This window comes from Sorex fumeus, unplaced genomic scaffold (assembly GCF_029834395.1).
Source record: "Sorex fumeus unplaced genomic scaffold, SorFum_2.1 ptg000007l, whole genome shotgun sequence".
NCBI lineage: Eukaryota > Metazoa > Chordata > Mammalia > Eulipotyphla > Soricidae > Sorex > Sorex fumeus.
This window is the reverse complement of record NW_026606064.1, coordinates 56,192,499-56,336,677: the sequence shown is the minus strand read 5'-3', so window position 1 is coordinate 56,336,677 and position 144,179 is coordinate 56,192,499. Positions and strand designations below refer to the sequence as shown.

The window sequence follows — 144,179 nt, the reverse complement described above, 5'->3', positions numbered from 1 at the left end:
TTCGGTATGCCATACACAGTAACAACAAGTCTCACAATGGAGACATTACTGGGCCGACTTGAGCAAACCGATGAACAAGGGGAGGATAGTGCTACAGTGCAGTGCTTCCTTGATCTGTTAATCCCTTTTAAATGTTTCCTTGTTGTTTAAACATATGTCTATTCTTGTTATTTAATAATCCCCATCAGCATGAGATTAAAGTAGGTGTATGATTCAACTCCAGTGCTCACAATAAATCTTGCAGAGTTATTCATGGTCTCAGTCACTTCAAAATGAAAAAGAAAAAAAGCAATATCTTTGTTTAGTATCATAATAGTTTCTGAAATCTCACATATCATGGTTATAACCAACTTTTTTCAAAACATTAGACATATTATTTTGACCTAGGCCCCAAACCTATTGTCTCTTTTTCCAATATGAATTTTTCTTTTAAGAATTTCATGCATTTCCCTCTCATTTGGCCTAGTAATTAGTTTCTAAAGGCAACAAAACATTCAAAAAACCAGAAAAATTGTAATGAAATTAGGTGTCATCCCAACTTATATGCTACAAATGTACCCATTTTTCTCTCTCTGTAATGTGTAAAGTATACACATTATAGGGCATACTTGACTCATTTTCTTAGAACACAGAATAGCTTCTTTTTCTATATTGTTGATGGCAGTTTGATTTATAATTTCATGATTTATAAACGTGGCATAAATATTCACGGATACAACAGTTTCTCCTTCAACTTTGTGTGATTCGGAATCACTGTTGATAAACTGACCCATGAATAAAAATGCCATGTCTCATATCAGCATACATATTCCTGGAGTATGTCTTCTTAGTGTACACTTGAAAGTTTCATTATTTAGATAATCTCCCCCAAAATGTTGTGTTTATATAAAAGCATTGGTTAGAAAATTATGGGGTGCCAGTTAGTACATGATTTTGGTCATCTTCATATATCTTCATTTATAAAAAAAACTATGGTTTTATGATTGAACAAATCATTTTGTTTTTTATTTTCGATAATAACAAATGTTAATCAATTTGGTACTAGACAAATACATGTTGTTATATTACAAGTGCTTTGAAAGCCATTTTATGTTTATAGGAACTCATAGAGTACACTCAACAGAACTTGAAAAAAGAAAGAGTTTGGACATTAAAAACAACACAAGTTTATGAAAATCTTCTTGATAAGAAGACTTTTCATCTAAAAAAGAACTTTTAATTTGTCTTCTGTACAATTTAATTAGATATGGATCTTTAATTATAATAGTTCCTTTAATTATAATGAAGACTTGAGCAAAAGTCTTCATAAATTTCCTATTATAATTGGTTGAACTCTAATATTATCAATAACAAAAATCTTGATGCTAGTTATAGAATGCATTCCATAATAAAATAGCATGTAAACTCATTTTTATGTTTATCAAAATTTGTGCAGAATACTTATCAGATTCTGAAAAGAGAAAAACTTGGGGCACAAATAGGACAACAGTTTATGAAAAACTTCTTGGTAAGAAAAAGAACTTTCAATCTAATACTTATAATTTGTCTTCTGTAGAAGTTAATTAAATATGGATCTTTAGCTATAATAGTACCTGTATAGCTTGTCTTCATGAATTCTCTATTGTGATTGAACTCTGGTACTTAGTATCAATAAAAACAATCTCTATAATAGCTATAGGATTTGTTTTTTTAATAAAGTAGGACATAAACACATTTTATATTTATAGGATCTCCTGCACTATACTCAACAAAAAAGAGAAAAAGTTCGGTTTTAACTAAGATACCAGTTTATGAAAATCTTGGTAAGAAAAAGAACTTTCAATTTAATACTTATAATTTGTCTTCTATAGAATTTAATTAAATATGTATCTTTAATTACAACAGTAAAGGCCCTCCCGTTGATCGTCGATTTGCTCGAGTGGGCCCAGACTTTGTTGTAGTGCCTATGTTATTACTATTTGAGCATTTGTCTTTATAAATTAACTCTCCATTACAATTAGTTGAACTCTATTATTTTGTATCATTATAAAATTTGATATTAGTTATAGCGTTCATTTTTTAATAAAGTATATTGTAAATACATTTTATGTTTATCGGAATTCATACAGAATACTCGACAGATTCCGAAAACAGAAAAAACTGGGGCATGACTAAGACACCAATTTACGAAAATCTTGGTAAGAAAAAGAATTTTCAATCTAATACTTATAATTTGTCTTCTATAGAATTTAATTAAAGACATATTTTTAATTGCAACAGTACCTGTTATTACTACTTGAGCATTTGTCTTCATTAATTAATTTTCTATTGTAATTAGTTGAACTTTAATATTTAGTATAAAGTATACTGCTGTTAGTTATAATATTTATTCTTTGATAAAGTAGCACATAAAACTATTTTATGTTTATTGGAACTCATGCAAAATACTTGACAGACCCTGCGAAAAGAAAAAGTCTGGACATAAATAAGATACAAGCCTATGATAGTCTACTTAGTAAGAAAAGGAAATGTCAGTCTGAAATGAACTTCTAATTTGTCTTCAATAGTTGAAGATGAATCTTTAATTACAACAGTACCTATGTTAATACTACTTGAGTATTTGTATTCATGGGTTTGTTTACATTTTATTGTAATTAGTTGAACTCTATTATTTTGTATCAATAGAAACAACCCTGATATTAGTTATAGCATTCATTCTTTATTAAAGTATCAAATAAATCATAGAACTATTCTCATCTAGCAGTGTCTAGGAAAAATATGCTCATGCTCATCCTTCACTGTATCACTGTCATCCTGTTGTTCATCGATTTACTCGAGCAGGCACCAGTAACATCTTCATTCGTCCCAGCCCTGAGATTTTAGTAGCCTCTCTTTATTCATCTTTCCCAACGCTGCCGTATTGGAGGCTCTTTCAGGATCAGGGGAATGAGATTCGTTATTATTACTGTTTCTGGCATATAGAATACATCACGGGTAGCTTGCCAGGCTCATCCTTGGTGCAGGAAAATTATAGAAAATTATACAAATATAATTTAAACATGACTGAATCCTCAAATATCACTCTCCATGTATTTTCACTGAAATTTAAGGTGGAACAAGATTTTTGAAATTTTATGGTGCCATACTTAATTTCATATGTTCATTTTTTTCCCTTTATTTTTTTTTACAGTTGTAGATTTACAATTTTTTGTGCTTTGGTTTCAATTATACAATGATCAGATACCCATCCCTCCACCAGTGCCCATTTTCCACAACCATGGATAATATCCCTCCCACCCCCATTCCCCCATCCCCCCTGTCTCTGTGGCAGGGCAATACCCTGTGTTCTCTCTCTCCTTTTGGGTGTTGTGGTCTGCAAAAGAGGCATTGAGTGGCAAACATGTTCAGTCCATAGTCTACTTTCGACATGCATCTCCCCTCCTCGGAGGATCCTCCAAACATCCTTTATTTGGTGCTCCCTTCTCTATCTGAATAGCCCTTTCCTCTAGGATACCCGGCTGGCCTCTAAACTATGGAGTAATCCTCCTGGTGCTGATCTCAGCTATTCTTGGGTATTAATCTCATACTTTGTTACTTTATATCCCCCAGATGAATGCAATCTTTCTATGTCTATCCCTCTCTTTCTGACTCATTTCGCTTAGCATGATACTTTCCATGTTGTACCACTTGTATGTAAATTTCATGACTTCATCTTTTCTAAGAGCTACATAGTACTCCATTGTGTAGATGTACCAAAGTTTCTTTAACCAGTCATCTGTTCTTGGGCATTCAGGTTTCTTCCAGTTTCTGGCTATTGTAAAGAGTGCTGCAATGAACAAACAAGTGCAGATGTCACTTCGACTATACATTTTTGCCTCTCTGTGATATATTCCCAGGAGTGGTATTGCTGGGTCAAATGGGAGCTCAGTTTCTAATTTTTTGAGAATCGTCCATACTGTTTTCCAGAAGGGCTGAACCAGTCGACATTCCCACCAACAGTGAAGGAGTGTGCCTTTCTCGCCACATCCACGCCAGCATTGGTTGCTTTTGTTCTTTTGAATGTGGGCCAGTCTCTGAGGTGTGAGATGGTATCTCATTGTGGTTTTGATCTGCATCTCCCTGATGATTAATGATGTAGAGCATTTTCTCATGTGCTTTTTTGCCATTCGGATTTCTTCTTTGAGAAAGTTTCTGTTCATTTCATTGCCCCATTTTTGGATGGGGTTGGATGTTTTCTTCTTGTGGAGTTCAACCAGTATTTTGTATATCCTGGATATCAACCCCTTGTCAGATGTGTATTCAGTGAATATCCTTTCCCATTCTGTAGACTGTCTTTGTATTTTGGTCACTGTTTCTTTGGAGGTGCAGAAGCTTCTTAGTTTCAGATAGTCCCATTTATCTATCTCTTTTCACTTGCTCGGCCAGTGGAGTGGCATCTTTGAAGATACCATTAGCTTCAATGTCATGGAGGGTTTTGCCAACTTTATCTTCAATGTACCTTATGGTTTCTGGTCTGATGTTGAGGTCTTTAATCCATTTTGATCTTACTTTTGTACATGGTGTTAGGCAGAGTTCTGAGCCTATTTTTTTGCATGTAGCCATCCAGTGATGCCAACACAATTTATTAAAGAGGCTTTCCTTACTCCACTTCACATTACTTGCACATTTATCAAAGATTAGATGAGCATATGATTGAGGGGAGATGTCAGTGTATTCAACCCTGTTCCATTGGTCTGCAGTTCTGCCTTTGTTCCAGTACCATGCTGTTTTAATTATTACTGCTTTGTAGTACAGTTTGAAGTTCGGGAGGTTGATTCCTCCCATTTTCTTTTTCCCAAGAATTGCTTTAGCTATTCGTGGGGGCTTATTGTTCCATATAAATTTCAGGAGTGTTTGCTCCATTTCTTTGAAGAATGTCATGGGTATCCTTATAGGGATTGCATTGAATTTATACAATGCTTTCGGTAGTATTGCCATTTTGACAATGTTAAGTCTCCTGACCCATGAGCAGGGGATATCTTTCCATTTCCTCATGTCCTCTTTTATTTCCTGAAGTAGCGTTTTGTAGTTTTCTTTGTACAGGTCCTTTACTTCCTTAGTTAAGCTGATTCCTAGGTACTTGATTTTCTGGGGCACAATTGTGAACGGGATTGTTTTTTTTATGTTGCTTTCTTCTCTCTCACTGTTTGCGTATAGGAAAGCCATGGACTTTTGGGTATTGATTTTATAACCTGCAACATTACTATACGAGTCTATTGTTTCTAGGAGTTTTTTGGTGGAAGTTATTGGGTTCTCTAAGTAGAGTATCATATCATCTGCGAATAGTGAGAGCTTGATTTCTTCCTTTCCTACCTGAATGCCCTTAATATCTTTTTCCTGCCTAATCGCTATTGCAAGTACTTCCAGTACTATATTGAAATATGTTCATATTTTTATTCCTAGAAATATATATAGACAAATGAAGCAAAATTAACTTCTTAACTTATTACTGAGGAAAAGATGCTGGTATGAAATGAAATCTTTGAACCAATCAAGTTAATATTTTTGTTTTGCTCCAGCAAATTTGATGTATTCTAATGAGCAATTTTTATAGATCTTTGCTTTCCATGTATTTCACTTTACATTCAGTTATTTTTCTTTAATATTATTTATTCACAGTGTGCTAATGAAGTTTGAAAATTTTAGAGAAATGAAATGCTACCTTATATGCCTAATAAATTTTACACATCATAATTTTGAAGAATTAAAATTCCCACCTATGATTTGTATTTATTCAAAGCAGTTTACTATCACAATCATCCTGTTGTTCATTGATTGCCTCGAGCAGGCCTCAGTAACGTCTACTTTGTCCTAGCACTGAGATTTTAAAAAGTGCCATATTCAAGGCTCTTTCAGGGGTAGGAGAATGAGATCCATCATTGTTACTGGTTATTGGCATATTGGGTACGCCACGGGGAGTTTGCCAGACTCTGCCATGTGGGCAGGTTATATTCCATAGCCTGCCAGGTTGTCCAAAGTAAGAATGAGATAAAAAGATGTCGCGAGGCAGCAAATGCGGCTGTGCACTTCTGGGAGCTGGGTTTTATAGTGTCTGGGTCTTGGCCGTTGATGGGATTACACAACGCCAGGGGACGGTTTGTGGATGTGACACCTGCCTACTGGAAGATGGAGGATCTGGGTGGAGGATGATCAGCCCTGATCCGAGCAGGCTTGGAAATCTCAGCCCCGGGACCCACATGCCTCTGTTCCTCGGCTGGTACCTTCATGCATGTGGAGAGTGGTCTCAGCATGGTTGTGGCTAGTTCTGGAGGTCTTCAGCTGCCAGAGCTCTGCTCGGGGCAGGGAAGGAAACTCAACCCGCTCCCCTCCAAGGGGCCCTGGCGAGAACAGTCAGGCCCTATATTTAAATTTACGATAAAATTCTCTAAATAAATTCTGAGCTAGAAATTACTAAGATAAAATTAATTAAAAGTAAGCCATAAATGAAATGTAGAAATATATATTGTTTTTCAAGATATATCAGAATGGTTTAATACTCAAAACATAAATATAAAAAATTAAGTTAAAGGGACTGGAGAGATAGTACAGCAGGGCATTTTCCTTGCACACGGCCAACCCAGGTTTGATTCCCAGCATCCCATATGGTCCCCCGAGCACCACCAGGAGTAATTCCTGAGTGCAGAGCCAGTAATAACCCTTGAGCATCACCAGGTGTGACCCAAAAAGAAAAAAAAAATTAAAAACGAAGAGTAAATGAGGAAACTATCAAAATGGTAATGCTAAGCATATCTGGTTATACAAATAGGAGGAGAAAACATTTAATCTTAAAAATTAAATAATAATTTATCAGTGATTTATTATACTTATAAGTTTTTTTTAAATTTTTACATTAGGTATGAATTTACATCAAACAACAAAGATATATCCAGACAAAATAAACATTATTTTCTTACTATAAAGGAATAAAAAGTAAATCCTTGGGTGCTGGAAAGATAGTACAGAGGGTACTTGCCTTGCTCGAGGCAGACACAGGTTCAATCTCTGGATCTCATAATGATCCCTGAGCACCATTAAAAGTGATTCCTGAGTCCAGAGCCAGAAGTAACCCAGAGTGTCTCAGATTGTGGTCCAAAAATCACGATCACGATCAATCCTGTCATTTGTCGATTGCCTCGAGCACACACTAGTAACATCTCCTTTGTCCTAGCCCTGAGATTTTAAAAAGTTCCATATTCAAGGCTCTTTCAGGGTTAGGAAAATGAGACCCATCATTGTTACTGGTGTTTGGCATATTGGGTACGCCATGGGGAGTTTTCCAGACTCTGCCATGTGGGCAGGTTACATTTGGTAGCCTGCTAGGTTGTCCAAAGTAAGAATGAGATAGTAAGATGTCCGGGAACTGGGTTTTATAGTCTCTGAGTCTTGGCCGTTGATGGGATTACACAGCGCCAGGGGACAGTTGGTGGGTGTGACCCCTGCCTACTGGAAAATGGAGGATCTGGATGGAGGATGCTCAGCCCCAATCCGAGCAGGCTTGGAGATCTCAGCCCCAGGACCCACATGCCTTTGTTCCTCTGCCGGTACCTTCATGCGTGTGGAGAGTGGTCTTAGCATGGTGGTGGCTGGTTCTGGAGGTTTTCGGCTGCCAGGGCTCTGCTCGGGGCAGGGAGGGAAACTCAACCCACCCCCCTCCAAGGGGCCCCTGCGAGAACAGCCAGGTGCAGGGTCAGGAGACTCTGGTTCGTTCTCTTCCGGGTGCTGGGTTTTATAGTCTCTGGGTCTTGGCCGTTGATGGGATTACACGGTCCAAAACTAAAGCAAAAATTAGATCTTTTTAAAATGATTTGTTTACTCTCAAATAAAAAGGTTAAAGCAATAGCATCCATCAATATAAAATATCTAATTAGCACAGAATTCTTTTAGCATGCTTTGGAAGCTTACTCTTTATGAAATACTTGGACATTCAGAAAATTATGAATTGTTAATATAAAAATACAATATTCTAATTGATGGCCTGGAACAATAGCACAGCGGTAGGGCGTTTGCCTTACAAATGCAGCCAACATGGCTGACCCGAGTTCGATTCCTCCGCCCCTCTCGGAGAGCCCGGCAAGCTACGGAGAGTATCTCACCCACACGGCAAAGCCTGGCAAGCTACCTGTGATGTTATTCGATATGCCAAACACAGTAACAAGAGTCCCAGTGTTACTGGGCCCGCTCGAGCAAAAGGATGAACAACGGGAGGACCGTGACCGTGATTCTAATTGACATTTTCTATTGTTATCCTTTCTACTTTTTCAGTTTTTAACTGTGAAGTTGTGCACTGTATGTCATGATGTTCTCAAAGATTTTTCAAATATGACTTATTGTCTTGTGCTCTTTTAACATTTTCTCCTTTACTGATAAATTCCCAATATTTCTTCTCCATGACCACCCTCAATTCTCCCAGTTAATTGACTTTATAAAACATGTACTCAAACACATACATACAACAAACACACTCATACATACTCTACACAACACACACACATGCATACACACACTGTTCTATAAATACCTCTACTGTTAAGAAGATAGAAATTGTATCAACAATCCTCTCAGACAGTAATGTTTGTCAAGAATGGAAGTTAATCACAAACAGAAATGAGGAAAAAAGGTCAAACACTTGGAAATTAAACAATTCACTACTGAACAATCAAATGGGTCATAGAGGAAAACTGAGGAAATCACCAATCCCTAGAAACAAACAAGAATGAACTTAAGAGAACGAGAAGTTCATCTGACCAACAGCAAAAGCAGGTTGAAGAGGGAAGTTTATAGCAAGGAAAGTTCTCATTAGGAGGCTCACCAAATAGTCTAACTATGTATCTTAAGTAGATAGAAAAAGGTAACAGAAAAAACTCAATTGAAGAAAAAGTAGTAAAATAATAAAAAAGCAGAAATTAATGAAATGAAAAGTAATAATTCCATACAATTAAGCTGTTTCATCTAAAGTGTTTAACAAAATACTAAACTTTGGGCCAGAGAGATAGTACAGTTGTTAAGAAGCGTGCATTTAAAAAAAATGGGGTCCAGAGAGATAGTATTGCTAGTAAGATTCTAGTCTTGGGTCCAGTCCCTGGCCTTATATGCTTCCTCAAATCTGTCAGAATGATACCTGAGCACAGCGCCAAGTCTGGCCCAAGACAACAAAATAAAAATGGAAAATAGATGTTGATCCGCAGTTCAATCCCCAAAATGAAAGGATCTGTGAGCATAGTCAGATGTAGACCTGGATGCCCATGAGTGCCACTGGTGTGGTCTCGGAGAACTGCCAGGATTGCCCAGGTAATGCCTAGTATCTTAGGGCCCAAGCAGTACTGTCTCCTTAAGCCATTCATTGGATCTGATTGGCTGGAATCACTGGGAGTTGCCCTTTCTGAGCATCACTTGAGACCACTCCCACTCCAATAATACAAAAATACTAAATCAAAGAGACATGTTCATCTCTCTATAAATTAGGGTACTAGTCACAATAGCCTAGAACAGGAAATAGCCTAATGTAGATGTTTGACTGGACAAAGAATATATGGCATGTCTACACAAATACTAACGGAATCTTGCAGTCCAGCTACGTGGAGGGCCTAGATGATCTTGTAGCTGTGAAATAAGAGAAAGGAATAAAGACAAATCCCACATGATTCCATTCATATGCTAAGCAAAGATGAGCAAATTAAGAAGCAAAATCAAACTTTTAAAACTATAAAGCCAAGTATTGGTTACCAGGGAAAAAATCAGATTGTAAATAGAAACAAGATAGATTATAGGTATAATGAAGCACAGACTACTTTCAATGGTGAACTTTTTCTAATATAAAATCATACAGAGTTGCAGTGATCACATAAGAGCAGTGATCACACACAAGACACCTATATAATTATGTTATTGGATAGAATATATATTAACTGGGTAGATTTATGGGCCACAGAGCTAGTATAAAGCATTTACCATACCTATACAGCCCATATGTATTTAATACCTGGTATCATATATTATTCCCTAAGGGCCAGTGGGGGTAATCTCAGAGCACAGCAAGATGTTTCCCAAAAAACTTGAAAATGAGGTGGAATGGGGCAAATTTTGTATTAAGACTTTAATAGAATGAAATGCAAGTAGAATAAGGGGGTTGCATTTTGTAATAATGCCTCATTATATCATAGTATTCATGCATAATTTATAGCTAGGAATGCAAAGAATCACTTGTAATCATTTGTCATCCCGTTGTTCGTCAATTTGTTTGAGCAGGCACCAGTAACCTCTCCATTCGACCCTGTAGCACGCTAATGTAGCCCAATGGTGTCTGCTCACTCCAGGAACACAAAGAACATCAAACCATTTGTTCAAGGTCTTGACGAAGAAGTCCGACCATCTCATAGGTGGGTGGTCAGGTCTTCTTTTGGACTTCCGTGGAATCCAGTTAGTAATGGCTCTAGTCCGGTGGCTGTCTCTAAATCACATTACATGTCCAGTACATCTGATTTTTGAAACCTAGGCAAACGAGGCAGCATCCCTGATCTTTGATCGTTGACAGAGGTCTGAACTCCGGATTCCTTCTCTCACTTGAGTGAAGCGTGATACTCCAAGAATAGCTCTTTTGATTCCTCTTTGGGTGATCTGAACAGCGTTCTCATCCTGTTTTCATGGGGCCCAGGTCTTTGAGGCGTATGTTAGTGCAGGAAGAATGGTGGAGTTGAAAAGATGTGCCCGGAGCTGAAGGTTCTTCATCCTCTTAACAACTTCTTCAATGTTCTTGAAGGCGTCCCACGCTGCTCTCTTCCTCCTGCACAGTTCTGGTGCTAAGTTATTCCCCATGTTGAGTTCTTGACCCAGGTACACATAGCTGCTGCATTTGGAGATGTTCATTCCATTGAGAGCAAATAGAACATTAGGCACTAGTTTGTTTTTTCATTGACATTGTCTTGCTGAGATTCAATTGCAGTCCAATCTTTCCACACTCACAGTCGAAGTTGGCCAGCATTTGTGCCACTTGGCTAATGTTTGGTGTTATTAGAATGATGTCATCAGCGAAGCAGAGGTGATGTAGTTGTCGACCATATATCTTCATTCCCATTCATTCCCATTCCAGTCATCACATGACATTCTCGAGGGTGTCACTGAAGAATTTCTGTGAAATGGAACCTCTCTCTTGACATGGATGATCACTTCCTTGTAGCATGGTGATATCCTGGTGGTGAATCCATAATATAGCTCAAGGAGGATGCTGATGTACTGAATTTGAACACCCTGTTTGGCTAGGGCTTTGATGACTGCTTCAGTCTCAACAGAATCAAAGGCTTTCTTTAAGTTAATGAATGTTAGACAGAGCAGCATCTTGAACTCTTGAGAAACCTCAATGAGCTTGGTCACCATGTGGATATGGTTGATTGTGTTAAATCCTTTTCGGAAACTGGCTTGCTAGCATGGTTGTCCTTCATCCAGTGTTTTGCCTATTCTATTCAGGATGACTCCAGTGAACAACTTGTAGACTTCAAACAACAGGCAGATTGGGTGATAGCTGCCTATGCCGTGGATGTCTCCCTTCTTGTACAACAGAATGGTCTTGCTGATTTTCCATTGGGACAGAGCCTTGCATTCAGACAGGTAGTGTGTGAAGAATTGAGCCAGCATATTGACGAATACTGGTGGCAGATTCTTCAGATGTTCGGGTCTGACCTTGTCTGACCTGAACATCAGGTGCTGTACGCTTCTTTACTGACAAAATGGTGTGTTGGATTTTGGAAGGGAGAACATTGGGAACTACATATCCATCCTGCAGAATTTGGTATGTGGGCAGGTGGACGTGGCTGTGGAAGAGATCGAAGTAGAAGTCGTGGATAAACTTCTTCATTGCCCTTCTGGAAGATGTGGTAGATCCATCAGGATGTCGGAGGGCAGTCATCTTGGTCTTGTAGTTGGTGAAGAACAGGTGGGCATTGCAAATTCTTTTCCCAGCTTCTGCCGCATTGTCAACACTGCCCCTCTTCTCTTTGATGTCTTCCTTTATCGCTTCTCTGCACAGCTTTGCAAACTTGGACATTAGCTTGTGATTTCCTGAGGCTTGCGCCAAACCACATTGGCAAATGAGCTCGAGAATTTCTGAAGACAGGCGTCTCTTTGTGGCTTTCCCACTCTTGGCATTCCTCGAGTAGTCATGGAGGTGCTGAGCCAGTCGATCGTATTCCTCATCAATGTTGTCAATGAGGGCATCTTTCCATGTTGCCACAATAGTGCCAAAGAGCTCCCAGTTGGTGGTCGTTCTGGGAGTTCTCTTCTTAAACTTTGCAGCCCTTTCTCCCCACTCCATGAAATAGAATTCTGCATGAAGGAGATAGTGGTCCAATCCCGTTTGGAATTTTGGGACAACAGCGATATTGGTCAGGCAATACCATCAATTGAATATTATGTGGTCGATTTCATTGTGGAATCATCCACCAGGAGACTCCCATGTCCAACATTTAGATTCAACCTTCTGGAACTGGAGTTACTATGGACGGTTTTGCTCGACATGATGAACTCAGACAGTCTCTCAACCTGCTCATTCCATTCTAGGCCATAGGGCCCAATGTGGAGTTCTTTGGGCGACCTTCTCAGTCCTATCTTGGCATTAAAATCACCAACAATGATCTTGTAGAAGGTGTGGTCTTCTTTATATAACTTCTCCAGCTCCATGTAGAACTTTTCAATTTCTTCTTCATCATAGTTGGATGTTGGTGTATAGACAATGAAGAAAGAAACTTCTCGCAGTGAGCCACATCTATTCAAGTGTAATCATCTGATTCGGGTTGTTAGACATTCAAATGAATCAATACTCATGGCCAAGTTTGTGTTGACAACGACACTGACACCACTGACGCCTCTATTGTCACATGTTCCAAGGAACAGTTGTTCTCAGGTGTCAAAAATGGCTCATGTGATCGATGTCTTCTCGTCTCAGTCAGACCAATGATGTCGTACTTGCATGACATTATCTGTGCTTGCACCATCAGGTCCTCAATGGATGCTTCTAATGCCAGCATATGTGCATTAAAAGTACAGACAGTCATTTTAGTCCTTCTTCATTTTGGCAACCTAGTTTGACCCTGAGATTTTATCAGCCTCTCCTTGCTCATTTTTCTTTACCCTGCTGTATTGGAGGCTCTTTCAGGGTCAGGGGAATGAGGCCCATTGTTTTTACTGTTTTTGGTATATCGAATATGCCTCAGGTAGCTTTCCAGGCTCTGCTGTGAGGGCAGGATACTCCAAACTCTGCCACGCTCCAGGCCACTTTCCAGGTGCTGGGGCCAAGCCTCGCACATGGGTGAGATCCCATAGAACCAGGTAATGCAGAACTTTGTGGCCTTGAAATCCAGGTTCAACAGGACCCAGAAACAGAGATCCTCTGCCTGCTTCCCCCAATCTCCCCCAACCCAAGGATCACACCCATAAGACCCACCTTGCCAGTGCCAGATAAATACCTCATCAGCTGACCTCCACTACCCAAATGCCACCACGCTCCAGGCCACTTTCCGGCTGTGTTTCAAATATTATGCAAACCATGGGAACACCTGTAAAGGCTGGCCACCTTAAAAGCCTCCATCCCTCTCGGAGAGCCCGGCAAGCTACTGAGGAATGCAAAGAAAGGATTATAAATTCTAAGGACAAAGATTTCTGTACTTCATTGAAATCAATCTGCCCATAAGTATTTTTTAAATTGTTTCCATGCTTATTTAAAGATAATTTGCTTTCATAGTTCAATAAATTGGTTCTTTTAATTCTTCCATTTCCTTCTCCAGGAGGAAAACCAGAGGGCTACATTATGTCGGCAAATATTCTCTAGTTTTGTAGCCCTAGTTCTGTCTATCCTGTATGCCTTTAGTTTCAGTAATGATGCCCGTCTAATGAATCTTCACCTGCCTTTCATTTCATTGATGCTATATTGTGATGCCTTGGAAATAGTTCAAACTATAAACATTCATAGACCTAGTCATTCCCCAAAGCAAGATTTCTAACACAATGTCTAGAAAAATGCAAGGTTTCTAACTTCAGTTACAGGTTAAGACCATTCCTTTCTGTCCACAAAACTACTCAGCAATAGATTCAGAATCACCAATACTAATTAATTTCTTTTTTATTATAAAATTCTTTTATTAGTTCCTTTTGTTTCATAATTTGATCTAGATAGTAGTTTCTACATTGAGAGCGGGGGGATTAAAATCATATAAAGATTCAGAGAAAAGGAGATGCCAATTCATAGCTAATTACAAAGGATCTATTTCCTCTTCCCCAGTTAGATAACATAGGGATTTCAAGAGGAGCCCTTTACCTCTGCCTAGAAATTACTTGCTATTTTTTCCATCTCTAATGCTTACATTATTTATACCTACAATCTCCTTTCCTACACACACGCATGCATGCATACACACATGCACACACACAGAGATAGACTGAAAATTTTCTGATTGAATCAAAGAATTTCTGTCTCACAGCGTTAGGTGAAATAATGTAATTGTAATTGGTCTGGGGAACAGTTGTTACATCCATATCCCAGGCATATCACTATCACATGAATACATTTTCAATGTACACTTTAAATTTTATTGTTAAGATAAAATCTCTAGAATGTTTTATACTTGCAAAACCTTTCACAGTTTCTGAGGAAAGTCCTAGTTTATGCATCATTATTTTCATTATCTTTGATAGGTGTCATATCTAGAAATGCTCAGGAATCACTTTTTGTGGAGTACAGGGGACTATAAGGGGCACCGGGGACCAAACCGAGGTGCACCACATGCAAGGCAGGGGTGCAATGGGCTCCAGAGTCTAGTCTAAACATTATGAGTAATTTTAAGTTAATTTTCATTATCTAGGTCTATCACCTTTGTCAAATCACTAAATGCCTTGAGCCTTCAGTATAATGAGTTTTTGGTTGGGTGTGTACTATTTAACATATTACTTCAAGATCAATAGATGTCATTATCATTATTCTGCTATTACCAAAGGGGGAGGGAAATCTAACAAGACATACACTCTAAACAGTTCTGCTAATATTTACCTTACAAAACTTGTTTTGAAGCTTTTTAAGGAATTCTTGCAAAACATAGAAAAAAAATCTAACAAGACATACACTCTAAACAACCCTGCTAATATTTTCCTTACAAAACTTGTTTTGAAACTTTTTAAGAGATTTCTGCGGAACCTATCAGATATTCTGCTGGGAGAGGTATAATAAAAGAAGAAGTTAGAAAACAATCGAAGTTTCCAACTGGTAAGAATAAATATTGGTAAAACCTATTTATGGTTTATATTCTATAGAGTAAATTACTCAAATCTAGATCTGTAATTTCCTTGGAAGATGTCAAAATTTATTCAGAAATTCCATCCTGAAATAACTTGAAGTCTTGAAAGTATTATCAATGTGGAAATTATATTATTTTATTTTATTATAATTTATTAAATAAGATACTCTGCATTTTTGCAAATCAGAGATGCTAGTATTTAAGTGTGACTTAAGTAGAATTATAAGTTATTTTATTCATTACATGTTAATCCTATAGTTCTCCTTGTATTATTAAAATATCAAGAAAAGTTATATCCAGTAAGACATTCAGTTCTGCTACATAGTACGTTTACACTACTTCCTCTTCTCCTGGCATAAAAATGTTCTTCATCTTTGGTGTCACACCAGAGAAGGCCGAGAGCTAACAGAGAGATAAGGAAGAGTCCTGTTTAAACAATAGTGGGAGGGATACTGGGACCCGTGGTGGTGGAAAATGGGCACTGGTAGAGTGATAGATACTTGATTATTGCATAACTGAAACCCAAGCACAAAATTTGTAAGTCTATAACTGTACCTCATGGTGTTTCACTAATAAAAAAAAGGCTTAACCTCAAAATTATTAAAATAACATTTATATTTAAAAAGAACTATTATTTTTCTTAGTAGGTTATACTTCTGTAAGTGGTTTGTAGATTACCTCTTAACCTGGTGCTTCATTTAGCCCATTTGTAAAATAAAATTATAAAAATACAAAAAAAAATAGTGATAGAATCGTGTGTTCGCACCCGAGTCTGCGCTCTTAGAGAATCAACATTAGAAGCACAGAGTAGGAAACTGTACAGCAGAATACTTGAATAAATCACTAGGCAAAAGCTATCATTCTCCATAGGAAAATATCAGTTTTGGATTTGCTGCAATATATTATCAGAATACTCAGTGAAAAACAAACATCTAAAGAAGCAAACTTGAACAATGCAGAAAAAGAAATTCAAGGAAGGATAGATTTAAAAACAATTTTCGCATCAGAGGAATTAGTGGATAGGGAAATGATGATTTTTACTAGAAGTTTCTTGAGCCCATACTTATTTTTGTTCATATTTTTTGTTTCAGTCCCATATTAAAGCTTTCATTTTTGTAGGCATATATCCATCCTTGCTCTATTTTAACGCTCCCCATCTCTTTGAGAGTGCAGTGGATGTACAGTCAGATTGCAGTGATCATAGTCCTTCGGTTATTCATGGCCTCGGCCGTCACAAAATGAAAACAAAGAGCAAGATCTACCTTTTGGTGTAAGATTCATGATAGTTTCCAAAATCTGTTATGTAATGTCTATAACCAACCTTTATTAAAACTATTCTACACATTATTTGACCCAGGCCTCAAACCTATTGCCCCTTTTTAAAATATTAAATCCTTTTAAGAATGTTATGTATTTGGCCTAGTTAGTTTCTGATAGCAGCAAAATGTCAAAGAAAAACCTTAAAATATTCAGTGGAATAAGGTACTGTGCAATGCTGATATGCTGAAAATGGACCATTTTTCTCTCTCTTCATCTCTAAACTATGCATATCATTGGAGATGATTTTTTAAAAAATTTAAATGGAATCACCATGAGATATAATTACAAAGCTTTCATGATTGAGTTTCAGTCATACAATGATCGAGCACCCATCCCTCCACCACCATTTTGCACCACCATTGTCCCCAGTATCCGTCCCGCCATCCCTCCCCTCCCCGCCTCTATAGCAGACAATTTCCTTCAGACTTTCTACTTTTGGTCTTTATGGTTTGTAATACAGCTACCAAGAGGCCTTTATGTTTGGTCCTTTATCTACTTTCAGGACACATCTCCCATCCAAAGGCAATCCCTCCCACCATCATTGACTTAGTGAACCCTTCTCTATCCCAGTTGCCTTCTCCTCCAGCGCATGAGGCAAGCTTACATCTGTGGTGTCTCTTTTTCTTAGACCGCAGAATATCTTTTTATTTTTCATATCATTAATGGCTAATTGATTTGTAATTCCATGATTTGTAAAAGTGGCATAAAATATTCTTTAGTACATCAATTTATTCCTCAACTTAATTTGATGGGGAATCTCTGTTTATAAACTAACCCATGAATAAAAAAGCCATGTTTCACGTAAGCATATTATTATTATAATATTTATATCTTCATGGTGTACACTTGTAAGTTGAAGTTTCATTCTTAAGAGAATCTCCCCCAAATGTTATGCTTCTGTAAGAACATTCATTGTGTTGAAGAACACTGATTATAAAATTACGGGGTGCTGGTTTGTATATAACTTTTGTCATCTTGTTATCTTGTCATCTTGTCCTTGCTCAGAATCACAAAGCATTTCTTCACTTTCAGTGTACTAATAGTTGTCTGATTGCTGAAAGCCCTTGATATATTGTTTTATGATTGGACAAAGCAAACATTGTGTTATTTATCTTCTTTAATAACAAATGCTAATTTGGTACTAGACAAATACATATTGGAGCATTGATAATGTTTGAACCCCATTTTATTTTTATGGGTGCCCATGTAGAATTTGCAACAGACCTTGATAAAGGAAAAAGTTTGGACATGAGTAAGACACCAGTTTATGAACATCTTCTTGGTAAGAAAAGAACTTTCAATCCAACACTTATAATTTGTCATCTATAGAATTTAATGATATATTAATCTCTACTTACAGCAGTACCTATGGTATTACTATTTGAGCATTTTTTTCATGAATTCTCTATCATAATTAGTTGAACTCTATTATTTAGTATCAATAAAACAATCTTAATATTAGTTATAGCATTCATTCTTTAATAAAGTAGCACATAAATCATAGAACTATTCTTATCTAGCAGCGTCTAGGGAAAATATACTCATCCTTAGTGCAGGAAAATTATAGATTTATCTTGTAAATATTATAGAAACATAATTTAAAAATGGTCGAATCCACAAGTATCAGTGTTCATGTAGTTTCACTGAAATTTAAAGTGGAAGCAGAATTTTTGAAATTTTCTGATTTCAAACTTAATTTTATATATTCATATTTTTATTTCTAAAAATGTATAGCTAAATATATTAAACAAAAATAATTTATAAATGAAGAAAGTCTGGTGGTATAAAATGAAATCTTTGAAATAAGAAAGTTACTTTTTTGTTTTGCTCAAAGAAATTTGATGTATTCTAATGAGCCATTTTATATGTCTTAATTTTCTGAGCATTTTGCTTTACATTCCATTATTTTACTTCAATATTACTTATTCAAGTGTCGTAATGGACTTTGGCAATATTAGATAAAGAAATAAAGTATTACCTAATATGCCTCATAAATTTACATATCTTATCTTTCAAGAATTAAACTGCCCACTTATTATTTGTATTTATTCACAGTAGTTTACAGCAAAGTTCTCTAAATAAAATCTGAGCTAGAAATTACTATGAGAAAATTAATTAAATGTAAGCTACAGATGAAATATAGAAATGTATATTGTTTTTCAATGTATATCAGGATGGTTTAATGATCAAAACTGAGAAATATAAAAAGTTAAGTTGTAAAGAAAGACTAAGTGAGGAAATTGTTTATTAAAATAATGATGCTAAGCATATTTGGATATCCAAATAGGAGGAGAAAACATTAGTCTTCAAAATTAAATAATTACTAGTAATTTATTGTACTTAGAATGCCTTTATAAAGTTTTTCTCATTAAGTTTTACATTATATCCAAATTTACATGTAATCACAAAGATATGAGCATGCAAAATAAACATTATTTTCTTACTATGCAAGGAATAGAAAGTAAATCCTTGGGTGCTAGAAAGATAGTACAGTGGGTACTTGTCTTGCTCATGGCAGACACAGGTTCAATCTCTGGATCTCATAATCACTGAGCAGTGATTCCTGAATGCAGAGCCAAAAGTAACTTGGAGTGTCTCAGGGGTTGGCCCCAAAACAAAACAAAACAAAAATTAAATCTTTTTAAAATGATTTGTTTGCCCTTAAATAAGTAAGATAAAAGATAGCATATATCAATATAAAATATCTTATTGGCACAGAATACTTTTAGCATGCTTTGGAATTTTCTCTTTATGAAATATTGAACATGCAGAAAATTATGTCTTGTTAATATAAAAATACGATATTTTAGTGGAAATTTTCTCTTGGGCTTCCTCTCTGCTTTTTCCTTGCACGCAGCCAACATGGCCGACCCGAGTTCGATTCCTCTGCCACTCTCGAAGAGCCCGGCAAGCTACCGAGAGTATCTCGCCTGCACGGCAGAGCCTGGCAAGCTCCCCGTGATGTATTTGATATGCCAGACACAGTAACAACAAAGTCTCCAATGGAGACGTTACTGGGCCCGCTCGAGCAAATTGATGATCAACGGGAGGGCCTTAGCTATCCAATTGTGCACTATATGTCATGATGTTCTCAAAGATTTTTCAAAAATGTCTTGTCTTGTGCTCTTTCAATATTTTATTCTCCTTTCTTGATGACTTCCCCATATTTTCTTCTGTATGACTTTCTTCAACTCTGCCAGTTAATTGACTCTGTAAAAACATGTATTCAAATGCATACATACAGTACACAAACTCATTCACACACACTCATACACAAACACACTCATATACCCCCCTCCACACACTCTGTTCTAAAAATACCCCTACTATTGAGAAGATAGATCACTTAATCACTTAACTTCCCGTTAGTCATCGATTTGCTTGAGCAGGCACCAGTAACGTCTCCATTTGTCCCTGTCGCGTGCTAGTGTAGCCCAATGGCATCTGTTCGCTCTGGGAATATGAAGAGCCTCAAACCGATCGTTCATGATCTTGACGAAGAAGTCTGACCATCTGGTAGGTGGGCAGCCACGCGGTCTTTTGACATCCCGTGGAATCCAGTCAGTAACAGCTCTAGTCCAGCGGTCGTCTTTAAATCTCATTACGTGACCAGCTCATCTGATTTTTGACACCTTGGCAAATGAGACAGCGTCCCTGATTCTTGATCGTCGACGGATGTCAGAACTCCGGATTCTTTCTCTCATTTGAATGAAACGTGATATTCCAAGCATAGTTCTTTCTATTCTTCCTTGGGAGACCTGAATAGCGTTCTCATCTTGTTTGCGTAGGGCCCAGGTCTCTGAGGCATATGTTAATGAGGAAGAACAGTGGAATCAAAGAGATGTGCTCAGAGCCGGAGTTTCTTTGTCCTCTTAGCTATTTCTTCGATGTTCTTGAAGGCGTTCCAAGCCGCTCTCTTCCTCCTACACAGCTCAGGTGCCAGGTCATTTGTCATATTGACTTCTCGACCTAGGTACACATAGCTGTTGCATTCGGAGATGGTCGTTCCATTGAGAGCGAATGGGGCATCAGGAACGAGGCTGTTTCTCATAAACATTGTCTTCGTAAGATTCAGCTGTAGTCCGACCTTTCCACACTCACGGTCAAAGTCAGCCAGCATTTATGCCGCTTGGCTGATGTTTGGTGTTAGATAAGAAAATAGAAACTGTATCAAAGTCCTCTCAGACTAATATGTTGAGAATGAAACTTAATCACAAACAGAAATGAAAAAAAAATTAACACTTAGGAATTAAACAATTGACTTCTGAACTATCAATTGGGTCATAGAGGGAAAAAGAGCGGAAGTCAACAGATTTCTGGAAGCAAACAAGAGTGAAGTTAAGAGCACCAGAAGTTCATATGGCAAACAATAATAGCCACATTAAGAGAAAGGTTTATAGAAATGCAAGTTCTCACCTAGTAGTCTAACTATACAGCTTAAGCTGATAGAAAAAGGCAACAGAAAAAAACTGAAATGAAGCAGAAGGAATAAAATAATAAAAAAAGCAGATATTAATGAAGTGGAAAGTCATAATTCCAAACAATTAAGTTGCTTCACCTCTAAATATGTAAAAAATATATATATTAATATTTGGGCCCGCATTTGGTCCAAATTTGGGCTTTGCATGCATAAAAATAAGTTTTTAATGCATGCAGAGATAGTATAGCATGCATTAAAAGCAAACAAATAAAAAACAATGGTTTCCAGAGAGATAAAAATATAGCTACTAAGTTGCTGGTCTCGGGTTCATTCCCTGGCACCCCATATGGTTCCTCAAATCTGCCAGAATGATATCTGAGCACAGTGCCAGGTCTGGCCCAAAGCAACAAAATAAAAATGGGGGAAAAAAGATGTTAAAACCCAGTTCAGTCCCCAAAATGAGAGGATCTCTGAGCATAACCAGATGTAGACCTGGATGCCCCTGAGTGCTACTGGTGTGGTCTGGGAGGATCTCAAGAACTGCCAGGATTGCCCAGGTAAAGCCTAGTATCTTCAGGTTCAAGCAGTACTGTCTTCTTAAGCCATTTCATTGGATCTGTTTGGCTGGAATCACTGGGAGTGACTCTTTCTGAGTATCACTTGAGACCATCCCCACTTCAATAACACAAAAATACTAATTCAAAGAGACATGTTCATCTCCATGTATATTAGGGTATTAGTCACAATAGCCAAGAATAGGAAGAAGCCTAAATGCCTGTAGATGTTTGTTTGACTGGACAAAGAAGATATGGCATGTCTACACAAATATTAACAGAATCCTGCATTTCAGCAATGTGGAAGGACCTAGGTGATCTTGTGTCTGCCGAAATAAGACAGAGGAATCAAGACAACCCCCCATGATTCCATTCATGTGCTAGGCAGAGGTCAATTAACTAAGAAACAAAATCAAACTTTTAACTATAATTCCACATATTGGTTACCAGAAGAAACCAGATTGTAAATGGAAACAAAATAGATTATAGGTATATCTAAGAACAGAATTGGACCTTCAATGGTGAACTTATTCTAGTATGTAGTTACAGTGATCACCCCAGACACCAATAGAATTCAGTATTATTGAATAGAATAAATAATAACTGGGTAGGATTTGTGGTCCAGAGAGCAAGTACAAAGCATTTGCCATGCCTATGCAGCCCACCTGGGTTTTATGCCTGACACCATATATTATCCCCTAAGGACCTCTGGGGGTAAGCCAGATGATTCCCAAAAACTTGAAAATGAGGTGGGATGGGGGCAAATTTTGTATTATGCTTTTAATAGCTGAATGAAACACAGCAAGATAAGTGGTAGGCAAGGAGGTATATTTCTTAAGACTCATTCATATCATATCTCCATGCATTATTTATAGCTGGGAATGTATGGAAAGAATTAAAAATTCTAAGGACAAAGATGGGCTGGAGCGATAGCACAGTGGTAGGACGTTTGCCTTGTATGCAACCAATATGGCCGACCCGAGTTCTATTCCTCCGCCCTTCTCGGAGAGCCCGGCAAGCTACCGAGAGTATCTCGCCCGCACGGCAGAGCCTGGCAAGCTACCCGTGATGTATTCTATATGCCAAACACAGTAACAACAAAGTCTCTAATGGAGACGTTACTGAGCCTGCTCGAGCAAATCGATGAACAACAGGAGGACAGTGTCAGTAAGGACAAAGATTTATGCACTTATTCAATTCAATGTAACCATAAGTTTCATTTTTCAATTGTCTCCATGCTTATTTAAAGATAATTTGATTTCATAATTCAATAAATTGGTTCTTTTAATTCTTCTGTTTCCATCTCATGGAGAAAGAGGCTAGAGCATGTCAGCTAATGTTCTACAGTTCTGTAGCACTAGTTCTGCCTATCCTGCATGTCTTTGGTTTTAGTAATGATGCCTGTCTAATTAATCTTCACCTGCCTTTCCTTTCATTGATGCTATATTGTGATTCCGTGGAAATAGTTCAAACTATAAACATTCATAGGCTCAGTCATTCTCATTCATTCTAGAAAGTAAGATTTCTAATACAATGTCTTAGAAAATATAAGCTTTCTAATTTCAATTAAAGATTAAGACCATTTCTTTCTGTCCACAAAACTCTACTCAGCCAAGGATCCAGCATCACCCGTACTAATTAATTTCTTTTTTAATATAAAATTTTTCTATAAGTTCCATTTGTTTCAGTCATTTGACCTAGATAGTAGTTTCTAAATTGGGGTAAGGGGAGTGATTAAAATCACATAAAGATTCAGAGAGAAAGAGGCAATGCCAATTCATACCAATTCATACAAAGTATCTATTTCCTCTTCTCCAGTTAGAGTATAATGTAGGGATTTCAAGAGGAGCCCTTTACCTTTACCTAGAAATTACTTGCTATTTTTTTTCCATCACTAAGAGCTGGAGTGATAGCACAGCGGTAGGGCATTTGCCTTGCACGCAGCCAACATGGCTGACCCGAGTTCAATTCCTCCGCCCCTCTCGGAGAGCCCAGCAAGCTACCGAGAGTATCTCGCCCGCACGGCAGAGCCTGGCAAACTACCTGTGATGTATTCTATATGCCAAACACAGTAACAACAAAGTCTCCAATGGAGATGTTACTGGGCCTGCTCGAGCAAATCAATGAACAACAGGAGGACAGTGACAGAATGTCTACATTATTTAGACCTACAATCTCCTCTCCTACACACACTCACGCAGCACATGCGTGTGTGCACACACCACACACACACACACACACACACACAAAGATAGATTGAAAATTTTCTGATTGAATCAAAGAATTTCTGTCTCACAACATTAAGTGCAATGATGAATATAGATTGCAATTGGTCTGGGAAATCACTGTTACATCCATATCCCAGGCATATCTACTATCACATAAGTATATTTTCAATGTCCACATGAAGTTTTATTGTTGAGATAAAATTCCTGGAATGATTTATACTTGCAAAAGCTTTCACAGTTTCTGAGGAAAGTCCTAGTTTATACATTATTATTTTTATTATCTTTGATGGGTGTAATATGTAGCAATGCTCAGGAATCACTTTTTGTGGAGTACAGGGGACTATATGGGGCACTGGGGACCAAACCTAGGTGCACCACATGCAAGGCAGGGGTGCAACCTGCTCCAGTGTCTAGTCTAAACAATATGAATAATTTTAACTTAATTTTTATTATCTAGATCTATCACCTTTGTCAGATCACTAAATGCCTTGAACCATCAATATAATGATGTTTTGGATGGTTGTGTACTATTTCATTTAACATATTACTTCAAGATCCACAGATGTCATTAGCATTATTCTGCCATTACCAAAGAGAAAAAAAACTAACAAGACATACACTCTAAACAGTTCTGCTAATATTTACCTTACAAAACTTGTTTTGAAACTTTTTAAGATACGGCTATGGAACATATTAGATATTCTTCTGGAAGAGGTAAAATGAAAAAAGAAGCTGGAAGACAATCAATGATTCTAACTAGTAAGAATAAATATATTTATAATCAATTTATAGTTTATGTTCTTTAGAGTTAGTTACTCATGTCTAGATCTTAGATTTTCTTGGAAGATATCAAAATTTGTTCAGAAATTCCATCCTAAAATAACTTGAAGTCTTGAAGCTATTTATCAATGGGAAAATTACTTTATATATTATTATATTTAGATATTATTAATTTATATATTACATTATTTATGTTATATTGTACTAAATAAGCTACTCCTCAGTTTTGCAAAAGCAGAAATGCCAGTGTATAAGTGTGACTTAAGTAGGTTGAGCTTTCCTCCCCGCCCCGACCAGGGCTCCGGCAGCCTAAGACCTCCAGGACCAGCCACCACCATGCTGAGACCACTCTCCGCACACATGAAGGTACTGGCAGAGGGACAAAGCCACGCGGGTTCCGGGGCCGAGACCTCCAAGCCTACTCGGATTGGAGTCGAGCATCTTCCACTCAGAGCCCGCATTCGCGGCCGCGCGACATCTTATCAGAACTTTTTTTTATGACATCTTATTGTCTCATTCCTATTTTGGACAAACTTGCAGGCTATTGAATGCGACATCTTATCAGAACTTTTTTTTATGACATCTTATTGTCTCATTCCTATTTTGGACAAACTTGCAGGCTATTGAATGTAGCCTGCCCACAGGGCAGAGTCTGGCAAACTCCCCGTGGCGTACCAAATATGCCAAATACCAGTAACAATGATGGGTCTCATTCTCCTAAATAGCCTTGAATATAATCTCACGGCTAGGATGAAAGAGACGTTACTGGGGCCTGCTCGAGGCAATCGACGAATGATGAAGTAGAATTATAAGATAGCTATTTCATTTGTTAGGTGTTAGTCCTATATTTCCCCTTATATTATTAAAATATCAAGAAAAGTTATAATATCAGGTAAAGATGTTCAGTTTTGCCATATAATTAAGAGTTACACTACTTCCTCTTGTCCTGGCATGAACATGTTTTTCATCTTTGGTGTCAAATCAGAGAAGGCTGAGAGCTAACAGAGAGATAAGGAAGAGTCCTGTTTAAACAATATCGATAAGAATCGTGAGTGTGTCCACACCCGAGTCTGCACTCTCAGAGAAGCAACATTAGAAGCACAGAGTAGGAAGCTGTACAGCAGAATACTTGGATAAATCACTAGGCAAAAGCCATCATTCTCCACAGGAGAATATCAGGGTTATGATTGGCTACAATATTCTATCAGAGTACTCAGTGAAAAACAAACATCTAAAGAAGCACATTTGAATAATACCACCCCCCCCAAAAAAAAACTTCCAGGAGGAATAGCTTTAAAAACAATTTTAGCATCAGAAGAATTTGTGGATAGAGAAGTTGTGATTTTTCACTAAGCTTCTCGATCCCATACTTTCTTTTTCTAGTGTTCACCTTTTTACTGTTAGCCCTATGTTAATGCTTTCATTTTATGTATCTGTCCTTGCTCTTTACTGCTCCCCATCTCTTTGAGATTGCAGTAGATATACAGTCGGACTGCAGCTGTCACAGTCCTTCAGTTATTCATGGCCTTGGCCATCACAAAATGAAAACAAAGAGCAAGATCTACCTTTTGATATCAGATTCATGATAGTTTCCAGAATCTGGTATATAATGTACCAACCTTTATTAAAACCACACTACATGTTATTTGACCCAAGCTTCAAACTTATCGTTCCTTTTGAAAATATGAAACCCTTCTAAGAATTTTCATGTATTTGGCCTAGTTGTTAGTTTCTAACTGCAACAAAATGTCCAAAAAAATCTTATAATGTTCAACAGAATAAGGTACTTTCCAATGTCGATATATAAATATACCCGTTTTTCTCTCTCCAGCTCTCAGCTATGCATATTTCTGGGGATAATTGAGTCTTTTTCTTAGACCACAAAACGTTTTTTATTTTTCCATCATTGATGATATAATTGTTTTATAATTCCAAGATTTGCAAAAGTGGCATAAATTATTTTTGAGTACAACAATTTCTTCCTCAACTTTATTTGATGTGGAATGTCTATTGATAAACTGGCCCAGGAACAAAAATACCCCATTTAACATCAGCATTTTTATTCCTATAGTATTTATGTCTTCATGGTGTATACTTGAAAGTTTCATTCTTTTTTTTTAATTTTTTAAAAATTTTTATTAGTGAGACACCATGAGGTACAGTTGTAGACCTACAAATTTTTGGGCTTGGGTTTCAATTATACAATGATCAAATACCGTTTCATTCTTAGTATCTCCCCCAATGATATTTTTCCGTGGGCTTGAGCGATAGCACTGCAAGTAAGGCGTTTGCCTTGCACATGGTCGACCTGGGTTTGATTTCTCCGCCCTTTTTGCAGAGCCTGGCAAGCTAGCGAGAGTATCCCACCTCCATGGCAAAGCCTGGCAAGCTCCCCGTGATGTATTCGATATGCCAAAACCAGTCATAAATCTCAAAATGGAGATGTTACTGGTGCCCACTTGAGCAAATCAATGAACAACGGGAGGACAGTGACAGTGACAGTTATGTTTCTGTAAGAACATTCATTGTGTTGGAGAACACTGGTTAGAAAATTATGGGCATTGGTTGGTTTATAATTTTTGTCATCTTGATATTTATTCTTCAAAATCACAAAGCATTTCTCTTCTTTAGTGTATATGATTGCTAAAAGCCCTTGAAATACTAGTGTTTTTTGATTGGATAAAGAAGGCATTATGTTACTTATCTTCTACATAACAAATGTTAATTTGGTACTATACAAATACATATTGGTACATTACTAATGTTTTGAACACTATTTTTTTTATAGGGGCTCATGTAGAATTCATGACAGACCTTGAAAAAGGAAAAAGTTTGGGCATTAATAAGACACAAATCTATGATAGTCTACTTGGTAAGAAAAAGAACTTTAAAAAATTTTTTTAAATGTTAATTTGGTACTACATATACATATTGGCACATTACTAATGTTTTGAACCCTATTTTTTAATGAATCATCCTGTGGTACAGTTAAAGATTTACAAACTTTCATGCTTATATTTCAGTCATACAATGATGGAGTACCCATCCCCCCACCAGTGCCCAATCTCCACCACCAATGTTCTCAGTATCCCTCCCCCCCACCTCACCCCCACCTCTGTGGCAGGCACATTCCCTTTTACTCTCTTCTTTGGGGTATTATGATTTACAATACAGGTATTAAGTGGCCATCATGTTCGGTCTATAGTCTACTTTCAGCACACATCTCCCATCCCGAGCAAGCCCTCCAAGCAAGAAAAGGAACTTCAAATGTAAATTTCTAATTTTTCTTCTATAGAACTTAATTAAATATCAATCTTTAATTACAACAGTACCTATGTTAGCACTACTTGAGCATTTGTCTTCTTGAATTCTCTATTGCAATTATTTGAAATCTTATTTAGTATAAAAAGAAAAAAATCCTGATATTACTCATAGCATTCATTTTATAAATTAGCGCATAAATTGTAGTTCTTTTCTAATTTAGGAAAGTTTAAAGAGAATTTTGAAATTTTCTGATGTCAAGCTTAATTTCATATGTTTATATTTTTATTACTTATTTGCATAGCTAAATAAATGAAACAAAAATAATTTCTTAATAAAACTTAAGGAAAAGCTAGCTGTATAAAATGAAATCTTTGAACCATGTAAGTTAATTTTTTTGTTCTGCTCTAACAAATTTGATGTATTCTAATGAGCTATTTATATATGCCTTAGGTTTCATAGTATTTTGCTTTACATTCAATTATTTTACTTCAATATTACTTATACTCAATGTCCTAGTGAATTTTGAAAATTTAGATATGAAATAAAGTGCTACCTTATATGCCTCATAAATTTTACATATCATACTTTTCAAGAATTAAACTATCAATTAATTTTTATTTATTTATTCACAATAGTTTACAATAAAATTCTTTTAAAAATCTAAGCTAAAAATTAGTAAGAGGAAATTAATTAAAATAAAACATAGAAATGTATATTATTTTTCGAGGTACATCAGGATGGTTTAATAGTCAAAATTGAGGAATATGCAAAAGTAATTTAGACCAAAAAAAGAAAAATTGAGAAAACTGTTTGTCAAAGATGGAATGCTAAGCAGTTTGTCACCCAAATATGAGGAGAAAAGATTAAATTAAAAAAATAAGGGATAGTACAGCGGGTAGGGCGTCTGCCTTACAAGCGGCCAACATGGCCGACCCAAGTTCGATTCCTCCGCCCCTCTCGGAGAGCCCGGCAAGCTACCGAGAGTATTCGATATGCCAAACACAGTAACAACAAAGTCTCCAATGGAGACGTTACTGGGCCCGCTCGAGCAAATCGTCGATCAACGGGAGGGCCTTTTAAGGAATAGTACAAGGATGTTAGAGAATTATATATCAATACTTAGAGTGCCTTTATAAAGTTTTTCTTTTTAATTTTTACTTTAGATATGAATTCGATATGCCAAACACAGTAACAACAAAGTCTCCAATGGAGACGTTACTGGGCCCACTCGAGCAAATCGACGATCAACGGGAGGGAAAAAAAAAAAAATGAATTTGAGTCTCACTGCAAAGATACATCCCTACAAAATAAAAATTATTTTCTTTCTAGGCAATTGATAAAATGCAATATTTAAAACGACTTGCTTACCCCTTAATTTAAAAATTAAAGATAAAATACAGTAATATAAAATATCTAATTTTACCACAAAATACTTTTTAGTATTTGTAATTTGTAATGCTTTGTAATTTTACTCCTTATTAAATATCTTGAACATCCAAAATATTTTGTATTGTTAGTATAATATAGCATCCAAATGGCCATTTTCTATGCTTTATAATCTAGACTTTTTTTTCTACTTTATCAGCTTTTAGCTATGCATTCATGTACTATATGTAATGATGCTCTCACAAGATTTTTCCCACCAAAGTATTTTCTTGTGCTCTTCCAATATTTTATTCTCCTTTGGTAAATTCCCCATATTTTCTTCTCTGTGACTACCCATGTTAACCTCAGTCAGTTGACTTTATAAAGGTGTATACAAACACACACATATTCCCCTGTGAAAATCAAGATAGAAATCGTTTCAAAGACATATTGTATAACTAATGTGAATAGACAAATGGTAATATGTCCTGAGAAATATTTGGCATGAGAGAAGTGATGACATCAGTATGGTAGAATGAGTTTCATGCTTTTGCCCAAAACTATTTTTGCTTTACCATTTTTGACAATCACCCACAGATAAGAGATAGAATCTTTGTGGGAATCTAGAAATTCAGTAAAATAGTTCTGGCATGGTTATAGAAAAAAAATCCAAGATCCAAGAAAAGATTCATTCAAAGGATTAAGAGAAACAGTTTTACCAGCATCACCCTTCCATCAAGACAGCAAAAGAGTCCAATGCCAAGAGAATTCATCTCATGATTTCTTCCATGCTACCTGAACATTTTATTCTGTGTGGAACGATGTAAAATTTGTGTATATCTCTCTTTTCTCCTTCAGAGGACTAAAAAACTATATTAAAAAACTGGAGTCTGCTACACAACTGAGACAACAGCAGCCAAGATTCAGAACAGAACATATAACAAGAATGTAGGTGCTGTTAACCACATCACAGATACCACCAGGAACCACACATGAGCTTCTAAGATCATGTCACTTGTGGATCCTCAAAACTAGCCCATAGATATCTACTTGACCCCATAAAGCCATCTATGCCTCATCCAACACAAATAACCCGTGGGCAGCTCTATTTGTGCAGCCAGTGAGCATTTGTAGACTGCCAGTGAGCGGCCATAGAAAGCTGGCCCAGATAGGCTGGCTTTGAAGAAAATACCTGGTTATTCAGAGCCACCCCAGTGAAGCAAGAGAGCAGTTGATCTGGTTCAAGAGGGTGGAAAGAAGTCATAGTAACTTGGGCTGGAGCAACAGTGCAATGGGTTGTCATATAAGCAGCTGACCCAGGTTTGATCCCCAGTATTCCATATGGTCTCCTCAAACACGACTAGGATTGTAATTCCTGAGTGTGGAGCCAGAAGTAACACCTGAACATCACCAGGCATGATCCAAAAAAAAAAATTAACTTTAAAATTCTTCACAAAGGATTTTTGGAAGAACTGTATCCAGAATCAGTTATCCGGATGACTGAGAATTCTGGACTGGAGCAAAGTACAGCAGGTAGGGCACTTGCCGTGCATGTGGCTGACCTAGGGTTGATCCCTGGCATTCCATATGGTCCCCCAAGTCTGTCAAGAGTTAGCGCTAAGTTCTGAGGCTAAAGTAAGCCCTGCACATTGTCGGTGTGTACCTCCCACCCGTCCAAAAATAAATGAAGTCTCAGAATCCCTGCATGTATTGTCATTAGTTATTTCTCTCTGGAAACTAGTCAGTAAGGCAGAGAAGAGGCTCTACTGCATCATTAACTGCAGTGACAGCCATGAAGACCAGCAGTGAACATTAAAAAATCAAGAAAGCAGGATGCCTTGTGAAACACAATAATTTTCTAGTAACCTCAAAGAAATATTTCCAATTTAAGTGACAAAAAGTTCAAACTAGCTCTTGTAAGAACCTGATCCTAGACAGGTATTGTGCAAGGGTTCAAGTTCTTGCCTTGGAGGCCACTGCCCCTAGTATGCCCCAGCACCACACCGGGGCATTCCCCCAGCACCACAAGAAGTGACCAGGAGAAAGCCTTGAGCACCACTTGGTATAGTCCAAAATCTAAAAGGAAAAAAGTTCCTTTTAGAGGAACTTTTAGAGGAAGGCGCAGACAGTTCATGAAAGCAGGAGAGCAATAACAACAAAATAGAAAGTTTAACAGGGAACATCACATATGATCACCCAGGCAATTGCCAGGAGTGACCCCAGAGCATAAAACCAGAAGTAAATATTGAGCACTGTTGGATGAGCCTCCCCTCTCACAAAAAAAAGGGAAAAAGAAAAGTCTGTAAAATGTGATATATAGATAGAATGATCTATTATTCAGCCTCAAAAGGAGACAATCCTCCCAGGAAGTAACAATATGGATGATTCTGAAAAACACTAATGCTAAGTGAAATTATCCAGTCACAGAAGTAACTGCATTATTCCATTTATGCAAGTTATGAATTCAGATTCATGAAGGCAGAGAATAAATAAATTGGTAGCTTCCAGGGTCCGGGAGTAGTAAGAAATAGGTAGCTGTTGCATGAATATAAAGTGTTATATTTGATAATTAGTTTCTAGGTATTTGCTGCATAGCACTGTTTATATAGCTCACAGCATAATGTTATGTACTTAAAACTTTTTCACAGGGCTGGAAAAATAGTACAGTGAGTAGTGCATATTCCTTGCATTGAAGCTGATGCAGGTTCAATCCTCAGCATGCTGTATGGTCCCCTGGGCACCACCAGGAATAATTCCAGAGCCAGGAATAACCATTGGGCATCACTGGATGTGCCCCCCTAAATAGAATAAAAGCAGTTTTTTCCTAAACAGGGGCTTAGGTGGTGGATCAGAGGACTAGAGCATATGCTTTGCATGCAGGAGCCCCAGATTAAACTACTACAACCACTTGGTTCCCTGAACATCATTAACATGTAGTACCTGAGTGCCTTTGGCACGGCCCAAAATTTTAAAAATATGATAAAATACTTATGATGAAATATTTGTGTTAGAGAGTCTTACCACACATTCACATAAAGATGACACAAGAAATATTTTGAAGGAAATACATATCTTTTGTATCTTGACTGCAGTGACCACATCATAGTTAAATTCATATGTTAAAACATGCATAACTGTATACAAAAGATACCTGAAATTTTTGCATAAGTATTCTCTCAATAAAACTAAAAAATTGAGGATGATTTCAAGGAATACAAAATAAAGGCAAGGAAGAGAAAGTTATAAAATATTCATATAACTAAAAAAATAAAAATAGACAAGCTATGGAGGAAACCTTACATTCTTATTTTTTAAAGACATGGTTTAAAGGAGTAATGTGTGAATACTTGGTCTCAATATATTTTACAATTTTTTATTTAGGTATGAATTTATTTAGAAACAAACATCTCTCCACAAATCAACAAAATTTCACTGGACAACAAAATACAGCAAGTAAAGCACAAACAAAATTCATCAATGTATCATTCCCCTTTAAAACTAAAGGTAAAAATTATAAGCTAAGTATAAAATTAATGATGGCTTATAATAACTTTGAGGTTTTTAAAATAAAACTATGTGCATCTTTTTATTCAAAAATGTCTAAGGTTGATCCCCGAAGTATGAAAATGAAATTACTTTATAATTTTACTGTACTATAGAATTCCATGGCACAGAAAGCACAGAATCCTTTATTCTATGATTCTTATGATAAGAGTCCTCTGACATTTTAGGTGTTATTTTCACTATTAAAGGTTCCCAATAAAATGTGTTGATTTATATTTTCTTAGAGCTCCAGGATTTTATTTTATTTTATTGGAGTCCCAGAACTGAGATCAAGTCATATAGAATTTTTCATGTTATAAAGTACTTACCGATTGATTTCTTAAAGCAGTGTTTAAAATAACATTTTGTCTAGAAATCTTTGGAAAATTGCATTCCTCTGTGTAACCATTTATGCTAGTGGTTTTGTTTGTTTATTTGTTTATGCCCATCTGGGATTTATTAACTGATACCTTAATCCTATTTTAACTTCTAACTTCAATTTCCATATTTCTCAGTGTTCTTTCATTGCAAACTACCTAAAAACAATTTAACCTAAAGCAGTAATAGTGATACAGTTCATGAATTGGGAACTAGCAATGTAAACTTGTTTGGACTGGCCCAATGCATACATCTTTGACCAGCTGTGGATAGCAGTTACACTTGTATATCTGGCAATTGATTGGCTATCAGGGGCCATCATAAAAAAAAATGTTCCAGTCAGGGATCTCTCTAATGCATGTGTATCCCCAGAAAAGAATTTACGAGAACCATGAAGGCAAACAAGTTTAGCTTTTATAGAGAATATGGAAGTATAGAACCAATGACTATAGGTGAATCCAGACTGTTGGGGGGGGCAGAGAGAGATGGGGAGAGAAAGGAGAGAGAGCAGAGAGGGAAGAGAGAGAGAGAGAGAGAGAGAGAGAGAGAGAGAGAGAGAGAGAGAGAGGACTTAACAGGTCCCTGGGTGGCTCTGAGTGAGGGGTCAAGGACTTCATGAGGTGCTACAGGAACAAAGAAATATGTAAAGGGAGAAGTGAAAGGAAGAAGAGGTAGAAAACATCATTATTCACTCCCAGAACACAATTCAGCAGAAAAAAGAAGGAAAGGGCAACTAGTTCAACTTTTCAGGCAACATTTCATATCACAAACCTGACATAGGAATAATCTAAAGAGGTGTCATAGATTATGAATGGTCGCCAGTTTCTGTCCCCTGAGAAAAAAAAAGCAGATTTCACCACCTGAGGCTGGTCCTTCTGACACTAAAGAGAATAGCTGGAAGGAAGCAAAGGAAGAGGAAGGCTTTCTCCAGAAGAATGAGAATGATGATCAAGAAGTCAGTCCTGGACGTCTTGTCTGAATGTACACCAAACTTCAGGGGGATTCTTAGCTAGGTGGAGCCCGGGACTGAATACATTGCCCCTAAGAAGATCATCAGCCACTTAATGGAGTCAGATCCCACAGGGTCATTGATCCAGTCTCAGAGATGACCATGCATTGTCTTACCTTAGATCTGCCTTAACTCTTGTCCAGCTCACCAAAATATGTTGCAGTGGAGTGAATGAGCTTGAGGTTCTTGTTGATTGTGTTGGCATAGAGAATTAGTAAGAATAGCATACCAGCCAGTGGATGATGCCAGTGTTCCTGAGATCTCTGTAGATGGTGCTCAAAGGTGCATCTCTGGGGTTGACTATGGTAACAGCAGCAGCAGCAATAGTAGTGAGCCCTTGAGAGCAATGACCACAATGAAAATAGTTGCAGTCCCCAAGTACCAGGACCTGAGCTTGCGTTACTGTGTCCTGCCCCCTTCTGTAAATGAGGGTTAGTCGGGCAGACAAATTGAATCCTCTAGGTCCTGTGTAAATAAGAGTATGAAATAGAACAAGATTACAGATGGAAATGAAGGGCCAGTCAGGGGTTTTAATTATCTGACCTCTCCCTCCTCATATCCACCCTATAGAGCCCTCACTGGTTGTTTGAAGAGATAAGTGAGTATTGTTTTTTAAAATAAAAACTAGTTGACTTAGTATAATGATGTTATTGAGGAAACAAAAGTGTCAAAATAATTCTAAGGTTGTGTGGAAGAAGCAATTTCAGAAGGAGGTTGCCAGCCTGAGAAGCCACCAACAGCTTGGTTAATAAAGGTTTCTGATATTTAGAAAGGGTTGCAGTCATACTCAGAAGAGGGAACACTGCTAGTTTCTCAGTTTAAATAAGACTGGCTTACAAAATGGATGGGGGAAAAAAGCTCATTTGGGGTTGTGGGAAGAACTTCTGAGACATAAAACTCTCAAGAAGCCCAGTGCAATAAAATGAGAAAAATAAATGATTTGTTTCTCTTCCAAACTTGCAGCATCTCACTGGCATAGGCCTATCTAACTCGAATATGTGCTTTTCTGAGTTCCAGAACCAGTAATGCAAGCAGAGTACAGAAGGGTGATTTGGGAGCTCAGGGAAAGCAAACAATTGGAAGTAATACAAGTGGTGTTATATTTCATGTCTCTCATTAGACAGCAAATTATTTTTGTAGTTGTCATATATATGATAAACTCAAATTCTAAGAGTAGCCTATGAGCAGTCTCATGCTAGAAGTAATTTTTAAGTACATATTTGCTTTGAGTCCATTAATAAAATTCACTTAGGTAAGAGCAAAGTTGGGACCAGAGTGATAGTACAGTGGGTAAGGTGTATGCCTTGCATGCAGCCCACCTGGCACCCCATCTGGCGCCCTGACCATTGCTAGTATTGATCCCTGGGCACAGAACCAGGAGTCAGCAACTGAGCATGACTAGCTGTGCCCCCCCCAAAAAAAAAATTGAAACAAACAAAAAAACATAGGTTATCTGGGGGGACATGAATGCAAGCAGTCAAAATTCCCTTTGGGGTACTATACTCCAAATGAACAGCTGTGCTTTTATAAATCATATCTTTTCAGCAAGAAGTCTAGAAGCTAGTTGAGTGACTTCAAAACATCCAGTGAAGATGCAAAACCACGTTAAAATGAGTAAAAGACACTAAGAAACAAATTGCTTAAAACCCACACTTAGTATAGTTGCACATAACCTGAGGTATCTCACAACTCCTAACTGCTTGAGTGCTGAAGGATTTGGACTCTGTACCAACGTGCACTCCAGCTTTAGCAAGCCCCACCAGAGATAAGTCCCAAAATATTTGTCTAAAAAAGGCAGCAAGGGTTGGATTCCCTGGACCCACAATGAAATAAAAAACATGAAAATAGTATTTTTTTATCTTTTTAATTTTTTGCTTTTTTGGGTCACACCCTGCGACACTTAGGCGGTAATCCTGTTTCTGCACTTGGGAATTACTCCTGGCAGTGCTCGGGGGACCATATGGGATGCTGGAGTTGAACCCAGGTTGGCTGCGTGCAAGGCAAATGCCCTCCCCACTGTACTATCACTTCAGTCCCTGAAATAGTTTTTAGCTAGTTCATGTGACTCACTGCCATGACTGGACCTCCAGGCTTCAAGCTGAAAGCAGTCTTTCAGAAACACACCTGTCTACTTTCCTAAAAATGTTGGCTGTGGAGCAGGATCCTAATTTAAAACTCATTTAGTTTCTCCCTTTAAAATAAAAAAGTAAGACTTTGTGTGTGTGTGTGTGTGTGTGTGTGTGTGTGTGTGTGTGCATTATGTATTTGGATTCACACTGAACACTGTGTCTTTAACAGCACTAAAACTCATGTAGTTTCTGACTGAATTGTTTTCCAGAGACTAGGAAGATTAGTTCATTGCAGTTTCCCTCCCTTGCTCCTGTTAGGCCAGGCTGCCAGAAACCAGGCCGAACCCCATTTGCACGTGAGAAAAGCTTTGTGGAGAGAAAAAGGCTGCCAGATGGACACCTAGCAAAGGCACCGTGCTAGGGGCACTGGCTGAACTCTGTATAGATCATAATTTGCAAAGGGGAGAGAGACCTTGCTTCAGCCACAAGTTCACATTTAGCTGGGGCTTACTGGTTCAAGGAATATTCTGTTCCTCTTTCTCAGGAGAACTTGTTAGTCACATTCTTCTGCCACAGGTGGTGGTCCAATCCTGCAGCCACCTGGTGGTCCTGCCTTATAGCTCCATGTCCCCAGAAGTTTCTAAGATGCTCCCCTGGTTTTGTGACTGCTGCTCAGAAAATGCACCCTGTTACCTGACTTTGTAGCCAGTTTACCCTATGTTCACAATTCCTAAAGTACTCCAACAAACAGAAAGTTTCCTTCCTTCCTTCCTTCCTTCCTTCCTTCCTTCCTTCCTTCCTTCCTTCCTTCCTTCCTTCCTTCTTCCTCCCTCACTCCCTCCCTTCTTCCTTCCCTCCCTCCTTTCCTTCTTCTTTTTTTGGTTTTGGGGCCACACTCAGCGATACTCTGGTGTTAATCCTGCTTCTGCACTTAAAAATCACTCTTGGTGGTTTTCTGGGGGACCATAGGGTGATAGGGATAGAACCCAGGTCAGCCCTAGACAGCTGTGTGCAAGGCAAACACCCTACCCACTGTACCATTTCTCTGACCCTTACACAGAAAATTCTTAAGAAGTTATTCACTCACCACCAGGTGTAGAGGCAAAAGACTTGATGCTGGTCTCTCATATGTGTAGATCTTTAGAAACAAGTTGCTTGTCAAATTTCAGCTATAGTACAGAGGGTTATGTGCTTGTCTTGCATGCGACCAAACCATATTCAATCACTGGCATCCCACATGGTCCCCTGAGCACATCCTGAGTCAGGAGTAACCCCTGAGCATCGCCTGGTGTGGCTCAAAAACAAAAGCCAAAACAAACAAACAAAAAATAATTTGACTGAGGATCAGACTTCTAAATTAATACACATCTTAAAAACAACTGAGGTCTCCAGAGACACAGAAGATCTGCTTGGATATAAGATGAAGCATGGTCAGTCTAGTTAACAATAGCATACTTCTTTTTTTTCTTTTTTAAAATTTCATTTTACAAAATAGCCACAAATTGCAAAGTTGGGTTTTTGATATACAATATTTGATATACCATACTAGTCCAACCACCAGTGTCAACTTTCCTCCACCAGTGTTCTAAGATTCCCTCTCCTACCCACCCACTCCAACAATAGTGTATTTCCATGTGAAAATTATATTTCTATGTGGAAAAAATTCGATTGCCTCGAGCAGGCCCCAGTAACATCTCCTTCATCCTAGCCCTGAGATTTTTTTTAAAAAGTGCCATATGCAAGGCTCTTTCAGGGTTAGGAGAATGAGACCCATCATTGTTACTGGTGTTTGGCATATTGGGTACGCCATGGGGAGTTTGCTAGACTCTGCCGTGTGGGTAGGTTACATTCGGTACCTGCCAGTTTGTCCAAAACTGGAAAAAATTAAAACACAAAATTACATACAGATTAAATGTTCTCATAATCACAAAAGAACCGTGTGGCGATAGATGTTAACGAAACTGACTTATACAGTATTGGCATTGTTACATTCTTATGTGAATAATAGTTTCTCTAGGTGTAAAAGTATTGGCTGTAAATTTTTGTCTTGAGTACTTTGCATATGTCATTTCACTTCTTTCTGTCCTTCACTGTTTGTGAGTGTCAATTTTCTTAAAAGCTCTGGGAATGCAATGCCAACTTAATTTTTAAAATTTTCTCAGTGTTTCCCCTTTTCCTCCCTCTGCTGATGTGATTATAGTGAGTAAAGAGGGGGATCACATGCTCTAGACTGTGATATGCCGACGTATTCTTGAGCTGCTCCACAGGGTCACGCTGCATTAGCTGGAGTACTTGTACATGTGCTTACTGACAAAGTGGTCATTAGTTGTGGTGCTCACACATGTGCTGGTAGAGGGGACATCTGCTCACATGCTCATCCATCTCTCCAGTTGCTGTGTTCCTCTGCAATCACAGTCCTTAGCTGAAACACAAACCTGAGTTCTGTGAAGTCAACAATTGCTTGTGGATCACAGATAGAAGAAGTTCAGACATGAAATGGCAGAGCTGCCAAATACCACGTGATGTGGATGGCAGTACCAGGTATAAAACTCAAGGCTTCTCGCTTGCAAGGCCTGAACCATCTCCAGACCGCCTTAACAGATTTATTGACATATAATTCACCTAGCATACAATTCAGTCATTAAAAATTTATAATTTAGTGGGTTTTGTTATACTCATAGAGCTTTGTTTGCATTACCACATTTGATTTTAGAATTTTTGAGTGTGGAAATAGTTGACCTGTGCTCTTTAGCCATCCGACTTCCTGTCTTCTTTTATTCCCAGCCGTAGGCAACCACTGATCTAATTTCTATTTCCATAAAATTCCTGAACTGGGTAGTTAGTGCAAATGGAATTTTATAACATCTGGTCTTTTGTGACTTGCTTCTTTTACCATGGTCTAATCTTTAAAACTCTTCTTCTCTATATATATGAGTATAACATAACTTTAACAAATGCCCTTAAATTCATCTTATTTCATTTTGGTTAGCATATAATTTACTGTGTGCATATTTAAAAAGATATAAATGTGATTTATTTAGTGGATAATATGTTTTCTGATCATTTTTTAGCAGAATATGATGTGCCTGAGTCACACTTAGAGAATCTATATTCATTTGTACCTCCTAAAACATTCAATGTTGGAGCAAGTTTTTATCAAGGCACTCAGCTTCCTCCACTGAATAAAAGACCTACAGGTAAGTTTAAGGTTTCTAGTATCACTGTATCACTGTGTCACTGTCATCCCATTGTTCATTGATTTACTCAAGCAGGCACCAGTAACGTCTCCATTCATCCCTGCCCTGAGATTTTAGCAGCCTCTCCTTATTTGTCTTTCCCAACACTGCCATATTGGAGGCTCTTTCAGGGTCAGGAGAATGAGACCCATTATTGTTACTGTTTTTGGCATATTGAATACGCCACGGGTAGCTTGCCAGGCTCTGCCATGTGGGTGGAATACTCTTGGTAGCTTACTGGGCTCTTTGAGATATATATATATGTATATATATATATATATATATATATTTCTATATATATAGTATAAAATATAATTTTAATTACTAAGACCTTAGAGAAATAAATGTGAAAATAGCTGTTAACACAATTATGTAAATAACCTTATCAATACTATCTTGAATATAACCAGTTTAGGGTATCAGGGTGATAGCTAAGCGTGCTCACATTGTACATGCCCTGTATGTGTGAGATCCTGTGTTCAACCTCCAGCACTGAGTACTCGTAAGTGCCACTAAATGTGTCTCCTGCAACAAGAAAAACAACATATGACAAGTATGGGAGAGAATAAGTGACAGCAAACACTAAAATATCTCATCTATGAGAATGCAGCCTCAGAGCACGACTCTCCTTCCTCATCACTACAAAATTGGCAGTGCTGCCCAGAGGGGAAAGGGTGTTTGTCCCCTCCGCCTTTTTCCCTCTGGAAAGAAAGATGGCAGCCGCTTGGGAGCTTTGTGGAAAGCCAGGTATGATCTGGTCGTGATGGGGCAACTAAAACCTCATGGGAAGGGGGGCGTTCCCGGCTCGTCCTTCACACCCTACCGAGGTCACGAGTTGCCCCCCACGAGCAGCTCTCCGGAACAACCATGGCTCCAGAGCACAGAAACCAATCTCATAACTATCTGACTCTCAGCAGTAATACTTCCAAGGTTAATAAGTAAAATACCAGAAATCCAAAATTGCGTGGCCACAAAAGCGGCCGCGCGACATTGTTTGATTCTTGTGACCAGCTGTAGAAAACAAATTATTCCACAATGCCTTTTCAGCATATCTGATTTGGGGGTGTAAAGTCTAAATAATAATGGTGCATTTTTTGTCGAAACAATGAATCTAGTCAAAGTAGATAGAGTGTTAACTAGAATTCATCTGCCTCACAGGCATTGGGGCGGGGGGGTTATTGGGGTTCTTCGTGGTGAAAAATAAGTATTGGTAAAGGGAAATGTGTTTGATATTTGCATAACTGAGACTTAAACCTGAAAGCTTTGTAACTTTTCCCACAGTGATTCAATAAATAAATACACTTTTTAAAAAAAGCAAAATTGGTAGTGCATGTTTGGAGGTATCAACCTCCTTTCTTTCTCACTTTTATATATCCTGCACATGACTAAAACAAAATGATTATTTATGATCCTCTTCTTATATATTTATATATTCCTTTTTTGTCTAAGACCATGGGAATTTGAACATAAAGGCTCAAAATTAGGATATGTGTGAAGAAAAATAAATATCATATTCATTTTTCTCTCATTCTTTTTCCTTTTATTGCCATCTCCACAATTTTCTAATGCAATGCTAAGTATCTAAGAACTTACATAGACCCTATTGCTCCAGAGATAGTACATAATTTTTACCTCAAATATTTCCTACAGATATTGACTTTGAAATTTTAAGTCAGCTAAGTTTTCTTTCATCTACTATGTTGTCCAGAATATATATATATATATATATATATATATATATATATATACACACACACACACACACACATATATATATATGCTACCGTTACTGTGATGTTTATCATTACAATTTGGGATCATTATTATCTCTTACTGTTATATCCACTTGTACTATTCTGTGGATACATAATCTGAGTAAAGTAAGTTTGATTAGTAAGACACTTAGGCAAATAAACCTTCCCCAAAATTAAAAATCAATTCTAACATATCATTTATGTTACTGGGCCCCCTCGAGCGAATCAATGAACAACGGGAGGATGTGACCATCTATGTTCAGATAGAGTTTCTGCCAAAAGCTAGTGAAGCCAATTCTCCTTCTGGCTCTTTCAGTTGTATGTAATTGATTAGATACACCTATTACTCCATGTCACCTTCAGTTGTACTTTTCATTTATATAGTTCAAGTTTCAAGAATAATTTGTATTTCTTATTGATGGCAGAATTGATTATGAGTATTTTTGTCCCTAAAGAAACTACCAAGCAGAGAAAAATAATAACTAACCATTTTATAAGTTTTCCCTTCAAAGTTAGGAAACAGAATGGTAATGTGTGGCTAGAAGACAAATGGTACTATCACAGATATTTGTATTTTCCAACAAACCACTTTTAAATCCTTTTTAATCCAAAAAATAATGGCAAATACATTCTTAGGCAAACTCTTCCCTTAAGGAATGTGCCATATCTAAACAAGAATATATAGCAGAAATTCGGTGCACTAATGTAAGATTTGATCCACTACCTGATAACGTGTCATCTAAATGACCTGAATTCTGCTCCTTTTTTAAACAAATTTTCTCCGAAATGCCATATTGGAACTATTTGAACTATTACATATTTTTTAGCAGTGCTCAAAATGAATAACTTAATTATAGCATTTCTGGGCAGCTGTTTCTCCATCTAGCACTTAGATTTTTCATTATGTGCACATAAGCATTTTAAAATAAAGATAAGATACATCACATAAAGATAAAACCATATCGGGTCTGGAACGATTGCACAGCGAGTAGGGCATTTGCCTAGCGTGTGACTGACCCAGGTTCAATTTCCAGCATCTCATATGGTCTCCTGAGTGCTGTCAGGAGTAATTCCTAAGCTGGGTGTGGCCCAAAAAAGAAAAAAAAAAGATAAAGCCATATCTGAAATGTCTTTTTAGTTGCATGAGTATTCATGTCCAACTGTAAAGTTTTTTCATTTAGGAACAATATAGTTAAAAGGCAAACCACAGAAAGGGTGAAATCTTTGCAAGATATATATGATAGGCAATTAATACTGAGAATATACATATATATTCTCTTAAAACTCAACAATTAAATATAGGTTGTTTAAAAAATGAGGTTTTAAAGCAACTGGTGCTGGCGCGGATGTGGCGAGAAAGGGGCACTCCTTCACTGCTGGTGGGAAAGCCAACTGGTTCAGCCCTTTTGGAAAACAGTATGGACGATTCTCAAAAAATTAGAAATTGAGCTCCCATTTGACCCAGCAATACCATTCCTGGGACTATATCCCAGAGGGGCAAAAAAGTATAGTTGAAGTGACATCTGCATTTGTCTGTTCATTGCAGCACTCTTTACAATAGTCAGATTCTGGAAAAAACCCGAGTGCCCGAGAACAGATGACTGGTTAAAGAAACTTTGGTACATTTACACAATGGAGTACTATGTAGCTGTTAGAAAAGACAAAGTCGTGAAATTTACATACAAGTGGTACTACATGGAAAGTATCATGTTAAGCAAAATGACTCAGAAAGAAAGGAATAGACATAGAAAGATTGAATTCATCTGGGGAACATAAAGTAACAAAATAGGAAATTAACACCCAAGAATGGCCGAGTTTAGTACCAGGAATTTTGCTCCATGGTTTGGAGGCCAGCCACACATGCTAGGGGAAAAGGCAGCTCAGATAGAGAAGGGAGCACCAAATAAAGGGTGTTGGGAGGATCCTCCCAGGATGGCAGAAGCATGCTGAAAGTAGACTATAGAGCAAACATGATTGTCACCCATTGCCTCTTTTGCAAACCACAACACCCAATAAGAGAGAGAGAACAAAAGGGTATGCCCTGCCACAGAGGCAGGGTAGGATGGGGGGTGTGGGGGGTGGGAGGGATACTGGGATCCGTGGTGGTGGGAAATGGGCACTGGTGGAGGAATGGGTATTTGATCATTGTATAATTGAAACCCAAGCACAAAAATGTGTAAGTCTGCAACTCTACCTCATGATGTCAATTAAAAATTAAAAATAAAAACAAAAATAAAAAAATTTAAAAATGAGGTTTTAAAGGTTATTTTTCTAGAGAAGATATACAAATAGCCAAGATGCTCATGAAGTATGATTAGTATCACTATTTGTCAATAACATTCCAATTAAAACAACATAAGATGATGGTGATATAAAATAAAAGAAAAAAGTGTTAGGAAGGTTCTGGAGGAATGGAAACTGCATGAACTGCTGATAGGGATATGAAATGATACAATTTTATTTTATTTTGAAAATTAGTTTTTTTTAATTAGTGAAACACCGTGAGGTACAGTTGTAGACTTACGAACTTTCATGCTTGGGTTTCAGTTATACAATGATCAAGTACCCATCCCTACACAAGTGCCCATTCTCCACCACCAATGAACCCAGTAGCCCTCCCATTCCCCCACCCCACACCCCATCCCTCCCACCCCGCCCCACCTCTATGGTAGGGCATTCCCTTTTGCTCTCTCTTTCCTTTAGGGTGTTATAGTTTGCAATAGAGGCATTGAGTGGCCATCGTGTTGTCTATAGTTTACTTTCAGCACGCATCTTGCATCCCGGGCAAGTCCTCCAACCACACTTTACTTGGTGTTCCCTTCTCTATCTGAGCTGCCTTTTCCCCCAACCTGTGCTTCCGGCTTTCAAGCCATGGAGCAGACCTCCTGGTACTTATCTGAACTATTCTTGGGTATTCTGTTTATTTATTTATTTATTTATTTATTTAGTGAAACACCATGAGGTACAATTATAGACTTACAAATTTTTGTGCTTGGGTTTCAGTTATACAATGATCAAGTACCCATCCCTCCACCAGCGCCCATCCTCCACCATCGCGGGTCCCAGCATCCCTCCCACCCCCCATTCCCCCCATCCCACCCTGCCTCTGTGACAGGGCATTCCCCCTTGTTCTCTCTCTCTTCTTTTGGGTCCTGTGTTTTGCAAGAGAGGCACTGAGTGGCAATCATGTTTGGTCTATAGTCTACTTTCAGCATGCTTCTCCCACCCTGGGAGGATCCTCACAACACCCTTTATTTGGTGTTCTCTTTTCTATCTGAGCTTACTTTTCCCCTAGCACGTGTGGCTGGCCTCCAAGTCATGGAGCAAAATTCCTGGTACTAATCTCGGCCACTCCTGGGTGTTAGTCTCCAGTTCCTCAGATGAGTGCAGTCTTTTCTGTCCCTCTCTTTCTGACTCATTTCACTTAGCATGATACATGTAGAACCACTTGTTTGTAAATTTCATGACTTCATCATTTCTAACAGCTGTATAGTATTCCATTGTGTACATATTCCAAAGTTTCTTTAACCAGTCATCTGTTCTCGGGCACTTGGGTTTTTTCCCAGATTTTGGCTATTGTGAACAGTGCAGCAATGAACATAGAAGTGCAGGTGTCATTCCGACTATACTTTTTTTTGCCTTTCTGAGATATATTCCCAGGAGTGGTATTGCTGGGTCAAATGGAAGCTCAATTTCTAATTTTTTGAGAAAGTGTCCATACTGTTTTCCAAAAGAGCTGAACCAGTTGGCATTCCCACCAGCAGTGAAGGAGAGTCCCTTTCTCACGGCATCCTTGCCAACACTGGTTGCTTTTGTTCTTTTTTTTTTCTTTTCGGATCACACCTGGCAATGCACAGGGGTTACTCCTGGCTCATGCACTCAGGAATTACTCCTGGTGGTGCTCAGGGGACCACGTGGGATGCTGGGAATCGAACCTGGGTTGGCCCTGTGCAAGGGAAATGCCCTACCCACTGTGCTATCTCTCCAGCCCCATGCTTTTGTTCTTTTGGATGTGGGTCAGTCTCTGTGGTATGAGAGATAGATATCTCATTGTTATTTTGATGTGCATCTCCCTGATAATTAGTGATGTACAGCATTATCTCATGTGCCTGTTAGTCATTCGGATTTCTTCTTTGATAAAGTTTCTGTTCATTTCATCACCCCATTTTTTTGATGGGGTTGGATGTTTTCTTCTTGTGGAGTTTAATCAGATGTAAATTTTAGATGGTTAAAATGGTAAACATCTCTTATATACACTTTTCCACTTTTTAAACTTTTAAAAATAGTTTAAATTAAAATCAATGTTTATCCGCATTGATAATTATTTTTATTAATGAACATTTTAATCCCGAATAATTTTTCTCTGTCAATTGCCTATTTTCCCTTATATATGCATATATTCATATATTTCAAACCATCATGCACTTTCCCATCTTACAAACATTTTAATATATATACTTTAAACAATAAATTATATTGTTTAATGTATAATTCATATTACAATTGCATTTGTCACAACTATACTCTCTGGGTTGTTTTATTTCTTGAAAATATTAAATTCAGGATTATGCACTGAATTTGTCCTTCTTTACTCTCTTTCTCATTTGATGGGGAGGGGCCGAGGGGTGGGGAAACACACCGGGATGTGCTCAGGGCTCACTCCTGGCTCTACACTCGGGAATACCTCCTGGTAGGCTCAGGAGAGTATATGGGATATATAGTCCTATTAACAAACATACGTTTGTATGTATATATATACATATATAATATATATTTCCCTTTAGAAATTGCTTATTATTATTGTCATAATCCATTATTATTATTGTCATTTTATTATTCTTTTCTCTTTTTTATATGATTCTGTAGTCTCTCATTTTTTATGTATTTTTATATATTTTCTTGCTTATTTCATTATGTGTGTGTTGGTGTCTAATGTATGTGTTGCCATGATAGATGCAATGCCTTGCATAATTCCAGTTTTCTGGAAGTCAGTCGTTCAGGAATTGTTTTTCAGATCTTCAATATATTTTATAATCCAGCCTTAGTTTCCACCTATTTAAAGATGAATCCACTACCTAAAATAAACTTGCTACCATTTAATTTCTGGTTTATTTTCATTTATTCTTTTCGCAATTCAAAAATTGGTCTAATTTGGGGGCTAGAGCAATAGTAGAGCAGATAGTGCACTTGCATGTGGCCTACCTGGGTTCAATCCCTGGCATCCCGCATGGTTCCCTGAGCATCACCAGAATTAATTCTGAATGCAGAGTCAGGAGTAACCCCTGAGCATCACTGGGGGTGTGCTTCAACCTTCCTCATCCCCAAACAACAACAACACAACAACAAAATTGGCCTAATTTAAAACTGATTTTTGGAGGAATCATTGATCTATTAGTCATAAGCATGTCACTTATTTCAAAACAGTGCTATATTGAACTAAAATTTTCTCATTTAAATTTTAATTTTACTGATTCATCACAAAGTAACTATGGTATAATCCTAGTTATCTAGATTTCTACCTCTCTGTCTCTGACTCACTGCAGCATCTAGTTCTAGCGCCTTCCTATGCTCCCACATTCCCTTTCCCTCCGATACCCACTGTCTGTGGAATTCTCTATAAGTGCTTCTCAAAGTGGGATCTTTGGATTAGCAACCTCGGTATCACCTGAAAATCTGGTAGAAATGCAAGTTCTTGAGTCCTACCCCAGACCTACTGAATTAGAAACTCAGGGATTCAAATCCAGTAATTGTCAATTTAGCAAGTCCTCTTGGTAATTCTGCTGCTGCAGACATAAAAGGGAAGCTACTGCACATTATCCTTCTCTAATTTTAGGGCATCCTTGTATCATTACAATAAAAACATAATTACATTTGTGTATGTCTTTTTATTTCCAGTTTTTCACGTGATATTATTTCCCTGTCATAGATAATAAAAATGTTACAACTTTTATTTTTTTTTAAGAACGACCTGCTACTGCCCTAAAACCTACACTTGGTTTGCATTTTAAGAAGTGATTTCAGAAAAAATAATGAAAATTTTTATAATGAGAAGCAATGAATAATTTTATGGAAAGAGCAAGTTTTCTGAAACAGCATTTAATTGAGTGGTTAGTGCTTACTGGACACTTGTAAAAAATACATTAAATGAACAGGATAGAACCAAATCATGGATGGTCTTGAAAAGAAGGTGAGTTGGATGTGTTAGATCATATTTTGTAACATTATAATGGCACAAAATCAAAGTGCTAAGAATTTTAAAAGCATGACTATTGCTAGTCAAATATAAATAGTAAAACAATACTTTTAATCACATTTTTATTGTGCCCTTTATGAGGAAGATAGCATATGAAATTGTCTTAAATGTAATCTGTATTATCACTGACATAAGTATTTATTGAACATCTGTAATATCTTTTGTATTCAAAATGATGCCAAATTTGTTCAACAAAATTTAGAGCAATGAGAGACTGAAGGGGGGGTACAGTGGGTAAGGTGCTTACATGAGGCCAACCCAGTTTCAATTCCTGGCACCAGATATGGACCACCAAACTCTGCCAAAAGTGACCCCCCCCAGGCATAGATCCAGACTGTGTATAGCCCCCAAACAAAATAATATTAGAACAATGCACAATAATATCTATTTTAATTGCTTGTGTCCAAAATTAAGAAAATTGTATTTCTTCACAATATAAAGTAGAATAAAATTAATGAAATAATGGGTTATCCCTTATAACTTTTTAAAGATACTATTTTCAGCCCAGAGCAAGAGTACAGTGGGTAGGGCATTTACCTTACATGCGGTCTACCCGGGTTTGATTCCCAGCATTCCATATGGTCCCCCAAGTACTACGAGAAGTAATTCCTGAGTGCAGGCAGAGCCAGGAGTAACCTATGAGCATCACTGGGTGTGACCCCTCCAAAAAAAAAAGGCAAAAAAAGATATTCATTTTATATAGTATATTTTATATGATAAAATGTATACTTTATTTGGTAATATATCATTAAGCATAAGTAAAATATCAGTCAAAAGAAGTAAAGTAAGTAAAGGCCCTCCCGTTGTTCCTCAATTTGCTTGAGCGGGCCCAGTAACGTCTCCATTAGAGACTTTGTTGCTACTGTGTCTGGCATATCGAATACGTCACGGGGAGCTTGCCAGGCTCTGCCATGCGGGCGAGATACTCTCGGTAGCTGGCCGGGCTCTCCGAGAGGGGCAGAGGAATCGAACTCGGGTCGGCCATGTTGGCTGTGTGCAAGGCAAACGCCCTACCGCTGTGCTATAGCTCTGGCGTCACAGTCAAAAGAAAATAAATGTAATTCTTACTAATGACTGATTATTTATTCCCTGAAATTGTGAAAGATTCCAGAAGTAACATGAAGATGAAGTGTATCAGTCACTTTATTGAAGGTGCTGGAGAAAATATTTGTAGAAATGAATAGAATACAGTTTGCAAGTTGCTAATAATTATATTGTGAGCAAGGAGAATTTTATGCTTCTATCATAATTATATTTTCGATATGTTTTCTATCAGTGTAGCAACCTGTCACCATGAAAGTTGATTTGCTGGGCATTGGGTCTAGTCTAAAGTAGGTCCAATCAATCTTTTTTGTGCTCTGCCCAGATAATACATCATCTACATATGAATTTTATGATTAAATGAAGAAAGTGTGTCCTAAATCAGTGTGGTCCGGACTATTTGCAAATAGGATTCACCTGGGATGCTTCTTTTCTTTTGTTTTGGGGGGACACATCCAGTTGTAAGGGCTCTCTCCACTGTGCTCACATAAAAGATTCCTGGCAATGCTTGGGGTACCATAAGCAGAGCCTGGGACCCAGATGGGTTGGCTGTGCGCAGGGCAAGCACTGTACCTGTGTACTATATCTCCAGCCCTGTAATCTGGTATGCTTTTAGTTTTATTTTTTTTTCTCTTGGGGCCTGTTCTCAGGGCTTACTCCTGGGAGGCACAGGTGATGGGGATCAAACCCAGGTCAGCCACATGCAAGGCAATAGCCCTACCCACTACGCTGTCTCTCCAGCCCCTTCTGGGATGCTTTTAAAACACCCATCTGTGCCCCCATCCAGACAAATATAGCCAAATTGTTTCCAGGTGATTTTAACGTGCAACCAGAATTGAGACCTATAGTGTTCATTATTTGATAATATAAAAAGAAACCAACTAATATATAAATCGTACAAATAGCTGTAGCTGAGATTTTTCTTATCAAAATCCTGTTGCAGAGGCAAAGGAAAGTCGGTCAACAGACTCAGTCTATAACGGTTCCATTTAAATATTCCCTCTCCCAGAAGACCCTCTGTTAAAGCAATTATCACTTTTATAGCGCACTCCCTAATAGAATTTCCAGTGATAATGGAAGTGTTTTATATCTGGACCTGTTATGTGGGAACTATATACAATATGAAGTTAAGCTTTTGAAATGTGGCTAACATAATGGAGAAACTAAGCTTAAATTTTTAATTAGCTTAAATGTAAATAATCATGTAGTTTGTGGAGTGCCTTGTTGGACAGCACAGCTCAAGAATTATCAGGGGTCCCATAACCAGGATCTGCAAAGGCAGTGAAAAAGTAGATAGAAGGATTTCCTTTTCTCTTTTCTGTCTTTTCTTTCTTCCTTTCTTTTTTCTTTTTCTTTCTTTCTTTCTTTCTTTCTTTCTTTCTTTCTTTCTTTCTTTTTCTTTCTCTTTCTTTCCTTTTTCTTTTTTCTTTCACCTTTCTTTCTCTTTCTTTCCTTCTTTCTTTTTTCTTTCTATCTCTTTCCTTTTTGGTTAGTTACTGGTACAATTAAGTTTTAATTGCTTGGTTTATTTTCAGAACTCTTTATCTTCTGGAACAAATTTGAAAATTTAAGAATGGAAGCTCCTGGCTCACTCTGGTGAAGTTTCAGTAAGGTTCTACTTACTGATCCCTGAAGCTCCTTTTGGTATGGTATAAAAAGAATTAAAGCTATATTGTGTATTATTTTGACAATGTCCTGGCTTCTTGTCATTTTATTTGTGAATCTATTCTGCATATTATATAGAAAAGAGGCATCACCATACATTTCTTACACTTTCAGATAAAGAAATTGAGCTTAGGGGGAAAAAGTCAGGCTTTAGATTTTTTTTTCATACTAAAACTTGAAATACAATATGACATCAGAATCAAGTATAGAGTATTGTTTATATGTGATCTTAGTCTAAAGATGATTTGAGTGGGTTTAGATAAGCAATAGAGATCTTTTTAATTTTTTTATTAGTGAATCACCATGAGGTACAGTTACAGTCTTACAAACTGTCGTGCTTGCTTTTCAGTCATACAATAAAGATCTTTTAAACTCAGCCTATTTGTTCTGGGAATGTTGTTAGTGACTTTCAAGCTCAAATGATACTTGTGTTAAGAGAGACATTGAAAAGGGTTAGAGAAAAAACTTGCAAATATTGAATTAGTAGTCCAGAGCCTTTATATTGTTTTGTTCCCTCTTTTGGTCCTGAAGTTGATAGATTTTCATTGTCATCTAATCATGTGCCTCTCTTTGAGTGAATATTCCTTTTGCTTTTAGAAATTTTATGTGCCTACTTTTTTTTTTATAATTTATTTATTTATTGAATCACTATGGGAAAAGTTACAGAGCTTTCAGGTTTAGGTCTCAGTCATGTAAATAACAAACACATTTCCCTTTACCAATACTTATTTTTAACCGCGAACCCCAATAGAACCCCACCTCCCACCCCTCCCAATTCCTGTGAGGCAGATGAGTTCTAGTTAACACTCTATCTACTTTGACTAGATTCACTGTTTCGATAAAAGATGCACCATTATTATTTAGAGTTTACGACCCCCCCCCGCCCCCCAAATCAGATATGCTGAAAAAGTGTTGTGAAACGATTTGCTTTCTACAGCTGGGTTTTAAGAATTAAATGCATTGCGGTCGCGCGGTTTTGGATTTCTGCTATTTTACTTATTAACCCTGGAAGTATTTCTATTAAAAGTTAGATAGTTAAGAGACTGGTTTCTGTGCTCTGGAGTCGTGGCCGTGCCAGAGAGCCGCTCGTGGGGGGCAACTGGTGACCTCGGTAGGGCGTGAAGGACGGACCGAAACGCCCCCCTTCCCATGAGGTCCCTGCCGCCCCCCACCCCGGCTCAAACCTGCTGTCCATGAGGCTCCCTGGCGGCCGCCATCTTTCTTTCCAGAGAGGAGAGGGCGAATGGAGCAACACCCTTTCCCCTCCGGGCAGGCATGATGGCGCAGTTTAACACATAGTCCAATCGCTTTTCTGCTCCAAACGACTGGTTTTCTGCGTTAAGTCCTTGTGCTTCTGGGGCCGTGGTCTACTATTTTTAAATGTTGATATTTTGTTGTAATTTCATTATCATACAATTTTAGAAGCAAGAAATGAAGTTGGGAGTTTATAGTGGTACCTTCCAATGCTACAACTGAAGGGAAAATGATACTTATTATTTAATATTTGACATCTGATAATCATTTATAAGATTTACATTTTGGTGGTGGTGGTGGTGATGGTAGTGTTGGTTTTTGTTTTGGTGGTTTTTGAGCCACTCCGTATGCTCAGTGGTTACTCCTGGCTCTGTGCCCAAGCATTACTACTGGTGGGGCTCAAGGACCATAAGGAATTCTGGGGATTGAACCTGGGTCAGCTGCGTGAAAGGCAAGTGCCTTAGCCTCTGTACTGTCCCTCCAGCTCCAGATTTACATTGGTTTTGAAGAGATAGGCAAAGCCAGCCAGGAAACTTGAGGCTCTCGTTCCCTGACAGAAGCAAATAGACTGACTAAGGTAAAATCATGAACTCTAGAAGCTAGCCCATAGCAACATAGGCAACCCCCAGTAAAAACAATCCACAATCAAAATCGATAATATCATGACATTTTTACTTGTTTGTCCCTTTTCTATGGATGAAAGAGCAAAGTAGAAGTTACTTGCAACATTCTAATGTCTGTGGGCTCCCAAAGGAGCTGGATGCTATTCTCTTCCATTCTGAGCTTCAAGTTGAAGACCCCAGAAGTTGAGGACAGTGGTGGCAGGCACCACAGCATTGGTGTGGTATTTCAAGAGCAATACTGAGTACTGAATATTGCATGAGCAAGAGCTGGTAAGTGGATGGAGTGAAACATCTCATTTCCTGTAAGGGCTGGACTCAGAACTTCTCTTTGAGCTGTTGTTTGATGGGTGGGGTATGGTTGGGACTGCACCCTCTGAGGATCAGGGTTAACTCCTGGCTGTGCTTCTCGTGGTGCTTAGGGAGCCACATCTGGTGCTGGGGACTGAATCCGGGTCAACTTCTTCCAAGGCAAATGCCTGACTAACTGTACTAATCTCTGCTATCACCGTTTTATAAAAACATGACTGTGAACCATGTTATAACATGTCCATTGGTGATCAGGGGCCACTTGGGGGTCCATGCAGTCCTAGGTCGTAAACCAAGGCCTTCATTGGTCGTAAACCAATGCAGTCACATACAGGTCCTTGAACTGTCTCATGTCTCATACCCAGGTGTATAGTTACTCATCAAACACTTCCTATGATCCTCCTTTTTCAGCTTGCCAGGCTTTGCCGTGTGGGCGGGATACTCTTGGTAGTTTGCCGGGCTCTCCAAGAGGGACTGAAGAATCGAACTCGGGTTGGTTGTGTGCAGAACAAACACCCTACCCACTGTGCTATCACTCTAGCTTGGGAGATACAGTATACATTTAAAAATAATTTTTAAAAATCTGCCTGGATTTTCAAGAAATCAGCACAAATGAAGAGAGTTGGGCACTTGGGTTCTGTTCCAAGGTAAACCCAAGTTCTGGACTAAGCAGACAATGAGGCCGTGTCACAGTGCTCATGTTCACAGAGGCAGAGGTGCCCGTGTGCGAAGCACTGACCATCTCTGCTCCTCAAGGTCCTATCGTTCTCCCCAAGAAACCCCCAGTTTCTGCTCTCTGTACCAATTATAAACCAAAAAACCTCTAGGCTCAGTTGCTCACAGATATTTCATTTGTTGTTTTTATTGTTTGGTTTGGGGTCACACCCAGCGGTGCTCAGGGCTTACTCCTAGCTCTATGCTCAGTGCTTACTGCTGGCAGGCTCGGGGGACCAAGTAGTATCAAGGATACAAGACAAATGACTCACCCGCTGCACTCTCCCCCGGCCCCAGTATTTTAAATGTGCACTCAAAATCTCCAGTAACCCATCCAGTTTTCTAGAATATTCTCTACATTCCTCCAAAATGTCTCCATCACACCGTGTTTTATAGTCACTAAACTTTTGAAAAGAACAGGCATTCTTGTAATAAAATCTATGGTGATAAAAAGTGAACCTATGGCTGGAGCGATAGCACAGCGGGTAGGGCGTTCGCCTTACACGCGGCCAACATGGCCGACCCGAGTTCGATTCTTCCGCCCCTCTCAGAGAGCCTGGCAAGCTACCGAGAGTATTCGATATGCCAGACACAGTAACAACAAAGTCTCCAATGGAGACGTTACTGGGCCCGCTCGAGCAAATTGACGATCAATGGGAGAGCCTTTATTGATGTTATTTACTAAAATTTCAAATCATCTCTTCATCTCCAATTTTCTTAATTTTTAGAATTCTTTATTCTTCCTTAAATACTTGGTTGACTTCTCTACTGAAGCTGTCTGAGCCTAAAATATTAGTGAGATGGTTTTACCCTTGAAATTTAACAAAAGGTGATTAATTTATGCTTGCTCAATTTTGGTAATGTTGGGGACTTGTCATTGAAGAAATTCTGTCCATTACAGTATGTTCAACTTGTTACAACATGTGATATTGTTGATATATTCTGTACAATATTCCAATATTATATATAGATAATAACATATAATAATGGAATAATAGGATCCAGAGATTATAAAACAAAGCTCCGGGAAGCACACAGCCGCATATGTGGCCGCACGACCTCTTATAATCTAGTTTTCCTTCTCGGAGAACCCGGTAAGCTACCGAGAGTATCCTGCCTGCACAGCAGAGCCTGGCAAGCTCCTGTGGTGTATTCAATATGCTAAAAACAGTAACAATGATGTGCTTAATTCCCCTGACCCTGAAAGAGCCTCCAATGCAGCACCATTGGGAAGGACACGTAAGGAGGGGCTGCTAAAATCTCATGGCTAGGACGAATGCAGATGTTACTGGTGCCTGCTCAAGCAAACTGATGAATAATGGGATGACAGTGATACAGTGAATAATACATTATACTATAATATGGAACCTATGACAACCCGTCATTTTTTCTCTCCTTTTTAACAGTCTAACTATAAAATCATAGGTTTATCAGTCTTTTTGAAATGATTTTATTTTCTCATTTTTTGGTTATTATTTCACTTATATTTTTTGTTGCTTCTTTTAATCTGATTGTACTGGGTCTACCTTCTTATAAAGGTAGAACTGAGCTCTTTCACTTGACTTCTTGCCTAAAACGACAACATTCACTTTCATTTGTTTTCTTTCAGGTTAGTAACTTCTGTAGCATCCCACAAATTTGTTAACTTATCACAAGGTGCAATCTTGGGGGCACTGCTGCTGTGATCCCTGTTGTGATGTGTGTTTGTGATCCCCCGTGCACCGCACCCCAGTATGTGGGATCCCCACTCAGCACCTCAACATAGTGTGTGAGTGCTCAAACCAAGTATGGGGCCTCTGGCGAGAACAGCCAAGTGTGTGACCCCTTGGCACTACAATAACAAAGGAAAAGGAAAGAAAAATGTTTAAAGATTAAAAAGCATTTATTGTATAAAACAATACACAAGAATCATAATAATGTGCCTCTTGTTCACTGAATACGGCAATTCAAAATTCTGGTGCAAGACAGTAACATAGGCAAATCCTGAAGTTCCTTCATTTCAGAGACTAAATGCATAGTTAGGTTTGAATTAAAACAAACAATCCTGAAAACCAATCGGGTCACTGTTGTCAAATGATAAGAAATGAATGTTATGTACAAAAGACTGAGACACAATCTCACCATAAACTTACCCATAAGTTTATAAGTGATCGATTCAATACTTTCATTATTTATTTTAAAGCCAGGAAGGCTTATACTTTGGTATTTTCTTGTTATGATTTTCTGCCTCCCTTTTATTCAGCTTAAATTCTCTCTATATTTCTTTTATTTTAATGAAAATAAAATAGTTTTTGTTGAACGAAACTTACTTAGAAAGATATGGAAGAAGAGAAAGTGGGGAAATGTTTTCAAGATGGCGTTCAAGGGAGAACACAGGCTCCTCTACATATTTCTAAAGGACCATTTTAGTAACGAACTGTTAGCTTTTGCTTTTCTGAAAAGCCCAGCCCTTCAATCTGAATTGAAAGTTGGTCAGTTGAGTTCTGTCAGACATGGTTCTGAAGATGCAGTAATGAATCAAACACTCAGATTCTGGGATAAGGGGTGTGGCTCAGTAGTAGAGCACTTTGCCTTCCACGCGTAATGCCTTCGATTGATTCTTGGCACCGCCAACACAAAACAAAACAAACCCCTTCTCTCCCCAATTCCTATAAGCATAGAGCTATCAAATCTAGGGGCACTGAGAACAAAATATGTGTGTGGAAAGCTTGAAGATCTGAAAAATGGAACTGGGAATGTTGGGGCAGTATGATTAAGTCGTGTTTTAAATGGCTGCTAAGAAGGCAGTTAGCTAGCTATTGAAAGAAACCTAAATGTTGATAATAACCCATCAGTAAGTTCATTAATATAACACTATTATCAATAAGTCAAGAACACTGATTTCTGCACACTGCCTTCTAAACTATTACAAATAATGAATTAAATTATGATTTAAATATGTTGAATAGTGTTTCTATTAATAATGCATCCTTAATTAACACTGTCTAATATATGAGTATTTCATAATTACCTTTTTTATGGTGTTGGTGGTGGTTTTGGGGCACAGCCAGCAGTGCTCAGGGCTTACTCCTGGCTCTGTGCTCAGGGGTTACACCTGGTGGGCACCTGGGAACTAAACATGGGTCAGCCAAAGGCGAGACAAATGCCCTACCTGCTGTCCTATCTCTCCAGCCCTACAGAGTCACTATTTCTGAAGAACTTAGGGTCCAGGCAAGAAATATCTAAGTCTCCAAGAAAAAGGGCCATAAACTATAGGCAAGTAGCCTCTTTTAAGGGTTACATCTCAGGGGGACAGCAAAGAAGGAAATGCCAACTCCAGGTTAAAATAAACTTGACGTTAGTGATTTCTTTTTTAAAGATTTATGATTAACTATTCTTGCAGTACAAAGTCTTACATATTTGGGCATCTTTATTGAAAAAATTTATAATTATACACTGAGAAGGAACAAGGAAACTCTGTAACATATCAGGGAATCTTCAAAATATGCCACTACTGATATCTGAAGTGATATATGAACAAAACATGATACTTTGTAAATTTTTCCTAGTAGAGAATCTGAATAAATTTTTAACAGTTCCAGGAGTCTCCATTTGGGGGGAAGAGTTTCACTAGATGTCAAAATAAACTGTTTAGAAAAACAAAATGCATTTTAATGAAAAAGTTCCACACAGCTTCAACAACTTTAACTGTAAATCTAGTCATATTCTGAAATTTCCAATTTTAAGTCTAAAAATTATTTATATGCCACTGTCAGCCTAGAGTGGCAATCAGAAAAAGCCCTCCACAATTCTTCCAGTTTTCAAATAGAAGGATTTCTATAATTAGATAGCCTGTTTGAAAATTGTTATAAAATCTAAAAACTTACCACATTTCATTTCTCAAGGACACAGTGTCAGGAAAAACAAACTATACATAGAAAATATTTTGTTCATATAGTATTGAAAAAAAAACCCATAAAAGTCAGCTTTCAGAGCAGAATATGTAATTCAATTCTGTTAGTTTTATCTACTAAGGCATGTAAAATGAGTTACAGACATGTACGACTAATGAGTAACAGGAAATGGAAAATAAAGGATTAGGAGTCACATGCACAAGATCATTTTTCTCAAACAACTTACAAACTAGTTGAAATGTTTACCTTAACTAAAGGATAGGTTATTCTAAGCTAGGAAATATACTTAAATGAAATAAATGAAATGGATATTGATTTTTAAAACTGGAAAGAGGCACTGTAAATGTAAGAAAATAGTAAAGTAAAAACTTATAATAGTCCTCTCCCGCAAATCAGTCTGGTATTTGCTATATGTTCTAAAAGAGCACACATTTCTTTTAATAAGCTTTATGTATTTTTGCAGATTATATATAAGTATTGTAAATCTATAGTAACAAAAATCCAAATCACATGAAAATGAAATTTTATCAAAACAACAATCCTTTGTACCTTAAACAGAATATAGAACTTGCAGATGGGCCTGAGTGACAGTACAGCAGGTAGGGCATTTGTGTTGTGTGGAGCTGACCCAGATTCAATCCGTGGCACCACATATAGTCCCCCGAGTATGGCCAGCGTGAGCCCTGAGCACCACCGGTGTGGCCCCAAAACTAAACCAAACCAAAGAAAGTGCAGGCCTTGCAGTCTTTGGCTGAAACTCTAAAGTGATAGTCATAGAGTTAGTTCTGCTTAAAATAAGAAGATCCCTATCTCCTGGCACATGAGTATGTGTGAGGGGTGCCAATTTTTTTACTCAGTATCAATTAAAAAAATCCAAAGATAATCTAAAAAGGCTTTTCAATGCATCCCTCTCTCTGTGTCTCGTGTTCCCAGCCCTATTTTCTTAAGAAATATATTTTTCATCAGTCTCTTTAAGCTATAAAAATGTTATGCAAAAAAATAATTTTATGCATGACTTGCAAAATATTATAGAGCAAAAACATACCATTTAAATATTTTAGGTATTTTATTTAATAAATAACTTCAGTAAACAGCATTGTAAAAAGTGAACTATTAAAACTAAAAGGCACTTTAAACAAAAATGTGACTAAAAGGAAATAAAATGGGTAAGACAAGCAGTGAGAAATCTACAGTGGTCTGTTAGGGCACTAGCTTGAGAGCAATATAAGTGAGAGCTGCTGAAGAACCAACACTTCACATGTTTCTGAAAGGCAAATTTACAGCCAAAACATCAAAGGAATAGCACTAAAAGTCTCACACCCAAATTACAAACAATACATTAAAAGATTAGATAAAGTGATAATAATAATAAAAAAAAAAAGCACCAGGCTTTACATAAAATAAATGAATCGAAAACAAAGAAAATTCAACCCCAAGGTCCCTAATTCAATAAGTATTCCACAAATTAAGGCCTTTATGTGAATAACGCTAAATCAGAGATATTTTTGCAATAACTGCTCCAAGGAGTTTACCCAAGGTTTTAACTTTACCTAAGGTTTCAATTTTAAAAGAGAAGGCATAAAAGTTACCAAGATTAAGTAAATCTTAACATCTTGACTTTTAATAGTCCAGGAAGAAAAAGGTCAAAAAGGCACAATGTGACCTTAGCTGACAAGGATTAACCATCTTGTCTCAAGTCTTTTGTCAGTCCCTGGCATTGATTATAACATTATTTTCAAAATAATAAAAGTCTTTTAAATTATACATATTGTACATTTTCAAAACTCGGCAATATTGCCCTAAAGCTACCTAACTGTGACTATGAAAATTTCTACTCTTCATTCAGTGTTGAGAAATTTGCACAGGTATTGCTCATTTTCCCTCATACTTCGGATTGACGACAGTTGTCACGGCGCTCTTATAGATAGGATTTTCACCCTAAAAACAGAAAAAGGAAAAAGTGAGAAGAATCAGTAGATACTCTACTAACACCATGTTAATGTCTTATAAGAATAATACTTAGTCACACTGGGAAATCATTTCCACTTTATCTATACAAGTATCACACTCAAAAAAATTGTAAAAGCTTTTTTAAAATAAAGGTTTACAAAAACAGAAAAATGAAGGCTTTTCCAATGCAAGTCTAAAGGTATCCCCGGGATCTGATATTATTCCATTCCTGAGAACTGCTTCCACTTAGAGGGGCAGTTTAAGAACATCTCCCACAGCAAAGAATATCTAATTAGCTTGTTTCTGAATTCCTCTCTCAAGGAAGTCTCAGCTCTCAACTGCCTGATGCTTAACTCTTGATTGTGCATGAGGCTGTCTGTTAAATTACGGGAAGTCCTTGGTTTTCATCTGAGAGAGGTCTGCTCCTGAGTCTGTTCAATAGAAAGCTCCATAGGAAGGCTGCAGTGGCATTCACCCAGGGCACTGTGCCTCACCCCTCATCAGTCATTATACTGCCCAACAGGCTTAGAAAGGAAACAAAAGGAACTTCCATTAATCATGAAATAATTATTTTTAAATATCGTGGTGAATGTTTTTTTATTGCAAAGCTATATTCATTCGTACTTAATTAGTACTTAATTCAAGTTCAACTGGAAAAGAAATCTTTCAAAGATCCAAAAATGTACTGAGTGTGGTACATTGAGCAGGAAAATTATGTGAAAACCCACACTGCTCTTTTCTTTAAAACTATTTTACTAAGAGATACACTTAAGTCTCTTCTACAACATTTTTCTCTTCATAAAGTAAAAGTCAATTTGAAAGTTAAAACTACAACCAAATAATATCAAAGGACATTATAGTGAGTACACATCAAATACAATTTTATTTAACTGGACTAGTTTTTAGGAAGGAACTTTGAAATGTTAGTTTTATGTCTCACCCAAGCAGGATTTATGATTTAAATATACATAAATATATATATATGTAGGAAACAAATATTACCTGCTTTTACATTTTATTTATACTTAATGGATATTGATCTAATTTTTATTGCTGCAATTTCTGCCTCTTTGGAAGGTACAGTTTGGTGGATGACAGATATGATAATTAAAAAAAAGTACAAGATAGAATTGTATCTTGTACCAATAAGAAAAAAAGATTAGAGGTATGTTTATAATAAACTATAAAATGTTGAAAAGTAAATAGAAACATACATAAGGCTAAGCTGTATGTAAAGTCTAAAGTGTATGGCAAATGGTACATTTATGTAGGAATATATATCATTTGAAAGTTTTAAAGGTCATATAGTTGAATGTAATATTTTGAGGCATAGGGAGGAGAAGGAAACAAAAAGATGAAAGCAGAGCCGAATCAGAAAGGTATGCATGTCATGCTACTGAGATCCAGATTTATTCCACAGATATGAAATCATAAAAGGGAAATGAGGCACCTAAGCTGCTGGATCCAAAGATATATCCAGTAAAACTCCCTTGACTCCAGCTCAGCAGTGAAACTGATACCAGCAGATACAACACGCCTTATTCTCACTCCCTTCCCATTCCACCCCTCAAAAATACATCAGAAACATGGGAGAACTCGAGACCCCAAAAAGATAAACATTACTGGTAGTTTCTGGATGATAAAAAATAATGTTCAAATTCTAAGCTCTATTCAACCTGGAGTGAAATGAAACACTGTACAGGTATTACAGAAAACAGTGATCCCAGCAATATTTTTAACAATGGTTCAAGTAATTTACACATTTTATTTCTATCTTTGTATCTACATATAATGCTAGTACTTCCCATCCTTTCAAATATACTGGGCAAGTAAGTTACCACTGTGTTTCTTTAAAGTTACATGTAACATATCTTTAATATGGAGTGATACTTAGGAGATACCAAAAGGAATCAGAAAACAAACAAACAAAAAAAATCAAGGTAATAATTGAGTCCAAAGTACCATTTATATGGCAGAACTTACCTTTGGAGAAAAGTTTGTATTTTCATTTAAACAAATATTTTTATTTATCATTTTGAAGTCCAACCAAATAAGTTTAACATGCAAGGTTAGAGCAAAAATTAAACAATTTGCATTAGGCATCATTTCCAAAAATGGTACATTAAAAGACTCCAGATTAGTTTCCACCATTCAGAATGCAAACCATCCCATCTCCACCAAAAGCAAAGCCTAGCAAAACCCAGAGGACAGGCTCAGATTGAGAAAGGATGTCCTCTGCACTCAAGACAATGTTATTCTTGCACTGACACGGCAATGGCCGTGGCTATAAAACAGTCTAATGCATAACGGTGGGTGGTCAGAACTTCACATTTAAATTTGCAAAGCAGCAGGGGAGGCTGGTCCAAACAGTTTTTTCCAATACACATAATTCCGGAGTTGATCATTTAAAAAAAATATACCTCTCCGATAAACCCATCACACTGAAAGAAACAGCACCTGCTCTTTATCCAAAACATATTAAAAGACAGAATTCACTGGAAAACCTCGGTTCCTTATCGGAAAACTATCAGGAATAATTCCAGGACTTGTTTTCATTACTGGTGCTCGTTTATTTATTTTCCAATTTTAAGGACTCTCAATCTGTTAGTCACTCATTTGCCTGGATTTCACTAATGAACAAAGGCATTTTTACCAAACTTTTGCTTCTAACATTTCTACAAAAGGGTTATTTATTTTGGCTTGACAAAGGAAGGTTTTATCTAAAACAGTATAAGCATCAAGTTTCGTTATACATCACTAATAAAGCCCTTAAAAGTACAATGGTAAAGATTTCATCTCTTAGTAGGACGTAGTAAAATTTTCCTCATGAGAAATTGTCAATGTTAAATGACATACCAGGAAGGAGAAAATAACTCCAACAAATCTTTTTTTCCTCTAAAAATAACTTCCTATGAGGTGTTAGTAAAGAGACAGAAAAAGAGTAACCAGTGTTTAAAAAGGCATCAGTCTGCCTGTCTATAATCTGGCAATAATTTCCTGCCACTGGCAGAACTTTGCCAATTAGGAAGTTTAAAAAATACCAGAAATAAAAGAAAAGGAGTCCAAAAAGTAATGGCTTCCTATGTTATTAGTTACTTCTTGTAGCTCGTAAAAGCATCAACATGTTTATTTTAGAATGTTCTTTTTTAAACTGCTTTGTATGATTCCCAATAAGTAAAATAAGCCTTTTGGATGCTATGCAGTAAAGTGGCTTGCCCATTACAAAGTTTGTCCAAAGAAGGAGTGTTACTCTGGGATCCAACAAATGTCAAACACCTAGAATGAATGCTCTAAAAGTTCTTTTAGAAACTTCCAAACTAGTAAGTCTCCTGCAGCAGATAAGCATCCGCTACCAGCACAAGGTCCAAGAACCCCTCATGCCCAAATGCTGTGTTTGAAATCTCAGCTTCTGTCACGTGACACCTAACCCTCGGGTGCCTCCATTTTCTCCTTTGTGAAATAATAATGAATAAGGAAAGGAAGTTCTGCTACAGGAGTCTGGAGAACTTTAACTCAAATCAACTTATTTAACTGAGTTTTAGGGGCTTATATGAGTGCATTTAAGTATAAGTTTTTCATGAAAACTAATGTATAAGGAAGAATCCTGTCCACTACTGATAAAACTACAATTTTGTAATCCAGGTAAAAGCATACACAAAAATAATGTATCCTCTCTTAAAGAACAGGAGAATACAAGCCTTATTATAATTAGAAGATTTTCAAGTAAGGTCTTCTTTAAAACTGTAATAAGACTTTTTAAAGCCATAATCTATTTTTTTAAGTTTAAATTTAAAAATCAGAACCATTCAAGAATCATTCAAAATCACTTAACATATGAGAAAAATGCACATAGTCTTCTAGTGTGTTTTTTTGTTTGTTTGGGGGCCAGATCCGGCAGTGCTCAGGGATAACTCCTGACTCTGCACTCCTGGTGGCTTGCGGGGGACCACATGGGACAAAAGGGATTGAACCCGGGTTGGCTGTGTTCAAGGCAAGCATCCTACCCGCTGTATTATCGCTCTGGCCCCCTAGTCTTCTGGTTTGTAGTGGAGTTCCAAGTTCAATAACAATAGCATAATTGTGTATTATACTAAAGCTAGCTGACATTTTTTTTGCAATGTAGATATCACAATTGTTTTTCACTATTTTACCCTAAAATTCAATTATCGGATGTCTCATTACATAGAGAAATGCCAACTAGAGCATAGCAATATCCATGAGAATTATAAACTCATGACTGTAATTCATTAGTCAAAAACAACGGCATCATATAATAGATATTAGTACTGACTCCTTTTAACAATATAAAAAAACAGGGTCCGGAGTAATAGTATGATGGGTAGAACGTTTGCCTTGCAGGCGGCCGACCTAGGTTTCATCCCCAGCATCCCATATGGTTCCCTGAGCACCGTCGGGAGTGATTCCTGATTGCAGAACCATGAGTAACCCCTGAGCCACACTGGGTGTGACCCACAAGCAAAAACTATAATAAAATAAAGATCCAGGAAGTGAGTGAAAGAGCTGAGATTTGAGCCTGAATCTTTCTAACCACGGATTCTTGTTTTAATACAATACAGATGCTGCTTCTACACTATAAAGCTTATTTCAAAGCCCTCCTAAACAATTCTAAATTAATACATGAAAAGAAAAGCCATGTAAATAAAGCCAGACTTTAGGGAAATTGCGATAGTGATCAAAGACACACAGTGCAGTAAGAAGAAAAAAAAAGGAATAAAGTTTACATGCAAAGGCAGAAAGTGAAAGAAAATACGAACGGCAATTTAGAGACGAGCTTTACGTCCATAGTTTGGATTCTTGAAATTATTAATAGGACTCTTGTAAATCGGATTTTCTTGCTAAAGTAAAAGAAATAGTTTCTAGTGATTTTGTCAGAAAAATTAAACAAGCACATACATAAGTGTTTAATCACCAAAAAAAATTTTCTAACTATTTTACTAATTGTACTAATTGTACTCTTCTGACAGGCTGGAGCAATAGCACAGCAGGTAGGGCGTTTGCCTTGCACAAGGCTGACTGACCCAAGTTCGATTCCTCTGCCCCTCTCGGAGAGCCCGGCAAGCTACTGAGAGTATCTTGCCCGCAGGGCAAAGCCTGGCAAGCTCCCCGTGATGTATTCGATATGCCACACAGTTAACAAGAAGTCTCACAATGGAGATGTTACTGGTGCCCGCTTGAGCAAATTGATGCACAACGGGAGGCCAGTGCTACAGTGCTACTCTCCTGATATTAATTTTAACACCCAAAGAAAATAGAGTAAAATGCTAATGACAAAAATGTCATTTACAATTTTAAAATATCACTTATTTCTTTAATGAAAAGATGATTATTAGAGGAGCAGTATTTTATCATCCAACCCAATGAATATCTATTTCAAAATAACAAATTTAAGAAGACTGGAACAAACTTAAAGCAAATTTTATTGGATCATAATCTGCAGAAATTGAAATATGCCATAAGAATAGAACTCGAGAGATCTTCAATGTATATACATACATCAAAATCACACCAAGATTTCTCATGTCCGCTGGACCCACTCCAGACCCAAAGAAATCACTTATTTCTGCCTTATAGGTCTGCATTTTACAGAGTACTGAATAATAGAAACAAACAGTATGTACCCTTTTTGAGTTTGGCTGCTTTCTATTTATTCAAAGAATTCTTAATGAAAAAAGGAGAGAGAAACTTTCCAATGAAGAGCTTGCCAAACACAGAACCTTATTTAGAATTATACCTTATGCAAGATTGGGGGGGTGGGGGGGGAGCAGAACAGATTTAAGATAAATATTATAAACAAATTTGAACACACAATATCCAAAAGATACATTCTTTTAATGCTGTATAGGATATACTTATGATTTAAAAAAATGCAAGTTCTTTGAAAAATAAACTGGCAATAAAATATTTAAAGAATTCAATGATCAGTTTTAAAGTGAATAAATGTCTTAAAAGTATTCTATTTACTTTATGAACTACCTTACTATTTGAAGTTTTGCAACTTACCGTGTCCCATTTGGCATTCATTTTTTCCTTTTCAAATTTGGCAAATTCCCTTCTATCGTGAATTATCATTAAAAGCTTCCATATCAGCAGCAACGCAAGGCCAATAAGAACAATTCCAGCAACCACACCTGCTACAATTGGGATGATGTCTGGTCCAGTGGGACACTCTGAAGAAAGATGAATGAACACACTAGGGATTAAAATATGCAGAAATCAAAACTACAAAGAACTGCACAGTATCTTAGAAAAACACACAGCAGGGGCTGATGAAACAGTACAGTACATAGGGTGTTTACATGTGGCTGACCTGGGTATAATCCCCAGCATCCCATATGGTTCCCTGAGCACCTCCAGAGTGATTCCTGAGTGCAAAACCAGGAGTAATCCCTGGGCATTGGTAGGTGTGGCCCCCAAAGAAAAACAAACAAAAAAAAATCCCACAGCAATAAAAATCAAGATATGTAAACATCTACTCCAAAGAATCCAGAACAACCGAAGGAGTTCAAAAGGTCAGAGGATAGATGATCAGTTATCAAAACAACATTTTGGTTACAGTTACAAAAGTAAAAAAAAAAAAAATCTGAAGATAGCATCAAAAATCATGAAATACTTATGTATAAATCTAATAAAATGTGCACAAGATTTGTATGCTGAAAATTATTGAAGAGAGATGAAAGAAATCAAAAACCAGAATAAATGCAGACCTATTTCATGTTTACTTATTGGCTGACTCACTATTGTGAAAATGTCAATTCTCCCTCAGTTTGATTTATAAACTCAGTTCAATCCCATCTAAAATCCTGGGAGGACTGTTATAGGTGACAGGAAGTTCGATCTAAAATTTACCAGCAAGACAGAAAATACAATGAAATGTCTTGAAAATATTTGGGGAAATGAATAAAGCCGGAAACCCACATTACCATATTTCCAGAGCAGCTCTGAAAAATAGTAATGGCATGTGTAATGTGGAATGTGTAAAGGAAACGAAGACATATATAGAAACAGTCATTTAATTATCTTTTCACCAAATGGTGCTGTCACTACTGAACACTTGGATGCAAAAAACCTGAAACTCATTGTAGATACTACTGAAAAAAATGAGATCCACATCTAAAAGTAACTATAAAACTTCTAGAAGTGTTGCCCAAAGTGAAAGTCACTGCCCCCTCCTGCCCAGGGCAGTGGAGTGAGACCTCTGGAATGATTCTGGGGTGACAGCAGTAACTTCAGGAGCCAGTGGGAAGCACTGCCTATTCCTTAAAAAGGCAGATTCCCAGGGGTGCACTGAATGTTTTCCGAAAGAGTGGGAATAAGAGTACAAAGCGCTGGAAGCAGCCCCAAGAAGGCCCTGCAAGACTGCACAAGGAGCAGGAGGGCAGCATTGCACGGAGGAGGCCGAGGTTCTACTGCCACTGGGAGTGACCCCTGAGGACCACCAGGCTTGGCCCCCAAACCCAAAATCCTTCCCTTTCCCTGCCAACAATAAAAAACGCTGGAGGAAATTCGTGTTGCTTAGGCAAACAATCCTTAGATAAAATAGTAAAAGCAAGACCCATTAAAAGAAAAACTTGATAAACTGCAATTTATCAAATTATAAGCTTTTTGATCTTAAAAAACCACTACTGGAAAATTAAAGGACAAGGAGCAGGGAGGTAAAGGCTAAAGGTAAATGAGGTAAAAATTTAAAAACTTAAAACTTGTTTTCTCTTTTCCTTATTTCTTAAATACTATTTTGTTTTGAGAGACTTAAAAATGTCTCAACAGAGGATGAGGGGGTGGAAGGGTAGGGTGGGCAGAAAGACAGTCTAGCAGGGAGAGCTCTTGCCTTGCATGTGGCTGACCCAGGTTTGATCATGGGCATCCCATATAGCCCCCCAAGCACCACCAGTATGCCCGAGTGCAGAGACAGGAGTAACCTCTGAGCATTGCTGGGTGTGCACCCTAGCCCTCTGCAAAAATAAAAAACAAACCTCAGCAGGAGCTAGACAAATAGTAGAGTGGGTAGGACACTTGCCTTGTATGCATCTGACCCAGATTCGATCCCTGGCACCCCATACAATCCCCCAATCCCACCAGCAATGATCTTGTGCAGAGCAGGGTGTGGTTCCCAAACCAAATAAATAAAAAGGCCTCAACTTGAACCTAAAACGATCCAATTGGAGGTTCAGGATGCTAGGGAAAGTAGCAATAGATCTAAACAGGAGAAATAAGACATAGGAGAAAAATGAAAGAAATTTTGCCACGATCAGATTTCTACCTGGAGTCTCCACAACATGGACAATGGCCTCGTTGTTCCCATTCACTGAGTATGTGAAATAGAACCAGCAGTCGTCAACATCCTTCTCCTTACAGTGGGAGAGCGGGTCAAACTGGCCAGGCTGAGGTAATTTGTCCCGATTTTCCACCTTGGTAATGTTAAAATGTGAGCACTCTTGTGCACACGTGTCTTTCTTTTCTCCTTTATTGAAGGCTCTGCACTGGACACATTCCCTGTCAAAATGCAAATTAGATTTAAATGTATTCTTTTGTGTAAAATTCTCTGCGTGAACATTATTTTTGTGCTAACGCTTAAACCATGAGACACAGGTTTGCATATAACTAAACATGGAGGCTGCAAAAAGCCTGGCAACAGCTCAAGGTTTTGGAACACATTATGGCCAAAAATTAATTCAAAATCAAATATAAAACGAATCTGAGAGGTTTCTAGCAGCACAAGGCCATGCTGCATCTTGTGTCTTCGTGACTCAGAACATACATGAGCTTTCCACAGTACACGTCATCACGCCACCAACGCCAACAAACGTTACTGAACAACACTAATAATGAACATTACTGAAACACCTCGGTTCAGACTCAACTATCACAGTATGGACTGCAGTGAATTTCCTGTGTATACAAAGTTTTCTGCTTTTATTGAAACACAGTAGTTTCATTAGGGAAAATAAAGATGCACATCATATCAGCAATGTAAATTTGCTCTCACTGATAGCAAAACGGGCTGGAGCGATAGCACAGCGGGTAGGGCTGGTTCAATACTATTTTTTCACGGAGTAAAAAACCTTCTATTTCCCTTTGAGTGACCAAGCAACTGGTAATGTAATTTAACGAGGTAACCACAGGGATTCAATTACCTAGCAAATGCAAGTGATAAACAATCACTTTTCCTGTAACACATTTCACTTTCCTGTGACAAACACAAGCTGTTGAGAAAGAGTTTTTAAAACAGACTGGGCTTCAGTGTACTTTACAGTGCACGTAGTACTGGCACTGCTATGGCACTGCTATGACACAGAGTTAAGTCGACGGTAAACAACTGTTTCAAGGAACAAGGAAATACTTACTTATGCTCAGCACAGACACCAAGGCAGGTTTGACACATCTCACATGTTGGTCCTTGAAACTTCGGGTCTGTACATTTACAGGCACCACACTCGCAGATGCCTCGGCCATTGCAGATCTGTCCATTTGTGGCCATGCATGAAGTAGTATCCAAAGAACAGTCACACGCACTGCCAGTGTAGTTGGGGTTGCATTCACACACCCGACACTTGCAAACACCATTCCCTGCAATGAAGCATATTTCTCAATGCAATGGTGAGAACAAGATTGCAGCATTGATTTGATGTGAGAATAAGTAGTAAAACGGAAGGAAGTACATCTAAAGATCGGCTGATCCTTAACATAGCCCGTTTTTCTCTTTACTCACTGGGAATACACAACACTGTTTATTGTTGGGTCATACTTTTGGAACCCATTCTTACCTCCACATATTAAGCCATTGGACCTATCACAGTTGAAATTATCACACTCGCAGAATTTGCCAGAATAAATTTCATTCGTATTATCCCTCTTCCGACACACACACTGTCCGCAGACACACTCTCCGCTGTTACTACAGATTTCTGAACTGTTCTCTTTCCTGCAGTAAGCATCCATATCTTCACTGTTCACTTCATCAGTGCTACATTCACAGTGTCTACCAACACGTCCCTCGTCGCACCTAAAGGAAGAGGCCGAGATTTCAATCACATAAAATAAAATAATTTGTGAGAAAAGTAATATGTTAAAAAAGAAAAAAAAAACAACTAGGAGAGGAAATGAAGACTAGAAACTAGAAACAGGGTCTTTAATCTACAATTATTTTACAGAGGAATCTTCATGCCACTGATAAGCAAAAGTGAACACATGAGCACAAACACACATACAAAATTCATATGGAAGAGAGGCATGGGACTGGGAAAAATTCTTTCTTTGGTAACAAAGATTTTTTTAATCAATACTGAAAATATGATTTGACAATAAGCTTGTCAACAAAATATTTTTAACCTTGGGATAAGCTTATTTTAAAAGAATATACAAGTTATGCCTTCAAATGATATGCTATTATATAATAATGAGTAAACAATGTCTAAATGCATAGAATAGTACACCTATTAGAGAAAAGTACCATAAACTCCCTCCAGAAAGCACATAGGAGTTGAAGAAAAACATGATCATATCAACTGAAAATGTAAATAAGCTACTATTTAAGAAATAAATGTATCTTATGGCACAGACTGTTCAAGAAGAGTTTATTTTTCATTCTTCATGTGAATGTCTGTGTGTGTGTGTGTGTGTGTGTGTGTGTGTGTGTGTGTGAAGATAATTTTCAATTGAACAAAATTTGCTTTCAAAGATCATGAGGGGAAAGAGAGAGAGAGAGAGAGATACATATAGACAAGCAAGTGAGACACATCTTCAAGGGAGAACTCAGGCTTGAAGAGCAAGCCTGTATTCAGTTTGGTGGTTGTTAAGGAACTAGTGATACCTTACAGCAGATCTTGTATGCAGATGACTTGGATTTGATCCCCAGTACCCCAGAGGGTCCCCAGAGCTGACCAAGAATAATCCTGGAGCACAGGGCCAGAAGTAAGCCCGTAAGCCCTGAGCATTACTGGGTGTAATCAACACCGCTCCCCACAAAAAAAAAAAAAAAATTAAAAAAATTAATTAAAAAGAGTTGCCTCAAAGGGGAAAAAAACATGCCAAGAAACTTTAAATGTACAGAACAGTTTCAAAAGAAGAAAAGGGAAGAACTACCAACTATAATATTATGAAATTAATCTTGTGGTGGGCAAAAGTTATTGAAACTTTTGTCCAAATAGGACTGAAAGGAATAGTTCATCCGTTTCAAGCGAACAGACCTTCTGACTATTCAGACTAGAGCCCCCACACTGCTTCAGAGTCCACACAGGTCTTGCCGACATTCTCCAACCACCGCAAGCTCACCTGCAAGCTCCACATTCGAAAGTTCCATTTCCGTCATGACACTTTGGACTATGAGGGATGCCTTCCTTTTCACATTCACAATTACAGATGAAGTGAAGAATAATCTCTACCTCTTCAGTGAAGCCCAGAGGCTTAATTTTAATTGTTTCAGGATTCTTACTTGGGCATTTATCTGAAGTTATGTTTATTTCAAATTGAACCTAGAAGGAAAGTTATGGAAACAATTTCAGTCTATTGGAAATATCTGGGAAAAAAAATTACTCATTCATTGTTTCTGCAATTATGATACCAGTAATTGTTTTCTTTTCTAGAGAAAATATTTCTACAACATACCTCATCTCCAATGGAAATATTGGAGCATTTCCTTCCATTTTCCCCAGTCCCATTCACTCCATTTTTACAGTACGACTTGTAACTTATTTTCACTCCTTCTGGTAACTTACTGTTTTCCAGAATGACTTCTGAGGAAAGAGACTACAAGAAGGACTAATTAGATACAGAGAGAGCAAACAAAGTGCTACTATAAAATAAGACAAATCTACAAAGGAAAAAATGGTATTAAGGGAAAAAAAGCATTTATGTAAAATATTTGAGCCAAATTTGACCAAGAAAGCCCAGAACTCAGAAAAAGTAGGCTCAACTTAATAAAATCAGATACTTGGTTTAATTATGAATCAAAATACTAATGGTCACATAGAGAAACCTGATAATAAGTCTAGGAATTCACAACAAGCATTTTCTTTCAAAATTGGTAATATACTATTGGTCTCTCTTCTGGCCCTTCTATTTCCTGTCAAGGAAAATGAATGACTATATAATCCAGGAACAAAATCTATCAAGGATTCAAGTCAGTGCTTTTTCAAAAATATCAGAACTGTGACAATAAGTGGAAAATGCTGCCGTAACTAACTTTCTCTCATAGAATGACATGATAGGTGTTTTGAAAGATATATTAAGATATTCTTTAAGACAGAAAAATTGAACAACTACAATTTTGAAAATATTTCTAATCTCTTTCAGATTAAAATGGTTGCAAACCAATGTCTAATGAGTATCACTAAAAGGTGTTCCAAATTAAGTTCTAGAAAGACAAAAGAACTCTTCATTAATTTTTAATTCAAGCTCCTGCTGTGTGTTAGAAAGCCTATCATAAATCTTTCTAAAATAATTCTTACTTACAAGTACCTCTAAAGAACAGAACAGTAGAGCTTCTAAATATGTAAGACAACAATAGTCAAAAAAAGCCTTTCAAAGGGCATATCTTGGAATCAGAGGTGGGGGTCAAGCACAAGTCTTGCATGTTCAAAGTGAGAATTTGATCCCAGTAAGGAGGGAATCCCCGGCACCACCTGACGTAACCCTTGTCCTCACAACAATTAACAAAAGAGGGAACACTTAAAAAAACTTTTTCCATCCAAGTAGATTAAACTTATATATAAGATAATGGGAAGAAGAAAAGAAAAACTGAAGGAATTCTATATATCTAAATGTAAATGATGTGTCACACATGCTTTCCAGCAAGGAAAGTTACTGCTTAATGTGATTCAAACTGATTTACTCAAAACTTTTCCCCATGTGCCTTTCTCATATTTATTTTAGGTTACACAAATAATTATGCTTTTGTAACACATTAAGTTATTTAACAGATATATGAAATTTAGGTATAACGTTGTCCACTGGACTTGCTAAGTATTATCATTTGTAATATGTACTTTATTACTTCATAGGATATTTTACTTTATGAACACAAAATATTCTCAACAGAGTACTGTTCAAGACCGATCTTACTTAAAATATACTTACATTGTATGCATCAATGATCAACTGAATGACATTGCTAGAATTTGCAGATAATGTTCCTACTGCTGATTTAGGGATCAAATTTTTCAATTCCTGCAATTAAAAAGGTAGAGCATATAAAAATTCAACAACTAGCTCCTCTTAGCATCTAATATTTATTTTCAAATACCAATTTCTTGTATATTTCCTTAATAACTTAAGAAGTCTTACTTGAAAGAAACAATTAGCTACATTTTCCCACTTTTAATTCAGAAATAAGATTTACCTGTAATGACTAGAGCCAAGAAATTTTTTGTTTTTATCTCACACAAATTTACCTTGTAAACAGGCTGAAATTCCTCAGTGACTGCAAAAATTGTCTGGATGTTATTTTCACTAAGCTTTTGGACAAGGTGAGCAATAGAAGGGTAATCCTAAGAAATTAAATAACAAAATTCAGTATGTATTAATATTCAGTCTATTTTAATACTTTTTAAAAGAGTATAGTGATTTGCATTATAACTCTCCCACAAAAGACTATTTAAGATTTCTAATACTTGGGGCCAGAGCAATAGTATAGCAGTTTGGGCACTTCCCTTGTACTCGCTGACACGGGTTCAATCCCCGGCATCCCACTGGTCCCCCAAGCACCACCCGGAGTAATTCCTGAGTGCAGAGCTAGGAGTAACCCCTGAGCATTGCTGGGTGTGACCCAAAAAGCAAACACACACACACACACACACAAAAGAGATTCGTAATATTTTTAAAAAACAAACAAAACAAACAATCCCATGCAAAAAATGGTAAGAATAGTTGAACAGATACTTTCTCAAGACATACAGCCTATAGGTATATAAAAAAGTGTACTTCAGAAAGTGATAGAAATGGAAACAAAATGACATGAGACATCACCTCGTACCAATAAGACTGGTACACATTAAAATGAATAGGAACAACCAGTGCTGGTAAGTATGTGCGGAAAAGGAACCCTCAGCTACTGTTGGTGGGAATATCATCTGGTTCACCCTCTTAGGAAAACAGTATGAAGAATTCTCAAAAAGTATTCTGTTTCCCAATGGCTGACTCAGATTTTCCACTTAGCATCATCCAAAAGAATCGAAAAAAGGTATTTTGAAAAGATATTTAGAACTCCTTTGTGCCAGGGCCAGAGTGATAATACAATAAATAAGGCACTCGACTTGCATGCAGCTGACGTGGGTTCAATCCATATGGTCCTAAGTCCTCCAGGAGTAATTCCTGAGTGCCGAACCAGGAGCAAGCTCTGGACACTGTTGGATGTGGTTCAACACCCCCCACCACCACTCCAACACAAACACCACCCCCCCCCCAAAAAAAAAAACCTAACCAACCCAAACCCAACAATTCCCATGTTCATTTGTAGCACTACTACTTATGATGGCCAAGAAAGATCCAGAAACAAGTGCTCAAGAACAGAAGAGTGAATAAAGAAAGTGTGGTACATATATACCATATGCACAATGGAATATTATTCAGCTGTGAGAAAAAATTGAAAAAATATAATTTGCCACTATGTGGATGGAACTATAGGACATCAGTGACAAATTTCCTACCAAATGGACATATGCATAAGAGGAGATTACGTTGAGGCAAGGAACCAAAGTGCTTGAATGGCCCCTTTCCTGTTCTGAGACCTTGTCTAAACAGAAAGAAGTGAGCACAAAGCCATAGCTTTAGGAATAGCGGTACTAGCTTTCCTGTACTTAGGTTAGGGCTCTTAATTTTCAAAACAACAAAACCCCAAACCCTAAAAAAACCACAGTCAGTCACTCAAAACCACAGTCAGTCACTTCATGTGTTTTACACATGAAGACACAGTATGAATCCATTCACAAAACAAGGACTTCAGTACTTACATAGTAATGACTCATTGTGTACACATCATTTTCGAGGTGGCACTGACCATCATTTGGCAAAACAATACCCCCAAGCTTTCCATCTCCAGCAAAATGAAAGCCAGCATCTGTAGAGAATACTAGCAGCCGGGTAACATTCCGCCAGCCAATCAAGGACTTGAAAAGAGAAGGATTTCAATTTTTAAGTATTACCAAAATTCAGTGTCAATCGTTTCATCTTCACATATGGTCCCTTAGCCTGGCCCCTGAACACAGCCAGGAGTAACACTTAATAAGTCTTACATTAAAACTGCTCTATTGACTAATACCCAAGAATAACCTAAATAAGTACCAGGAGGTTTACTCCATGGCTTGGAGGTCAGCCACACATGCTAGGGGCAAAGGCAGCTCAGATAGAGAAGGGAGCACCAAATAAAGGGTGTTGGGAGGATCCTCCCAGGATGGGAGAAGCATGTTGAAAGTAGACTATAGACCGAACATGATTGCCACTCAATGTCTCTTTTGCAAACCAAGGATCATTGGTGGTAGAAAATGGGCACTGGTGGAGGGATGGGTATTTTATCACTTGAAACCCAAGCACAAAAATTTATAAGTCTACAACTGTACCTCGTGGTGTTTCACTACTAAAAATTAAAAAAAAAAGTTAAAAAACTGCTCTCTTGAGAACACAAAAGAAGCAATAATAATAATAATAATGCAGTAGCCTCAAGTTTGCTAAGTGTTTTTCAGCATTTGATATACTATATTTCAGCTTCACAGAAGTATATATCTTTTATTAGTCCTTCTTAAGAATGGGGTTGGAGCAACAGTCTGAGTACCACTGAGTGTGGCTCAGAAACAGAGTATGAAATAACCCTCTAGAATGGTTTAAGTAAATGCTTCAGATTGGTGGTGAAGGGAAAATTTGATGCCGTGTTGTAACAATCTAAAGAAATATCTTAACCACATTGCCTCATGGATTATCATAGGTGTCAGTTGGCACCTTACAAAAACTGGTTGAAAAATAACTGATAGAAAGCACCTAAAACTAAGGAAATCTGTTAGGGAACAGAGGTTCTATAGGAGAAGTAAAGGTCGAATAGGACACACCCCATGCTTAGGACAATCTTTTAGTTATATCAAGATGTTTCTAGTTTCAACTTCAGGGATATCTTTTGGGTCATGTTAAAATTCTTTCTCGGTAAATGCTTCATAAATCCTAACCACTGATACAAAAGAGATGAGGCTGCCAATAAGGAAGATGTTGCAACCAAAGTGAAAAATACGACTTCAAAAATCAAGTTTTTGTATTGATTAGAAATTAAGACTTAAAAAGTTATTTCTTTTTGAACTGTCAAGACACAAGGATGTCTCAATGAGCAAAACAAAATGAATCAAAGAAAAATGGTGGATGAGAAGCTGTTTGTGTGTGAAAATTTTTGATATTCTCAGTGATACTTCAGAAAGCCTTAATTCCGTTTTTGCTACAAAGTCAGAAAGTTAGAACACTTGGTCCTCTTCTAAAACATGAGAACACCAGCTTGAATACATAAAGCCAAACTAGTTCACTGTCACTAAACACACTGGTCCTTAAAACCCTGTATAATGGGCTGGGGCACTAGTACAGACAGCAAGTACAGCATTTGCATTGTACACAGGTTTACATTGACTCAGGTTTGGTCCCTGTACCACACAGGATGCCCCGAGCTCTGCCAGGGCACTAAATCAGAGTAAGCCCTGAGCAATGCTGGGTGTGGCCCAAAATCAAAAAAGAAACAAACCCAGTATAAGTGAAGGAATGGCCTGATTTAAGTGGGGATAATAACAGTTAAACATGATTTTATAAAATACTTGTAGTTACAGGAATCTAAGGGACTAAATTACTTACTACTCTGGAATAATTAACTTGGATATGGTAATTAAGGTAAAAATTTCTATTAACTTACACTTAAAGTTCACACAAATATTATTTTTTAAAAAATGAATGCACTTACTCCGCAAACTGCAACTTGCATAATTGCATCAAAGCCTCCTTCTGGGGAATCCAAATTTCCAGATATGCGTTGTTTACCAACAAGTTCATTAAATACTTCTCCTTTATCAGTAAGACTAAGCACATTTTTGTAGCTAAATGGGCTGGTGCAGTTCTGTTCACTTGTGCAAGGGTTCCTGAGCTTAGCTGGTGTTGTACTAATATAAGGCATCACAGTTTTCTCTACAAATGATCCAAACCCTGTAAAGGAAAAATGCAAATAAGAGAGATGATGTATGGATATATGGATGCATGGATGAATCAACTTGTATTTTTAAAGTGTTTATTACCATAGGGAAATGAATCGCTCATAAAAAATGTTATACAGCGTGTTCATATTAATTAGTAATAAAGTAAAATCTGAGTACTCACGTACAAAACATGTTTGTAAAATTAAAAAAAAATGAATAGGGGCTAGAGAGATAGTATAGCAGGTAAGACACTTGGCTAGCCTGGGTTAAAACCTTGGCACCCCCTAGCCTGCCAGGAATAAGCCCTGAGCACTGCCAAGTGTGACCCATAAGCAAAAAATGAAAAAGAAGAATAAATTTCTGTAAAATAAGAGCATGTATTTCACTATCTTGGTGGCATAGAATGTGTCAAACAGGATGGCAGTGTGCAGGAATAGTGGAACAAGGAGGCAGGTAAGTATTATCAGACATTTGACAGTGGTCAGACCTTAGGGGTACTTACTCCTTGCAGAAAGGGGGAAAAAATAGGGGCCAGAGCAACAGTATAGCAGGTAGGGCATTTGCCTTGCACATGGCCAACCCAGTTTGATCTCTGACATCCCATATGGTCCCCTGAACACCACCAGGAGTAATTCCTCCTGAGCAGTGCTGGGTGTGGCCCCCAAACAAAAAATAACATAAAAAAGAATTTAAAAAAACCTGTTAGGCTGGAGTGACAGACAGGGGTAGGGTGATTGTCTTACACATAACCAACCTAGGCTTGATCCCCAGCACCATATACTGTCCCCATTCACTGCACCACCAGAAATGATCTTTAAGCACAAAGCCAGCACTAAGTCCTAAGCACTTCTGGGTATGGCCCCCAAACTGGGGGGGAACAAAAAAAACCCTGGCTTGTTTATCAAAATTATGTAGTCAAAAAACAAAAAAGACTGTCAAGAATTACACAAAGTGGGGTCAGAATGATAGCATAGTGAGTAGGGACTTGACTTGGACAAGGACCCCAGTTCCATCCCAGCACCCCAAGCCCCACCAGGTATGATCCCTTAGCACAGCTGAGTGTAGCCCAAGAAACAAAAAAAAAAAAAGAGAAAAAGAAAAAGAATTCCACAAATGAAAATGATTGATTTTCTCAATATCCCTACCAATCCGGAAGTCTGAAGTAATCCTCCTCATTTCATTCATCAGATCCGTCCCGAGACTTTTCACATTCTCCAAATCATCTTTCATAGAGTACGAGAGGTCCATCAGGTAGTAGAGATCAATAGGATAGTCTTCTGCTCTCTTGAATTTTAATTTGAATGTCTGAGGCTCCCCTAATTCAAGAAAGATTAGAAAATGAAATTGCCTTGCAATCAAAAGCAAGCTAGAGAAACCAAATAAACCGCATTTACAAGTAAACTCTTATCATCTAAATCCTTATCATCATTTCCACAAAAACCTGGTAATTTCATAAGGTTAACTCCTGGATGTGGACTCAGTTCTGTTCAACAAATATTTAAAATGCCAAGCCCTGTAAGGAGGATCATGAAATGGGGCAATGCGCAAGGCCTCTGGGAGCAAATGGGAATGAAAGAGGGGCGTGAAATGGTTTTGGTTATTTATACGCAGTTACCACAGATTCCTATAAAAATCTTAGTATTATGGGCTGGCATGTAGGGAGCTTGTCTTCCAAGAGGTGGAGTTGGGTCTGATTTCCCATATGGTCCCGCAGCACTGCCAAGAGTGATCCCTGAGTGCAGAGCCAGGAGTAAGCCCTGACCACAGCCTGGTATGGCCCATAAACAAAACAAGCAAACAAAAAAATAACATTTGATTAACAGTAAGCAAAGAAAAAGAAAAAAGGTCAACTGTTCTTTATAACCTGTGGTTTATACCCCAAGGCTGGACACATTCATTTTTGAAACATATTAAATCTAATACCCTACTTATGTTTAAAAGACTACTTCAGAAATGATGCAATACTTACTTATTTAAGTATGTATGTCTTAGAAATTCTATATGTCTGATGAAAGGATTATGATGATGCCGTATATATACACAATGGAACACTATGCAGTTACAAAGAACAATGAAATCATGCAATTTGCTGCAGTAAAATGCAGTCCAACGCAGTAAAATGCAGCAGGATGCTTAGATCATCCTCAACCCCAGTGTTTAGAGAGGAGACAGAGAAGGAAAGAAATCAAGGAGGGGAGAAGAGTCCAAGAAGTAATGGGTGGCTGGGCATCAGAACTTCAGTTATACCAGTGTTATAAGTGACGGGTATAGCCATATACTCTAAACAGATCCAACAGAACTGAAAACATGAGCTCTCAGTGGCAGACACTGAAACTTCATAATGTGCCTGTCAAGTTGATAGCTGGGGGTGGAGTGGGGGTTGGGATTGGGAGGGAATCTGGGAAAACTGGGGGAGGGAAGTTGACACTGGTGGAGGGATTGGTGTTGAATTAGTGTATGCCTAACACATAACTACCAGTAACTTTGTAAATTGTGGCTCTTGAATAAAAACTGAATAAATAAATACACATTTAAATTTTTAAAAATTGTAAAAAACATAATTTATGTCTTAAAATTTTTTACCTAAAATTTAACATATTCCACATTTCTTTCTGTGTGCCAGACCATCAGTCAAAATAAACCTTCATCAAATATTGAGAGGGATCTCCTCAGCAACAACAGCACAGTGAGGTTCCCGTACCTGACCGTAACTGCAAGACCAGCTGCTGTGGTTGTATCTGAGTGATGTCTTCAGGGAGGAGCTTCTCTGCTGTGCCTTTGCTACGGTTAGTCACATTTTTGTTTTTCTTTATCTTTTTGGAGCCTCTGGGATTTTCTATGTCATCTGGGTGGCAACCCTTCTTTTTTAAGGCTTCTAAGTCATCACATCGTGCAGAAGTGGGCATTCCTTCTTGTAAAAATGTCTAAATAACATAAAATACACATATTTTAAAGCCTGATGGTCAGATTTTTAATATGATTGAACACATTAACTTGAATTATAAAAATTAAATGACACACCTATTAAAGGAAATTTATTTCTGGTTTTAAGCAAAACGCTACCTTCATTCAAACCCTAAGTTACCTTCATTCAAACCCTAAGTTCTTGCTAAAAAAAAAAAAATCATTTCCTAGAAAGTAGTATTTTCATTACTAACATGTTATTATCACTTTAGCATTATGATTGATCTAAGTGCACATTTTAATAGTCACACCCTGAAATTCAGAGTGTGAAAATTCAGAGTGTGAAACCAAAAGAAACTTCTTAGTCCAAATAAAACTGAATAGTCAAACCACTTATTCAGTATGATTAACAAACACAAATAAGAAATATACGACAACAGCGGGTAGGGCGTTCGCCTTACAAGCGGCCAACATGGCCGACCCGAGTTCGATTCCTCCGCCCCTCTCAGAGAGCCCGGCAAGCTACCGAGAGTATTGGATATGCCAGACACAGTAACAACAAAGTCTCCAATGGAGATGTTACTGGGCCCGCTTGAGCAAATCGATGATCAACGGGAGGGCCTTTACTTTTTACTTTTATTTTCTGCAGATAAGTCTGATATTATGTAGTATTTTCCATCACAGAAATATTTAGAGAAAATATATTGTCCCAGAAGCATCTCAATTAATAATGGCATTTTAAATAAGAAAACTGGGGTCAGAGAGATAGTGCATTGCATAAGGAGCATGTTTTGCATGCAGCTGATATGAGTTCAATTCCTGTCACCCTGAATGGTCCCCTGAGTCCCACCAGGGGTGATCACTGAGTTCAGAGAAAGGAATAAGCCCTGAGCACTGCTGGGTGAGGCCCCAAAACCAAAAAATGTATCTATTTCAGTTAAAGTTTTCGTGAAATGTGAAAGTAAAAGGAAAATACATTTGGATTGTATGTGTTTGTGTGTGTGTGTGTATGTATATAGCATTTTATGATATGTACATATAACCAAATGGTACAAGAGATTCATATCTATACCTAAAAGTTATATTTAGTTGGGCAAAAAGACTATTATTATCTTATTCTGGGATCACATCCAGATGAGGGTGACTCCAGAGATGCTTAAGGGATACCCCAGCTGCCGAGTGGAGTGTGCAGTGCCAGGGATTAAATACAGAGGCTTACAAAGTGCATGCTATACTACTTAACCACATCCATGCCTCACTTTACATTTACTTTTGGTCTTGGATGAGATATCTCTTGTTTGGAGTTACTTTATACTTGGTTTTATTGGGCAGCTATAAATCATAAATCAATGCTGTACAAAGTGAGAACATTTAAGGATACTGAATGTAGTTATTTTATCCATTTATTTACTTACTTGGTTTTTGGGCTATATCCAGTGGTTCTCTGTGCTCAGGGATTACTCCTGATGGGTCTCAGGGGGACTATATGGGGTGCTGGAGCTCAAACGAGGGTCAATTACATGTAAAATAAGGGCCCTGTCCACAGTACTATCTAATTATTGTTAATATTTTGTGCATAAAATGTACTACTTTTGAGCATTATCAAATCTAAAATATTACCAAAGGGGAGGAGCCTCATGCATTTTGCATTTTCAAACACCAACCAATCCAAGAAAATTTAAGATCATAACACCCATATAAAATTTCACCGAACATTTCAAAATCACCTTTTTAAATATAAGAATTACTATACTTTGTTACAATATCTTCATGCCCTGTTTTATCAGGCCCAAAATGGGTTAATAACCTTGTAAAAAGTTCCACATAATGACTGCATTCCATTTTGGAAAAAAATAGCATATCTGTGACAATTATACAATGAAATAAGGTATTGTATTAAAATAAAGGGCAAAATTATTCAAAGTATAATTTGGCTAGGCATTGGGAGTTCCGAATTCCAGATATATCATAACCCTCAAAAAATGGCTTTTGTTACTAGCAATTATTAATTATTCAGAAGTTTCTGAGCAAAACCACTTTCATTTCAAGCCTGATTATGATTATGACCCTATCAGCAGGGTCATAAAATAGGGTTTAATCATGTTCATTTTCCAGATAAGAAAATGAAGAGTTGAGAAAAAAATAGAGGAAGAAAACCAAGAGGTTCAGTTAAACAAACTTTTCAGATAAACTCACTCACCCACATCACTCTATCCTTTTCTTTATTCTCAATTTGATTCTGGAATATCATTTGCAGGTGAATCGACATAAGAAAATTTTTCAAACAGTGATACAAAAACCTCTCACTCTGTGAAATACCTGGTGTTTGACCAGTTAAGCTTAACAAACAGGAACAAGAAACGCAGGCTCAACTGCCAGGATAAAAACAAATAAATCTGACCTTCTGACATTAACTATTCATTTAACTATTCATTCTGAATATGTTATATGCCTTCAACCTGACTTTACTTCCTGACATTCATATATTCAACAGTTAGTAAACTTTATAAAAGGTAGCATGTTAAGCAATTAATTACAGGTGAAAAATGTGAATAAAAAAATTAAAAACCCTAACCTTTATGAGGATGAAAATAAAATCTAATTCAAATATAATTAGGAAGATTAGTTTACTTTCTTCTATCAAAAAAGGGCTAGAGTGATAGCACAGCAGGTAGGGTGCTTGCCTTGCACGTGGCCGACCCGGGTTCAATTCCTCCGTCCCTCTCAGAGAACCCAGCAAGCTACCGAGAGTATCCCGCCAGCATGGCAAGAGCCTGGCAAGCTCCCCGTGGCGTATTCGATATGTCAAAAACAGTAACAACAAGTCTCACAATGGAGACGTTACTGGTTTCCACTTGAGCAAATCCATGAACAATGGGAGGATGGTGCTACAGTGCTATCAAAAAAGAAAAAAGAAAAAAATCTAAAACAGTCCAACTAAATGACAGTGGGTTAGTGGTGGGAGGTTCGCTATGAAAAGAATTATGAGATGCCCACAATATTTACTGATCTACTGTAAATTTTCTAGTAGTTATACTAAAAAAGGTATTCATTTTAATAGCTTATGCAAACATTATTAACGATTTTTCATTGTCCTTGAAGTTCAGGTTTATAGCAGTTTACAATTTGGACCACTCATATTTCAAGTGCTCAAAAGTTACCGTGCCTCTATCTTCAGACTAAATGTATTTATGCTTAAGACCTGGTTTTCAACCTTGTTATGTCTCGTAAGGTTCATTACATAGAACCTGTCTGCACACCAGTTAACCGTTGCAGTAAGCCGGTGACTTTCAACTTTTTATACCTATAGATTGGCACTGGTCTACTGATTAATGATTAAAGAAACACTGCTTTACACCATCACATAGCATACTACACAGAGCTGATGCCTAAAAATTCAAGTCCAAAACTTCCTATGGATATATTAGGCAACACTAAATTATTATGGGATACATGGAAAGGATTTGAGTAATCTTACTTACTGAATTTGTACACCATCCACAATTTGGCCCTGCTTGTATACAATCACCGCATGATTTGGCATTTGCCTTTAAACATTTATTTTCATCTGCCATAAAAGAGAAGCAATGAAGTATTTTAGTGACACTTTCAAGAGAAAATCATGGGAAATAATGGGAAAATAATGGGAAAAACAGAACAACAATGCAATACATAAGATTGTTAAAAATAAATATGATAACCTAGTCAGCATGCTGATTCAGATCTACCCCCAAAGATACTCTAAAGTAATGTGATTTTTTGAGCACTTTGGCACAAAGAATAATAAAAAGACAGTAATTTATCGTGTTTTCTATTGCAGACTGGTAGACTGATGTCATTAACCTCTATGTTCGTTCATTTTTTGAATCTCTACATTCAGTTTTTTCAAAGGCATGATTTCAGAATCTTCGTACTGATTGGTCACAATTGCCGAGACTTTTAGAGCTGGGTAAAATAGCAGTTTGTGTTCACTAACTCATACTACACCCTCACACTCCCAAAAGCATATTTGGGAACTTTCTTGTAATTTTTTGATCTCTGACTACTAGGAACATCCACCATAATCATACAACCCATCATCCCATTTTTTTCAAGCTATTCAGAGCACATCTCACACTCTTTGGACTTTCTGACATACGTCTCATGTGGAAGCACTAATAGGAACTGTCCCCACCATATACTTTTTAATTAAAAACATAGCTGGAGAGGTAGCACAGCGGGTAAGGCACTTGCCTTGCCTGAACTGGGTTCAAACCCAGGACAACACGGTCCTCTCAGCACCGCCGGGAATGATCCCTGAACACAGCTGGGTATTGCATAAAAATAAGTTGTAAACCTAACGTATGCTCCCTTACAGATAAAAAGCAATGAGAACTAAAACAATCACCCATTCAACAAAAGGTTACTGTTAACATTTTTGTATGAATTCTTCCCATCCTTTTTCATTATAGACAAAAATTTATAGACAGACACTTTATAGACAGACACTTTACAGTGAAACTGAGTATAGTGTTCAAAACTAGTTTTGAAGCTGTTTTTATTTTATAACTTGAAGTTTCATGTAGTTTAAAATGATAATATGGTTACATGAATATACTTTATTCACTGCTGGAAAATTTAGACAATTCCACTGTACGAGTGTGATATTCATACATGCTTGCTCACATGTACACACATGATTCTCCAAACATATGTACAGATAGGTTTGTGACTACAATGGTTTGACTTAACGATCTGAATTCTTCAACAGGACGTCTGGCAAGCTTTCAGCAATGTAGGTCGATTGTGAGAATTCAAAGTCTCCATCTGTTTTTCACTTTCAGTACAGCTGTCAGTCAATCATGTGAAACAGTTAATACTATTATAAAATGGGCTTTGGTTAAACTGTTTTGTCCAACTTTACACTAATGTTAGTTTTCTCAACATGCTGAAAAGAGAAGTTAAGAATGATACTGGGGTAAGTCATGTATATGAAATCATTTTCAAATTCCAGTATTTTCAACTTACATGGATTTTCTCAGAATATAACCCATCGTCATCGAGGAAGATATGTACCCTATACATACACATGCATCCACTGTGATAGCTGCTGATTCTTACCTCATCATGTTAAAAAGTGTGTGTGTGTGTGTGTGTGTGTGTGTGTGTGTGTGTGTGTGTAGTATTTGAATATTAACATTTTCAAGATTCAATAAACTAATTTCTATCTGGGAGCATTATTCAAATGATTATTTCTACAAGCATTATAGTGATACCATCTCCTATCCCTCAACCATATTACCTTTCAAATATGAAAATGGTTTTTATTCATTTAACAGGTATAAATTAGAATACTGTTTGTCAGCTATTGAGGACTTCACTTATTCATTTATTTAATGATCATTTCTTTTGTAGTTTTGTAACGTGCTTTGTAAATATTTCTGTCATGTTCATCTGCTTCAGTTTTCTATGTTTGATTGGTTTTGGCAGCAATGATCTGGGAGTCCTCCGGGTCCTATGATCAAGGGTTGTTCCCAGCTGTGTCAAGGGTTCAAACTCAGGCCTCTCCCAAACAAAGCAAGTGCTCAGCCCACTACACCATCTCTCCTGCCTCAACTGTTCCTATTCTAGTTCAACATATTGGTAAAATTAAATTATGAATCGTTTCTCATCTTGCATATGTTGCTGACATACGAATGCGTTTTGGTTTTTGCTTTTTTTTTTATGTTGTGGTTGGTTTAGTGAAATTCAAATTTAACAATCATTTCCTTTATGGTTGCTTTCTCATTTTTTTTATATAGTCAGTTCTTCCTGTCCTGAGATGACAAATTGTTAGTTGAAGTGCATTTTTTTTTGAAATGAAGATTGTTTGAAGATTATACACTTTTTATTTCCAGATGTGGCTATATATACCTCATAGGAAGGTTAACAGATCTTCAGCTTTATTTTTTATTCCTGTTCCAGATAAAGCCAACATTTTTGCTAGATCTTTAGATCAAAGATATTCAAAATATCTCTGAAAAGTTCATTGCTCCTGGATTCTTTCCTTCTTTTTGGGGGGGTGGGGAGGGGTAAGTAGATGGATGAGTCACACCCAGCCACCCTCAGGGCTTACTCCTGGCTCTGAACTCAAGGATCACTCTTGGCAGGGCCTGAGGGACAACAGGGTGGCTGGGGACTGTTGCCTGTAAGCCACATGCAAACATCCACTGTACTAGCTTTCCAGCCCCTGGATTCACTTATCAAAACAGTAATGGGCAATTCCCAATCCATCAGTCTTAACACACTCTGTTCGATTCTAGGCATACAATAGGCTTTTGCTTTCTCTCTGCTCACTCACACATTTCTTCTCAAAAGATTTTTCTGTAATCTATTCTATTATCCTGTGATCATTTCCCTAGCCCTGGGGCCTATCATCACTCAGGGTAGCAGAGATGAGGGGAAACAATGAAGGGTCCTGCAGGCTACCACAAACACCTTCCTTTCACTTGAGTGCCACGGGGCCTAGGAAGGGCTTTCAGACAGGGTCCTATGATCTGATTTAGGTTTTCTAGGAACCAAACTGGCCAAAATGTTATACAAAATGGCTGCAAATAAACTTTCCCTCCCTCTTACCTGTTTGGCCAAGTACACAGCAAATTGAACTGCTCAGTCCAATCCAGATGATCAGTTGCAAATTCATCTGAAATATAAAATGTTTATATTTTATATATACGAGAAAATACATTAATCACAAACACTGTCATTCACCTTATCTTTTGATTTTAAGTACATAATAACGTGCAGGCCTGTTCCTCAACACCTCTCCACAGTCCTCTGCTGGCTAGTTCCCTCTCTTCACCTCACTATTAAAACAACTTTTATGCCAAAGCCCCAAAAATCCATTCTGGACTTTCACAAAATCAAATATGTTTTAACACTTAACATCGTTCTAAAAATAAGTCAAGAATGCCCTAACCATAAAACTTATTAACAGTCTTTGTCCCAGTGTCTCTCACTTCCTGTGGCTCCCACAGGATAATCAGGGATTCTGATAATGCCATTCCCTTGATTACTACTTTCCCATCGCGCGCGCGCGTGTGTGTGTGCGTGTGTGTGTGTGTGTGTGTGTGTGTGATTGTTACGGGGGCACACTCTGGGGGCCATTCAGTCCAAGTATTAGAATCAGGGTCTCCAACAACCAAGATACGGCCTCTGTCACTTGAACCATATTTCTAGCCCTCCAACAGTTTTCTCCCCATACTAATTAACCCCAATATCCTGCACAATGCCCATACTCAAATTTCTAGTCTGATCTTCTATAATTTTGAGTTCAAGTTGTTTAAAGAAAATCAACTTTTATGCATAGGAAAACATTCAAAAAAATTCCCTCAAGGGTCTACTAACCAAACCAAAAATACCAAAAAACCAGGATGGGAGAAGCATGCTGAAAGTAGACTATAGACCTAGACCGAACATGATTGCCACTCAATGCCTCTTTTGCAAACCACAGTACCCAAAAGGAGAGAGAGAACAAAAGGAATGCCCTGCCACAGAGGCAGGGTGGGATGGGGGGTGGGAGGGATACTGGGATCCATGGTGGTGGAAAATGGAAACTGGTGGAGGGATGGGTTCTTGATCACTGTATAATTGAAACCCAAGCACAAACATTTGTAAGTCTACAACTGTACCTCATGATGTTTCACTAATAAAAATTAAAACAACAACAACAACAACAACAACAAAAGGCAGGGGTGGTGGGGGAGAGGGGGGGTTAAGTAGCTTGAATGTCTTACAGAATTGCTAAAGAGGATAAATATTCTATGTTATGAAGATTAAACTTAGTCATTAAGAATATGACTTTTCTGTGAGTAAGTTTTCATAATTACCTACCAGGGTTAGTCAAAGATGGCTAAAGTCACAGGTTACCGACCCCATTGCTTCATTACGCACTGCTCTGGGACAAGGCTGCCAGTCCAATGCTTTATAAACCCCTATCTCCCTCAACAGAGATATGGAATATGAACAATGAAAAGAATAAACTAGGGGCTGGAGAGATAGCACAGCGGGTAGGGCGTTTGCCTTGCACGCGGCCGGCCCGGGTTCGATTCCCAGGATCCCATTTGGTCCCCTGAGCACCGCCAGGAGTAACTCCTGAGTCCAGAGCCGGGAGTAAACCCTGTGTATCACCAGATATGACCCAAAAAGAAAAAAAAAGACAAGAAAAGAGTAAACTAGAAAATATTTTAAAGGTAATTAATTCAACAAAATATACTACAAATGGCTAAGAGAAAACAGAGATAGATGTGTACACTTAGATTATTTAGAGGTAAATAATTTAACCACCTGTATCAAAAACCCTAAAAATGCTTCAACCATCTGACTAGTTCTCTGGGAATTCATTCTAAGGAAATAATTAAAAACATAAAAAGTGACACACTCATTAAGCCTCGCAAAAATACACACTCTGTTCAGTAACAGAAATGCTAATTTCATCAACTTGGTTATTACAGTCATAAAACAAAATGCAGTAATTTCAAAAGAGTTATAGAAAATTTTCTAAATGCAAAGTATACATTAAGTTGACAGGTGTGTAAACATCAATACTATATAAGCATTAAAGTAAACAGAGACTTGGAGATAAAAATTTATATTCAAGTATAATAACAATTATGGGTTTATATTATTAATTTCTTTTTGATTTCTTAATAAAAACAATTATGGCAGGGTAATTGTACGGATTTCTTTTTATTTATTGGTGAATTTTCTTGGATATAAGTCATTATATTTAAAATCTTCATCTTCAAGAGCTTCCCTTCTAGGACGCTATTTCCATAGGACATGCGGAATACATTTAAGTTGTGCTCAGACCATCTATGAGATAACTGAGTTTCCTCTGCTATTAATGCTTGTTTTAGTGTCTGCTGCATTCCCTGAGAAAAAGCAATCCAAAAAACTTGCATAGGAATCTACTTTGCAACTTTGTACCAGTTCTACACCTATAGTTAGCTTACCTAATACCATCTTGTGACCATGTCCAAGAAACTAACAAAAGCTGAGTTTAACTGAGTGCAAAATGCCCAACAGTTCATAGTTTAAGGCCTGCCTAAAAGGTTTAAATGTGTAATACAACCATGTAGACAATAATTCTAAGCAATTTAAATAATATTGTCAATTCCAAAGTGCTGATTAAAAGACTCCTAGGGAAATGCATGACTATGGTGAGTCGCGGCAGTGTCTAGACAAAAATAACAGAACAAGGGCTGGAGTGATAGTACAGCAGGGAGGGTTCACGCGGCTGACCTGGGTTTGATTCCCAACATCCCATAGGGTCCCCTAAGCACTGCCAGGTGTAATTCCTGAGTGCAGAGCCAGGAGTAACCCCTGAGGCTTTGCTGGGTGTGACCCAAAAAGAAAATAAAAAAATAACAGAACAAGTATTTGTTCCAAATATGGTCTGATGGCAGATGTTTCTTCAGGACACTAGTAAGGACTGTCTTTAGAAATCTCTTAAGAGAATCACCTCTGAGCTGGTTATCAGATTAATAACAGAAAACATTTCCTCAGGCTACACATCTCTACAAGATCAAACCCATTTTCCTCTCCCCTGACAAGGCAAAGATCAGCTTTGAAAGTTCCCCTGCTCTTCAAGGAGAGTCCCAAATGCTTAAGAAAGGAAAACAAGGCATCAGTGTTGACGAACAGCTGAGAGAACAAGGGTAACAGCTGAGAACAGCTCAAGGACAACTGACAACTTCCCAGCACCCTGACAGGAAACAGACAAGCCACAGGAAATAGAAGGCGACACCAATTAAGCATGTATAAGAACCATGAAGAGGAGGTTTAGAGACCACAGTGAGCAGTACAAGCGAGCAGCAGAGAGCCGGGCAGTAACGAGGGATGATAGAGAACCACTAAATGGACCCCCTCACATTACGGACAGTCTTGGAAGGAACTGGAGGCTCCTGAGTGTGAGGAAGGGTACACGGAACACTTCCCCGGAGCACATTTCCCACTGTGAGATTTGGGAAATAATTCTCTCAGATATACCTGAATGCCCACCCTTGATCTAAAACCCAATCCCAAAGGTAGAGCCTGTACTCAGATGATTCTTCCACTGAGAGCATTTACCTTAAGGAGTTTTGACCAATAGGAGTCCACAGTTTTGTTTTGTTTTGTTTTTATTGAGGAGACAACTGGGAAAGATATTTTCCAGATATTTGCCCTAATTCTAGCTTGTCACCTCTTCTTCACTGTAAAATGTCTAGAAACAGATGTCCACACTGGCCTCCATCTCAAAACGTTTGACTCCTTTCTCAATCTGCTTTAACGGGGATCCTCTCCCCAACAGAGCAACGAAACTGCTGAGGCACAAGAAAACTCTCTAGGCCTTTGATGCATGCGCCACTTTCACTCATTTACCCATTCATTCAGAAACTTCGTGAATACTTAGTGAAATACCCACAGAATTCATACAGAGTAACAAATGGTACATTACACCCCTGTATCTTAACAGGCTCTATCTATTCCTTGGCTTTTCGGGGATTTTCTACCTCTCGCGAAGTTTTCTACAGTCAACTGCAAGGTTTTACGTCCTATCTTCAGCTACAAAGACTGCTGTCCCTGAGTTCCAGCCCAAAGTAGAAAATACAATTACAAGATGACATGATGGTCACTATGGCCAACACGTGTACAGAACAAAAGGCACTGAAAGCACAAATCTGCATAAGCAGTTCCATGGAGAGGCCGATGCTTTTGCACTGAAGAGACATAAGAAACGGGGAAGCAGATAGAAATATTCCAAGGCTTACACATGCAAAGCCACAGAGTAGAAAACCATCTTTCCAATCTTCTAAACAGCCGCATCTGATGACTTTCCCCTGGCCAGCCTACCCAGTGGTATTGATTCCATCTTTTTTATGGGGCCCTCCCGTTGATCATCGATTTACTCGAGCAGGCCCAGTAACGTCTCCATTGGAGACTTTGTTGTTACTGTGTCTGGCATGTCAAATACTCTCGGTAGCTTGCCGGGCTCTCCGAGAGGGGCGGAGGAATCGAACTCGGGTCGGCCATGTTGGCTGTGTGCAAGGCAAACGCCCTACCCGCTGTGCTATCGCTCCAGCTAGAAAATTTGTATTTATGCGCTATTTGTAGGTAAATCTGGCCAGGGGTTTAAGTGATTATTTTACCCCTAGAAATTTCTATAAAAAATATAAATCATGCTAAAATTCTGAACTATGGAGATGTCTAAGAATCTTAAAGTACCTAAGTATTCCTGAGATTTAGATGAAAAGTTAAAAATAACAGAAACACAAACCAGAAAAGCCGGAAGAATTAGATTGCAGAGAGCCTTAAGTGCTTACGAACAAAGACTGGTCCATAATGAGTAGGAAACTGCAAAACCTTAAGAGCAGCGTAGTAACATGGCAACATGCATACACAAGGCAGAGAATTCAAGGGGTAGCCGATGGGGAGCAGGACGGGAGCTACAAATACAAAGGTAACTGCCAAGGTAAAGGTCAGAGGTGACAAAAGATGGAATTCACAGAGTAGTGGACAAGAAGGCAGCAAACGAGAGTGACTTACAAGGTGGCACCTGTAATGTGGGAGGTCTGAGCAACGCTGACATAAAAGCTGAGAGAAAAGAGTCCAGAGAAATCACTTCAAATAAAGAAGACAGAGAAGGAAACAAACTCAGGAAGAGAGACCTCTGTTTTTGAAAAGTGGGGTGCAAACTGCCGTGTGGAACCTAGGGAAGATACTGAACAGAAATTTAGACTCACGGGTCTAACGGGGTTAGAAACACATACAGCACCCGGGTGAAAGATAAAAATCAATGAGGTGGGGAAGAGGAACGAGTACTTAGAGGGGCCATGAGCTGGCCAGGCAGTGACGGAGCCCAGGAGTAGGCGAGCTTCCCGTTCAGCTGTGACCCCAGAAGGGCAGCTTCCTTTGTTCTGGCAGGGTAGAAGGTCAGAAGCTGAGGAAGATCACACCCACCAGCCTCAGATTTTTCTTTCTTTCTTTTTTTTATTTAAATAAAATTCGAATTACAAACAAAGGAGGTGGGTTAGAGGGTAAAGAAAATCGGGGCAACGAAATGGCATCACAAAGCAGCACTGAGGCCTAGCAGACAATGGACACCTGGATTCACAACAGAACACCAATAACGCACACCCCACTCAAGGCAGACTGTTGCTGTCTCTTCCTTCCTCTTGATGGCATCTAAGTTCTGGGGAGGCAAAGTTTGGGTGTATATTTCCTCTGCTGTGGCACCTCCAGGCTGCTGACACAAAGTCACTGCTCAGAAATGTTCGCTAAACAAGGCAGGGGAGATAGCTCAAATGGCTACAGCCCCGGACTCCATCCCAGGCACCACATGGTCCCCAAACACTGCTGGCAGCAGCCCTCAAGCACCCAGCCTGGAGCAGCATTTAGCAAGTACTGCTAGTGTTGCACACAAGCAAAAACAACTGTTTGGGGCCGGAGAGACAGCACGGCGAACAGGGTATTTGCCTTGCCTGTAGCAACAAAGGTGCATTCCCTGACACCAAACATGGTCCTCCGAGCACAGAGCAAGCAAGGAGTAAGCCCTCAACACTGCCAGGTGTGGCCCCCAAACAAAGCAAAACACATGTTTGCAAAATTAGACTAAACTCTACGCCAATTTCCTCCAAAATTACTCAGAAGCTGAAGAAAGTAGTTTTTAATAATTAACGTGCACACTGGCTGGAGCGATAGATAGCACAGCGGTTAGGGCATTTGCCTCGCAAGCAGCCGACTCAGGTTCAATTCCTCCGTCCCTCTGGGAGAGCCTGGGAAGCTACCGAGAGTACCCCACCCGCACGGCAGAGCCTGGCAAGCTCCCCGTGGCATATTCGATATGCCAAAAACAGTAACAAGTATCACAATGGAGACGTCACTGGCGCCTGCTCAAGCAAATCGATGAACAACGGGAGGACAGTGCTACAGTGCTAATGTGCACACTAACGCTAAAGAGAAAAGGTACTGCAGATTTCCCAGTGGTGACTATTTCTCATTAATTATGGAATATATAAGAATCCTCAGGGCAGCAGAAACAGGTCAGTGGGCTGGAGTACAGGCTGTGTATGCCACCGGCTCTGGCTCAATTCCCAGCACCACAAGGTTCCCGAGCACTAGGTCAGGAGTTAAGTGCCAGTGTGCCCTCCCCCCAGAGCGATAGGGCGTTTGCCTTACAAGCGGCCAACATGGCCGACCCGAGTTCGATTCCTCCGCCCCTCTCGGAGAGACCGGCAAGCTACCGAGAGTATCTCGCCTGCACTGCAGAGCCTGGCAAGCTACCCGTGATGTATTCAATATGCCAAACACAGTAACAACAAGTCTCATGATGGAGACGTTACTGGGCCTGCTCGAGCAAATTGATGAACAACGGGAGGACTGTGACCGTGACTATGAAGTCAATTTCAACTGAGATATGAAACGCCTCAAGTTCCCGGCTCTTTTATGAAACCCAAGAAATTTGCATTCACACACAAATCCAAAGATAGGCAGGCAACTGATTCAGAGGACGGATGACCATAAGAAAGGAGAATGGGGCTGAACAGCAATAACCAAGAAAAGGAGAAAAGATCGATTCCGCGTAGGTTGCCATAGGGTTTGAGCTGGCTGAGAAACTTTGAGAATTATACGGTAACTCTGTCCAGAGGAATCCTGTTCAACAGAGAAAGAAATGTGCTTGTGTATCAATGCTAGCCCCACAGTCAAACTCAAGACAACACGAACTCTCTCCTTACACTCCCAGGAACTACAGTTCACCTGACCCCAGGATGCTACCTCACACCCCACCAAGAGAGAAAGCGCCTGCTGGAAAAGCCCGCTGGCTTGAAGATATGAGGAACCTGAGGAAACAGACAGAAGTGAGTTCCTACTCTTCCTATCAGCAATGGCTGGAACCAGAGAGATCAAGAAGACGCACTAAATACTTAAAAGCCAGGGAATTGGGGGGGAAAATGCACAGGATAAGAAGGATTGTCAGCATAAGCATGCCTGAGGCCCCAAAGATGACATAAGTTGGGGGAGGGAGATACTTCAAGGCCAACACATAAGTACATATTGAAACAAATGCGAAGAATCTCTGTTGTTTAAAAGATTTAGTACTTAAGACATGTAGTTTTGACACATCCATCACAGATGTGTATCCTGCCTTATGAACCATTCCTAGCGGTTCTTTCTTTGTGGCCTCTCTAACACAGTTACCTTAAGACTAAAGAAACAAAGAGAACCTGGAGATTTCTGAAGCTCCCAAAAGCAGCAAGCCCAGTCAGGGCAGGTGATGTGCTGTGCCCATCACATGACCGAGTACACACTGTGTCTCCTGAAAGGCTCAGTCCAAATTTCTCATCAACCACTAATTAGATGGTGGTACTGAAAAGCTCTTCTGTGCCTCAGTTTCCTCATCTTGAAAACAAAGATGGCAGTACTTAAACCTTCTTAAGTTATGTGAAGTTTAAATATCTGGCTCACTGGAAACTTAAGTAAGCATTACTAACTACTTGTTAGTATTATTTGTAGATACTGTATCTGAAACTCAATGAAAAACTGCATTTTGAAAAAGTGACTATGTTCGAAAGTTTTGCTTTTTTCCAGTCATAACTTTGACTGGGTAACTGGACAGTCCATGAGAGGGGGAAATATAAGACAATGAAATAAAGCGTAAGGCGTAAGGTTTAGAAAGAACACTACAGCAAATGAGGCTAATGCAGATTATTATAGCTATTTAGAGGTCTGTTTTGATACAATAGTCACTAGATATATGTGAGTAATATGCAAATATTATTATTTTAGGTCTCACATCTGAAACTTAAGGACAGTTTCATTAACTGTGCTTTCTAATACTGTCCTAACAATTTTTATGTAAAGTAAAAGCAAAAAAACTCAGCGATTTTGGGGCCAGAGTGACAGTACAGCAGCTAGGGTGTCTGCCTTGCACACAGCCAGCCCTAGCCCGGCATCCCATATGGTCCCCTGAGCCCACCAGGAGTGATTCCTGAGTGCAGAGCCAGGAGTAACCTCTGAGCACCACAAAGTGTGGCCAAAAACAAAAAAAAAAAACAACCAAAAAACCTCTCAACAATTAGGAAAACCTGTGTGACACAAAATACAGGTATTTCTAAATGTTCCTGCCACAGACTATCTTTTAAAAGTTCGCAGGGGTGGGAAAACAACCACCCTCTAAAAGAGAGTTACTGGGAGAGTCTTCTGTCATGGAGAAGCAGACCTGGACACGCCGAGCGGTATCTTATTAGTAGAAACCTGACTAGTGATGTAGTCTGATTTCATTCAATGCTCCCTGGAGAAAATGACTTTAAAGGAGTCTCTAGTTTTCATTTGGGAGCCAGAACAGGTATATAGCAGCCCAAGGAACATTCCACGACATGTGCCAATTTAAGGTAATTGGTAAACAAAAACTCATCTCACTTTTATCTCACCATCTTCAAATGACCATAATAATTATGATAAAGCGAGTAACAGCCAACTAAATAACTCCCCCCACATAACGTTACCTGCCTGGACTACTACCTTTATTTGACAGATGAAGAAACCAAGCCTATTTTCTAAAAAAGTGACACAGGCAGGCTTGAAACCAAACCAAGCTGAATCCAGAAGTGATGACTTGCCTTTAAACTATAATGGTTTGAGGGCTGGCTTAGTCACTATTTTAAAAGAAAGAAAATCCTTCTCATGTTAGAACTGACTCAGAGCATAAAAATGGAGAAACTGGGCAGAAAAACAGCCCAGTGGAAGAGCAATTACATTGCACATGTGAACCACTGAGTTCTATCCCCTGTACATACATGTGTGTGTGTGTGCGTGCACACACACACACACACACAAACACACATGCACATACACTGGTAAGACTTAGAATATTTTATGAGTTCATTTCTTGGGCCTCTGGTGGAGTATCAGAGGTCAACAATCATTTTAATTGTCAAATTAACAAAATTTGTCAAATTGACAAAATCCACAATTTTTGTGAGGTTATTAACACCATCTCCTATTTTACGTAAGTGATCAGAATTCATTCTTTGAACAATAAGTGTAGACACCTCTCCCCAAACACTCCCGTTTTAGTGATTAATAATAACAAATCTGTGCATTTTCCCGCTGTCAAAAACTACAAATGATTCTTATTAATTGCTGCTGTAATTTCATCTTCAAACTTTATTTTTAATATCACTGTAAACTCATCTTCACACATATGTATACAAGATTTTATGCTCTGTTCATACTTTTATTGTTTCTGGACCACACTTGTTCATGTTCACAACTTACCTGTTAGTGTTCACAGGGCAAGGCAAGTGCCCTGGCCCCTGTACTACCTCTCCGGCCCCTGTTTATATTTATATATAAAAAAAAAAACACTGATTATAGAATTGAGGTGCTTGCCTTCCACTGGACTGACCCCAGGTCAATCCCAAGCACCCCATAGTACAATGCCAAGAGCAATCCCTAAGCTCAGAGTCAGGGGTAAGTAGTGAACACTGCTAGGTATGGCACAAAATCCCCCAACCCAAAATAAAAACACCATTTAGTAATATTTTTAACAATATCACAAAATAATGTGACATTTTCTTTTATAATTATAGACAAAATATATTATACAAATATTCATGGGTTGGAGCTATAGCCCAGCTGGTAGGGTCGACCAGGGTTCGATTCCTCCACCCCTCTTGGAGAGCTTGGCAAGCCTACCGAGAGTATCTCATCTGCACAGCAAAGCCTGGCAAGCTACCCGTGACGTAGTCAGTATGCCAAACACAGTAACAAGTCTCACAAGGGAGACCTTACTGGGTCCGCTCGAGCAAATCGATGAACAACGGGAGGACAGTGCTACTCTCACTCTCACAATTATAGACAAAATCTTTAGAAACATTATATAAACACTATGCTTACAAAAAATTAAACAACTACATGTTACATAAAAATTACTTTTATAAATGTGAGTTATGGGTCAGGGCTGTGGTTCAGTGGTAGAGAACATGACACACGTGTGAAATCCCAACACCATAAGAGGGAAGAAGTGAGACTGGATCAAGGTTTTGGGAGGGCACTTGGGGGTTTTGTGGCAGGGGAGGGTTGGGGAAACTCCCAAGCATTTCTCAGAAGACCAGCATCCCCTCCCTGTGATTCTTAAGGAACCTGGTTGAAGTCTCAATGCAAGGGCCCAAGAATGTAGTTTTTGGAGAACCAGATGATGCAGGGGACTGAATTGGTTGGGGTTGGGCGCACGCATGTAAACCCCTGTCCTGTTTCTTTGGTTCCTTAAGTTATTTTAAAACTCGGTGCCCATAGGTCAACTTACATAAAAAGGAACATCACACAAGATTTCCTACTATAAAATCTTTTCACAGGGCATATTCTTATACACTAGATGAATTAAATTCAAATCAACAAACAGTTCATTTCTATTAAAGTGCCAGACAAATAAGCAGGTGGATTCAAAGCCCAAGTTTTCAACATAGGAAAGTTTCTAGGAAGAAGAACTAAGGTTCTTACCACTCAACTACTGAGTTCAGAATCACTTCTGGAGGGGGGTGGGGTACCATATGTGGTTCGAGAGATCAAACAAGGGTCACATGAAGTATCTTATGTCCTACACTTTCTCTCCAGCCCTAAAACTATTTTAAATACCTAATTCAAGTATGCCCTAAGTCTCTCCTAAAATTAATGCAGTATTTTGAATCCGCTTTTAAAGGGGGAAACAAAAATAGAGCAATTGCAGATCGGTATTTAAAAATCAATGTAGTGCAGAAAAAGTATGGGGAGCCAAACTAAAAGCATCAGAGAACAAACCTGTACTTCTGTTACACAGGGAACACTCAGTAGCACCAACTGTCTGCCTGCTCTCGGTGCCATGGAGGGCAGGGATAAACCCACCCAGGGCAACAGCACTGTTCCCTTTACCAGAAGAGCAATGGACACTCAGCATGATTCCCTTTGCCTTGCAGAAGAGGTGTGTGACAGTGATGAGGAGGGGCTCGAAGGCTCAAATACTAAGTTAAATATTAAATAACGATTGAAATTTAGCAGAAAGAATGAAGGAAGAAGAAAAAAAAGGTAAAAAAGGCCAGGATATTCCAAGGCATAGGTGCAACTAATATTTCATTTGAAATTCTTTACCCACTATGGACAGACACAACAAATACCCTGAAAACCTTAAATCCACCACCCCCATCCAGAAAGAAAAAAAAAAAGTCTTTTAATGAGTAGTTGGCCTCTTTTGCTAATGAATTTAATGAGCTCCAATGCGGCTAAGGGCTCACAAAATTACTGAAAACTGAGAACACATGAAGTTAAGACAAGTTACAGAATAACCAGAAACTAGTAAACCTCTCCCAAAAAATGAGAATATGGAAGTGAAATCAACATTACCCCAGGACCTCAAATCCACAAGTGCAAGGGCAAGATAAAGAATAAACAGGCTGTAGGTTAGCAAATAAAAAAACCTCAAAAGGAGAAGTGAAGGGTGTGGAACACAACTAGGAAAAACTACCAGAGGTCAGATCATGCAAGAAAGTGGAAAATCATCTCTGAAAATGAGAACATTCTTCAAGGTATTTTTTTTAAATCCCAAATACATAGTATCTTACAGAAAGACAGCAAAAACAGATGGCAAAACCAGAGAGAACTGTACAGTAAGAAAGGAAATTTAAGTTTAAATCCTCCACAGAGCTCATGAACACAAGAAATGGAATCCCAACAGGAAGAACGGGATTGTGAGCAGAAAAATGAAAAACAAAAACCAGAATCCAAGTCAATTAGAAACATGACGGAACAGAGAGTAAATAAGCATGACTGGTCACCAGCTGCACTCCCCCCAAAAGGAGAGGCTTTATGTGAAAAACGGAATATAAACAAACATGAAGTGAATTCACTAATAAGGGAGCACCAAAGGAACTCAATTACAGCAAAGAGAGGGACTTCACATTGAAGCAGAAAAACGTAAAACACAAACCCAAAAAAGAGTAAACAACACTATTAAAGCGTAGTATTTAGAACCAATCCTTCAAAGTAAGCATGAAAAGTTGCCTGAACTTAATTCCTCCCAGCTCCTTCCACTCAAAAGACAACATCAGGAAAGGGATGGGCCAGGGATATAGCTCAGGCACTAAAGCACATATGTTACATGTGGAAGGCCCTGGTTTGATTCCCAATTTCATGCAGTTCCTAGAGCACTCCCTGTGTGGGCCCCACAACAAACAAAAATACCCAGTAACCGGGATTTTCCAGTTCAATCTAATGAGCAGTTTCTTCTTTATACCTGTCATGTCTAAAAAGTAGTACCTTTCCTTGTGGAGGGGAAAGAATAAACTACCAACTATCTGATTGAGAAATTTTATGTCGTGACAAGTTTATGAAAAGTATTAAAGGTAGGACTGCAGGTGACTCCTGAGCAGTCACGAAGTGCCCCTGGGCACTGCTATGATAGGGACCAGCCAACCCACTATCAAGAAAGAGAAATCCAACTAATAATAGGTTCCAAGAAATGAAGTCAATCACTCAATCACTCTCTCATTTTACTCAGCGGGAAACTTGGAATACTACCACCCTAGAACTGCTGCCAAGATTAAAGTATAATCGTGAATGTGAAAACTCTTAGCAACAAATATCATTAAAGTAAGCACAGGCCAGTTTATCTGACTTCTGAGTTTTCTTCTTGCTCTCCATTCACTTGGTCATAAGTGTCTGCATTGAAGAACTGAACCAATGGACTGAGAACCTATGACTCTTTACTAAACACACCTGTGTGCCCTACAGTGGTTTTGCTATGCTTTCCTAGTGCAACATGGTAGTAAAAGTTTTTTTTTTCACACTACAATCTCCAATAATCAAACATGACTCACCAATTCTTTTAAAAAACACGAAAATCATTAATATGAAATGAGTAAGTAAATCACAAAATATTTCTTAATATTTCTAATTTTGTATATCAAAGTTTATTTACATATTCATTCAATAACATACTGAAATATGACTTCCATCCATCAAATGGAGTAGTACTGTAGCACTGTCCTCCCACTGTTCATCGAGTTGCTCAGGTGGGCACCAGTACCGTCTCCATTGTGAGACTTGTTGTTACTGTTTTTGGCATACCGAATGCGCCACAGGGAGGTTGCCAGGCTCTTACCATGCTGGCGGGATACTCTCGGTAGCTTGCCGGCTCTCCGAGAGGGACAGAGGAATCCACCCCGGGTCAGTCACGTGCAAGGCAAATGCCCAACCCGCTGTGCTATTGCTCCACTGGAGTATTTCAATAAAATTTTCATGTAAATAATTTCCTCATCGCTCCACTGAAACTATTTTCCCTATAACAAATAAGTGCTAATTAGTCTCTAACTTTCTTGCGAGGGGAGGGTGAGATATCAACTTATTTTTAAATTTTTCAGCCCTTGATCATTTTTTTTCTTACCTTCTTCAGCTCTTCATTGCTCACAATACACAGAAATGACTCTTTACAGTTCCCAAACATGATCTTGTCAGTGTCTGGCATAGTAAATGACAAATCTTCAGTGACACACAATAATACAGTATTTGAGAATGCTCCCAAACAGTGCTTGGAGGGGCTAGGAATCACTTCCAAAGATTTCTGTCCAGCAACAGTGACAGGGCCACCAGAGGCAGCCAGGCAATACTCAGGGGCCCCGAAGTGCCTGAGATGGGACTCAGGGCATATCTGCTCCAGTCCATTAAGCTCATCTTCCTGTCTCCAACACTATACTATTTTAATTCAAGCCAATAGTATTTTTTAATTGTCTTTTCAATCTAATTGTATTCCTGTTGCTAATGTTCATCAGACTAAAGTCTCAGGTCCTTCACATTTTCTTCATTTACACGATGCTTAATAAGGAATTAATTAGGTCTACAATATTTGCCAAATTACACTGGATTCTGCTTTCTAATCACCCTCTGACTATGTCACCTCCTGTCGTACCTATGATGTGCTAAGCGTATACCGCACCTTTTCTGTAATCTTCCAAAACTACTAAGCCAATGATGATCTTTTTCTCAGAACCCATTATAGAATACTATCTGGTAATTCACAAAAAATATTTTTTTATATTGGTTACCCTGGAGTGAATGAAACTTTTACAAGGTATTTAACTGAAAAGCAAAGATCACGTCAAAACATTTTGGGGATTCAGGAGACAGGGATTGGAGCCATACCCAGCAGTGCCCAGGGCTTACTCCTTGTTGGTTATGTGCGCAGAGATCACTCCTGGTAGGGTTCAGGGGACCATAAGGAATGCTGGACTTCAAACCCAGGTCTGCCATATGCAAGGCAAGCACCCTATCTTACCATCCTAACTTTCCAGCCCCAAACTTCTTGATCAGTCAGCTTACCATTTTTTAGGTTCTGGTACACAAGACACTGAGAAAGATGCACTATACAACAAAAAACACATCCTGACAAAGAGATCAGAGATTTAGCTCATCGGCTTTGGCAAGTTCTCTTCATGGAATAATTTGGCACACAACCACAATACAGGTAAATTCATGGAAGAACGAGCAACACTCCAGGTCACCTAGGAGAAGCGACAGACCGCTCAACTCCAAGCTGACACAATGAGAACCTGAGATGACGTTGAAGCATAGATGCAGAAAATGCTGGAAGTTGTCCAACAAAGACCACAGCGCAGAATCTGAACTGAAACCCAGGTTTCCACTTCAATTATACCCTCTGCCCTTTCAGTTTCACTCCAAACACGCCAACTTCAGAAGAAGAAAAAAAAAAATACGCGTGATTCTTATAACTGTCATTTAAAGGAATTTGAAATTCTGAGAAAAAAATGGGGTCAGAAAACGCTTTTGCTTTTCTATTCCTCTTCCTCCACCCACTCCTTGTTAACTCTCCTTTGGATTCTTCTCATCTGCAGTTAATATCGTCAACTAACACAGAGTAATAATTCCTAAGTCTATATCTCTAGAATCTCCCCATTCTCTTGAGTCCCCATCCTGTGTATTCAACTGCATTCTTGACATTTTTGCCTGTACCCCCTGGTTGCCTCAAAAAACAAAACAAAAAACAAAAACAAAAGGCATTAAAAATTCACCATTTATCCCTCTGCCAGTCAACCAGCACCATCTTGTGGCTATACTGCCCCTGACCAGGGGAACCACGTAATTAGAAACATGTACCACTATGGGTCTCTTATCTCAGGTACCAAATTCCATCAATTCTCCAAAACTCTAAGTCTTGCAGACTCACCCAAACTATCCCTTTTACCAAAGACCCACAAACCTTACTGACCACTCACCAATTCTACAAAAAAAAAAAAAATTGCACATACACGTATTCGATATGCCAAAAACAGTAACAACAAGTTTCACAATTTGTTGTGAGACATTACTGGTGCCTGCTCGAGCAAATCGATGAACAACGGGAGGACAGTGCTACAGTGCTACATGTAATCAAAACCTATGCAAACTTACATATTAAAATATAAATCCTATAAAAGTGGTAAATCATAAAAATTAACTAGATTGTACTTAAAATATATGTGACATTAAGTTTCACATTTTCTTCTTAAACTTCAGTGAGTCATTGTTTTATCACTCCCTGGTTCCAGAAACTGCACTTTGGAGTCTATGAGTTGTTCTTGTAAGAAATATGTGATTGCAAGTGTATACGTGCATTTATACAGATCCTGTATTTTTCACTCAGACACACTTCCCACACTTTCATAAGACGATATACATGTTCATTGCTAAACAAGTTAACCTTATCTTCTAAAGCCACAAATCAAAAATAAAGTTTAAAGATAGTTAAACTTTAAAGATAAAGTTTAAACACAGATTCTTAAAATAATCCACAGTACTTTACTTTATAAATAAAACTTGGCTATATGGGTTTCATAACTAGTTATCTTTTAAAAAGATGACTATTTATAAGATACATCTTGGTTCCTTTAGGACACAGAGCTCCTGAAAAAAAAAATTCTCACTCTTTTCCACCACCAACTGAAATATTCTAAAAACTGCTGGTGTTCTGGAGGTTATGCACTGCTACATTTCAGGACCCTGAAGACACTTTTCTTCCCTACCTTTACCTATCAACCCAGCCATCCTGTCCCACAACCATTATGTCTGGAACATAAAAGGAAAAGCCCCCCCCCACACACACACACATACACACGCACACACAAAGGTCCTAATAGGCAAACTAGCATAAGAAATACATTGTTTGCACAATATCATCTAGGACTCAGTCAACAGATCCCAACTCTTCTGTGCAGAGTAGGAGAACCTCTAAAATTTAAGAGTCCATGTAAGTCCTCTCAAATGAATAGCCTGTTATACACAGAAGAACTTAAGACTCAGTCTTGGCTCTTACTCAGGTATCACGCCCAGAGGGCTTGGGAGACCCTACGGGAGATGCCAAGGAGTGAACTCAGGTTAGCAGCTTGCAAGGCAAGTGCCTGACCCACAGTACTAATCCTGAGAAATTTAGATTCTTGAAACTCAAAAGTGCCAATACTCTTACCAGTCAGAGTTTCCTTTTATTTTAGCAGTCTAGTTAGAAAGCAAACCAATTCAGACTATTGAAGAAAATTATCTTCTTTAGAGTATTTCACCAGTCCCCTGCTGTAAGTCACACAGGTAAAATGCCAAACGATTAAAATATTAAATGACAACTAATCTATGAAAATCAACATGCAACTATTTGATATAGTGGCCAGGGGTGTAACCCAGTGGACGAACCTGGAGGAGAATTTGAGTTCAACTCCTCGTAAACACACCCAGAGACAACAAAAAGCACACATCAACAAAAAGTGCAAATCATAAAATCTTAAATGTGTTGATGTGTGGGGCTGGAGAGATAGCACAGCGGGTAGGGCGTTTGCCTTGCACGTGGCCGACCCGGGTTTGATTCCCAGCATCCCATATGGTCCCCTGAGCACCGCCAGGGGTAATTTCTAAGTGCAGAGCCAGGAGTAACCCCTGTGCATGGCCAGACGTGATCCAAATTGCAAAAAGCAAAAAAAAAAAAAAAAAAATGTGTTGATGTGTGAAGACAATATGATAATTTGGAGTTTACTCGATTTCTGGTTTATGAAAGTACTAACCATATCCCCTGTCCTTTTAAATAGCATCCTAATAACATCTTTCATCTCACACTGACTTTTAGGATAAGAAGAAAGGCTTTCTCCTCAAATGCCTGTAACCAAAATAATCAATTTGTCCCATGTTTTCAATTTATCACTTCATCTTAGCCTGTCACTCATCCGATTCAGACTAACGAAATAAAGTTATTTTTAAAAGAGTATTATAGTTGGCATCTTCAGTAAGCCCTGACCCCTCTGGTTCTGATGTGCATGCAAGTCAGGACAGGGAACCACCAACTGTAAAAGCAGTCTATTTACAATCTGCTATTAAGGCTATCTGCAACGTCAGAAAAACGCTCAAACAAGTCTCATAGCAGTTATTTCTGTAACATCAAAATAGCGATAAAAAATGAAATCCAAATCTAAAATTAAAATGTGGAGGGCAGACTTAATGTCAATTACATTCCAACATTTAAAAAAAAAGTTCTTTTTAGGGGCCATTGAGAGAGAGAGATTAGCAGTGGTAAGACTTGCTTTGCCTGTAGCCAGGCAGGGTTACATCCCATGCGCCTCACAGCATTCTGGAGTCCCAGCAGAAGTGATCCATGAGCACAAAGCCAGGAGTAAATCCTGAACACCGCAACGTGGGGCCCAAAAACCAAAAAACAATAAAATATTTTTATTTATAATAAGGAGTAATTCTGGAAAAGGAGTTCATTGAACATCTACTCTCTGCTGTGTTTCACATTTGATTTTCACTATTGTACCATAGGAAACTTCAACAAGCACGGAAGATCACCTCTACTCCAAACACAAGCTCTGGGACCAGACCCCCTAGGGTCTCCACTTTATTACTAGATAACAAAAAGCAATTTATGCGTCCTGTGCCTCAGTTTCTTCATCGGTAAACCCGGGAGGGGGGAAAAAATAAGTGTATAGACTTCCCTGGACCAATTCCAGTATTAAAGGAGAAAACACCCCACCCCTCCAAACACACACACACACACACACACACACACGGGCAACTAGATCTAAGGCAAAAAGTGTCCCTTGGTATTATTTTATTTTTATTATTTGTGCCCACCGAATAGAAGAGGCCAGGGACGCCTGCAGAGCATATGATTTACTAGTGGCCCTAAGAACAAGAACGAGAACAAATTTTTGATCCCCTCCCCCAGATACAAGTCGGTTTCCATAAAAGCTGAGGCCTCTTCCCAAAGTAACTGGCGAAGGGTGACGCAGGAGACAAGGACGGGGAGTCAACAGCGGAGGGGCCGGGAGGGCGGGGTGGGGGTGGGGGGACCAGACCCGGACCCGGGTCCGAGTCCCGCGTCCCAGGGGCGCGGCTGCCTCCAGGCCCCGCAGCCGCTGGCGGCGCTGCAGCCGCCCGAGCGAGCCGACACTCCAGCGCGGCTTTTAGAAAAATTCAGTGGGGAAAAACAGGACACGGTGCCAACACTGCGCCTTCTTTTCCTAGCGGCTCTCGGACGCCAGCTTCGGGAGGGGGTGGGTAGACAGGGGGGCCCACCCACAAGCCATCCACAGGCCCCGAGACCAGCCCCACCCGGCCACGGGCGCAGCAAACTGGGACGCCAGCTTCTGCAAAGTTGGAGGGGTCGGGGGAGACCCGTTCGCACGCAGGAAAGACCGACCCAGAGCGGCCAAGAGACGGGAGACGGGAGAGAAGGAAAAGAAAGGAAAAAAAAAAGAGTGAGGGGGGTTTAAAAAAAAAAAAAGAGCAACCGGTCAGAGGAGAAAAAAGGAGACAAAGAGACTCTACAGAGCTTCCCGGCCCTTCCCAGATCCTGCCGGGCCGTGGAGTTCCCCCCTCCTGCCCTCCCCAGGCGGCGTCCTCCAGCCGCTTTCTCAAAGCCTGCCCGCACCGTGGCCGCGGGATCCCGGACGGGCTCGGGACGGGGCGTGGGGCGCCGATCGCCCGGGGACGGCAGGTGCCAGGGCGCCCTACGTCCTCGCCACTCCCCGCCCGCGGCGTGCCAGCGGCCGGGTGCGCGGGCGAGCGGGCGGGCGGCCCGGGCAGAGCTGAGCAGCGCGCTGGGCATGCGGCTTGGGCGGCGGCGAGCGCGGGAGGGCCCGGCCGGACGCCGCGGCCAGCAAGGCTGCGGCTCCGCGCCCCCGCTCCGGCCCACCGGGCCCGGCGGCCAGCACCGAGGTCCCGGTCCGCCCGAGAATTCCCGGGGGCCGCCGGCCCGGCCCTCCCCGATCCCCCGCACCCCGAGGCCGTTACCTTGTCCGGCCCTCCAGGCCCCGGCGCGCTCAGCTCGGGCCTGCAGCTCCGCGGCTCGCCCTCGGCCTCAGGGATCCCAGGCGCGGCCCTCGCCGGCTCCTCCTCCTCGGGGAGGGGGGACGGGAGGCGGAGACTCGGCGTGCCCGGGGCGCCTCCCCGCAGGAAGCCGGCCGGGTCTCGCCGCCTCCTCGGGCCGCCGCCGCCGCCGCCCTTTCCCTCCGGAAACGCATTCCAGCCCGGCCGCGTCAGCCCGCCCGGCCCGGGAGGCGGGGAGCGGGCAGGAAGCGCGCGGCCCGGACAAAGCGGGGGGCTCCGTGGGCCTCTCGGCGGCGCCCCGAGGCCTGGCGCAAGCCCCGGCGAGCGGCGGGGGTCTGCCCACCGGGAAGAACGCCCCTCGGGGGCGCTTTCCTCAAGTCTGCCCTCTTCGGCTCCGGGACTCCCCGCTTCCCGTCCGGGCGTTTGTCATCGCTTCTCTTTCGAGCCCCCCGCCCCGCACACCCCGCCAAGTCGAGACAGTTAACTCCGCAGTTTGGTTGGGGACCCCCCTCCCAACCCCCCACACCCCAAAGCGACTTCCTGGGGCTGGAGACCCAGGGCGCTTGCTTGACACGAGGTTGACCCGAGTTTGATTCTACAAGGCACCCAGCTGGGTTCCCCCCCCACCCCCGCCCCGATCTATCCCTGCCGGGAGTGGTCCCTGCGCACCCCCGGGTGTGGCCCCGAAACGAACCAAAAACCTGTTTTCCGTTTGGAAAAGAATTGGCTATAAAGCCTTTGTTTTGTTTTTCTAAAGTGATGAGGTGCACGAACTTGGGTCTAGGAGAAAGGCGAAGCCCTGGCAAACGTGGAGATGAAGACAGTTTTAGGGGAAGAAATGCAAGTTAGGGAGTGGCTTTTGCTAATTAATCTGCAGAAAAGGGGAAAGTTTCCTGCTTAGAAGGCGGCTCCAGCTCACTTTCTCCAGTAGGCGACAGTGAGATCTGAGGAAGGATCCTTTCAAAGACAAGGGAAGAGGCGGAGAGATAGAACACTAGGGAGGGGGCTTGCACCCCCAAAGATCCTCTGAGCCCACCAAGACTGATCCCTGAGCGCAGGCAGACCCAGGAGTGAACCCTGACCACCGGTTGTGGCCCCTTCGTCTCCCCCCCCCAACTAACCACCCCACCCCCCACAATAAACCCTAGGATCGTTCTAAGCATGCCCAGGCACATAGTGGGTAGAAACCCCCAACCACATGATACTAAACAACCCAGAAGTGGAAAATGAGCTGCTCCAAGTTGCCTCTGCTCGCCCCTGAGAACCCTCAGCAGACTGGTGGGAAAAGGGCACTTGTCAGATCTGAGGATCATCGGCCTGTATTTCACTTAGGTGAAATTAGAAACTACCATGCCTACCTGGCTCTTAGTCTTAAATATATTGCAAAAAATAAAACATCTCTGTGGAAAACTCCCATCTTGCTACCCAGCAAAATAAAATCTATTCGTTAGGCCATCTCTGAAGATCTTAAAATAAATGGGTTTGATTCACCTCAGCTCCTATCCCCACCCAGAATGCATGCAGGACCAAGCTTCACTGTATCGCTGTAATACTGTTATCCCGTTGTTCCTCGATTTACTTGAGCCGGCACCAGTAACGTCTCTATTCCTCCCAGCCTGAGATTTTAGCAGCCTCTCCTTACTGTCTTTCCCAACAATTGAAGGCTCTTTCAGGGGAATGAGACTGTTATCGTTACTATTTTTGGCATATCGAATACGCCACGGGGAGCTTGCCCGTGCTGGCGGGATACTCTTGGTACTTGCCGGGCTTTCTGAGAGGCATAAAGTAAAAGTAAAGGCCCTCCCGTTGATCATTGATTTGCTCGAGCGGGCCCAGTTAATGTCTCCATTGGAGATTTTGTTGTTACTGTGTTTGGCATATCGAATACAACATGAGGAGCTTGCCAGGCTCTGCCATGCGGGCGAGATACTCTCGGTAGCTTGCCGGGCTCTCCGAGAGGGGCAGAGGAATCGAACTCGGGTCAGGCATGTTGACTGCGTGCAAGGCAAACGCCCTGCCGCTGTGCTATCGCTCCAGCCCATATATTTCTCTCCATGGTTTTGTTGCCTGCTGTCTGAACCCCATCAAATATATAATGTGGTAATTATGGAAAATGGGTAGGAAGTGTCTTATGATGTGTTGTGCGACCACAAAGTGGCCACATGGTCCAGAAAGCAGCCTGGCCTGTGGTGGCAGTTGGGTAGTGAAGATTGCCTGGACCAAGCTTAGGAGGCTAAAAGATGCTTCTAGATTACTAACCCAATGGTAAGTAAAGCTGCCATTAGACCTCAACATTGTTTAGCTGAAAGGTGTTGGTTTAAGAGTATTCTGGTTAATTTTTTTCTGACAGCAGTATTCAAAATTAATCAAGATTGCCCTGGTCTTAGCATAGGCCGTTATCCTAAGATCTAACATAATTGGTTCATGTTGATTTGCTCTGTATTTCCCAGAATTCTCTTTCCTGTGTATGTAATATTAGTGTTTCTCAAAGTTTTTCCACTCTTGGCACCCTTCCGGCCCTTTTTCCTTCCTGTGTCTCCCCTGGTTTGAACCCCCAGCCTCCTTCTGGGGTCCTCTTTTACAGTATTTTCATGTAGCCCAGTTGGTGTCTGAATCCTGCAGGGCCAGGAGACACTCATACATGATTTGAGGAACCATCATTGCGGTAAAAACATTATGAGGTTTACATTTTTTAAAAAAAAAAAAGCATTTTAAGGCAGTTCAATCATCTTTTCAATCCCAGTGTCAAACACTGTTATGGGACACATCAGAAGGGCTCAGACATTATCTGATAATTGAATTATTGAGTGTTTTTTGCTCTTGTGACCAGGCCAGACCATCTGACTAAAGTGGAAAGTGAATTCAAAATTACATACAAAAGTTATGAGATTTGAGAAAAAGGGAAAAGTTTTCTGTCTGTGTCTGACATGTAATGTAAGAAAAGCAGGACAACTATACTTGTGTATCATATAAATATGAAGCACTGGACAATGAAGTAAATGTAAATTTTATGAATACTCCAAACAGGGTCTGATTAGGCTTACGATGTTAAAAGGAAATGTTAGTAAGTAGGAGCAGTACAAATTGCATTGCTGTATCATATAATGATAGAGCTCTTAATATCTTGAATTTAAGACAAGTTGTCCCTTCCCTAAACTGTCTTCCCAAAATTGTCTTCTGCATCAGACACTAAAAATAGGCCTTTCTTTAGTTTTCTCACCATACTATCACATATGCTTCAAAATGTATATTTTTATTCATCTGTTGTTTTCTAGAATAAAGTTTCAAAGTTGCTCACCAGCAACACTTTTATTGGATGTCCAAGTTCGTTTTAGTGTTTAATCCCTAGCTCTACTTATAATTAAGCAATAGACTTACATAAATGAAAGAAGCAACTAACCTTTAATCTGCTACCAGAAAGGTTAATGGCTTCTCTGGAAACCAAATTATCTCTCACAAACAGAGGGATCACTGTTTGACTACAGATCATTCAACCTAGTAGGTCATATTTAATCACAAGTTTATGGTATTAAGAATTGGGGGTGAGTGGAGTTCATGCAAAATTCAATCAGCCTAATCAGTGGCTGAATAAATAGCAGTACTCCTACATAAAAAAAAAAGAATTGGGGGTGAGAACGAATCAGTTTGGGCTTCATGCGTGAATATATCTTTCTCTTAATGGTTTGAGCACTTTGGTTTGAGCACTTTCCTATTTAGCTACAAATGTAAGTCATTCCATAATAAAAGAGATTTTATAATCCTTGAGGTGAAACAACCCTAAATTGGCAAAATGATTAGCATATATACATATATAAATAATTTTGCAAGTGCAAATCAGAGGGTTAGACCCTGTGAGAGAGAGAGGCCAGAGAGATAGTACAGGGGTTGAGCACTTCTCTTTTATGCAACTTGCTCTGGTTCAATCCCTGGTGTCACATGATCTGTTTAGCACCACCAGAGGCACTTCTGAGATCAAAGCCAGGAGCAGCCCCCAAGCACTGCCAGGTGTGATCCAAAAACCCCAAAACAAGAAACCACATGGAGTAGAACAAAGTATGAATACCTGTACTGTGAGAAATATACCCAAATTTGTCCTGCTGTTGGCTATTGACTAGCATATTCTGGCACAATCCATACCAAAAATTTTTTTAAGTAGAGTGACCGTGTGTCTAGTGTGCCCAAGATAGCACCCTAGTTTATTGTTCAAGTAGGTTATTAATAGCATTCCTTTTCATTTTCACAAGTGCATTCTGATACTGATGGTAGATTATATGTTTTTATAAAATAAGAGTGTCTAGACAAAGAGGAATGAAAAAAATGTATTTTTAACTATTCAAGGGCATGCACAGAGACCCATTGCAAATTGGATTCCAGATTTATAGGCAAAAGCCAATTCCAACCTTGACGATGAAAGGAAAAGTGTATGGGTTTGGTTTGGTTGAATTACCTGTGTAATGATGAGACCTTACTAAGAACAATAACTAAGGAAAATCATAGACAGGGAGGCCGGAATGATAGTACAGCGGGTAGGGCGTTTGCCTTGCAAGCAGCTGACCCGGGTTTGATCCCCGGCATCTCATATGGTCCCCCAAGCACCCCCAGGTGAAATTCCTGAGTGCAGAGCCAGGAGAAACCACTGAGCATTGCTGGGTGTGACCTGGAGTGATAGCACAGCGGGTAGGGCCTTTGCCTTGCAGGCGGCCGACCTGGGTTCTATTCCTCCATCCCTCTTGGAGAGCCCGGCAATCTACCGAGAGTATCCCACCCTCATGGCAGAGCTTGGCAAGCCAAGCTCCTCGTGGCATATTCAATAAGCCAAAAACAGTAACAACAAGTCTCACAATGGAGACGTTGCTGGTGCCCACTCGAGGAAATGATGAACAACGGGAGGACAGTGCTACAGTGCTACAGACAGGAGACCATCTGAGCAACACAAACTGGGTTGGTTTTTTTTATATATCATTTTATTTTATTATTTCTTTTATATGTTTAATTTTGGAGGCACTGGGACCTTGACTGGCTTTGTGCAGGACTTACTCCTGGCTCTGTGCTGAGGGATCACTCCTGGTGATGCTCAGAGGTTGTATGTAGAGTCAGGGATCCAACCCAGGTCAGCTGCATGTAAGGGAAGTGCCCAACCTGCTGGCCCTTTAATACCGTTTGATATGTGTGTGAGGACTTCAAGAGAGAAAATTGACTGACCGCAATTTAGGTGAATTTTAAGCTACTTTTCTAAGAAATGTTTCTGCAGAATAATCTAATAAATGTTTTCATCTGTTATCACCAGATTTTTAGAGAATATTAACTTCTTTTAACGTCTTTAAATATACTTTTTAAGGGGGGGTGGTAGAGAACAGGAACGTGGGTAGGGCACTTCCTTTGCATACAGTGTTTGATCCCCAACACTCCTGAGCATGGAGTTAGGATTAAATCCTGAGTACTACCGGGTGTAACCAAAAAAAATGTATTTAAAAAAATTTTTTTAGAACCAGTGCAATAATACACTGGGTAGGGCATTTGCCTTGCACACGGCTGACCCGGATTCGATCCCCAGCATTCCATGGGGTCTCCTGAGCACCGCCAGGAGTAATTCCTGAGTGCAGAGGCAGGGGTAACCCCTGAGTATCACTGGATGTGATGCAAAAGCCAAAAAATATGTTTCTAATAAAGGGGGGGAAGTGAGAGATGAAAAAAGGAGTGAGAGAGGGCTAGAGCGGTAGTATAGTAAGTAGAGCTCTTGCCTTGCACATAGTCAAACTGGGTTTAATTCCTGGCAACCCAGAAGGTTCCCTGAACCCTGTCAAGAGTGATCCCTGAGCAAAGAGCCAGGAGTCAGTTGTGAGCACTGCTGGTTGTGACCAAAGGGGAAAAAAGAGTGAGAGAGAAAATAGTGGAAGGGATAGAAGGTATAAAGGTTTCTGATAGTGTCTATAATACCATTGTGAAGTGCTTCTTTATTGTGATCCATCTCTCTTCCCTTTCCTGTGAAATTAAATGCCCTCTATGAAGACATGAATCTGTGTGCTTTGGTAGAAAAATACATAAATAAAACAGCTCTGGGAATTATGAACACTTTGAAAAATGAGTGAGTCAGTTCTTCCAGTTCCTGCTTTTTATGTTTCCATATATGTAAATAAAATGCAATTAGTCATGTAATGCAGAGAAATTAGGAGCTTATTTATCTTGCAGCTTGTAAAGTTTGAGCTAGGTCTTAGATTTAGTGAACATTCTTTATACCCTGTAATAACTGCCCGGGGAACCATGAAAACTTTGGTTTGCAACAAGGCAACCACTAATTGTGTGTATACATGATGTATGTCCGTATGTTTTAACTAGTCTGTCCTCAATGCTTTATTCCTTTGCTTATTTAAACAAAAAGTGGAAACCGGACGATCTGGCCTGATTTTCAGTATGTTTCTCGCAGTTTAGGCTGATTAGCAATTAATTCTTCCTTTTGCAGATAGCTGTTGCAGATTACGACTTTGAATGTGGGTCACTTAGGAGTAAGACCGCTCACTGTTGCTGCTTCCTGTTTTCCATATATAGTTTCCTCCCTTTTCTCCACTCAGGCCAGGGAATATTGCCACCGTTGGGTGTGAGCGTTCCCTGCCAGCTTTCAGATGCTGAACATTTTTCAAGAGCCCAGAGGGAACAGTGTTTTCTTTAGGCAGCTTGTCTCAGATGCTGAGTTTCTTCAACTGGAGAAGGGAATGTGCCTTCCCAAATAAGAATGAAGAATATGCCAAATATAAGCAGTTGAATAGCACTGGAGTTATTTTTAGAAACCAGGGTCACTCTGCACAGGAAATGATGGTGCTACCAACAGGGGAGAGTGAACAACTGAAAGACAGCATTGCTCTTTTCTCCTTTAACTACTTCTGAGTTACTAGAGAAAAGTTGTTGATTTGAATTAGGAGCAGCTTATTTTTAGGCCCTATTCCTTAGGGAGTTGGAAGGTTAGGTCAGTGACAAGGTGTGTTTGCTTGGTAAGAAAAACAGCCTCCTTCAAAACTAATGTCTGGACATATAACCAAAGATAAAGTTCTTTGTATATACCTATATACGGGAAGATAGGGGTGCATAACGCCCCTAAAATTGCAGACAAAATTTCCTTTATGCAGATATGCTCCACATTTTTCCAGATACTTCTCATTTAAATGATGTCTTAACCTCAAAACAGTAAGACTAACTATTGTAAGCACAAATATAACCCATGATTTTATTTTATTTTAGGTCCACACCGGTGGTGCTCAGGGCTTATTCCTGGCTCTGTGCTCAGGAATCACTCTTGGCAGGGGTTGGGGGATCATATGGGTTTCTGGGGATCAAACCTAGGTCAGCCACATGCTAGGCTAGCTCCCTACCTGCTGAACTATCAGTTTGGCCCCTATAATTGTTCATTTCTATGAGAAAAAGTCTAAACAAAATGTTTTAGCTGTTTGCCTAGAATTTAATTGTAGCTTGATTAGTCTTAGCTAAAACAGATCAACTTCCAAATATTTTTGCTATACCAAGATTTTCACTGCAGTATTGTTTAACCAGTAGGAGCTAGAACATACTCTTATGATAATACTGGGCAACTCAACAGTATAGAGAGTCTATGTACTTTTTTGGGTAAAATAAATGTCACAGTAAACCTAGAACTTTTTAATTTTAAATGTTCAACTTGCATACAAGGACATAAATCCATCAAATTATATCTAAAAATAATCTTTATTACTAAAACAGTTGCAAATTTTAAACTGGATTGAGACCAAGTCTACGGAAATATTCATTATATTCCCTAAGATATTTTCCATATGGCATTTAGAAGAACATACCCCGTGGCACTTCTACTTTAAGATTTCTGCATTATTTTTGGCTGATGTCATAGGCTTTTTGGTCATAAGAATGCCTGATTTAGAATGGTTATGGCTGCCACAGGCCTAAAATGTCAACTTAACTGTATTGTTCATATAGTCAGAACTTTGCCTATAAAAATAAAATCCCTCAATGAAATTGTAAACTACTAGGGTAAAAATATTTGCAAAAGGCACCTGCACCTATGCTAAAGTCAGGTAGGGCGTTTGCCTTGCATGCGGCCGACCCGGGTTCGATTCCCAGAATCCCATGTGGTCTCCTGAGCACCACCAGGAGTAATTCCTGAGTGCAGAGCCAGGAGTAACCCCTGTGCATTCCTGGGTGTGACCCAAAAAGCAAAAAATTAAATAAGTAAATAAATAAATAAGCTTGGGTGCCAGAGAGGCTCAAAGCACTAAGCACATGCTTTGTAAGCAGGAGACAGAGGTTTGATCCCTAGTGTCATGTGGTCACCTGATTACAGTGAGGAGCAGTCTCTGGGCCCAGAACCCTGCTTAGCTCCTGAGCACTTCCAGGTATAGCCCCCAACCACCTCCCTAAAGGAGCCAAGGAGATTGTACAGTGGTCAGAAGCTTTGATCCCTGGTTTAATCCCTGAAACAGCATGCCCCCAGAGCATCTTCAGGTTTGATTCTGGTGCTTTTCAACCAGCTGGATCACCCTGGTATTTCCCAGGAGTAGCCTGGAGAGATAGTACAGCGGTAGGGCGTTTGCCTTGCATGCAGCCAACATGGCCGACCTGAGTTCGATTCCTCTGCCCCTCGCGGAGAGCCCAGCAAGCTACCGAGAGTATCTCGCCCGCATGGCAGAGCCTGGCAAGCTCCCCGTGACGTATTCGATATGCCAGACACAGTAACAACAAAGTCTCCAATGGAGACGTTACTGGGCCTGCTCGAGCAAATCGATGATCAACCAGAGGGCCTTTACCTTTACCTTTACCTTTACCTTTAGAGGATCCAAAGTTTGGGCAGCACCACATCCTTGGACCCTCACACCAAATTGTCTAACCCAGTTGATTATTCCTGCGAGTGGCCCCTGAATCCCCTGAACATTGTTTGGGAGCCATACCCCACACAAACCAGAAAGGGGTGAGGGGACGTATCCAAAGCAGATAAGTAGATGGAAAGATCTCTGCATCATATGGTATTAGGGAACCACAAATTCTTACACAATGAGAACCAGTATAGACCAGCCACTGATGATCCCCAGAGTCACAGCAAAATGTGCATCTCTAGGGCAGTCATCTTACAACTGACTGTAAGCTCTGTGACTGAAGCACAAGACCCCTGGGAGTACTTCAGCCAAGTGGGTAGCCCCCAACAAGTGCATAACCCCCAACAACCCAACAAGTACCACAACCAACTATGTGCAACCCTCAGTCATTACAACAGTGAAGGGAACATGAGGGGAGGGGTAATAAAAAGGTAAGGTAAAGGTAAAGCTAATGGCCCTCCCGTTGTTCATCGATTTGCTCAAGCGGGCCCAGTAACGTCTCCATTGGAGACTTTGTTGTTACTGTGTCTGGCATATGGAATACGTCACAGGGAGCTTGCCAGGCTCTGCCATGCGGGCGAGATACTCTCGGTAGCTTGCCGGGCTCTCCAAGAGGGGCGGAGGACTCGAACTCGGGTCGGCCATGTTGGCTGCGTGCAAGGCAAACGCCCTACTGCTGTGCTATCGCTCCAGCCAGAAAAAGTTATATTTACTTCTGTATTTACTGCAGTACTATTTGCAAAGCTAAAATATGGAAGCACCCAGAGTATCAGTTAATAGCTGATTAGATGAAGCTGTTTTCATCTATAAGTTGAAATCCTATGATCTTTTTAATCAGAAAGAAAAGGACAGGCATTGAGTTATTTCATCTGTATAGGCAATAAAAGCATATAAAATCAGTGCAAAATAATAAAATTGGATCTTCAATTTATACCTTATGAGAAATTAAATCAAAATGATTCAAAGACCTAAATATGAGTCACAGAACTATAAAACTCTTAGGAGAAAACATAGGGGAAAGTTTTATGATATTGGCTTGACAAGAAAATTCTGGAGTACAAACCCCAACACAGGCAAAAAAAAAAAAAGAGTTGAAAAATGCAATGTACTATATCAAAATGTAAAATTTCCATGCCTCAAATGATATAATCAGAGTGAATAATTAACTTACGGATTTGAAGAAAATATTTTCAATATTTGGAAGAAAATATTTTCAGGGTAAGTTTTGAACAACTCAACAAAAAACAATCTAATTTAGAAAGTGCTCAAAAGGTTTGAATAGATACTTATACAAAGAAGATAAACAAATGACCAGCAAGGATTATGAATAGATGCTCAATATTATTTATCACTTGGGAAAAGCAAACAAAACCATAGTCATCCTAATGAGTATAGGATAATTTTTCTCATTATGATAAATACTATTTTTACAATGAAAAAATAAAACTAGTATAGGCTGCAGAAAAATTAAAATGTTGTGATTACCCATAGGAATGTAAAATGATACAGTCTCTCAAAAAAGTTACAGTGGTTAATTTTTTTTTTTTAAGTAGAGACTAGATTTAGCAGATGAACCAGCAATTTCACTTCTGGTTACATACCTGTCCTCATGTCCTGTCCTCCCATTGTTCATCGATTTGCTCGAGCGGGCCCAGTAACATCTCCATTGTGAGACTTCTTGTTACTGTGTTTGGCATATTGAATACTCTCGGTAGCTTACCAGGCCCTCCGAGAGGGGGGCTGCAGTGATAGCACAGCGGTAGGGCTTTTGCCTTTCGTGCAGCCAGCCTGGCCGAGCCAGGTTCGATTCCTCCGCCCCTCTCGGAGAGCCCGGCAAGCTACTGAGAGTATCTCGCCCACACGGCAAAGCCTGACAAGCTACCCGTGATGTATTTAATATGCTTAACACAGTAACAACAAGTCTCAAAAAAATGGAGACGTTACTGGACCCGCTCGAGCAAATTGATGAGCAAATCTCTTAATAACTGGTTACATATATAAGAACTGAAATTAGTTCAGGGGTTGAGGCCCTTACTTTGCACCTGCCAAAGGAGTTCGAATCCCTGGCACCACATATGGTCCCCCAATATGGCCAGGGGTCACTCTCGAGAAGAGAGCTAGAAATAAGTTCTGATCCCTTCTGGGTGTGGACCAAAACAAATAAACAAAAAGAATTGAAACCAGAGTTTCCAAAAACTATTTGTATATACAGACTCATCACAGCATTATTGGAAAAAGCCGAATAGCAGAAGCATCTTAGGGTTCATTGTTAGATGAAAATTATTACATATGACATATGCTGCAACATGGGAGAACCTGAGATTATTATGTTGAGCGAAATAAACCAGACACACACACACACACACACACACCTATGTATATATAGTGTAATGTCACTTATATGTGGTATCTTGACATATGTCAAAGACAGAAAATATAAACGTAGTTGTCAGGGGTCAGGAAGCTGGAAGAATGGGGAATTGTGAACAGCAAGTGGTACAAAGTTTCAATGTTGCAAGTTGAAAAGAACACTATAGATAAATGCAAAATAGTTTAGATGGTAAATTTTATGTTACGTCTATTCTATCACAATTTTAAAAGGCATATTTTCTACCTCAGTACAGTAAAAAGATTTACAGTGAGCACAACATTTATTTGCCTTGCATGTGGACAACCTGAGTTCAATCCCTGGCACTGTATATGATCCCCCAAGTACATCAGGAGTGATGCCTGAATACAAAGATAGATGTAAGCATATCTGGGGGTGCCCATCCCCCGATCACTGCCAAAGGGGGGAGAAAAAGAAAGGGAAAAAAAAGAAATGAGGAAAGCAATGCTTTAAATTGGTTTCTATCTAATCATGAACAGCTTTGTAAGGGACTATCTCACAGTGCTTCAAATTTTAAAAATTAATAAATTAATTTGTTTCTAAATATATTTATTAAAAAATAACTCTATATATTTTGTCCAAAGCATAAACTTTTATTACCTGAAAATAATTAGAGATTATTGTGGTCTGGAGAGATAGCAGAGTGGGTAGGGCTTTTGCCTTGCACGCGCCCGACCCGGGATTCGACTCCTCCGTCCCTCTCAGAGAGCCCTATAAGCTACGAAGAGTATCCCGCCCGCACAGCAGACCCTGGCAAGATCCCCGTAGCATATTCGATATGCCATAAACAGTAACAACAAATCTCACAATGAAGACGCTACTGGTGCCCTCTCGAGCAAATCAATGAACAATGGGAGGACAGTGCTACAGTGCTACAGTGGCTTGGGGATGTGGTTCAACGCTGGAAGGCGTAAGACCCTGGCACAGGAAAAAGAGGGGAATTATTTATGAAATAGGTCCTTGACCCCACTTAAGAAAATAAACACTCATATTTCTGGGGAAAGGTTTATTCTTCCAATATCCTGACTTTTGTTACTAAGCAAAGCTGGCCTTTATTATGAAGCCAATCTAAAACAGTCCCTTTCATACTCTTCTGGACATTAAGTGATAGTGGCAACTATAGTTACAAACTTATAATAATACTTTTTTTAAGAGAGAAGATAGAGTGTGCTGCTTTGACTGGGGTATATTCACAATGTGCTAGAAAGTTCTCTCCTAAAGGTGTTGAATTTTTTTCCCTTAAGGTATGGTTCGGAGCTAACAGTTACATATTTTTTACAAGTATCAGTCCTGAGAATTACTTAGGAGACAGAACTAATTGATAGGTAATCAATAGATAACTAAAATGGTGAGAGAAGGATTGGCACCAAAGTCATATTGATATACTGGAAAGTGAGCCAGGAAAAATAATGAAAAGCTCAGGAAGAATAAATGACATAACACAGGATCATTTACCTAAACTCAAAACGGAGACCATTAGTCTAGGAACTTTATAGAGATGGATGTACAGTTGCAGTGCAGAACCACTGACAAATGTCAGTCTAAAAATGACTTTGCTGCAGAGTACATTAATAGAGAAGCTGCAGCCAAAGATTTCTATCATAATCAAGATTCTAAGGTTTCATAATTGCGTAGATAAGTTCTCATTGATCTGGAACCAACTGCTTAGAAATCCCATTATTTATTTTTAAATCTATATTTAAAAATACTTCTATACTACGTCTTTGATACCCTATAAATTTTTCTCTGCCTCATCTAATATTTTCATGTCTCTCACCCATCTTCTAAGCAGCATTAAATTAGGAAAGGAGAGGTGAAATAGAAGTTTCTGGATTTTGCAAAGAATAGAGATTAATGGGCCATTTTGTAAATGTAAGGACCTCAAAGCACTCTAATGGGCTGTTTCTGGGGTGACAGTTTGTCCTTTCCCGCATATTTTACAAAAGAGGATTTAGAGGTTGCACTTTGGAATCAGACAAAATTGGGATCTTATTTTGATTGTTCACACCTCCATTTTGGACATTAGTTTTGTTCCATCTGTTGGGGTGTTTGTGGGTAAGCCTTCCTTTAAATTTTCTTTCTTTCTTTCTTTTTTTTTTTTTTTTTTTTTTTTTTTGCTTTTTGGGTCACACTCGGTGATGCACAGGAATTACTCCCGCTTCTGCACTCAGGAATTACTTCTGGCGGTGCTCAGGGGACCTTATGGGATGCTGAGAATTGAACCCGGGTCAGCCTCGTGCAAGGCAAACGCCCTACCCACTGTGCTAATGATCCAGCCCCTTAAATTTGCTTCTTTAAATGTCTCAGAATCCCCCAGAGTCATCACCTTGGTGCCAGTCTCACTGGCCTGCTGAGGCAGTGGCAACTATCCTAGAACAGCATTCAGTATACCCTTGACATTCAAGGGCTCTTTATTTATTTATTTATTTATGTAATTACATGACTGGGCTGGTTAAATTCAAGAATGCTATCTATACCACTGATTGCTTCAAAGCACTGAGAACTATTTAACTCGGTAGAAGTTCAAAGAGCAGCCACAGGGAAGATTAAAGGAATGAAGACTAAAAAAAAAAAAGGCACTGAGAGGGAACACACACACACACACACACACACACACACACACACACACACACACCCTACCACCACCACCACCACCACCACCACCACCACCACCACCATCACCACTATCACTGAAAACCTAGGGCAAGTGAGAGTATTGAACTAAGAAGAGCAAAACTGATTACTGATAAAAGCCTTCAAATACCACTGGGCTATTACATAAAATAGCCACTCAACAATTTTCACTCTGGCACTCCGAAAAATGTTCAGTTGTCAGGGTGTCTCTAACCAAAACTGCTCATACGGCGGGGAGGGGAGCAGGTCTGTAAAGAGATTACACATGCATAAAATCAAGAAACAAACAAACAAACAAACAAATGGGAGCAAGCCAAGAAAAGGAAGCAAAGAATATATCCAATTGGTGGTCTGATGGTGTGTGCATGATTGAGAGCCTAAACCAACTGTGTGGGAGCTGGGAATCCGGATGGATCCAAATCCAGCACTGGGCTTTGCTGTTGAAACCATGCTGTTCCCACTGGTCAGGGAAGTTTAAAGGAGTAACAGAACCTTTGCTGTGGTGATGAAGACTCTAGTGGGACATTGACAAGGGCACAGCCCGCAGCTACTCTCCACATTGCAAACAACACGGTGAAAAAGAAATCCTCCACTGTAGGATAAAAATTGATTGTTGGGATATAAAGAAACTTTGTAGGGCAATGTCAAATACCCAATGGCTATAGAAACAAAGAGCAGAACTGCTCTTCACTAGGAAGCTTGCCACTGGGGTAGGGGTAGGGGCATAAGTTAGGAAAGGGAACATTAGGACAGTGGAGGAGGGGAAAGTGCCTGCCCAGAGGCAGGAACGAAACTGGGGACATTGGTGGACAGTTATGGGCACTGGTGAAGGGATTGGTGTTGGAATAATATATGCCTGAAACAAATACATTTGTAACTTTTTAATTTATAATGATTCAATGAAAAAATTGATTTTTGGTGTCTGTGATGGAAGAGGTCTATAAGAGACTACTCTGAGAGAGGAAAATGAAAACTTTAAATGCATTAAATGAGCTTCTTGGTGGGGGGGGGGGGTGGTGCAAGGGAGAGGTTGGTCCTGTGAGGAAACAGTGAAGGAGAGACCTCAGGCCTGCATAGGGTTACTTGAGTGAGAGGGAAGGCTTGAGGGCTGCTTGAATCACTGGTGATTTGGTGTCTGCACTTAAATTCGATGCTTCATCCTACTGGGAAGACCTTTGCCACAGCTATCTCTAGAATGTCAGAATGTCCCATCTCCCATGATGCCATCCAGTGATGTCCAGAGTTCCTGCTTCTTTCATGGTGGAGAGACTGTATTAACCTCATCCCTAGATTCAGCTTTGAAAAATGCAAGAATTGTTGAGTAGGGATTAGTTTCAGAAATTGCATAATCATCATCCTCGGAGATTTTTACACATAGATTACATTCTGAGTGCCACTAAAATAATGTAGTTAGTTCATACTTCAAGACTGATAAACACACCAGATTTCTCATGGCCCTGAGACTTTTTGATTTTCAAAACAACAGATGCACTCTTCCTGGGGCTATTACAGAGAAATATTCTGGCTCACACAAACCTGCCAAAGTAGAAAGCTGTTGTTCTCCCTCATATCCCCCAGATGCTATAAGAAATGCTTAATGATGTTATTGTCCTAAAAGATTACATATATTTGAGGTCATAGCTTATTCAAAAGGATGACTAATCCTGTTGACAGGCCTGCGATGTAAATTAGTACCACCATGTCAAGCATGTTAAGTCTTGCAGATGGTCAACCAGGATGTTCTGAAGAAAAAAAAAACAGGTGAGAAGGAAATAACTTCTGTTGCTAGTTCATTTTGGGTGGATCTTGATAGTATTAGTATCAGGTTGAGGATCTACCCTGATATTTAGAAACTTTGGCCTTTCTGTAAACAAAGTTAATATGAAGTTATTTTTAATGTTGTCAAAATCATGATGTCATTTGTAAAGAAGAGGACTGTATTGCCATTCTTTGCAAACAGATTTGCAGTTGAGTTTTGAAGCTTGCTATCTATCATTACCTGTAAAAAAATATAAGAACCTCAATTCCAAATGTTATTACAATTTTTTTATGGTGGGTAGTGATTTTCTTAGTAAATAGGGAGATAAAATTTCAAACTATAGAGCTTATTAACCCATAGTCATTCTAGTTATTTATAAAAAAGATGTATTTGAAATCTGTCATGGATATTGTATATTTATTTGGAAAGCACAGTCATCAGTATTATTCTAGACTTTTTTCCCTTAGAATAAACTTGATAATATTTTCTTTTATGGACAAGAAATATATGCTGAAATTCTTTCCTTTCCAAATTATGAACCCTGGAAAAATTTGAAATCCAGCCTGTGTGGAACTGAGAAACTGTCCTTAAAGAAAGTCTAGAGGTGGGGGATGAGTATGTGAATTCTGAAAAAGAAAGGAAGCAAAAGTCAGAGCAAAACCCAAGTTAGAAAAGAAAGATAGGATGGATGGCTCGAAAGCTAAACGTAAGGTAGAAGGTAAATATTTCTGTATATAAGCACCAAGAGAAAAAAGCGTCTAAAGAGTCAAAGTTTATATTGAAGTCTATAGTTTATGACTTTAGAGTGGCCCCCAGGGTCTTCTCATCATGGAGGGGGAAGCTAAATTCAAATTAGAAGTAAATACACACAGAGCTATATGAACAGAAAGGTACAATTGAGCACATTTCTAAGATGCTAATGATCAGATTCCACGGGACATCAGAAGAACGCCTATGAGATGGTCGGACTTCTTCGTCAAGACCCTGAATGAACGGTTTGATGCTCTTCCTGTTCCTGGAGCGAGCAGATGCCATTGGGCTATACCAGCACACGACAGGGACAAATGGAGACATTACTGGCGCGTGCTCAAGCAAATCGATGAGCAAGTGATACAAGTGAATGATCAGACACTTAAAATAGCTTTAAAATATTGAGAGGTTTCTTACCAGGTTCAGACTATCCTTCAACTTTAAAAATCTGAAAAGACTTTTAAGATCCCACCTTTTGATGGGGGAGCGGGAGGGGCAGCTTCCAAGAAGAGAAGCTGAGGAGGCTGGTGGGGAGGGGAGAGGTGGCTCACAACTCTCTAGAGTGGTGGGTCAGGGTGAACACCCAGCTAGCAGTATCCGGGGTCACACCTGGCAATGCCCAGGGGTCTGAGATGGTAGGGATGGAAACCCAGTTCTCACATAAGACATGTGCCTCAGTCCCTGTACTATCTGTCTTTGGCTCTTTGTGGGTTTTTTTTTTATGTATGATGCATAAAACAAATTTAATCCCGACGAGTCGATCAAATCTTAAGGTGTATTCACCTTGAAATAAGAAACACATTTTACCATTAATTCACATAATTCAGTAATAAATAGCTTTAAAATCTTGGGAGAAATTCTCAGAGCATTTCATAAATTTTAGTAATAGCCAAAACTCCTGATAAATTTAGTGGCATGTAAAGTAGAAGAAGAAACAAAGAGATTCAGTTATAGCAAGTATTTCATATCACACACCTCCCGGCATATTCTGAAAAGAGGGATAATGTATCTTGAGGAAAAAAGAGAAGAAAATATGAATAATCTTGTTTGTTAGGGGCCCACGTCCAGCAATACTTAGGCCTTACTTCTGGCTCTGTACTCAGGTATCACTCAGGTATCACTTTTGCAGGCTCAGTGGACCATATGAGATGCTGGGGATTAACCAAGGTCAACATTCTGGGCCCAGTATGAAGAAATCTAATTTTTATTTCCAAGGATAACTTTTAGGCTCTTATATTTAAGTGCCTTTCATTTAGTTTGTAATTTAAAATTTTAAGTATATTTAAAATAAAAAAAGAGCACAGAGAACTTTCATATTCTCATCACCAATTTTAATAGCGCTGTAATACCGTAGCACTGTCCTTCCATTGTTCATCCATTTGCTCTTGCAGGCCCAGTAAAGTGTCCATTTTGAGACTTGTTGTGACTGTTTTTGGCATATTGAATACATCATGAGTAGCTTGTCAGGCTTTGCTGTGCAGGCGAGATATTCTTGATAGCTTGCCGGGCTCTCCCAGAGGGGTAGAGGAATCGAACCCAGCTCGGCTGGGCTGGCTGCGTGCAAGTCAAAAGCCCTACCACTGTGCTATCGCTCATTATCCACATTTTTTTTTTGTTTCTGTGTTTGGGTTACACCTGGTGCTGTTCAAGGCTTACTTCTGGCTCTGTACTCATCAATCACTCCTAGTAGCGCTCAGAGACCTATATGTGGTACTGGGGATTGATCCAAGGTCAGCTGTGTGCAAGGCAAGTGCCTTACCCCCTTTCCTATCCCTTTGGCCCTGGTAGATCTCCTCTTTTTACTACCTATGTTTCATCCATTCTTTCTTTTCTAGTTTTTTGAACTATTTAGAGGTAAAACTCAGACATTAGAGACTCCATCTTGTTCTTATATATATGTACACAAGCACATACACACACATTTTATATATTTTCCCTCTCCTTGACCTTTACCTTGACTTTCTGTTATTTGTTTCTTTGGATTTTGAGTCATACCCTGTTGTGCTACGCAGGGGACCACAGGTGATGCCTGGAATCAAATCTGGGTCATGGGCAAGACAAACTCCCTGCCTGTTCTCTTATCTCTTCACCTGCTTTTTGTGTTTTAAAAATATATATAAAGGAGTACTTTCATAGATTCTGTCATTTAATGCTGAACCCTTCACTAGTCATGGGTCAATGCATTAGGACAATCCCCAGGTCTTCTGGACAGAGATCTCTGAAGGCTGTCACAGATATGGTTATACTTTAGGCTGGCTGCAGATATGGTTATTTCAGAGATTACCAGAATCTGACTGGTAATCAAACCTGAGGCCAGCTGGATGGCAACAGGACCAAAACCTTTCCACTCCTTCCTTCCCATATAAGCTGTAATCCCCAGTCCGAAAGTAAAATCATTTGGAGTGGGGGGGGCGGGTTCGATTGGGGAGTGTCAGCCAACTTACCAATTTGCTTAACATCTGAATAAGCCTGTTTTACTAGAAGCACCTATTGTCTCTCAAGTAATTGGCTTTGTGGTGGCAAGCAACAGAGTCTTGGGTTTGCTAACAATATTTACATTCCTTAGTATAATTTTTAAAAAATGTGGACATTTTCTTGCACCTCACAAGGCCATCATTGTGATATAACTGCCACTAAGATATTAACATTTCTCTTCACGTTAAAGGACTCCCAAACAGTGATCAGGGGTTATAATCTGGAGTTCTTTCACCAGTGCTTGGCCAACACTGCCAGACACTTCAGTGCTTGGGCCTAGTGGTTTTCAGAAACCTCCAGGCTCCACCATATAGTGCTGGGGTGTGTGTGTGTGTGTGTGTGTGTGTGTGTGTGTGTGTGTGTGTGTGTGGAGAGCAGAGTCATATGGTGCTGGAGTTAGAACTTGGGGCCTTGTACATACAATGCACATATCCATGGATCCTGGGTTATATCCTAGCCCCATTTTCCCATAATTTATCAAATACTCAACCTGTAATCAAATTTTTCACATTTCAAAGGAAATGCATAGTCTTATTACTTATTTTCTATGTCAGACTTTCCCAAATACCCTCTTCTACCTCTGGCTATTGTGTCCTGTTGGTCTTTTATAGACTGGAATAGTAATTCCTTTTCTCTCTACCCTCCATCTCCCAAGTTCCAAGCTTGTTGGGAAGGCTATGTCTTTGATTGTTTGGGCTTTTTATTTTTCCAGTGCCAGACTCAAACCCAGAGCCTCATCCATGTAAGGTATGTGTGGTCTGACACAGAAACACTCAGCCAATAGAAAAGATGAGGTATTGCTTTTCTACAATATGGATAGAACTGGCCAGGTTCCTACTAAGCAACAGAAGTCAGGAGAAAGACAAATACCAGATGATCTCATTCATATGTATAGTATTAAAGGAACAAAGCAAGGAAAGAGGAAATGTCCAATAAAAACAAACCAATACTGACCACAGGATTGAGATTACGAAGAACTGGTGGACAGTGTCTAAGGATAGGCATTTCACCACATAATCATTGCAAATTTTATTCAAAATTTGATTTTTGCCACAAAGTGTGATGTGACCATTAAGTGAAGCTTTTTAATAAAAGCTGTTTTGATTTGCTTAAAATTGCTTGTCACTAAACTTGCTGTATTTGGTGCAACATTAGGATGCATGAAAAACTCCTGAATATATGTTAGAAATGTAGCATTCACTATGCTATGAAATGTAGATATTGGCATTTTGATGATTAGAACAGTGCAGTGACATAGTAGCTCTAAATATATATAAAATTTTGCACTCTATCATTACCTCAATAAAATATGAATTTATAAAAAAAGAAAAAGGTAGGTCAGTTATCCTGTAGAAATATTTTTAGATGAGGTAAAGGCAAAGGAATAATATAGAACCCCATAAACAACTCGGTACTTAATCAATTTATTCCATAAGGATTTTATACCTCACATAAAATTAGCCCTCAGGGTATTTATTTCACTTACATTTACAAATGAAATAAAATAAAATGCATTCCCTGTCAACTTGCCAAATTTATCTGTCCTTTTTAATGAGCGTTTTTTTTTCCTTTAAGAGAGTTATACAGATTGAGAAATGAGATACAAATGAAATGTTACTATCATTAGATTTTAGAAGATTTTCATATTTTGTCTTACTGGCAGTGGTAACTAGTCCCTAATCACCAGTCTCACCTAATTACTGAGATTCTTAAAAGTAGATATATCTTTCTCTTACTCCTCTCTCTCCTTTTCTCTCTCCTTCTCTCTCTCTCTCTCACCTCACACATATGCTCTCAATTAAGTACTTTTCATAAGTCATTTGATTAATTTTCAAGGGGGACATTGCCAACTCCATTTTAGAGAAAGATTTCAGCCCTGATTGATGTGACTGAGTCAGCACTATAGCCCCACTGAGTCACCGACTTGCTCTCTGCTTTATCATTCTTTCCTTGTACTACTTTCCAGGCCATCTCATTAACATTCCAATTCCCTGTCCCGACTACTTTAGGAAGAAGAACTTTATTTTCTCTTTTTCACTGGGGAGAGGCATGCCCAGCTGTGCTCAGGGTTTACCCCTGGCTTAGGGATCACCTATAACGGTACACTGGGGATCACATGGGCCATCAGGGATCAAACCCACATCAGCCACGTAAGAGGCAAGTGCCTTAGCCACTCTGCTCTCTCAGTCCCAGAACTTTCTTCCTTTTAATCCCACACCGCTATGTTTATGTCCATTCTGATCACAGAATGGGCACCCTGGCACTCTTTAGACCCCAGATTCTTAAACTGTGTGTGTGTGTGTGTGTGTGTGTGAGAGAGAGAGAGAGAGAGAGAGAGAGAGAGAGAGAGAGAGAGAGAGAGAGAGAGTGAGGGGTATTGGCGTTGGAAGAGAGCATGAAAAAGTTGGCAACATTGTAAAGTTTCTGAATGTGATGACCAAAAATGAATTCAAAATCAAACATGTCATGAATCTGAGTTATTTCTGGTAGCCCTCGCCCTGGTGGGTGTATTTCTCAAGTGAAAGGGGTCACAAGTGGAAAAAGTTTAAGAAGCCCAGTCTCAGACAACATCAATTCAACTAATGATCACCACTTTGGATAGTGTTCATTGTTAAAGATCACACAATCTATCAACGTATCTATTTTGTCTCTCACAGACACAGCTACTCTCAGCTTTTGATTTAGGTTCAGATCTTTTTTGCTTTATCATTGTCACTTGAGATTACAGATGGGAGTTTTTTCGGGTACCTTTTGTTTGTTGGACAGAGATCTTATCTTTGAGCAGCTGAAAGGCAAAATAATATTTAATATGTAAATAATGATAATATCAACTTTTCTTACTAGATATAAAGTAAATTGATGAAAAGTGCTTTGATGTAATGAGCATGTTAAATACTATCATGTTAAATATGATTCAATATATCGAATATGTTTAGATATGAACCTAAATACTCTGATATTTTTAGCGTACCTCAGGTACTGTTTTATGAGGTCACCTTTCTTCATAATTTTAGGGATATTACTCAGGGCTGGAGTCATCAAACTAGTCTTGAAGGTATTTGTCATTGGGCTTCTTCATGTTTTTCAGTGATTTAATTATAGCTTGTGCCAAGTTCACTGAAATGCCAGGAGAAAGGAGACCTTATTCTATTTCTCTCCAGCACTGAGTTTTAAATACTTGGATAACACAGAATGTAGCAGGAAGTTGTGGAAACTGTCATTGTGATTCAAGTCTACTTCCTTACTACCTAAATTATTCAGGACAATTTTCTAATTTATCATGGGAGTAGAGTCACAGCAACATCCCCAGCTCTTTCGGGACTTCTCTTCATCCAGCTAAAAAGCCAAGCAGATACTACCAATGCAGCGATCATACAGTTATTAAATATATTAGCTAAATATATTAGTGGTGCTGTTTCCATTTAATTGGACGAGCAATTAATTTGACTGAAACCACTTACCTTCTAATACATGAATCCCTAATCATAATACACGCACTGCTTTTAAACAAGCATACAGAGTGATGTCTATGCTACTTATTTTTAGTCATGTTCTGGGGTTAGGCTTCTGCTGAGCAAAATAGAACAACTGAAAGTTCAAAACTATAGGCCTTTGCCAAGATTCTGTGCTTAGCCCAGACTTGTCTCTTACCCCTTTAAAAATATGTCTGGAAAGAAAAAAGGAAGTTATGGGAATATCTCCTAAGAAGCAATTCAGCTATTCAAGGAGGTAGGTATAAAATTTAACTCATATGCAACTCCACTACTAATAATGAATCATCTACTTTTTTTTATACAACTCTTTTTTTATATAGTTCTCTATGTCCATTTCTGGAATAGTCCAGAAGTACTTCTTGGAATCCTACTTCTTCATTGCTCAAGATACAGTAGGTACATACTGTAATAAATTTTGTTTCTACATTACTTTATTTTACACAACCACTTAGATTAAGTATCAGGAACACAGTTTTATAGATTATGAAACAAAAACTTGGAATAATATAACAAAAAGAGAGATTCATAAATTGATGGGCCTCACTAAAGGTCCAATAGAACCTCAAGTTAGTATTTAGGAATGTTTATGGCAATTTGGCATTACTAAGATATTTCTGTGATAACCTGCAAAAACTATTAGTCCCCAACAGATCGACAATAACAAGCCAGAAAATAATGCAGGCGGAAAAAATCCCAACAACGGTCCTTTATGATAAACATCTGCAGAAACCAGGGCCCAAATATTCAAAGAATAAAAGTCAAACATTAAGGGTCTAAACTAAAATTTACATTCTATCATGGTTCGAAACACTTTATCCACACTCCCTTCCGGTTTGACAGTGGTGACAGAAGTAAACAGACAAGCAATAGTATGACAGTTTGTCACTATTCTTGGAAGAGTCAGGAACTGAGATTCAGAAATGAAGAATTCTGAGATTTCAGAAGTGAAGAGAAGAGGGAGCAGGTAGACGTTCGGTGGCTGAAGTGTCTGTCTTGCAAGCATGAGGTCGCTGAGTTCAGGCCTGGTTGCTATTAAAAGCACTGAGTAGGCACTTGGTAGCTTTGCTGCTTTAGTCTGGCAGCTCTGTCCCCCATGTTCCAGGTACTGCTGCCTCAGGTATGCCTCCGCAAACATTGAAATGAGAGGGTGTGGCCCTAGTCACTACAATATCAACAGAGGGAAGGAAAGGTAAACAAAATGAAAGAAGAGGAGGCTTTACATCCAAGCTTTGGGTTCCTGTATAATCAGTACTACTATCATCTTTTTGAGTCAAGTTATCTTGGTCACCATTAATTTAGAGCTCTACTAGTCAAGAATTGTCCTATATTCTTTTTTTTTTAAGTTTGATTTTGGTTTGTTTATTTATTTATTTATTTTCCTTTGCTTTTTGGGTCACACCTGGCGATACACAAGGGTTACTCCTGGCTCATGCATTCAGGAATTACTCCTGCCAGTATTCGGGGAGCCATATAAGATGCTGGGAATTGAACCCGGGTTGGCTGCGTGCAAGGCGAAAGTCCTACCTGCTGTGCTATCACTCTAGCCCCCAGAATTGTCCTATATTCTTAAAGTGAATTATTCTATAATTCCTTAAATCATTCAGTCAACACATACTATCTTACAATGCAGCAGCAATGCCAAATACAAAACAAGTGTCTTGAACATGGCAACCTGGTCTCTTAGGCACTTGGCTACACTTTCCTCCTATATTCAAGAGGTTGTCTGGAGAGGTATTGGAGCTAATTTGTAATAATGACCAATTACAGCTCAGAACAACTAGGTATGAATTTGATTCTTTAGCGGTGTGACCTTGGACATCTTACTTAATCTGTCTGCGCTTTAATGATCAAGTCTGAAAAGTGAAGTTCAAAGTTTATGGTGAGAAACAAATCTTTTAAAGTGTATATAAACAATGCTTGGCACATGGAGAGTGTTTGATAAGTTGTAGTTTGATTAGTTGTAGCTTCTGGTAATATTACTAATACCATATATCAGTAGTTTTAGGTTAACACAGTTTTTAAAAACATGGATACGGTGATATTTTGTCAATTTTGATGCTCAAACTTTACCAAATTTTGTTTTTCACGGTAGTGTGTAGCTTTAAGGTGCCACAAATATTATGAGAAATGAACTCAGTTGATCCTTCCTATTTCTAGTAAATCAATCTTTCTTTCAGGCATCCTGCTTTGTGTAAATTGCCGCTCTATTAAATATTGGAATAAGTGTGCCTTAATATCAAGAAGACTTCCTCCAGGGAAAGGAAATCCTCATGTTTGCCCTTGATCATTCATCACCAAGACATTTAGTGTTCTATTCTAAATATGTAAACTCTAGAGACCAAGGGTGTTTCGCTATTTTGTTCCCCACACTCAGAGCTGGGCAACTGGACATTTAGACCTCTCAGCACTGTGAGGAATCAGTCACAGAAACTCACCATCCTTTCAAATGCATTTCACTCTCTCTCTCTCTCTCTCTCTCTCTTAGCAAATGCAGCGTTTGAAAAGTTAAAGCTGATTAAAGGTGAGTTCAGGTTGATTAAAGGTGAGTTCAAGCTGATTAAAGGTTAATGGACAGGCACAGAAAAAGACTCACCACCATCAGCAGGAAAGAGAAAAGAGCAGCCACAGGCTTCTGTCCGGAACCTGATAGGTGTGTCATCCTGACGCAGGTTTCCGGGAGACCAGGTGGCTTATTGGAACCTATTTCTGTTATCACTTTCTGGGAGAGCTGAGGCTGTACGCTTGGTGAGGGGCATGTCCCGCCTTTGAGTCACCCTTTGAGCACCAAGCACAGTGAGTCAGATTTTTTCTGGCTGATGGATTTGTCAGATCCTCGCTTGGGCTCATCAAGACAAAGTGTTCTCAGCCACTGCTGCCTGCGTTTTCCTGGCTCTGCAATGCCTTGAAGGAGATCTCGGGGCTTGGGGCCGGGCTGTGGTCCAGGAAGAGTCCGTTGCTTTTTAATCCTCTTCATCTCCCGGATGCTCTTTGCTCCCTGCTAATGGCTTTCTTGGGAACTGAGGGGCCCTCTGGCTTTGTTGCTTTGCTGCTTTTGTTACTCGCTTCTTGTCTCCTTATAAGGATTTGAAACATTCTCAGTCTTAGTTTGAGGGGCTCAGAGATGGCTCCGAAGCCTGAAGAGCATGGTTTGTATCTAGGAGCACCCCCGTTTGATTCTAGCACTGAGCACCCCTGGGAGCCACCACCAAGCACTGAACTGAGAGAAAACCCCGGCCCAGAGAGATGGTATAGCGGGAAAGACACGAACCTTGAACATGCTGAAACTGGTACCCTGAGCCATGCTTGATCTCTGAACACAGAGCCAGGAGTTAGCCCTGAGAACCACGAGGTGTGGACCCCAGAACATATGCACAAGGGGAAAAAACATACAAAACAAAAACCAAAAAAGTTGATGTTTCAGTAAATAAAATGCCTTGTCCCTCCCTGTTGATGCTGTCTGGTTATGTGACTCTAGGTAAATCTTTGACTCTCAGTCCCTGTCTGCTGAGTTCTCACTCAGTGTGTCAGGTGAGTGGCCCCAAGGACCTCATGCCCTGAGGATCTAGTTCAGGAGGGCTGAGTGGAGTCCAGACTCCACTTGGCTAAAGCTAGGCATTCGCACTTGGACCAGCAGCCTCACCTCCCTTGAATGGATGGTTTTCACAGGTCCTTCTAATGAAATTCTGTAAAACCTGCTCTTTTAGACCCATCAAGTTCCTTTGAGCTGAAATAGGGATTTATTGATGGTATAGATTAAGATGGACTACAGAAAAGGTAGAAAGATTTTTTTATTTACTTTAGCACATTTTATATTTATTTTAGATGGACTGCAGAAAAGATTTTATATCTACAGAAAAGGTAGAAATATTTTATATTTATTTTAGCACATATAAAATGCTTCTGTCTTCTTAAAAAACAACAACTAGGTTCACCAAGGCAATTGCAGGAGTGTTTGCATTTAAAGTCCCTTTTGGAGAGATGTATGGAAGAGGGGTACTTTGATTTTGGGGGAGTATTTCCCAACATTTTCAGGGGGCTATTTCTGGCTCTGTGCTCAAGGGTCACTCCTGGAGCAGGCAAAGCAAAAGCCTTCATTCTTGTAACTATCACTTTGACCGAAATTCCAGTTTTTAAGGGTAAATTCTATCCTGAAAGATTCCAAACTGGACAGAAGTCATGAGTGGAGAGCCCAGTGCTCAGTGACCTCTCATGACCTAGTAGGGTTGAGGCACTCCCCCAGGAGAACAGGTCACTAGGTCGACCGACTCTAAGCCTCTCCCTTCATTCATAGCCAGCAGAGTTCAGTGAGAGCATCACTTCCTGCCTGGTTTGGGACTTAGTAACTACAGCAGGAAATAGAGCTTGTCAAATTATATTTTCTGGCTGAGTTTCAGCCTTTGTTGAAATAGTCGGATCATCTCTGACAGCAGTGGCAAGGTCAAAAGTGAGAAAATATACATGAATTTATTCTCTCAAAAGTATTCAGCAGAAGACAGCAAGACCAGATGCTTCCTTTCTCGGTGACAAAGGGCCTGGGAACAAAGAGAGGTGGAATGGTTTTGAAAGATCCACTTGGACTTCAAATTACTAAGATTCAAGAAGTCACTAACAGGCCTACATGCCTAAAACAGGGCCAGGGATATAATAGATGCTCTATGTGTTTAAACAAATATGGGAATCAGATAGTCTGGAAGCTTTAAAGAGCTTGATTCGCTGAGTAATAATTCAGGGAAAAGCCTGACTAATTTTAAATGAAAAAAAAAGCAGAGATTAGATTCTATTAACTTTATGGGACTTGGCAAAATTATCAGTAAATGTTTGTTGAAATGAATTGGCCAAGAGCTCTTCTAGTTCAGTGGGAAAATGAAGCAGTTTAGGTGCTGGTGATGAGGCCCAAAGTAGTCTATAGAGTATTATAAACCCCACATTTATTGAATAATTATTTACTAATAGATACATGAGCAATCAAAAGGCCATACTTAATCAACTGAATCTTTATTTCAGTGAGAGAGACAGTATTATTCAGGTTATGGGCTTACAGATACTAGTTTGACAGTTTTAAGGCAAATGCCTTAATGTGATTTATAACAGTGAGAAATGGAATTATCCTAAATATCAATAGGAAAGTTATGTTAACTATGCTTTCATGCACTTACTTTCCAGTTAAAATCACATTTTCAAAAAATGTGCATTGACATGAAATACATATGTGAAATAAAAAAGATAAGGCAGCAGACACTGGTTAATTTCCTAAACAAACCCATTTCTTAAAGTCTTTCTACCTATCCTATTTCCTTTCTCCTCCCTAACAGCACAGTTTTGTCGACAGGTTCTGTGTACATACCTTTGTATTGCAGGGGAGAAGGGGAGATAGTTCTGAATTGTTGGGAAGGCAGCCCTGCCCCAGGGAATGAGTCATCCCTGGTCACCCTAAATTCACCCTGCCAATGACAGGAATACCGGCAAGTGTGTGGCTCATTTCAGACCTTCAAAATGTTTGGTAGTGGGATGGGGAATAGGAAGGTGGAGATAGGAAGGTTTCTGGAAAAGGTTTGCTTCATCCAATCCAAGGTCCAACTTCTACTAAATATTGATGAGTCTCACGGGATGTTTTAACTGTGGTAGAGTCACAATGCAACCAGGTCTGGTACTGAGTGGACTTGCCAGGCAATAAGAAAGATGGAAAAGGTCAAGAATGTTGGTGCAATTGCTCTGTTGAGCAGTTCACCTTGGAGTCATTTGTAATAGACTATGAACAAAAGTCAATTCACCAAATGCCCATTCCGTATAATCAACTCCGCATGTGGTCAATTTGCTAAATGTATTCTCTTATTTGAACTATTTGGGCATAGTTGACTGACTTTTATTCTGTCTTCCTTTAAGGAATATTAAGTTTGTTCTGGTTCCAGTTCCTTGTTGCTTTTACTTGCTCGCTTTTGATGAACAGTCATTCATGAGTTTATGTGATCCATTTACTTTTTAAGTCAAATCAATATTGATGTCTGTATTTTCACTTGCTTACAATTAAAAGCATCATGTACCGACTGAGTAAGAGAGAGAAGTGAGAGAGAGAGAAAAGGAGAAGAGAATTTTTCTTAATTATTTTTCACTTGTAATGAACATGATTGATGTGCATATTTATGATATTCATTTTTGTGTTTTTAAATATTTTCCATTTTCTTATAATGGACATATATGTTATGATAAATGAAGTGGAAATCTATTCTTAAAAATTGGGTTATGTCTCCTGCCCCTGCGTCTGGCTGTCCTCGCCGGGGCCCCTTGGAGGGGAGAGGGTTGAGCTTTCCTCCCCACCCTGACCAGGGCCCCGGCAGCCAAAGACCTCCAGGACCAGCCACCACCATGCTGAGACCACTCTCCACACACATGAAGGTACTGGCAGAAGGACAAAGTCACGCAGGTTCCGGGACCGAGATCTCCAAGCCTACTCGGATTTGGGCTGAGCATCCTCCACCCAGATCCTCCATATTTCAGTAGGCGGGGGTCACACCCACCAACTGGCCCCCTGGCGCCGTGTAATCTCATCAATGGCCAAGACTCAGAGACTATAAAAACCAGCTCCCGGAAGTGCACGGCTGCAGTTGCTGCCTAGCGACATCTTTTTATCTCATTCTTACTTTGGACAACCTGGCAGGCTATGGAATGTAACCTGCCCACATGGCAGAGTCTGGCAAACTCCCTGTGGTGTACCCAATATGCCAAATACCAGTAATAATGATGGGTCTCATTCTCCTAAAGAGCCTTGAATATAATCTCAGGGCTAGGATGAAGGAGACGTTACTGGGGCCTGCTCAAGGTAATCGACGAATAACAGGATGATTTGTGATATGATTTGATTTGTGCTACAAATGGGATTATGGCTAGTCTAAGAGAATTGTAAAATCATTGAGAATTGGCATCTAAATTCAGCTTAGTAAAATGGTGAATGCAGACAAAGCTTCTCTAAAGGGAAAGAATTAAATCAATTCTAGACAAATGAGAACACACAGAATGAGTGGGAAGAGGTAGGAGGCAAGAGTTGAGACTTCTAAAACCATTGCAGCTGTGAAGAGGCTTGGAGGAAAATTTCCTATTGCCTCTGCCATGCCTTATGCTTTACAAGTACACAATCTCCTTTCATCTTTGCAACAATCTTGGAATCAGATGTTCTTAGGTCCCTTTTGTAAGGGCAGGAATAAATGAGCTCATACAGGTACTGAACACTGGAGCTACAATTTTAATGCAAATCTGCTATTAAATACCATGGGCAGCAGCCCTCAAAGACATGCTTACATGGAGTGGAAAAATCATAAAATAGTATCAGAGGCCATTAAGACCAAGAACAGTTGACATGATCAGTTACAGAAATTCAACTCATAGTACCTGAGCAAAGCCAGGAATGTGTTTCCTTCTTAGGAAGGAGTAGACACAATTCCATGTGGATTAGGCAGAGGCTAAGATCGCAGCTTGTTCCAGAGACAACAACACATTTCTCCTACAACTGCAAAGGAGTGTTCCAAGGTGAGAAGGGGCAACATGCAGAAGACACTTTCATGATGCCACAGTGTGCCTGCGTGGTCTTAAAACGCAGCTCTCCTTGTGGTCTAAGGAGAGCTGAGTGTGGGAGATTGGTTGTCACATCCTCCTGGTACCCACAGCCATTGCAGCTGCCTCGTCCTGGGTCTGTAGAGGTGCCAACAGCTCCAGGCTCACAAAATCTTCTGTTCTCAAGTCTGGCTGCAATGCACTGAATTTTTGTGTTCCCCAATCCCAAAATTCCTATGTTGAATATGATGGTATATGGAGCAGGGGGAGGGCCTTTGGAAGGTCAGTGTTGGAGGAGCTTGATGAATGGGATTAGTGCTTTTGTAAAAGAGACTCCAGAGAATTTTCTCATCCCCTGCCTACCGTTTGGCCTCAGGGCCCTGTGAGGATCCCCCAAAGAAGGAAGCTATCATCAGCCTCAGTGAAGTTCTTCCCAGAACCCAGCCATGCTGGCACCCTTGGTCTTCCAGTTTCCAGAGCTATGAGAAATAAAGTTCTGCTTTTTCATGTAAAATTTCTGCTTTTCATTTGAGAAACACATACATACACACACACACACACACACACATACTCTCACACACACAAACACACTGAGGTATGAAAGAAGCAGCTTTTCAATATGAAAGTGTGTGTAAGGGTAAATTTGACCTTGAGTCTTTTCTAAAATCGTGTGAAAGGATCTTCATTCTTTTGCTATTTCTCACTATCATTGCTGTTGAAAGAGTACTAGTGTATGTCCTTTTTTTGCGTGAGGTGGGGGGCAGTGTTGAAACCATACCCGGAGATGCTCAGAAGACCATATGAAGGGGGTCCAAATGGGATTAACAGCATGCAAGGCAAGTGCCTTACCTGCTATTCTACCCCTCTGGTCATTGTTTCATGTCTTTTATGAAATTGTAATGGCCTAAGAAAAGTGGATCCTTTTCATCCTTCTTTATTCTCATATAGAACTTTAACTTTAAGAGCAGTAAAAAATGGTGACCATAGGATGACCTTTCAGTGTGAAATTTTCTTTAGCATTAGGCCTGTTTTCTAACCCAGTGCAGAATATTTATAGTTTCCAGTCTTTTGATTATATAACTACTGCAAGAAAAAGTAGTGTCTCTTTCCTTTTCCCTCTAGCTCCAAGATCAGAACTGAGCAAATATTTTCTACAAAGGATTGAATAGTAAATATTTTGGTTTTGCAAACCTTATGGTCTTTGGTACTCAACTGTCATGGTACTCAACTGCCATTGTTATGAAAAGCAACTTTGGATGATATGTAAACAAATGCATGTGGCTATGTTCCAATAAAAATTTTATGTTTGAAAACAGGAAGCAAGGCCAGATTTATTTGAAGACTTTGATTTGACAATCCCTTCCCAAGATAACTATGTTTTTATTAAAAAATGCTGATTTAAAGTAGGATTAAAAAACTTTATTATATCATGAAATTATACATTTTATATGGGTGTTTTTCACTGAAGCAATTTTGATTGTTGTCTCAAGAAATCAGCCTGAAATAAGAACTATTGCTTATTCTGGAGGAGGAATAACATTTTGAATGTGTGTAACCTAAAATGTCTTAATAAATTAAACTATTGGGTCTAAGAAATGGTAATGAGGTTAAAGCACTTGCCTTATCTGCAGCCCACTTCACTTTGATCCCCAACATCCCAGATGATGTTCCTGGGAAGTGGCAAGATTGATACCTGAGCACAGAGGCAGAAGTAAGCTCTGAGTACTGCCAGATGTGTGGCAGTACTAAGAAAAACAAAAAGCCCCAAATTGTTTCCATAGAAAAATAAACCTACTAAAACTTGCATTCAAATACAACTTTGATAAGAAAAAGGAGTTATGCAAATTGAAGTGTGAGTACAGGCAAGAATCATACATTTGAAGAAACAATGAAGAAACATCAATTTCTTACTGTGAAAGGGAAGTTGACTGATGAAATAATAGACTAGCTGCTATTTTAAGTCTCCAGAAATTCTTGCTCAATGATAAATGTGGAATTCAAAACTTGTTTACAGATTACACTTGATCAGTTTTTTTAGTTGTTGAGCTAGTAGAACTATTTTTACAAACTAAAAATATTTAGGGTAACAGAATTTTAGTATTTATTAGTATAGAGCTCTTGATGCATACATTATCTTGTTAAACCTAATAACTCAATTTTGATGAAAATTATTCTCATTCTCTTATACCATGAACATCCTAAACCAAACAAACATCCCCAATGCTCCTTTAACTCTCATGTAGCTATTATCCTGGGAAACTAGATATATGGATTTTTTTTTCTTACTGCAAGCTTTATTGCAACATAGAGATTAAGAACATCACCTGATTCTTCCCAAGTTATATATTTGTTGAGCTGCAGAGCAAGAACTTGAGTCTGGATTTTGAGTGTCACATCTATAATTCACATTATATGGTATGGTATTTACCACAGTGCCCTCATAGGCATGTACATATTGAACTTTTCTACTTCTAAAATATTTGATATATTTCAAAAAGGTGATAGCACAGTGGGTAGGGCGTTCGCCTTGCACGCAGCCAACATGGCCGACCCGAGTTCGATTCCTCCGTCCCTCTCGGAGAGCCCGGCAAGCTACCGAGAGTATTCGATATGCCAGACACAGTAACAACAAAGTCTCCAATGGAGACGTTACTGGGCCCGCTCGAGCAAATCGACGATCAACGGGAGGGCCTTTACCTTTACCTTTCAAAAAGGTGTGATATTTCCTCCCATTTTTTAGCTTGCCTTTTAATTTTGGTGTTTCTTTTGCTGGGCATAAGTCTTTTAGTTTAGGGACTTGGGATGGGTGAGAGTGAAATGGGTAAAAGAGATTATTTGTATACTGTGCATACAAACTTGACTTTTGTGAATATAATGCGGCATATACAGATGCAGAGTATAATGTGACATATGCAGATGTAGTATATTATGATTTCCACCAAAGTGTAACTTTACAAATGTTATTTCAATATGTTTTTAAAACATATTGAAGATATGTACAGCAGAGATAGTACAGTAGGTAGGGTGCTTGCCTTACAAAACTGACCTGGGTTCCATGCCTAGCACCACCAAGAATAATTCCTGAGTCTAAAACCAGAAAGTAAACCCTGAGCAACACTGGGCGTGGCCCCCAAATAAACCAAAAACAAAAACAAAAATAGAACTAAAAGAACAAAGAATTTCAATTTTCGGTGGCAACCCAGAATTTTCTTTTTTAAATTTCAATGAAAATTATCAACATGCTTTGGGAAGATGACTGAAGTTTGTAAAATCCAAGGGTAGTAAAAGATATGAATTTTCAAGTTCTGAACTTAAAAATTCAAGTGAACATCAAATGTGTTTCCATAATCTTCTATAAAATTTCATGTTTTTGCTCAATAATGAAAATATAAACTGTCCAAACAGCAGGTAGGGTGCTTGCCTTATATGCAGCTTAGTGGGTTCGATCTCTGGCATCCCATAAGGATCCTCAAGCATTGCCAGGAGTGATTCCTCAGTGCAGGATCAGGAGTAATTCCTGAGAATCAATGGATGAGGCCCAAAAATCAAAACAAAACAAAATAGACGGCCAAAGAAGGTTATACATCAATTTTAGTATTTTATTTTATTAGTGTTACAATCACAAATAAGAAGCTGTATATAATGAGAATTATGAAACTGTAATGAAAATTTAAAAAAATGTGATGGGGACAGAGAAACTGAAACTGACCCCCTAAGTTAAACAAGAGAAGGGAGGGAGAAGCATTCCTTTTATGACCCCAATTAACGAAGTTAAGGGCACACCAGCACCAGATTGATGGGAGCACACTGGGCCTGACAGATTTATGGGAGTGCACAGGAGATGGTTTTTGAAAGCCACACCAAAAATGGGCAAAAGATACTGACATCTGAAGGTGTGTGATTGTTTTTCTTTTACTTGTTACTTCTGTATCCTCTGTTTCACTGTTAAGAATGTACATAGAGGGGGCAGGAGCAATAGCACAGCGGGTAGGGCGTTTGCCTTGCACGCAGCCTACCTGGGTTCGATTCCCAGCATCCCATATGGTCCCCTGGGCACTGCCAAGGGCAATTCCTGAGCGCAGAGCCAAGAGTAACTCCTTTGCATCACCGGGTGTGACCCAAAAAAAAAGCAAAAAAAAAAAGAATGTACATAGATTGTAACCCACCTTTTGAGGATAAAAGAGAGACTCTCTCAGCAAACGAGTTTCAAATCTCTTTCTTCTGACTTGCGGTCCTCAGAGCTGAGCCTCTAATAAATTCACTATACTATCCTGAGCTGTCTCTGTTCATTCATGGCTCACACCAGCACAACAGTGTTCTCTGTAAAATTTATCTGAAAAGAAAAACAAAATAGACACTGTATTCTTCTTATACAGACTGAACTACATCATTCCCTAATAATCAGTTTTGAAAATTGGGGATCTCAGCCAATCTATTTGGCCTCTTATATGTGCTAACCCCTGATGTATCTCCCTAGACACCTCACATTTGCCCGAAATGATTTTATAGGTGATTCATGGTGGGTTAAAGATCTGAGTTAAAAAGAAATTGTCTTGATTAAAAAGATGATTCTGAATCAATGGTCTAATACTATAATGGTAAATATATGCTAAATGCCAATTACCCACTTGGCAAAATTCATGGAATTATAACACTAAGAACCTATATATACTATATATACACTATGAACTTTGGTTAGTAATGATGCATAATTACTGGCTCTTTATTGTTAATAAAGGTGTCACAGGAACATGAGCTATTAGTCATGGAGGAAACTGTGTTCATGTGTGTATGTGGTGGGAAGGAATATACAAGCACTCACCCTATATTTTCTTATAATAAATTTTCTCTGGTCTATTTATTGCAGCAAATATACTACTTTTCATTTATAAAAGATTTTGTTTCTTCTCCTTTCTTTCGCTTGCTGGGGAAGCCGATCATGGAGCTGTCAAGATTGCTTCACACATGTGGGTAGCACTGGGATTTGAACTTGAGCTTTGCACTTATCAAACAGGTGCTTTCTTTATGTCACTTAGGCATCCTTTGGGTTCCTATAAAGTAGTTTAATGCCAATCCATGACTGTCATTAGGTGAACAGGGTTAAAAAATGATGCAGCAGAGGATTAAGGAAATGAGACAAAAATAAAAAGCAAGCCCTTCCAGACTGAGAACCCCAAGTGTTCTTATTCAATATTTATTACTTAGAACCAGGAATCATTAGAAGAAAAAGAACAACATTCTTTGGTGAATTTTCTATCTATCTTAATCTATCTGAGATGAACTTTTACATACCTGAGGGCCTCAGTATATCCATATAATGGGCTTATCGCAAGGGCTATTTCCCCAGGAAGGAAAAGCAGAGATAGAGCATCTCAAGAGTGTGTCTCCAAGGTTTTCTACAATGGCATTGGTTTTTTGGATATCAGGTTACTGTTATCTGCCCCTTCTGCCTTTGTCCTGATGCTATTCATCTGTTGTTGTTTGTTCTGTGGCCATATCCTGGCCATTGCTTACTTCTTGGTTTTTTGTTCAGGGATCACTCCTGGAAGCTAGGTGTTCCAAATGTGGGTCTGGAGGATCCAATCAGGACCTGCAGCTTACAAGGAAAGCACCTTACCCACTGTACTATTGCTCTGGCCCCTGATTCTATCTTGGTTTCCAAGAGGTTAGTTACAAGTAAGATTTGGGGGTTTGTTTGAGACCTTTTGTGGTGGCCTCTTCTAAGCAATGCTCAGGGGGTTCAAGGACTAATGCTGGCGATGCTTGAACGATCACACTGAGTGATGCTACTAAGTGCTGAGGAATAACAGGGCTACATCTCACAGTGCTCAGGAGTTTCCGGTGTCACGTGGGTCGGAGCTTAGGAGCCATGCAACGCTGGGGATCAAACTTGAGTCCCTGTACACGCAGTCATCTATTTTCAGGGCCCTTGAAACTTTTTTTTTAAAAAATGTAAAAACATATCTTGGCTCAGTGCAAAGCTGAGATGATTATTTGAATCACTGAATTGAAAACTTGAACCACATTTTTGACAAACTACCCTTCTCTCTTCTGCCCCAATTCTTCATTTAAATAATGCATTTTGGAGCCAGACAGACAGTACAGTAGGTAAAGTGCTTGTCTTGCATACAACTGACCTGGAATTTGTTCCCTGCAATGTCTATGGTTCCCTGGGCCCTGCGGGGAGTGATCCCTGAACACAGAGCCAGGAGGAAGCTCTGAGCACAGTTAGGTGTGGTCCCTAAAACAAAACAAAAAAGAAAATGACTTACTTGAAACAGGAGAAAGATTGTTTCTCCTTTGGAAACTGAAATCCATTCTTCATATTTGAGATTGTGGAAGGAAGAACTTGAGAGGGCTTCTCCAAAGCCGCCTTCCTTCCCACTGCCCTGACTGCAAAGTTTGGGGAGTCCTCCTTTACAATGTACGGGCAACTCTGAACTTGAAAGGGCCGTTGCTCCCTGGATTTGATGGTGCCAAGGACCAAATGATGATGGAACAGTTCCTTGTCTATTGCATATTTTCTAAGACTGAAAAGGTAAAAGACTGAAAGGAGATTGGAAGCCCAAAAAATGGGTTTACGCTGGCTAGAAAAATGTGAGCCAAGACTGCAAGTGGCTACAGGAACTGCAAGTATTCCCTGTGAGAAAACACAGATCTGGAGCATATACCACTAAAAACATGAATTAATGTGGAAGAGGACCTGGAGCCCCTGATGAGAACAGCAGCCAAGGCTGACACTGACTGTGGCCTGGTGAGACCAGAGCAGAGGATTTGGTAAGCCAGAAACTTCTGACCCATGGACACCTTGACATTAATAAATATGGGTTGCTGGAGGTTCCCAAACGGATTTGCCCTAACACTCCCTTTTCAGAAAAAATTCTTAGCACTCCTCTGGTATCTATCTTCTTTAAGTGAACAAACAGAAAGCAAGCCCCTCTTCAGGGCAGGGGGTGGGGGGAAGGTGGGCGATGGTCCAGCACTCCCCATCCCCATCTCCAACACACTTTACAAAGGATTGGTTTAATCCATTAGGATTGTGGTACTTTATTAGCAGCAAGCAGTAGAAAACAAATCCAGAGGAAGCACATAGAAGACGCTTGCTCATTTCTACTAGGAGAAGGCTTGGGACTCAAGGTCGGAGACTTCATTGAAGGGATCCTTTTGCTGGTTGAAATCTCTCCAGCTGCCAGAAGTGTAAAACCTTGATCCCACTTTTTCTTGCCTTGATGAGCAGGAATCAATGTGCCAGGCGAGATTCCTGTGCTCTTGACACAGTTAAATGAGGAACCATCTGCTCTTAAACCCCTGTGTAAGTGCTTCTCCATTTGCTTCTCACCGGGGCCCCCTCTGGACCTTGGTTTCTTCCTGTAGCACCCCATGCTATCAGTTGGTCCCCTAAAATGTATGGTTCTCCATTTACAGGATTTTTTACCTGTGGTCTCCTTGAGTTGAGAAATTCTGCCCGATAGTAATCAGCTAAGAGAGGGCATAATCTCTCAACAATGCTCAGGGTGCGCAATCTCTATATATCTATTTTGTGACTGTTCCCTTCAGGCAGATCTCAGAGCCAAAACTGTGTATGTACTAAACCCCACCTAATAATTCCAAATAAATTTGATAATAATATATCATTAATTATGCAGGAGAGCTTTATGGCCTAAAGGAAAGCCCCAGGATGACCACTTAGAACAAATGGATTTGAAGAGTTTGGAAGAAATAATTATCAGTTCTTATAATTAAAATGAGAACTGAAAAAAATATTATGTCAATAAAAAGGTAAAGGTAAAGGCCCTCCCGTTGATCTTCGATTTGCTCGAGCGGGCCCAGTAACGTCTCCATTGGAGACTTTGTTGTTACTGTGTCTGGCATATCGAATACTCTCAGTAGCTTGCCGGGCTCTCCGAGAGGGGCGGAGGAATCGAACTCGGGTCGGCCATGTTGGCCGCTTGTAAGGCGAACGCCCTACCCGCTGTGCTATCGCTCCAGCCCTATTATGTCAATAAAAATAGGTTTTTGTTAAAATTAAATACTCTTTAAGAACTTCCTGAAAAAATTTGGTTTGTTTTGTTTTGTTTTGTGCTATACCTGGTAGTACTTAGGGCTTCCTCCTGGCTCTATGCTCACTACTGGAAGGATTCAGGGGACCATTTAGGATGATGGGGTAGACCTGGCAAGCTGTGTGCAAGGCAAGCATCCTACTTACTATACTATTTCTCCAGTCCCCTGGAAAAAAATGCTAAACATTAATTGTCAAAATAAAAATCTAAACACCAATGAACAATATGGGAGGCAATTAAAATTTATAAAAGTCAATGATATTGACAGAGTACACAGACAAGAGAAAAAAGGTCATGGGAAAAATTAGCATTAACAATAGATTTATAAGTTTAATCTAAAAATAATCAGAGTTGCAAAGATAAGGAAAGTAAGCAAGGTATAATGATAAATTAATGAAATTATAGAAGATAAGTTCTTGTGCTATCAAAAAGTTTATGTCTTTAGATGGAAAATATTTGCAAACATTATTTTTTAAATGTCTGTTTCTTATATTAAGAACTATAAAGGAAGTAAGATTGTACTAGACATATGTTATTGAGAAGACTACAGAATTGAGATTTAGAATGTCTGAATATAGTAGTATACCAACCGTATACACTTTTTGAAAATTACTTGTCACTTGATCACTTGACATCCTGTTACTCATCGATTTGCTCGAATGGGCGCTAGTAACATCTCCATTCGTCCCTGTCAAGTGCTAGTGTAGCCCAAGGGTGTCTGCTCACTCCAGAAACACTATGAGCCTCAAACCTATCATTCAGGGTCTTGACGAAGAAGTCTGACCATCATGTAGGTGGGCCGCTACTCGATCTTTTGATGTCCCACGGAAACCAGTTGGTAATGGCTCTAGTCCAACAGTCATCTCCAAATCGCATTACATGTCCAGCCCATCTGATTTTCGACACCTTGGA

General features: G+C 39.2%; 1 protein-coding gene across 2 annotated transcripts; it reads right to left on the bottom strand.

Moving 5' to 3' along the window:
- Positions 1–54,932: 54,932 nt before the first annotated feature.
- ITGB1 (integrin subunit beta 1) lies at positions 54,933–105,382 on the bottom strand. 2 transcript variants are annotated; one of them, XM_056132412.1, is made up of 17 exons: positions 105,274–105,382; positions 85,576–85,642; positions 82,464–82,549; positions 78,779–79,001; positions 77,223–77,393; positions 75,849–76,087; positions 73,876–74,031; positions 72,319–72,414; positions 72,005–72,094; positions 70,535–70,675; positions 70,202–70,401; positions 68,695–68,933; positions 68,275–68,497; positions 67,191–67,423; positions 64,934–65,100; positions 63,688–63,768; positions 54,933–58,900 (listed from the first exon to the last, which is right to left on the bottom strand). In XM_056132412.1, the coding sequence occupies exons 2-16, from the start codon at positions 85,640–85,642 to the stop codon at positions 63,694–63,696; spliced, it is 2,406 nt and encodes an 801-aa protein (XP_055988387.1). In that variant the 5' UTR covers positions 105,274–105,382; the 3' UTR covers positions 54,933–58,900; positions 63,688–63,693. The 2 variants fall into 2 exon arrangements, with proteins under 2 accessions (XP_055988387.1, XP_055988396.1); XM_056132421.1 differs by lacking the exon at positions 63,688–63,768.
- Positions 105,383–144,179: the final 38,797 nt, after the last annotated feature.

Excerpts from the sequence above, each read along its gene's own strand:
- ITGB1 (XM_056132412.1), bottom strand. The coding sequence starts at position 85,642 with ATGAATTTGCAACTGATCATCTGGATTGGACTGAGCAGTTCAATTTGC. Across the intron at positions 79,002-82,463 it reads GTGGATGGTGTACAAATTCA|ACATTTTTACAAGAAGGAAT; the intron begins GTAAGTAAGATT and ends TATGTTATTTAG. Across the intron at positions 68,934-70,201 it reads TTCGAATGTGGAGCTTGCAG|GTGCGACGAGGGACGTGTTG; the intron begins GTGAGCTTGCGG and ends CTCTTCCTTTAG.